The sequence below is a fragment of the Hippocampus zosterae genome, chromosome 2 (genome assembly GCF_025434085.1).
Source record: "Hippocampus zosterae strain Florida chromosome 2, ASM2543408v3, whole genome shotgun sequence".
Taxonomy (NCBI): Eukaryota; Metazoa; Chordata; class Actinopteri; order Syngnathiformes; family Syngnathidae; genus Hippocampus; species Hippocampus zosterae.
In genome coordinates, this window is record NC_067452.1 from 34,951,187 (window position 1) to 35,095,365 (window position 144,179).

At 42.7% G+C, this 144,179-nt stretch overlaps 2 protein-coding genes and 1 long non-coding RNA gene across 4 annotated transcripts; 2 read left to right on the forward strand and 1 right to left on the reverse strand.

Moving 5' to 3' along the window:
• Positions 1-214: 214 nt before the first annotated feature.
• On the forward strand, positions 215-74,442 carry LOC127591403 (kelch domain-containing protein 8B-like). Its single transcript, XM_052051549.1, has 7 exons — positions 215-705; positions 21,871-22,257; positions 22,920-23,353; positions 54,632-54,796; positions 57,570-57,794; positions 69,112-69,213; positions 72,679-74,442. Exons 3-7 carry the CDS (start codon positions 22,963-22,965, stop codon positions 72,873-72,875), a joined length of 1,080 nt encoding a protein of 359 aa, XP_051907509.1. The 5' UTR covers positions 215-705; positions 21,871-22,257; positions 22,920-22,962; the 3' UTR covers positions 72,876-74,442.
• A 21,323-nt stretch (positions 74,443-95,765) lies between these two features.
• On the reverse strand, positions 95,766-99,058 carry si:dkey-8e10.3 (serine/threonine-protein kinase SBK1). Of its 2 annotated transcripts, none has more exons than XM_052051622.1 (4): positions 98,829-99,058; positions 98,219-98,383; positions 96,712-96,914; positions 95,766-96,628 (listed from the first exon to the last, which is right to left on the reverse strand). In XM_052051622.1, exons 2-4 carry the CDS (start codon positions 98,379-98,381, stop codon positions 96,011-96,013), a joined length of 984 nt encoding a protein of 327 aa, XP_051907582.1. In that variant the 5' UTR covers positions 98,382-98,383; positions 98,829-99,058; the 3' UTR covers positions 95,766-96,010. The 2 variants fall into 2 exon arrangements, with proteins under 2 accessions (XP_051907582.1, XP_051907572.1); XM_052051612.1 differs by having other exon boundaries at positions 98,219-98,391.
• Positions 99,059-104,634: 5,576 nt separating this feature from the next.
• LOC127591718 (uncharacterized) lies at positions 104,635-105,258 on the forward strand. Its single transcript, XR_007959947.1, has 2 exons — positions 104,635-104,779; positions 105,177-105,258. It is a non-coding gene; the product is annotated as an uncharacterized LOC127591718 (long non-coding RNA).
• The last annotated feature ends 38,921 nt before the right edge of the window (positions 105,259-144,179 follow it).

The window sequence follows — 144,179 nt, forward strand, 5'->3', positions numbered from 1 at the left end:
TCGGCAGTCTTGCCTTTTATTTACCACCTCCACTCGATTTATCCTTCTCACCCACCCCAAACATATTTGTGTCATTATTTTCAGTTCCGGATAGCAGCAGCGATTTATTTATTATTTGTTTACCAACATTAATAAAAGGTTTAATATATGTTAAGATTATAAGGGGTCCTTGGAAAAAAAATCGCCCTCATGAAGTTTGAGAAGCCCTGAAGTCTACAGTATCAGTAAGACATAAGTGACTGCAGAGCCTACTTTGTCCGCATGAGGGCAGCAGCGTCCCACATAGTTATTTTAACCACTTCCCTCCTCTCAGGTGAGTTACCTGATTTTGTTGGAGGCGAATGAAATGGACACTATCCGACTTTTCTCTCGCCTTGTATGATGAATGTACACGAGCTGGTCGCAGTGTTTGAATTGACACTAGAGTAAGGCGGAAGGTGCAGCTTGCGCGCATTTGACGGTTGCGTCAGTTTTACGCACAGACGAACCACAGAAAGAGAGGGGGAGAGAGTTGGAGAGAGGAGAGCGAGTGAGGAGGAAATCTGAGGGCAGCTGGATGGTATAAATGTTGCCGGAAACTATTGGATGCCGACGCTTTAATGAAACGGGCACCTGCACCCTGGGAACATGTCGTGACCATTTTGATACCTGTGGGCTACGTGGCAACATTTCTGCACCTTCGCACCGATCTGCCCTGATAGCAAGGTACAAACATTTCTTCGCACCACTTTACACACCTTTGAGCTTGTATTTACTGATCAAATCAGAAGTATTGTGTTAAAGCCAGGAGAGTAGTTCGTAGTTCGTACATGGGTTTAAGAGCATGTGCGCTTCTTGGGGCTATTGAGGCTGGTGGCCAACTTCGAGTTCCAAAATAACAATTGACATGGTTTGTTTTGTTTGCTCTTGCTGTTTTTAAATTGAAACAGAATCTCATTTAACAAGCGAATTATTTGTACTGTACACTTGCTGACCACTTTATGAGAAATGTCTGATACTGAGAGGTTTCTAATGTGTTGACTTTCTTGCTCCAAATCAAGTGGTCGGTCTCCACTTTATTTTTTTGTGCCCCAGTTTAGCTGTTTTGATGCAAATGTTGAACTTTCCAAGGGTGGGGAACTTAATTACCTGATTTTGTTATTTCTAAGTTCATTATTTATTTTTTTAAATATATCTATGATAATGTTTCCATCCAGTTGTACGGTTTGGCTGTGGCCACTCTTCATTTCATAAAAATTGCATTGAAAAAAAATCCTGATTTACTGGGTCGAGTCATACTATGTCAATAAAATGGGTTGTGCGCATTGTTTAAAAAAACAAATGTATATTTTTTTACAAATTTTGACAACTAATGTTAAGCACGCTATGTGGTGAAAGTTAAAAAACAAAAACATCTTAAAAATTATAGACTGCCTGTAATTGAATAGGGCCAGAGAGTTAACCAAACTACAGTATTGGCAACATCTCACTACAATCACAATAGTAGATCTGAATAACTTATAGATAGTATCAATCAAAACTGAGCATAATAAACTTTATAAAGGCAAGATTTTCTTTGCACAACTCTTAGCATAATTGGATTACAAGGGATTGCAATTTTGTACATAACATCTAAGTTTCTTAATCTACGGTCAAAAGAGATATTATTCTCCCTGTAAATTGATATCGATCTATACACAAGGTTCACCAACAATATGAAGTCAGCGCTGACCTTTCGAATCACATTTTTGCCTTGTGAAATGATTATTTCCTTTGTTGCATAACTGATGAGTTCTCATTGAAGTTGGCTAGTGATCCCGAAAAGCACTTAGAGGGTTCTTCATTTATGCCGTAAACAAAGACATTCTTTATCATTTTGTCCTTCATGCGTCCTTTCTTAGTTATGCGATCTGTGCACATTGCTTCACCCTTCCTTAATCTTCTCCGTCTTTGCCACTAAGAACCTTTTATTTGCTGTTTCCTCATTAAACAGCGATATATTGACGATAATGGGTCTAAAGGTCATTGTCGGTCTTTTCACCCAAACCCCCCAATGGTGCCCTGTTTAATTCACCACTCATCATCATCATATCTTGTCGCGCCAGTACTGGATCCATTGCTTGGCAGCATCACTAGTGTCTAAGAGGTCTTGATCTGTGCAGGTGGGCCCCAGTTCACAATCCCGAAGAATGTGCTCCATTGTTTGTATTGGGTGGCCACACGGACATTCACTGCTGAGTGAGAGTCCCCATTTACACGTGTTGTTCCCAGTCTTGCCTAATCTGGTTCTTGCTCTATTTAATGTCACCCAGTTCTTTCTTGAGAGGTCTGTTCCACTTGGAAGATGTTCGTTTGGGCTTTGGATTGCACCATTTAGTGCAGAGCTGTCCCATTCTCTCCATTTTTCGAGCCTGTGGTTTGTTGACTGCTCAGGATCTAAACTTTGGACAGTCATAAAGCTCTTTCTGGACTTCAGTCTTCTTATTGAGTCACTATGACCATAGAGGGGGTGTCTTTAATTCACCACTTTAATTTTGTCATTGAGAGGTACATAAAACAAAATAGCAGTTCGTTGAATATCCAAGTCAAGTTTTTTATCATCTCAATTTCTTCAAGAAAATTTGACTTTTCGATACATGTCATCCAGGTTTCTGACCTCACCTCAGTAACAGAATCAGCTCTTATCAAAGTGTTTCATGATGTAAGATGGGACACCGACTCAAGAAAGGTGTCTGTTCCATTTTTACTGGATCTCGGCTCAGAATAAATGGAACCCTCCTAAAATGGTTCATGCCCTTCTCAAAAGAAATGACTTGTGATGTGGGATTCCTCAAGGATCTGTCCCTGGACCTCCTTTTGTTCAGCGCGTACATGCTACCCTTGGGTCAAATTCCAAGACTATCACGGCTATGCAGATGACACACAAAGCTCTATGTCTCGGTGTCCCTAAATGACCATAGTTCATTTTAGGTGTTCTGTCACTGTCTAAAACAAATGTATAACTTGATGAACCAAAATTTCCTTCAACCCAAATAAAGCAAAACAAAGATATTTGTTTTTGGCAAGAAAGAAGAGGATTGCTCTTAGAGTCCCTGTCTTTAAAAATCTAAGAAAAAGACCAAGTCGAAAACATTGGTCCGTTGATAGAGTCGGATCTGACTTTGAGCAGTCATGTCAAATAAATTGCTGAAATAACCTTTGCCCAGCTTAAAACATCCAGAGTGAGGGGTTGCATGCTTCCAGCAGAACAGGATTGTCGCTTGCTGCTGCTGCTTCTGGGTCATTTGTGATGTTACTTGCTTTGGATTCAAGGAGAAGCTTATCCCTGTTTTTAATCTTCCTTGACAATTGTAATCGTCTTCCCCAAAAGAGCATCAAACAGCTGCAGCTGATTCAGAACAGTACAGCCTAGGTTCTGACCAGGAAAAAAACAACAAAAACGAAAACGTTCAGTACATATTACTTCAGTTCTAAAAGCGTTCCCCTGACTTCCAGAGCTATAGGATAGACTTGAAGACTATACTACTGATGTATATCTAGCTTGGGTAGGATCTAGCTTTCCATGATTCTGAAACGGATAAGTGATAATGACAATGGATGACTGAATGCTCTAGCAGCTCTTGTTGCATACCATTTGATCATGCAGGTGTACCCAGTGAAGTATAATCAAGTCAAGTCAAGTCAACAGTATTTATAGAGCACTTTCAAACAGCCATCGCTGTATACAAAGTGCTGTTCATGGAGCGATTTAACATACACAATAAACAGTAAGACGAATCGAATAGAATAGAATAGAAGGTAATCAAACATGAATAAATGTAGAAACTGCATGTAACATCGAGAAATGAGAAGAAATGTTCATGAAATCCCTGACTATCTCTTACTGATGAAAATGAGACTCCGACAGCAACTACAGTATTATTGTGTATTTTTTTTCTCTCAGTCTCCATGGTTACACATTTAAAAATTAGTTTTTTTTGTGGGATAAATAATGAGAAGTGAGAAGTGCAGGGTGACATTGAAAGGATTTAGTGTCTTGTGTGGCATTTTGTGTGGTGCTACACGATTGAGCAGATTTCAGGATTCATGGAAAAATTGCAGGGCAGATAATTATGGTACAACTGTTTAAGAGAAGTGGCTACCCTCTGCTGCTCTTTCCTGCGTCTGAATCACCAGTCGAATGAAAGATTCAGTCACATACTGTACCTAGAGAAGACCCATTGCAGCCCTTGTCCCCTCTTTTCTCTGATTCCTAACACATGTGCTAATCGGCATAATGAGGATCACAGATGACGTGCGGTGTCTGGGCCCGTCTCGTCGGGTTCCGAGCAGGGTTGCTTGATGCGCTGGCGGCTCTCGTTGTGCCAGTAGAATGCCACCTTCAATCTCGGCCAGTCTCCGTGACGGGCATTCAGAAGGACACAGCCTTGTACGAATGATGGATGGCGTTATGGAGTCATGCATGACTTAGGTCACCGATGTCAAACTTTTTTTTTTTTTTGTGACGGTCACATTCTAGCTACGGTTGCGGGTGGTTCGAATGTATATGACGGGGGTGGGGGGGGGGGGGTGTCATGGTACAGCAAAAATCATGGATCAGTACATGTCTTGTGGTATTGTTCAGAGCTTGGAAAACATTGGTTTATATTCCCCCTCCTGCCCCGACTGTATCCAGCGTCCTTATGTTTTATAGAAACAGGAACGTATTTGATGATATTTTAAAATTTAACCTCAAGATCTAAAAATGGGAATTAGCAATTTCTAAAATGAAAAAAAAACAGCACTTCTCAGATTGCAGGTTTCGTGGCATCCACTGTTGGTGGAATTTGTCACGTTTTCCGCATGGGGGACGCGCAGCTCACCTGTGATGATAAGCAATGTAGAAACCGAACGGATGGATAGTAACAATAACTTTATTCATCGGCTTTCAAGGACGCTTAAGCCGTGGTAGCAAAAATACGCAGAAGTTTATTGTCAAGTACCTTTTCTTTCTCTTTCTTGGGCTTTTAAATTCAGGATTTTTCGGCAACGCGTTTGATTGAAAAATGAATGTGTTGTGTGTAGCTCAGTGTTTTAAAATGCGACTGTGTTTTATATTCTTCCCGTATATGCACATACACTACTGCGTATGAACAAAACACTCACAGGCTGACACTGCAGACGTCAACTTGGGTGGATGAGTGTGGATTGGAGCCAATTTTTCCATCAGAGGATGAAGTGGGATGAATGCCACGGACAGTTTGGACGTTCCAAGCGGCCAGTGCTGAATTTTACACCAGCGCGACTTGTCTGAACTCGAGAGCTTTGCAACAAGTAGGGCATATGCAGAAGAAAATTACTAATATTATTGATGATTTCTCCGTTTGATCAGACTTAACAGCACCCATTTCTGTCTATGGATCCATTTTCGGCAGCACTTTGTATAATAAAAAAAGTATAAATGGAATTATCAGTCCCAGAGGATTTTCAGTCAGCTGTTTATATTTGTAGAGGGGGGAAAAAAGCATCACAGAAAAACAAGATCAGACGTGACACAAAATGAAAGCCATTTCAAATCGCAGCATTCTGGCTTCAAGAAAAAAATGAAACATTCATTCATTCATTCATTCATTCATCTTCCGAGCCGCTTGATCCTCACTCGGGTCGCGGGGGTGCTGGAGCCTATCTCAGCTGTCTTCGGGCAGTAGGCGGGGGGACACCCTGAATCGGTTGCCAGCCAATCGCAGGGCACACAGAAACAAACAACCATTCGCACTCACACTCACACCTAGGGACAATTTAGAGTGTTCAATCAGCCTGCCACGCATGTTTTTGGAATGTGGGAGGAAACCGGAGCACCCGGAGAAAACCCACGCAGGCCCGGGGAGAACATGCAAACTCCACACAGGGAGGCCGGAGCTGGAATCGAACCCGGTACCTCTGCACTGTGAAGCCGACGTGCTAACCACTGGACTACCGGGCCGCCAAATGAAACAAATTAAGAAAAAATATGTGCTAGTTGCTAGTCACAAAGCGTTATTTTGTTGTGACCAAGTAGATGGGGGGGGGGGGGGGGGGGATATGGAATCACTCAATTATGGGCGATCTACTACTGAGCCACACAAGGAATGTTTTCACTGTTTTTACTCGATGGCTCTGTGAGTTGTCATCTTGAGAAATGATTTCATCATTCCCAAATGTCCTTTTAGATGCAGAGAGTCTAAAATGTCAACGCAAACGTGGGCATTTATTGAAGATGTAATGACAGCCATTTTCCCCAGCTCCCTTTCATATCATCAATGACTGAGGAAATTTGCATGTTTTCTTCAGGTGGTCGTCTTCACAACGGGAACGGCACCAAACAAAAGTTCCCGCAACATCCCCTTGCCAAATGAAGATTTGTGGTTCATCAGTGAATATGACTTTGATCTCGGGAGAGATCTGAAAATGGCTGTACGCTGCTGACACTCTCTCCGTGCAATCTGATTGAGTTTGAGAGGTGGGCAAAACTGCCCCTAGATAAATTGCGCCAAGGTTGTGGCATCATATTCACAAAGACTTGACTGCCAAAGAATTGAGTAAAGGTTGTGAATACTTGGCAACATGTGACGTCTTGTTAGCTTGTCTTGTCTGGTTAGCACGTCGGCTTCACAGAGGTGCAAGGTTCGATTCCTGCTCCGGCCTTCCTGTGTGGAGTTTGAATGTTCTCCCTGTGCCAGTGTGGGTACTTTGGTTTCCTCCCACATTCCAAAAAAAATGTTTGGCAGGTTAATGGAACACTCTAAATTGTCCCTTGGTGTGAGTGTGTGAGCGCGGATGGTTATTCGTCTGTCTGTGCCCTGCGATTGGCTAGCAACCGCTTCAGGGTGTCCCCCACCTACTGCCCAAAGACAGCTGGGATAGGCTCCATCACCCACCGCAACCCTTGTGACGATAAGCGGATCAAAAAAATGGATGGATGGAAGAATCTGTTGAAAATGATGTGAAAAATATTTTTTTACATCATTACAGTGAGTTGTGTGTAGAATTTTGAGGAGGGGGGAATCAGTTATTCCATTTCAGGATAAGATAAGATATCCTTTATTTGTCCCACACTGGGGATGAGGCTGTAACATAAAAAAAAGTGAAACCCTGTAACTACTTTCTGGGTACTCTTTTTTTTTTTTTTTTTTAAATGAAAAAATAATATTCATTCATTCATCTTCCAAGCCGCTTGATTCTCACTAGGGTCGCGGGGGGTGCTGGAGCCTATCCCAGCTGTCTTCGGGCAGTAGGCGGGGGACACCCTGAATCGGTTGCCAGCCAATCGCAGGGCACACAGAAACGAACAACCATTCGCACTCACACTCATACCTAGGGACAATTTGGAGTGTTCAATCAGCCTGCCACGCATGTTTTTTGGAATGTGGGAGGAAACCGGAGCACCCGGAGAAAACCCCTGCAGGCCCGGGGAGAACATGCAAACTCCACACAGGGAGGCCGAAGCTGGAATCGAACCCGGTACCTCTGCACTGTGAAGCCGACGTGCTAACCACTGGACTACCGGGCCGCCGTAAAATAATATATATATATATATATATATATATATATATATAATATAGTATTTACGTTGGTTGGCTTTGGGAGGTATCGGAATTGCTTTAATGGTCAGAGTCACTTACGTGTGTTAAATATGCAAAAAAAAAAAATAACATCAGGAAGGTGCAAATTCACAGCACTGCAACCCCTTTTTTTGTTTTGTTAGCACTGTTACCGACATTATATTGGCATGACTTGTTTTGCGTGTGTGTATATTTCACTGACTTCCATTGTATTGGGGATGACTTGATGATGACACGAACTATTGCCCAAGTCTTTCCTCCTCCATAAAACACCATTTCTTTTTCAAGTGAATGATCTCTCGCTTTTCAAATTTCCCCGAGGACATGTCTGCATTTAAACAACACTCTCAGTTCCGTGCATTCTACTTGTAATTAGTTAACGCTGTTTCACATTCCCTGTCCTCCAATAAAACGTCCCCTGATTCCGGAGACTGTAGATGGAGATATTATGCCGCAAAGACAGTGTGTAGATGAATAACATTCATCTTCCGTGCGTGTTAACGGACTCATTGATGCCATAAAGTTCTCAAATTAGCGCCATAAAAAATGCAGAGTTGGAATTATGAGAAACAGATTAAGGAGGATCTCACCTTTTTCAGCAGTGCGTGCCTATTGACATGCAGTTAAGTGCTGTGAGCAATTTCCCGCCGGGGGGAGAATAGCAGTTTGGAGCGCACGGCGAACAATCCAGCTCTGCGGCGAATGATTATTTTCAAAACATTGCTTCCACGTTTGTGTGTGCATGTGTAAGCTTGGCCGTGTGACACCTGCCTGTCACTTGGAATTGTAGGCTTTATCTCGACTTGGCCAGAGGCAGAGTGATGCATCAGCTCATGGCAACTGTATGCCCTCTGATGGCTTCGTGTGAGCGCTGCCACCCCAAGATATACACACTTGAGTTCAGCGCAATGTGATTCTACCGTAGAAAGTAAAAGCTGCCAAAATATGGCTGACAAGGATGACTTCATACCTGCAAAAATGCAGATCATCATTGGTCTTTATTTCATTCGCTAAAAAGTGTGTTGACATGCAGCCTCCGTTCTCTATCCTGTGAGTCAACAGTTGCCTCGATCTATCTATTGATGTTGAGCCTTAGCGCATCATACTGTGAGATTTAAAAAAAAAAAAAAACAAGTGTAAAGACTTGTTGCTTGATTTGTCAACAGCATTTTAAGACGTGTTCAAATTTCAGATTGACCATGCCAAATTTGCCTTTCGTGACTCAGAATGGCTGTGTTGTACACTTTGCAGAGAAAGGACAGGGGAAGATGGCAGCAACAAGAAGTAAGACAGACACCAGCCAGGGAAATTATTCTAAACACAGGAATATGGCCAAGTTTAGCGATTTCAATCATTCCTCTGTAGTGAATGGATCATATATATATATATATATATATATATATATAATATATATACATATACATACTAGCTGGTTCGCCGCCCTCCGGGCAGCTCATCAGCTAGTTCCTGCGGAAGGCTGGTAAGGTGGGCCTTTGGCCCATAAAAGTGTTGTTGCTTGGTTCAACTTTTTGTTCATCTTCATTGCTTATCGCGAAAATAAAGAGATGTTTAGCTCTACTAAATAACTAACAATTTCATTGCAATGCTTGTGGGTAGACAACATTTTTTCGCTAAGATGCCCGCGCGATCGTAGTGAGCCACTGCCTGAGCGGCGCAGTGGCGACGCGCAGTGGCGACGCGCAGTGGCGACGCGCAGTGGCGACGCGCAGTGGCGACGCGCAGCGGCGCGGTGAAGTAGGTACGTTTTGAAAAGGGACAGACGGAAGGACAGACCGCGTGCGGGACGACGCGCAATATATATATAGATATAAGATATATATATCTTGGCATGATAAAATAGTGACCATGATCCACAATGGCCATGCCAACATAGCTCAGCATCCATTTTACCTCGTATTAAAATAAAATAATAAAAAACAACAACAACACTTAGACTTCAAGTAGAAAAAAAAAAAGTTGTCATCTGACCAAACAGTCAGCTTAGGTGCCCCGCTGCTCGTTGCCGAGCAACAATCGCATGCAGAGGCTGCGGCGGTAAAGAGGGCACACAGCTTTGGACCAGCCAGGGTGATTTTTGTAAAATTGGCTGGTGGCCCTGTTTAATGCCATCATGAATGGTTTAAATATTAGCCTGTGACTGTACTGAAATGCACACGAAAATCCTGATGTAGCTTTTTTGTAACAAAAGTGCCATTCCAGTTTATAGCTTGAATGAATCCTATTTGCTTGGGATGAAATATGAAAAAAAATCATTCAGATTATCCACTTGTTTGTGTCCCATTATTTACTTGAAAATTATGATTCTGATGATGATTCAATATTCAATATATTATAATATAATAATTATAATATTCAATATTATTCCAGTATCAGAAAAATACCCGTGAATGATGTGACTAAATGCGAATGTTGTGATCAAATGTGAATTAGTGCTGGAATTATATTTTACTAGATCTCTAACTATATTGATTGAGATCCCTATTAACTTGTCAGTCATTAGAATGAAAACGCTTATAGTCTTACCTTGACCTTATTTCATTTGTTCACAAAAGGACAATACGCCAATCAGTGTTTGGCTCTAGTCTCTTACTCCAAAATGAATCTATCTGGAAAGTGAAATAAAAGATGAACAGACTTAAAAAAAAAAAAAGGACAGCATCTGAGAATTTGGATGAAGACAAATGTAATTAAGTGTTCAACGCGCCACTCCTGCCTGGAGCTTCAAATCCGAATACCCCACCGGAAACACGGAACACACGCTTCGCAAAAGAGCGGTGTCGAAGAAATTGAAAATGTTAAACTCTCTATTTCAACAATGTATAAGATACAAAAAATGCAACATTAAGTGTTGAACAAATGTTAACATAACTGCATAGGAAGCAGTAAGATTGGAGCAACGTGGGTGTTATGGAAGCACGTGTCGAAAGCAGTCTTTGCTCAGGGCCCGTTTCCATGGAAACGAAGGCAGGATTAGAAGACTGGATTAGAAGGCCTCGGGTGTCACCTTAAATTTGGACACCGCCTGCGGTGGAGCCGTGTCGTAAATTACGTCAGGTGGCCGACAAATCCAGCCTTCGTAGGACCCTGGTTGACGATCTACCGATGAGTGGAGTCCCAGAGCTGCTTAAGACCACACGGCTGTAATTAGTTCGATCGGGTGAAGCTGCTGGGGTCCGTAACAGGTCAAACCGGGGCGGGGCTCGGCAGAAAAGGTTGTTAAAACGCTGCGCACCCTATTAGGGTGGACCTACGGAACGTTGCAAGAAAGCGAGTGCTGCTACTAGCCCAGATTATGAAGAAAATGGTTTGCCTTTTCACCCATGGAGGCAGTACCTCATCGCACAGCCGCCACAATAGATTTAGTGTCATGAAGTCATTCCCAACCTCTTTGCCACACCCAAGACCACATTAGTGTGCTGTAAGATATCATCAGGTTTGCCGTGGGAAAGTTTCCATCGTCAGTCGGCTGAAAAATGATCAATTGACAGCTATTGAATCTTTGTCCACTTGTCTGTCACGGATTCGATTTACAGGCAGAGTACTTCAAAGCTCTTCCAGTTGATTGTGTAAAGTACAGTCAATACTTTTTGCATTCAACTGTAAAGGCCCAGGTTTCAAATGTGTAAGTCCATCTGTGAGTAATTTCAATGGAAAAGTAATATTTTCTTCCCAATAGATAGAAAGATTGATGGCTTATTTTGATTCGAAATTTGATTTTTATATACTTTTGAATGACGTTTTTGTGATTGGCCTTCAATAATATTTGTATCACATCAAATATGTGCATTGTCATAATAAAGATTGTGAAAGTGGACCCGCGCATGTGTACAAGTACCTTTGCGGCGCATTTGGGCACTATATGTGCTGGATATGAGAAGCATATGTTGTTAGCTAATGCTAATCTGTGCTAACACCGCTAACCCTGCTAGGTTTTGTCTGGCAAAATAGTGCTTCCGTGTCCTGTGTTTCTGCCACTGCTTCAAAGCGGCAAATCTTCTTGACAAGTCACATGAGGGGACACTTTTCAGGTTTTCGATGTCATTATAACATTTCAAACAGTTCACTCAGACTTATTTGCAGAGTCATATTTTCAGAAATAAGCAGGTAGCAAAGAATTTATTTGGTTGTTCAACACTTGACGGGCGAACGGGCACTCCAGAAGCGCAAGTGTATACAAGCAATTAAAAAAGTTAAGTTTCCAAATTATCCCCTTTAAAAGTCTTGAAAGAGTGTCGAATTTCAAGCGAACGTCTTTATTAGCACCTCTTGTGATTTTTTTTTCTTTTTCTTGTACACATTTTATTGCAATGGCTGCCATAGAGACAGTCATCTCGGCCAACGTAATATATTTTGGCATCATCATTTTTTTTTCTTTTCTTTTTATCACCACCGTCCTCGACCTTCTGTTTCTTTTCTCTTTCATCATCTATCCTCCCGAGTGTTGTTTGCTCTTTTTAATTTAGTGTTGCCTCCCATCTATTCAAGGAAGAACGCTGCTCGGAAGCTGCTGAGCCACGTGGGGAGAATGTAGCCCAATGTCCCCACATGACCTTTTGTGGCTCGTGCCGCAGAGTCGGGCAATATAAAGCAGCACGGCAAGCTGTATTGTGACAGATTGGGACTGAGTGAGGGAAAGAACAAAAAAACACACACGCACACATAAAACAAGTGTTTACACTCCAAAAGGAGGTGAATCAAAGTTGTGAGTGAAGTGAGATTTTTTTTTTCCATGTCACTAGCTATAAACACCATTACCTGATGTAAAAGTAACACTGAAAAATATGATGAGGTCGTGCACACCACACGCATGATCGTCCTGACGCATACTACAGTTTTTGCAAAGTTTTGCGTTCCCTCGAAGAGATTGCAAGATAATGCAAAAAGGAACGTTTGTCTTAATGCCTGCTTGTGTGCTTCCGAGTCATCTTCCGGGTAAACGACAGCAACAAAGATGGAGTGTTTTCACCAGTGGGCGAGTTTAATTGAATTTTACTTTAAAATTAGCTTCATATACAAATACATAAAATATGTTATCGATCTTACGTACGGTTTCCAAAAAAATAAAGCGAACGACATCTGAAACGTACTGTTGTCCCCTCAAAAAATCACGTTTGAGGCAAATAGTACCCAAACTGACCTGGAAGTACATAAACGTGCATTAAAAAAAAAACAAAAAAACACGTCCTCTTGCTAAAAACAAACAAACAAACAAACAAACAAAAAACTTGCCCTTCTCTCGCAAACTTTGCAAAATAACAAAAAGTTGTTGTTTTTTTGTTGTTTTTTTTAACTTAATTTATTTTTCTTCCATGTCACCTTCGGGGCTCCATTGTGTTGGTCTGTACAGGGTGGACCCGATTTGACTCACTTGATGTACTCGATGAAAATTCAATCCTCAATAAAATAAAGAAAGAAATTATATTATTGTATTGCTGTGCGGATTAGAATAGGTCATAAAGTGTTTTCAAATGTTATGGATGCACCAACAACCTTGTATCGGTTATTGTATCCTATTGATTTTCACTCATATCTGATCACCGTTTACTTGAAGGAGCGTGCACACTAACACTAACACTAATCGGCATCTAAAATACCAGACGTGTTCGCATACCAAAAATAAAATCATGAGTTCTAATTGACGCTGTCAGACATCTTTTTTTACACAATTGTCTTTCGATGTATACTGTACCTACCTACACCTCATCAATCTGAGATATTCTATAGTTAATATTTTACTCTCTCATAATAATAATAATAATACATCACATTTGTAAGTGCCTTTCACAACACTCAAGGACACTGTACAGCCAAGACCAATAGTAAAACACAGATAAAATAATAAAGAAAGAAAGAAAGATTTAAGGCGGGTAGGCAAGTCTGAATATGTGGGTTTTGAGCTGGGTTTTGAATAAGGAAAGAGAGTCAATATTCCGAATGTTGGGAGGAAGTGAGTTCCAGAGTTTGGGGGCAGAGCGACTGAAGGCTCTGCACCCCATTGTACTGAGACGGGCAGAGGGTAGAAAAAGGTGGAGGGAGGATGAGGACCTGAGTGAGCGAGAGGGAATGGAGATTTGAAGAAGATCTGACAGATAGGGGGGCGCAAGGTTATGGATGGCTTTGAATGTATAGAGAAGTATTTTGAAGTTGATTCTAAGTTTGACAGGAAGCCAGTGGAGCTGTCGGAGGATGGGGGTGATATGATGCAAGGAGGGGGTTCTCGTGATGATCCGGCTGCTGAATTCTGAACAAGTTGAAGTTTATTGAGGAATTTTTGATCTCTTGTTCTACTCTCTCTAGTCCAGTTTTATGGTTGAACCGCTTCTTCTTTTCTTAGTCATTGATGGCACTTCAAGAAATACGTCCTGGTTGACTCCTTGAGGACTCGCATCACTTTTCACAATCTTTGATGTTGCAATATGACCTACTTTATTGTTTTGTCTGCTTGTTAAGAAAATGTATCTTTTATTTCACACCGTTCTCCTATTTGTCGATGAGAACAACTGTGAGCGTCTGCTCCTATTCCTCGGCATGAATGCATAAATGAAAGGAAAAGTGTGCCCAATGGCTAAGAAGGCTGTGTGTGTGTGTCTGTGACCTGTGACCCTGATTCTGCTGCGGATTAAAACCCGGACTGATTTGTCGTATTCCCAAATGAACAGATGGAGGCAGAACACTGTGGTCTGGTATAGTCTGTCATGTACAGTACATTAATGTCAACGCTTGGTTCAATGTGCAAGCAGAGGCTTTGTGTGCGAGACATCTGCCCACACGCATTCTCTTTAGCCTCGAGAAATAAATCCTCTGCTGTTTAAGGGCCCAATTGAAGCATTTGACAAATGTATCATATCTCTATTTTATAGTCAAAACCAACCATTAAAAAGAAAAAAGAACTGCTACTGATTACACGGAGAACTATTCAAATAACAAGGAACACTGTAGGATTGACAAATACAAATGGCCCATTTGTTATCTTGAGAGTTTCAGTTTGGATAGTACAGTATTTGCGTTTGGCAATGTTTACACTGCACGTGCTTCATCCACGGACACAAATTACCGCATTTTCCACACTATAAGGTGTATAAAGCATCCAATTTTCCAAAAAGCCGACAGTGCACCTTACAATTCGATGCACTTTAAGTTTGGTGTTACACAGTCCATTGATTTGTTTACCTGTTCGTGTTCGGATGTCATCTAGTGGTGATTATTGGCAAGACCCAATTGCAACTTAAAAGGGTTCTGCCCAACACTATTGCCCTATGCATTCGCCAATGCGCACTCAAACAGACAACTACTTTGTGAGCTCTGCACAGCCATTATCCAACGCAGATAATACCAAAAGCATAGTTAACTACTGACTAAAGGAAGGAAGAAGGAGACAAGCAAGCCTTTTAAGGACATTTAACCCCTTGCGGATGTGATTTTTGTTGAATCAATTGTTTTGTAATGACATTTGTATTGATACGTTTCATGTCCATGTTTGTGACCAATTCTGCATGGCTTTGCTCTATATAAATAAAGCTGTGTTGTATGGTACTGTATTGTATTCCCTTTAGCGTTGCTCCATCTAGTGGATGCATAGTGCAACCGCAGCCATTATTGTAGCTTCTATTCTATGCGCCTTATAATGATATATGAAACAGTTTTGCAATAGGCCATTCATTGAAGGTGCACCTTATAGTGCGGAAAATATGGTACACTATTTGTAATTTGGTGACTTTGTGATGAAGAGCTTCCTCCACGAGTGAAAAACAATTCATGCATTTATTGTCTTTTCGATGACACAGTCTAGGCTAGTAGTGACCCTACTCGACATTGCGAAAAAGTGTGCTTTAATTCTTGATCTTTTGTGGTTTTGTGATGAAAGCATGAGCTAGACTGCTGCAAATGTTTGAGTGTAGAAAGAAAAACCTACTGGTCTGTCTAAAGCGAGCTGGGATTCCCACAAACGTGACACTAATGATGGTCAGATGGACATCTTCTATATTTGGTTTGGTTTGCAACGTTTATGCAGCATAACATTAAAAAAAAACATCGAAAAATGTAGTTGGAGGACAATTGGTGGGGTTCATAATTCAAAAGCAATTCATAATTTCAAAGGCGCCTTGACAACATCGGCCTCCTCTTCTCGCTTTGCACACACAAATAAATGTCAGAATGACAAATGGCGTCGTTCCTCATTAGTTTAAGTTGACATGCGGTGAACAAGATTGCAATCACATTAGAAGATTCTCGATTTATATCTCGGCTTTGATCAGTGTGCAGTTTGCGAGTTCTTCTGTTTTCCCGACCATGTTTAAAAAAAACAAAAAACGTGCACGTTAACAGGAGACTCTAACTTGGTCATTTCGGAGCAAATTTGGATGTACCATATTTGTGTTCTGCTGCTAGACGATTTCTGACTCTGTTAGTTCGTTACATGGTTTGCCTGCCTTGATGGTGATGGATGAAACCGGAGGTGATCGGATGACGCACACTGGCGGTTGCAGGTCAGGCGGTTTGTGTCGAAAGAAGAAGGAAAGATGTAATCGCTGCGAACAAACTATTTCCTGTTTTTTGATTGGATCGGACAGTAAGTTGGAGTCACTCAATTTGGAAAGGGAGCAATTTAATTCACTTGAATGGAGTGGAGCGCTCTGTCGCTTCCCATCGGATCTCTTTCATCAGTTGTTACAGGGCGATCCAACCTGGATGAGGAGAATTACGTCAGGAAGATGAACTGCTCCGCGTCCAATTGAAACAAGCAGTGGCGAGGTTTCAAAACCATTACTGGAGTATGCCTTTGGAAGTTGGTGTCAGTGATGTCAGCGGGGCTGTCTCCGTGGCGACGGACAGAGTGGATCGGAGGCTCAACCTCGAGGGCATGGTGTTGCCTCTTGGTGGCACAGGCAGCAAATGTTCGATTTCCATCTAGAGAAGCAATGCAACGAAGCGAGAGGATGTCATTTTGTTTTGATGTTGTGTACCTCGCCATGGAGACTGTTTTGAAGATCTCACTTTTTCATTTCTGGTGGCTTAACACGTCCTCCCCTCAATTTTATGGCTCAGTTATTTATTTGATATTCTCTCTTTGTGTTGCCATCCTGACTATGTTGTAGAAATCATCCAAGTGTATAAAGAAGTCTTCCCAATAGAGTGGAAGCGGACAATTCCGCATGAAGAGCTGTGAATTAGTGTATTTTCCGCACTATAAGGCGCTTGGGAATAAAAGCCGCACTTTCAATAAATGGCCTATTTTAAAATTGCTGTCATATATAGGGTGCACGGCATTATAAGGCGCATAGAATAGAAGCTACAATAGTGGCTGCGGTTCATGCCACATCCACCAGATGGAGCTACGCTAAAGGAATACAATACAATACAGCTTTATTTATATTGCTCTTCCACAACCACTGCAGCTGTAACAAACAGAACATTTACAATACTGCGTCCAAGAAATCTGAATATTGGTCCATACATAAAACACATTGGATTATAAAGCACATGGGATGATAAATCGCACTGTCGGCTTTTGAGAAAATTGAATGCTTTTAGGTGCGTCACATAGGGTGGAAAATACGGTACATTTATTCACTCAGACCTGCACATTTTACAGACATTAATATGCTCCTGCCTACCTAACTCATTGGGCTATTCTTTCAAAACCATGATTGACTAATCCCAAAACAATGTTGATTTTGTTCATTATCTCCTGTATTTTTTTCGAAACATTTTTTCTCAAAAATAAATAAATAGAATTCCTATAATGAACAGCTTGAATTGAATTGACCAAAATCATCTGATCCCAACGCAATGCATTTGCGCAGGTTGGTCTCATAAAAAATGACTTCCCTGCCATGTTCTTTGCTTGCTATGGTGTAAAAATTATGGATATAATTGACATTGGCTGCGATCCTCAATCCCCCCGCCTATCACGTAGCTCTGCCACTGATTGGTTAGTTGAATTTGTAAATGAATCAATGGGTTGCTCTCTCCAAATTGTGGGCTGGTCTCGACGGGTAAAATGGAGGAAAATAATCATTAAATAGCATCATATCGGTACCACTGGGCATCTGCTCTGTATGCCTGATTGGCCCTGATCCCAACTTGACCATAGGCCAACATTGTCATATGCCCACTCGGCCATTGAGAATGAAATGCGATGTCCCACAGACGCATGCTCAAGAAATTCCTTCAGAGTTTGATATGAATATAAATGAATTTCATCTACACAAAGTCAGCCTAAAAGTTTCATTATTCTTTAATGTATGAGATAAAATTGCATGGATGACTTTTACTCCATGTTCTTCTCGTTGTCATTTTTGCACTGCAATAACCTTCATGATTTGTGTGAAGAGCTAACTGGTGGTTGTGTAATCATGGAGCAGACGGTTAATTATATTGGGGAAACGAATGATGATCAACATGAAGAGAATCCTCATGAGGAGGATGTTTCTCTCTCTCTCTCCCCCATCAGGCTTATGCTGTCTACAGGGAACAAACTGCCCAGCCTCTGCCAAAATTTGATCAAGTAGCGCATTCCGTCAGGTTGTTGCTATTCAGCATGTCACATTATTAGTTACACAAGTTTGGCTTATTCCTTTATATAATATTATAGTATTAGTTTTTTTTTTTTTTTTTTGTATTTTCCGAAATGGTTTTCAGAGTTGCTCCAGGATCTTTCGCCCTCCGGTGGTATTTCAGTGTTTACCCTGGTCACAGTCAACCTGTGGCAGAAAGTTGGAAAAGGGTCACTCAGAAAGCAGATGGCGAATGTCCTGTCATGCTTCTCTTCCACTTGGGCCTGTCAATGTGGAAGCAATCGAGATGATGGTGACAAGGTTCCATCTCATGTTCGAAAATACCTTTTGGAATGATGTGGGCGCCGTTGGTAGCAGACGCTATGCAGCTGCTTGCGGCAATCTTTAGCAGACCGAGTCATGCCAATATCCTCATAACACAAATCTCCCAAAGCACACCAGTGCGATCATGCTTTGAACTGGTGAATTATGTAACGCAAGTCAACACAAGTGGGGTTTTTTTTCTTTCTTTCTTTCTACTCACTGTAGATGATGAAAAGTCCTGATAAAAGATTAAATCAAGTGGTTCATATCAAATGAGAAGATGTAGTGATGCTATTGGGTGATGACAGGATGAAGCGTAAAGAAAGGAAAAAAACGTTCTCATTAGTGCTCTCAGTGAGGCCTTTTCTTCCTGTGGGTGGAGGTGAATGCGTATGTTTGCCTGGCAACCAGACTCGCTCACCACTTCATTTTGCTGCTTTTTATTTTTTTTGTCTTTTAACTTGATGTGTTGTGTAATGTCATTCTAGAGAAGAAGCCAGAAGCTTCTTGTATGATTTGACTTTTTTTGCTTCGTGGGGATGGCTCGCTGTTTTCTAGTTGAATTCAAAGGGGGCAACATATGTACCGGTACTCTGGTCTGGCGATAAAGTCCGGCACTGACTTCTTTTTGCATTGAAATCCACAAAGCTCAAGCTGAACAAAGTCAAGAAGTGAACGTTTCTAGAAAGTCTCAGGAGAGTCATGAACTTCAATTCCGGATGTGGATTGTAGCAAACAGAAAGGAGTAATAAGGTCATAGTAGCAATTATCACGTTTGGGATCGACGTATTGTGTTGAAAGTACAAGAGTGCCATGGTGAGGATGTATATAATCCCGATACAAACCAAAAGTTGTAAAAATATCACGGTTAAGGGTAAAGTATGAGCCTTAATGGAGACTTCTTCTTACTTTTTCTTTTCTGATTGATATAAAAATGATTTAGTAGATATAAATGCATAACGGGGTAGGACTAGATAAGTTTTTTACTTCATCCTACTCCCTTGAACATAATAACTGTGTTGAATGAAGACTGATTTCTTTCTTTTTACTTTTTTATCTACCTTATTTTCTGTCAAATTATTACTGTATATGTTTTATGTTCAATAAACAAACAAACAAACGAAAGCAGCCATCATGATGAACCACCGTAAACGAGTTAATACATTAAAAAAAATAAACATTCACCCAGGTGGACCAAACACCTGGATCTTTCTCAAGCCCCTTTGCTTTTTCACTTTGCAGAGACGCTCCAGCTTTGTGTTGTGAGAAGTGAAATGTAAACCTATTTGACCTTTTTGTTCCACAACACTTCTCATGAGTATGCTCCACTTCCTATTTGGAGAGGAGATCTGCCGCCATGAGTCAGATGCTGACTTGGCCTCTCAAAGATGTCTGTGCACGATTTCTTGGAGACACAATTCTTGTTATATTTGGGTGACACGGAACTGTTTTGATTTAAATTTTGATAAGGAAGCTGTGTTCGTGAACTTTGTGTTGTGTTCTTTTGGTCACTGATCATTTTCATCGTTTTTCTTCATCACATCCGTTGGTTTCTGGAGGAAAAATACATTGAGACAATGAGTCCACAGAATGGGCAAGTCCACCAGTAATCTATAAATCGGGGCTTAATGCTGGCAATTCCAATAATTGTTTTTTAACATCTTTTTTTCATTCTTGTGCAGCCATTCAGCCAGAAGCTCCCGCTGTTAAATTTAGTCCCGCAAAAGTTCATGGGCACCTCAAAATAGGTCGACCTCTTTTCTAAATCTCCAAGCTTCTTTTTGTGAATATAAGTGTGTGTACTTTGCCTTTTCAGGGTTGCTTGCTTCCTATTCACAAAGACCTCTTTCATGTAATCGTGCGGTTTCCAGAAAACGGCTACATACTGCATGAGGATCAGGGGGAGGGCTGATGGCAAAAGGAAGCACTCTTAAGAGATCATTATCAGCCTGAAAATGTTACTGTTTTACTTTTGGTCATCTAAATACGCTTCACTGTGAGAAAGAAAAGGAACTGTTTGGGACTGTCAGAAACAATGTAGAATGTAAGACTATGCTGTCATTTGTGCAAAAATGTTTTATCCAAATTTTATTTGGACAATTGGCGTTTTTATGTATTTATACAAATGCCAATTATGTTTAAAAAGATGGAAGGATGCATTTTTAATGGTTGTCTGAAAATCTTTGAACGGGTCGAGATTCCACTGAGTCAAACTATTTTTTTGTCCAACAATTATGATGTTGGACAACCATATGCGCTCACAGAGGAAAAGCAGGATTGGTGCTTTTTTTTCCCCCTCAAGCTTTCGACACTCATCTGCACCTGCCTCGTCCGCTCTGTACCATTTTCAACATTTGATAGCTTGTAACGTCTGTCTTGTTAAAGGCAAAACATTGCGCGAAGTACAGCATCAAACAACCACATTTGGTCTGCACAGCATTGGCACAAGTTGCAATTTCAGAAATGCCGTTTGACGTGGAGGCGGAAGCGGCGGTTGTCAGTGATTCAACACGCGGTGAGGAAAGCGATGTGAAAAACAACACTCAAACTCAAGTTTCAAGATGAATGCACGATTCAAAAACCTGCAAGTCCCTCATACATAAGAAACATAACAACACCATCCATCTATCTATTTTCTACTGCTTATCTGGGGTCAGGTTGCGAGGGTGACCCTCCGCCCAGCCACTTCTTTCAGCTCTTCACGGGGAATCCCGAGGCGTTCCCAGGCCAGCTGGAAGACATAGTCCCTCTAGTGTATCCTGGGTTGTCCCCGGCGCCTCCTGCCGGTGGTACATGCCCGGAACACCTCAACAGAAAGGCGTTCAGGAGACATCCTAATCAGATGCCCGAGCCACCTCATCTGGCTCCTCCAGACATGGAGGAGAACCGGCTAGACTCTGAGCCCCTCCCGGGTGACCGAGCTTCTCACCTTAACAACACATTGAACTGAAAAAAACCCCTGAATATGTTATTTCACCGATTTCAAGAAGAATGTTAACTGGCACCCGCATCCGTCTTTTCATTTTGAATTGTCGTCGTATCTTTCACGTGATGTTAAACAACAGCAAGGAGTGAGCGTTTGGTTTTCCGGTGTCACTTGTTCTGAATGCTCCATCAAAGCAAAATATTTTGCGCTGGGGGAGAAAGTCGCTGAATCTGTTTTGAACACGGCTCAGCTGAATGTGGCAAATATCTCAAGTGGCACGTACCCAACAAGCAAACAACGGTTCATACGTTGCCTTAGGAACCGCATCCACGGGGGGCGTAATCAGCAGTGTAGGATGTCTGAAGGTCATTTGTGTTTGTGAAATTGGAATCCATTTGCATCCAGCGGAACCACGCCCATCGTCCTTTCGTGCAGCCTTCAAATCTGTCATGGGATGTTTTGCCACCTCGTTTTCCGACATTTTTCTTTCTTATATATACTGTGACACGCCATTTAAAAACCATGTCTCTGTGTTTTCTTGCAGTTTGGGCCTCAACGAGGGACCTTCTCCAAAGCTCTTGCGTGCATCTACTCTTCTGACTCAGAGTATATTCCTCCAGGCGATGGAGACGTTGCTTAATTAAGGCAGGAATAGCTTTTGCTTTTGCTCTTGTGAAGTTTTCATTTTAGGCCCTGCATCGTTTACCCTCCTTAATTCTTTTTTAAAGATTTTTATGGGATGAGTTGTTCACCCTGAAGAATATGTCCAAGTCCAAATAAGCTCCTCGCAGGACACACTGAGGGAAGGACACAGCCAGGGAAAAGGTGGGGAAAAAAAAGTTGTGAAGAGCAGATGGCTTTGCTGTTTGCAAACCAACAGCCGAATGAATAAAACATTTAAATAAGGGGAGACGTGACATCTGGAAGAAGGGTGAGTGCTACGCCTTTTTTTTTTTTTACCTCCACATTCATCCTCCTATCCTACACTCCCTCTCCTGGATGCCAACGTGCAACCTTTGTCAAACTTAAAATGTCATGTTTAGTAATCGACTATATTTTCCGCACTAGTTGCACTTAAAAGCATTCTGGAGCCCCCAAGAAACATCTTTGTTGTTTGGTGGTGTGGCGTTACATTTTTTGAATGCAAAAGGTTGGGACACACTGTTGATGAACACAATTATGAGCAAAACCTCATGATTGGTTAGCAAGATAATGCTTAAACAAGTTCGCTATTCAGAAAGGTGTAACTAAAATGACAGCTAGCTCCCAATATTTAGCTAAAAAAGCTTTATTTAAATGACACCATGACTACATTTAGCAGGATTATTTCAATATTCAAAAGTTGTATCATTAATTGAAGGACAACTCGAAAACATCAGTCCTCTTGAATTGGTGCCAAATGGCACCACGATGCACCAGATGCTAAACATGGGTGCGTTACCGCCACCTACAGTAATAGTGGCGCAGTATTTTCTGGATCTGCCATGATTTATCAGTCATGCAAGTCAGGCGGACTAGTTTCTGATTGTTCAGCCTTGGTGGAGGTCGCATGCATGAGTGAGAGCCGTTCTAATGGTTTTATGCTCCCTGTAGCCCGGTGTGTGATGGTGTCCCCCCACCGCTCAGTCTCGGAGACATGCCCGTGCAGGAGATGGCGGTGAGTCCTGTCAAGTCCCTATACTGGGAGAAGTTCCCCCCTATGTCCCAGCGCAGAGTCTACTGCACCCCCATCTATTACGAAGGCCTGGTCTATGTGCTGGGGGGCTGCAGTGAGACCGGCATGCCCCTGGACAGCGCGGAGGTGCTTGATGTGGAGAGCCAGACGTGGAGCCAACTGCCGCCGCTGCCAACGGCGAGGGCGGGGGCTGCGGCCGTGGCGCTAGGGGGGCAGGTCATGGTCCTGGGAGGAATGAATCAGCAACAGACCCCGTTGGCGTCAGTGGACGTTTTTCACCCAGATGAGGGCAAATGGGAGCCGAAGGCCAGTCTGGGGCAGCCATCCATGGGCGTCACCACCGTGCAGAAAGGTATGTTACCGTTACATGAAGCGGAGAGAAAGCAAGCTAGGTTGGAAATTGCTACTTGGTATTGGTTTTGTCATCTTATCAAGAAATTAGCTTCGCATTTTGTTTTACTCGGTAGGCACCAACGCATCCGCCGAACAACCATTCGCACTCACAATCACACCGAGGGACAATTTAAAGTGTTCAATCTACCGGCCATGCATGTTTTGGGCATGCGGGAGGAAACTGGAACACCCGGAAAAAACCCATGCAGGCCAGGGGAAGAGATGTAAACTCCACACAGGAAGGCCAGAGATGGTATCGAACCGTGCACACTGTGAGATCGATGTGCTAACCAGTCGACCACAGTGCCTCGGGACATTTCGAAATCTTTGAATTGGCTGCTGCCAATGTCTGTGCAATGGCTCTGATTTTGTCCGCTCTTTGGTTAGTGAATAAGTGTTATCAAGTGTGACTATACCGCAAACTATGATCCTTTAGTATAATTTCAAACTCATCTTATGTTACCCTTTTAAGTACTTGAAGCGACTTACAGAAGTATGGATTTTCAAGATCAATCGCTGACTCTTCACTTGGGTCGTGAACCAGCTGGAATTTGGGAAAAATAAATAACCGGAGGGCGGCCCGGTAGTCCAGTGGTTAGCACGTCGGCTTCACAGTGCAGAGGTACCGGGTTCGATTCCAGCTCCGGCCTCCCTGTGTGGAGTTTGCATGTTCTCCCCGGGCCTGCGTGGGTTTTCTCCGGGTGCTCCGGTTTCCTCCCACATTCCAAAAATATGCATGGCAGGCTGATTGAACACTCTAAATTGTCCCTAGGTGTGAGTGTGAGCGTGGATGGTTGTTCGTCTATGTGTGCCCTGCGATTGGCTGGCAACCGATTCAGGGTGTCCCCCGCCTACTGCCCGGAGACGGCTGGAATGGGCTCCAGCACCCCCCGCGACCCTAGTGAGGATCAAGCGGTACAGAAGATGAATGAATGAATGAATAAATAACCGGAAGTGTGCTTGTCTATTTACATGTGGCAAATACCCAGTAACTTCTGCTAAACAACCCCGTCCGATGACTGTGGGGCTGTCCGCAAACTTGAGGATGAAATTGTCTTTGGGTCCAGGATGGGACTTAACGCGTTTGTGGTTGTGCCTGTGTTTGCGCTGGTTCTGGCTAAAGTCCTGTTCCTAATTATGACAGACTGCAGCCTGCCAGTTAGTCAAGCAGCCAGTCACTGAGGGTGAGGTTCAGGCTGAGTGTCGTGGTTTACGGGTGAGTCCCTCTAGCCATTAACTCCTTAAACAGTCACTGACATAGTCACTCTTCTTGCACCACAAAATGGTACTACAAAACTACTGGTTACTCTAAAATGGTTCAATGATTTTGTTGTTTACGATGATACTAGTGCAGCGTGTTATACCGGAGACAAATTCCTTGTGTGTTCTACATACTTGGCCAATAAAGATGATTCTGATTCTGATTCTGATTCTGAGTCTGTGGGGGGTAGCAGTATTAAAGGCGGCGCTGTAGTCAGTGAGGAGTGTGATTCCTGAGCTAGTTTCTGTTTTCCAGATGAGAGAGGGTGGAACGGAGTGGGGCAGCGATGGATTCTGAGGTGGACTTGTTGTGATAGTAAGCGTGTTGCGGTGTGTCGCGTGAGTCTAGTACGGTGCTCTGGATGTGGATCCAGCATGACTTTTTTTTTGAGGCACTTCATCATGATTAGAAGTTGCAGGTTTTGGCTGCATTTTGCTCTTTGACACGTGTCAACCAAGGTTTCCCTCTTAGGGATGTGGTTTTCCTGACTCCAAAGATTGGGAGTCATGGATATACAAGGATCTTTCTTCATCTGGACCTTTAGACAGGACTCATTTCCCTCCAAGAAGGCGAGCAGAACACCGCTAGCACTTTCACAGAAACTCAAAAGCCTACCAAGAGACAATATTTATTATTCAGGTTCCTGTAACCGTATCATGACACCACTATCTCTTTAGGCCCTTATTCCATGTCACCTTCACTTAGCTACCTTAGTCTGACTCACTGGAATAGAGGTGTCAGCATGTGCTAAATCTTTCTATTAAGAAAAGCATCAATGCTAAATAATCCAATTCAAACTAAATTACGCAACCCTGCCAAGCGCTAATCGGCAGGTAGCCCGCCAGTGCTCTTCTCACGTTTGCTGTTATCTGCAGGGTAATAGAGGCGTATGAAGCTCTTAATAGGACATTAAATTAGCCAAAAACCTGTTTCATTTGATTTGCCGCACCTCACTGGCTGCCCTTTGTCCCAGTCGGCTCATTGGCAGATATGCAAATAACAATTTATCAGCACTCGCTCAGGTGTTTTACTTCCTTCGCGGCAGTGTCTAAATAATGAGGACATACTAATTGTGTTACCGTTGTGTCTTCACCGGTGCATGAAGTAGAAGTGATGGCATATGATACCGAGTGGTATTACATTGGAATTAGTTACATGATTTATTGGATCAGAGGGCAGTCGCGACTTGCAGGAACAATAACAACATGAGCGGATTGTTACCCCTTTATGAGCCAGGCGCCAAGAGGCTTGGAGGGTTCATGTGATGTCAGGCCCACAGCTCTGAGGTAAACACAGGAGACAAATCTCGTCGTTAGCGCTTGTTTTTAGCCACGCTGGCATTCAACAACGACTTGCTCATTGCCACTTTTAATTAAGGCTTTCGATGAGCGAGCTTCGACTAACTTGAGAGCTCAAGTTGAATACCTCCCTCCCGATGTTGGTGATGGCACCAATGTGTCGTGGTCATCCTGTGCGGTCGCCGTAGCCCAGGGTTAGAGTGGAGTGCGCTACACAATGGGCTAAAAGTCTCGGCGGTTAACCTAGCGGCCAGCGCTCCTCTTAAAGCTTTCAAGGATTGAGGTTCCACCAACGCGCATTTGACCTGGAATCAGCTACATAGACGCTGCTAATTGTTCATCTGTGGTTAATTTCTTTCCATTGACGGCACTTGAATTATTCTTCATGGCTTTTTGTCAATGTGTGAACGCCAGCCACCTAGGGATGAGTTGCTGCGCGGCTTTTGAGGTGTGACGGATAAATACAACAAAATAATATGATATGACCTGCATGAAAACAGCGGTATTTTCGTAGCACAATAATAAACACCAATCATGACACAAGGAACGTCCTATCTGACCGCAAAAACTCTCCGGTCGCAAAAGTAACGTTTAAACGTGCCTTCAAAATAAGATACACCGCATATACAAAGTCCATGAAAATACGACTGACCATCGCCGCATATTATGCAGAGTGGGCTTGGTGCGTGGGAATCTCCGGTTGAGATAAATCTGTATTTTCAGTAGAACTCTTGATACTGCCTATTAAATGTAACCTTCTTTTTCTTGGAAGTCGTTAAGCTCCTCTTCTGTCTCCTGGCCGGGCCTTTTTCCCTTCCCAAAAATGTTTTTTAACTCATTATGCTAACTTCTGGGTTTTATTTTAGCGGTAACCCATCATGCCACCGAAAAGTGCCGATTGACCTCCGTCAAGAGTGACATCCCGCAGACGGATGTTATGGAGAATCCGATAATTTTTCAAAATAAAACACCTCTCAGATTCCGAAATAAATAAAATTGAAGTAACGGAAGTTCCTTATTCTTTCAGTCTTGCCCGGTACCCAATGACCCACGAACCGCTCCGCGGCCCGGGGTTTGGGGACCACTGCTCAAAACCATAGGTCTGTTAACTCACAGACATAAGGACAATAAAATGTGTTTGAGTCAATATTTAATCTTAATGGTATCTTTCCTTTTGGTGTGCCTCAACAATTTCACCAATTCTTCAAATTTTTGTCTAAGTCATCATCCTCAGATGTCTTCAGTATTTTGTCTGCCCCCATTCATGGAGTAGAGTGGTATGGATTTGAGGTTATTTACAGCGCCCCCTGAGGCTCTCTCATCCCATTAGTGACAGTTTTTTTTAAGGCTTGTTTTCACTCGAGGGGTATGTTTTATGAAAATAGCTTTCCCTAACTGTAAACAGAAGTATTTTGAAATTTCCCACATTCTATTTTAAATCCTCATTAATTTCAGTGCACGACAAACAGTTTGAATCGCTGGAATAAGAGCTATATTGTCTTGTATAAAACACCAAAAGAAAAATGGCAAATAATACTGAGCATCATTGTACTTTACATCACAGTGTGCAAGAGGGTGATTTCAAAATGACGTGGATAGAGAGCATCAATAACCCTCCTTCAATCTCAGGTCTTAAAATATTGATGAATATGTATTTCACTACATGTTTTGAAAGTGATATAGTGCTTGATATGAATCCAACGGCATGCGTATGAACATAAATAGATGCTGCCTTTTTAAAACTGGGTTTTCCTCGACAGTTTATTTTCACATTTTATTTGCGGCACACAAGCTGTGCTGGGAAGGAAAGCATTTCATCCAAAACTAGCCTATAACGTCAAATATGCGAATGAAAATTGCGGCACGCCACATCAGAATGCCTCAGCCCTCCAGCTGACAGAAATTGGCACATACAGTAGGCGATGGCATTCACAATCGTATCTTGCCATGCACCAGCAGAGGTAGAGGCTTCACAGCATCAAAGGGCCGGAGGCGAAAAAATGCTGCCTGTTATCATGGTTGTCCGTCTTCGTTATCTCCATGAAGACAATCTTTCGGACTACAATGCCACTGGTTGGTTTGTGAGAGAGCAGCATAAAAACACTAATTTCAACTACGTTGTGGATATTCTCATTCATCCGGGTCCTTTTACTTTTGAGGGCATATATTTGGGATCAATGCCCCGAGAGTAATTCTCACGGTCATGTTAGATCAACGTGGACATTTAAGAATTGTGTACATGGTATAAGTACTGTATGCAAAGGACGGTATCAAAAACAAAAACTACGATACTGTAATACATAAACCGGTGATGCGTTTGAAATGGCGGAATCAGAACAGTTTGTGCCGCCTCTAAAGAGAAAGCCATAATAACTCTTACCAAACATGTAATGATGATCGTGATTATCATATTATTAATGCCATGTGACTTTTTTTTTTTTTTGCTAATAAACGGCGTGAGAAAAAGTGCGTAAACCGTGAATGCGAATTCTGTTCATGTATGCGAAACAGACTGGAGGAGAGGAACAAACTGGCTAATCCGACTACTAACGCTGAAATTACGGACTTTGCAGTCTCGCTTAGGTCAGCAGCATGGGAGCATTTTGGCTCCCCGGTTAATAGCAGAAATAGAAATTGCATCGTCGACAAGAGGCAAACAATTTGGCACAGAGCAGTTGACGGGACAATCAACAATGCAGGGCAAATTCTGACTGGCGACTCAGCATTTCATGGACATCACTTGCCGAAGATTGACGAATAAAAGCATTTTCGGTGTCATGGGTCTACGATAATTATGAACATGGGCGGCTTGCGTAAAAAAAAAAAAAATTCTTGAAATAGTTTTAGCCGTTAGTATTACTCAAAAGATAGTTAGTCAAGTTTACATAACACTTGACCTTTAAGCACTTTCACATCACACATGAACACTTTGAGACAGTAAAAGCGCCTTCAGCTGGTCCAGAATCCCGCTGCTCGCCTCTTGACTGGTACTCGTAAGAGGGAGCATATAACTCCTACTGTGGCATCCCTTCACTGGCTCCCCATACATTTTAGAGTTATTTTCAAGATCCTCCTCTTTCTTTTCAAATCTCTGAATAATCTCGCGCCACCTTACCTCTCTGAGCTCATCCGCCCCTACACACCTGCCCAGCGCCTCAGGTCTGTGGACCAGTCTTTGTTAGAAGTACCAAGAACTAAACTGAGGCTCAGAGGGGATCGAGCCTTTTCTGTTGCTGGTCCCTCTCTCTGGAATGACCTCCCGCTGAACATTCGGCAAGCCTCCTCGCTGCCCATCTTTAAAGCCCTCCTCAAAACTCACTTGTATTCTTTGGCGTTCGACTCAGCATGAATTAGATTTGTTCTTGATTTTACTGCTTGGTGCTTTCTACCGCCTTTAGTACCGATTCGTCTTACTGTTTATTGTGTATGTTAAATCGCTCCATGTACAGCACTTTGCAGCGATGGCTGTTTGAAAGTGTTCTATAAATACTCTTGACTTGACTTGACTTCAAAAGTACAGTCATGAAAACAAAATCATAAACATCGACATTCATTCATAACAGTCATGATTTTGACTGACTTTACTTCACCATTTCCATAAAGGGAAGCATGCAGTACAAAACCACAAAGTTAAAAAAAAAAAAACTGACAATGAAACACGAAAGATCATTTAACGGCCAATGGTTACAAGAAAACAAAATGTGTAAAAACGATTGCGTTATATTGCAAGACTCATTGCGTTGTAGCACAATGAGTTTTGCAAAAACATCTCTAAATAACGTAAATTATTTCTAAGGGGATTCCACTTCCGGGTCAATAGCAATCGCCTTGGCTACCGTTAACATTTTGTACTTTGCGTGCTAAGTATGTTCATCATTCATGCTCCTGCCAGCGTCGCCGTACACAGAAAACCTACTCGTTTGTGAAAGTTAAACAAATAGGACGCTTCGGGTGCAGTGTACACTAACTCAAAAATATATTATATTAACAATGCACACATTCCAACTCCCCCCTCCCCCAACACCGCTCGCAGTCGACTTGGAACCAATCTGCGGACAACCTGTCGACGGAGATCGAACTGTTGGGCACTCCTTGTCTAATATCTCCCAACGACAAACGCATAGGAATTCACCTTACTATTTGTCGGCAACCAATGCAGATTTCCCCAGTAGGTAACCACGACGGGTGGGCCCCCCTTGTGTTTAGCCGGGGGTTTCTCCTGGAAGTCTAACGAAACCTGGCACTCTTAAGAAAAAAATGAATTGTTGTTCACAACAACTTTCATCAAGCAGAAATACACTGCGTTCAGTTCATTCATTCATCTTCCGAACCGCTTGATCCTCACTAGGGTCGCGGGGGGTGCTGGAGCCTATCCCAGCCATCTTCGGGCGGTAGGCGGGGGACACCCTGAATTGGTTGCCAGCCAATCACAGGGCACACAGAGACAAACAACCATCCACGCTCACACCGAGGGACAATTTAGAGTGTTCAATTAGCCTACCACGCATGTTGTTGGAATGTGGGAGGAAACCGGAGTACCCGGAGAAAACCCACGCAGGCCCGGAGAGAATATGCAAACTCCACACAGGGAGGCCGGAGCTGGAATCGAACCCGGTACCTCTGCACTGTGAAGCCGACGTGCTAACCACTGGACTACCGGGCCGCCGGAATCAGTTCATGTTTGCCCAAAATATGAACGGGTTCATTAACTTTGGTTGATTGAACTCATTCAGGTACGTTAGTGTTACTAATATTCTAAAACATTACTGCTTATCACTATTTTTTACCAAGCCTAATGTTCTGTCTACTCTGTGTGCCAGAATAAAATGAACTATCTGCGTTATTGTAGCACCCCCCCCCCCCCCACAAATTATTTATTTTTTTAGGATGTAAATTTATGCATCAAGGGGTTTTATTGTACTTGATTGATTCCACAGGGGGAAAGTTATGGAGTCATATCGCCACACCATGTATTCATCTCATTGTCCATTCGCAGTATGTTCTGTATTTCCTACCGCTATTCATTGTCAACCATGAACTATATCAAGTCAAGTCAACAGTATTTATAGAGCACTTTCAAACAGCCATCGCTGCATACAAAGTGCTGTACATGGAGCGATTTAACATACACAATAAACAGTAAGACGAATCTGTAATAAAGGCGGTAGAAAGCACCAAGCAGTAAAATCAAGATGACTGCCAGATCTATGTCCCACTGAGCAAGAAAGACGCCTTCTCATTAAGGCCACTCCTATCCTGTCTGGAAGAAATCAAAACCTGGATGGCACAAAATGTCTTGAAATTCAACGAAAAGAAGACAGATGTGATATTGTTTGGTCCCAGTGGCCCTGGTACATTCCATCCTGTAGACTTGGGCCCCTTGTTCAAATGGACTGAGGAGAGCATAGCAGTCAATATCATTCAAAAGATTCCTCTGAAATAGTTGTTATGGGAAATGGTGAGTCAATCGCAGTACAGTATATGGTTTGGCGGCGGTGCGTTGAACTTTCACAAGCTAATCAGATGAATAATGGAGGAGTATTAAATGCTCTTCTCGCTGCTGCTGTTGCTGCAGTGAGATCATGCATATGCATGACAGAGCTGCGCGTTTTTCTGCATGCACGAAACAAGAACAGTATCTGCTGCGCAGCTTTTTCAAGAATATCGCTCGCTTGTGTACGACATGTTATAATCCATAACCGTCGTCGGTCATACCACTATGGTATGACCAAGTACAATCTCTTTGTACGATACAAGTACCGGTAATCACCTTTGAGCAAAAGACGCACACACATTGTAATGCTCCCATATAAAGTCAAGTTTTGATCACCCCGTTTACTATGCTAAGCTACTGTTTTCTGAGCTCTCTCAAAGCGTACTGCAATTCCAGAGTTCCTCCTCACGAGTATTTGGTACAAATTTTTATGACAACCGTGGATATCCAATTATCATGCTTGTATCCGGAAGCAAGGAAGTATATTATAAAAAGACAAAACCAAAAATAAATAAATAAATAAATAAAAAACCCACCACAACAAACTCTTTTTGAGGCTCTCTGGAATGGACGTTTTGATGCACCGTTACTATATTTTATTGGTTATTTGGACATCCGGTGTTGACAGTCCATGAAAGAAAATACAAACAATCGCCGTATATTCTAAATCTGAATTACCATATAGATAGCATGCATGCGGGAAGTCCCAATGATGACCAACTCACTTTGGAATCTTAATATTGTGCTTTGAATGGATAAACTATTGGAATAGCCAGAGTATTTATTTATTTATCTATTTATTGATTTAAGCAGCACAGCATGGCTGCTGTGTTTGTGGATTGGACCAGGAGTCCATCACCGCCGCGGTAAACTGTTGCCTGGTGCTTTTTATAGAAGTAGACAATAGTTCCATATGAGTGATTCACGAGTACATTTTCTTACTTAAAAAGAATCCAACACATTGTTTGGGTATGATCTCATGAGTTTCTGGGGGACGACTGAGTGAAAGAACATGGCTGCATCCAGTCCATTTTTCATTAGCACATCCTCATAAGTACAGTAAAGCAGCATGGGATGCAATTTAAGTGAGTAAGAGACTGGGAAGTCGCAGCGTCTTTTTAAGAATAAATGAATTGTGCTGAAAAAGAAAGGAAATGTATAGGAGGTGCGTGGAAGGATGGTGGGCTTCGAAAGAACAAGGTTAAAGATTATAAATGTACGAGCTGGTTCGCCGCCCTCCAGGCGGCTCATCAGCTAGTTCCTGCGGAAGGCTGGTAAGGTGCTGGTTCGCCGCCCTCCGGCCGGCTCATCAGCTAGTTCCTGCGGAAAGCTGGTAAGGTGGGCCTTCGGCCCACAAAAGTGTTGTTGCTTGGTTCAACTTTTTGTTCATCTTCATTGCTTATCGCGACAATAAAGAGATGTTTAGCTCTACTAAATAACTAACAATTTCATTGCAATGCTTGTGGGTAGACAACATTTTTTCGCTAAGATGCCTGCGCGATCGTAGTGAGCCACTGCCTGAGCGGCGCAGTGGCGGGGCGCAGCGGCGCGGTGAAGTAGGTACGTTTTGAAAAGGGACAGACGGAAGGACAGACCGCGTGCGGGACGACGCGCAATACATATATAGATGTGGCTAACCATAGCTGTTCATTTTAATTCCATCCCCAGAAACTTTGTTGGCATTGGCTTTTTTTTTCTTCAAATACCGAATTGATGAATAATAATCATAATTGGGTAAAGAGTCACAAGGTTTTTGAAATGCTAAGAACCATTAATGAGCGAAAAGCTTCTGGTGCTTCACCAGCTGGAATTCCTTTGAATGAGCCAATAAAAGATGATTTTGTTTGGCATTCAGTCAGACTGCCAGTGGAATGTGGCAACATTTTCTTTTCCCTTTCAATGTTAATTTTGAAAAAGCTGTTTTATTTGCGCCCCTGTGGTGTTTGAAGTCGTTACATCGCGAAAGTGCAGCCGTCAATTGTGAAAAGTCTCAAACATTTGTTGAAAAATCCTCTTTTGATTTCATTCAAGCCTGGACCACCTTGAATATTTTGTCAGCCCCTTTATGATTAGTTTGAAAGACTACATTTATTTTAAAAAGGACATTGGTAACAACCAAAAAATGCTTGTGATATACCAGCATTGTCAAAAGTAAAGAAAATGAGCAAAAATTTGCAATTTTGTTATTTTCAGCATGAAACAATGAAGTCGATGCACATCATTTGGCCAAGTATGAAATAAAAACAAAAAATGTGCGGATGGATGACATAATTACTTAATCCATCCACTAGGATTAGATTTGCAATGTTATTGGAAATCCATGATCTCGTGATTAAAAAAAATAAATAACTACGACGCAGTGATCTATAAATGATAGACCAGTGGTCCTCAACTAGAAAGGCTGTCGATCCCCCTTTTTTTTTTATAAGACCAAGGTTCGGTCCCATGCACGGCGGTCATGGGGAGCAGGGCTATATGCCAATTTAGTATGGTCAAGCCAAGCTTATACAAATCAACACTCCTCAAAACCAACCAATAATGGCACGTATGAAAATAACAATTATTCACTTTGCCAGTACACAGCAAATAATAAGAGGTATTGTGTTGAGGCAGAGGGGCGGCCCGGTAGTCCAGTGGTTAGCACGTCGGCTTCACAGTGCAGAGGTACAGAGGTGCAGAGGCTCGATTCCAGCTCCAGCCTCCCTGTGTGGAGTTTGCATGTTCTCCCCGGGCCTGCGTGGGTTTTCTCCGGGTGCTCCCGTTTCCTCCCACATTCCAAAAAAAACATGCATGGCAGGCTGATTGGACGCTCTAAATTGTCCCTCGGTGTGAGTGTGAGCGTGGATGGTTCTTCGTCTCTGTGTGCCCTGCGATTGGCTGGCAACTGATTCAGGGTGTCCCCCGCCTACTGCCCGAAGACGGCTGGGATAGGCTCCAGCACCCCCCGCGACCCTAGTGAGGATCAAGCGGTTCGGAAAATGGAAAATGGTGTTGAGGCAGAGGAACTCTTTTATTTTGTTAAATTGGGCCTGCTTAATAATAGAAATAGCCCTTTTAGGGAAATAAGACATTTCTACTTTAACTTTGTTCAACAGTAGTTGTCTTTTCCCCCTTAATTTAACAAAAGCAAAACAAAATACTCATTTTACCAAAATAAATACTAAACATGAAAACAAAAATATTATTTTCATTTGTACAAATCCCCTTTTGTACACATCCTTTTTGTACACATCCCCTCTGAAATCACTGAAAAATATATCCGAAGAGGAGTTAAGAACCATTTTAAATACTGACACAAGGGAGCACAGCAATGTGCAGTGCTGTTCTTCCACTGAAGGTGAATGCAATGTCTGAGGCATGCAAATATTATTTGAGGACGCCATTGGGATGTTCATTTACCACGTTGCGGTGTTCTGCTGTTAAACAGCTGCAAAGATCCCCGGGAAGACGGGAGCAAAACTGCACACAATCGAAATCTCCCGCGATTCGTCTTGTCTAATTGTCTGTGTGCGCCTCTCCTGTGCTGAAGCTGTGAGCACACGGTGGCGTCGTGCATGCGTCTGTTCACCTGACACAATCATCCATTTTGAATGCATGACGCTTATGTATGGACACACCTTAAGTTCAGAGGAGCCAATCAGTGCATCGTTATCGCCGACATGCCCTGCTAAACCTGCTCGTCTCCAGTTCGTCAAACATTATACACACACAGTCGCGCTGCTGCGTCCTCTGCAATACATCTGTTCGTGCACGCAAATAATAAAACTGATAATTTTAACAAGTGATCGTGGTAATGCGCAGATTATAGTCCAAAAATATAAAATGTATAACGTAAAAATCACTTTATAATTTGTTATTTTAGTTAATTTTTGTTTTAATTTAATTTAAATTTAATTTTTAATTTTAATATTTAATTTAATTTGTGCGGCCCAGTAGTCCAGTGGTTAGCACGTCGCCTTCACAGTGCAGAAGTACCGGGTTCGATTCCGGCTCCGGCCTCCCTGTGTGGAGTTTGCATGTTCTCCCCGGGTCTGCGTGGGTTTTCTCCGGGTGCTCCGGTTTCCTCCCACATTCCAAAAACATGCGTGACAGGCTGATTGAACACTCTAAATTGTCCCTAGGTGTGAGTGTGAGCGTGGATGGTTGTTCGTCTCTGTGTGCCCCGTGATTGGCTGGCAACCGATTCAGGGTGTCCCCCGCCTACTGCCCGGAGACAGCTGGGATAGGCTCCAGCACCCCCCGCGACCCTAGTGAGGATCAAGCGCTTCGGAAGATGAATGAATGAATGAATATTTAATTTGCTGAGGGTCCGGACAGAGGAGGTCGGCGGTCCGGTCGTGGATCGCTGTCCGCCAGTTGAGAAAGACGCTGATAGACCTTATATTTGTTGGTGTGGTTACCATGTTATTTTAGCGCAGGGGTAGGCAATTAATTTTGCAAATGAACCACATGGGAAACTGGAACATTTGCCAAGATGGTAGCCTCTAGTTTGCGGTCATGTGAGTGCTTGCTGCCCGATGCCATTTGATTGGTCAAATCGAGTCAAACGTCACTTGACCACACAAGCAGGAAATCTGGATGATGACCAACCCAAATATTGCAACAAGCAATTATCGACCAATAAATTAATATTGCGAGGGGAATCTAACTCAATGTAGCGGTGTAAAAGTACAATTTCATCTTCGGAAAAAAAAAAATATGTTGCATTGACATTACCCTGCATGTGCAATGTATCCCAAAAAGTTACTTGAGTAACTGTAATGGAGTAAATTACAAGTTATGACACACCTCCAGTGATGGGTTTTGCTAAACCCTGGTTAGGTACCAAAGGCATTTAATATGCAGCGCTACCCTTGTCTAAGAATACAATACCAATGGCCTATTGAATGAGAACATCGATACGCCACTTTTAGCTTTGATGCCACTGACAGTCCGTGTTGCTGACCCGTGCATGTTCCACAGGCGGGCAATGAGACAGGCTGGTGGAAAATGTCAGGCAAGCCCAAAATAGCTGCACTCATTCTAGCCCCTGATGTTGATCTGCCAGTGCAGCCACCAAAAGCTTCCATGTCTTCGGCGACAGAGATTGTCTTGAGCAAAAATCATAAAGCCAGCATCTCAACATTGCCGGGAATAACTATTATCTTGTAGCGTAGTTGTAATGCACCGACCACTTAGGTCGGGGATAGGTAACTCTGGCCCGAGAGAGCCCCGCCTCATCAGTAAGCTTTGTGAAAGCCTCAATATGATTGTGGTCGTTCGAAGAGGGAAACTTTGGCGGGATTTCGGCTCTCTAGGACCGGAGTTGCCGCCCCCACCGACTTACATAGAAGAGAAATTACAGTACCGTATTTTTACTGTCTGATGTCTGTCTGTACTGTTACTGTCTGATGTCTGTCACGTTTCAATTGTCTTATAATATTGTCACCATAAAACTGAGTTGACTTGATGTGCTCGTGCTGTGTGATAGGCATGTTTTGGATTCTCTGTTGTTTTTTGATACGATTTACATTTTTTTTTCTGTCCCCTCTGTCATGCTGCAAAATTTAAGTTAAACATGCAAATTTCCCGAAACGCAATTGTTTACAACATGTGAAGAGAAAGACATTCAAGCGAACCGTTGAATCCTTTTTTGCAAGAGATGCGAGTATGATTGTGGGGTGGGCATCATGGTGGACGCCTGGTTTTACACATCTGCCTCAGAGGACAGAGGTCGAGGGTTCGATTCGGGGCTCAAACCTTCCTGTATGGAGTTTGCATGTTCCCCCGGTTTGATTTGATTTTTGGTTAGCCGGTCAACAAAACATTTACTTTAACAATACATTTAATAAATGCTTTAATCAACCATGATTTTACTATGTATTATTATCGTCATCATTATCCATTATTTTAAACGTAAGAAACCATACATCACAAACATATCAAGTCGACTCGAACAAAAGAACAAGTCCCGAAGATCCAACCCGGAAGTGGAGCACCGGCATGATTAAGCCCAGCTGCAACGCAATTTACTTCGTTCAAACATCAAATGGGAAAACACAACAACTATGCAAAATGAGTTAAATAAAGACACCACTGTTCTAAAAACACGTTAGCCCACGCTGTCTAAATTGCCAACTGCGAACGGTAACTGACCGTGATTGCAAACAAAGCACAACGGACATAATGCAAAGCAGACAAACAAAGCAACCGATCATGATCGAATCTAAAGCTAACTTTAAATATCCGGTAAATCAAAGTACAAGCGTAGCTTAGCATTGGACCATGCCGACGACGAAGCGAGTGTATTCACTAACGTAACGTAATGCGATGCTGCTTTTTATACGTCGCGCGAACTGTCGCCTGTCAGTGGCAGCCCCGCCCCTTTTAAAGCGCCAGGTGAATCCAACAGTCAAACTTTAACCCTTTCGGGGTTACTACAGCTTAGTCATGTTCGCAGGTTACAGGGTGCATAATAGGGTGAACTGTGTTTGGGAGACAAAATACTGTACAACAAAACTAATTCAACTACAAAAGAAGTGGTTTCATATTCTATAAACAGACACATACTGCTCCAAAAAGCTCTTGGCAAGCCTGCAAAATGCCCCGTGGTTTGTTCGTTTGATTCTGACAAGGAGACGTTTTACTGACTATTCATAGTACACAATGTTGCAACAGGGCATACGTCGCCGCAACAGCTCCTGAATTCAAATGTCCCACGGAGTTTTCATCCAGAAAGTCACTTGACACTTCCTGCAGGGCTCGTGTGTGTGTGTGTGTGCGTGCGTGAGAGAGACATGACAGCCCTGCTCGCTTCCTGCGGGAGTTAGGTTGAGGTTTTCCTCTTTTCTCTGACACAGCAGAGGAGGTGAGAATCAGAGCAACTTAAGGTGATGAATTGTGAAAAGAGACTAGCGAGGTAACAAAAAGGAGAGCGCGTGCGTTTGAGAGTGCGTGTGCGTTTGATGAGTGTGGCAGCATTGGCGTGGAGGGGGAAAAATGCAGTGGTAGTATTTTGCTGCATTGGCCCATTGCCCCCCCCCCCCCTCACCCCCATACAACTTCCCATTTAATGGACACTTTGTTTGCAATTTATCATGGAGGTATTGAAGACAATAACACAGTCATACCTTCATCACTGATAATTTACTGAAACTGAAGAAAATTCACATATCTGTGGCGCCTTTACGCTGAACAGTAACAAAACAGTCAGCTGTAAAAAAAAAAAAAGGGGGGGGGGGATAAGGATGTATGACTCATGAACGAGCCACACGCATGCAGACAAATCGAGTTGACGTCGAGCTTCCCTAATGATATTCTGTTTATTCTGACCTGCTGAAGCCGTTCACTTTTAAGACCTTGGCAAATGAATCATAGCAGCTGCACAGTGTGGGTTGCTGGCACCCCCCGAGCATGTCATGGTTTTGCTCTCTCTAACCAGTATACCTATAGAACTCTCCTGAACCTTTTTTTTTTTTTTTTACCGGGTTCGATTCCAGCTCCGGCCTCCCTGTGTGGAGTTTGCATGTTCTCCCCGGGCCTGTGTGGGTTTTCTCCGGGTACTCCAGTTTCCTCCCACATTCCAAAAAAAACATGCATGGCAGGCTGATTGAATGCTCTAAATTGTCCCTAGGTGTGAATGTGAGCGTGGATGGTTGATCGTCTATGTGTGCCCTGCGATTGGCTGGCAACCGTTTCAGGGTGTCCCCCGCCTTCTGCCCGAAGACAGCTGGGATAGGCTCCAGCACCCCCCGCGACCCTAGTGAGGATCAAGCGGTTCGGAAAATGGATGGATGGATGTCTGCAGCACGGTGGAAAATGGTTAGCAGGTCTGCCACAAAGCTCTGAGGGTCAAGGGTGAGATCTAAATCCAAGTGCTGGAAATGTCTGCCATTGGCTGGCGAGCAGCCCCAGGGTGTGTACCCCGCCTCTCGCCCCAAATCAGCTGGGATTGCTCCAACACACGTTGTGACCCTAATGAGGGCGGATGGATGTTTGAAAAGTTTCCCTTTTTCATCATCGTGTCATCACATCACAACGAGCCTCATCGCCGCCGCGCTTTCCTTTGCCTGCCCTCCGCTTCTTTTGTCATGTCGTCCATCCTGCTCTCTTCGTCTTACCTCCTCTACACATGTCATATTTGATCACACAGCCCACTGCTTTACCTTTTGGCTGCTCAGCTTTTCATGCAGTCACTGAGCACTCAGTGTGCCGTCACTCAACCTGTAAAAATCCTCAAAACGCTAATAAAAAAGGCGACGGTGTACCCGTTGCCCCTTCCCCCCTTCCCTCCCTCCCCCCCACACTTGTTTGACCAAGCTTGTCCTCAGTCATACTCTACGAATACTTGTAGCTCTTGTTGTTTTTCCTCTTTCGATTATCACCGTGCGACATTATGCATTCCGCATGAGGGCTTTGCGTTATAATTCTGTTAAATACAAGCTTACTTAGTCTGAGCGCTCGGGTTCATTACAGTGTTTGTTTAGGACCGCAGGAGCTTAGCGTATGAAGATAAGCAGCTGCGACGTTCTGGCTGCCTGACTTTGGGATACGTGGGTAATTTCTCTCTCACAGACACGCACATACACGCACACACACGTTCAATGTTGGCAGAGGGAAATAAAATGCGCAGTAAAGATGCAGACATGAAACGCACATGGATAAATTACGACAGACCGTCCAGAGGTCATATTAGGCAATGGGATTCTTTCCGGGGGTGGGGGTCAGGTCCATCCATCCATTTTCCGATCCGCTTTATCCTCACAAGGGTTGCAGAGCCTATCTCGGCTCTTTTTGGGCAGTAGGCGGGGGGACACCCTGAACCGGCTGCCAGCCAACCGCAGGGCACACGAAGACGAACAACCATCTGCGCTCACACTCACACCTCGGGACAATTTTGAGTGTTCACTCAGCCTGCCATGCATGTTTTTGGAATGTGGGAGGAAACCGGAGAACCCAGACAAACCCCTTTCAAAGCCTTGCATATGAAATGTTCAGTACATCCTGGTTTGGGCATGTAGAGCTTTCATATGCAGCCTGTGAAATAACTGAGGACTTTTGAGATTATGAATTAGATTTTTAGAATATTCTTGTTTAACATCTTTAAACTAAAGTTTCAAAAGTACAGTCGCAGGGTAGCTGTATATTACATTTTCTTCATCCCTTTAATTCAGTCCTTTCACAAAAAGTTAGATGAGATGATAGATCAAAATGTTACGTTAGATGCAATAATCTAAGCCTTTTCGGCAAAATTGGAACTTGGAGAAAAAACGTTGACAAACCATATCACGTATTATCCTCCTTGTAAATTGTGGATGGCTGGACCAGTTGCAATGGTATGACTTACTTGAGGTGAGTTTAGTTGTGGTTCTGATTAGTATCCGAACAATAGCCGTCTTCTTACTGATTTTAGCAAGAGAACCTGGATGTTTGTGACGCTAGCTACATCTGTTTCTTGTTCTGAGACAGGAGGATCCTTTACATTTTGGTGTAGATTCAAGCAAAGGTGTCGTTGCAGTTGAATTAGAGCAGTGATCCATCCGTTTTCATTAAATCACATTTATTTATCACGAAACAGTCTCAAGGGTATTCACATGCCCACTGTTGACAAATATTAATGACATCTCCTGACTTTAAGGCAAAAACAAAACCCCTTTTTGGGAAAAATGAGAATCCTTGAGAAGGGGTCGCAGTTGGGGGAATCCCCCTTCCAGGATGACCAGGCTGAGATGGATGCCAAGTGGTCTACATTTGACACAATATTGCACTATACAATGTTAGTCGACATGATGTCCACTTAACAAGATAAAAATGCTGCATTGTCATGCCTCCGGAGAGTTTTGTCCCCCTCTGAACCTGAAAATGAAATGATGTCAAAACAGCTATGACCTCATGATTTACGGGAGTTGTTCAGCCTTGTGGGAGGTCTGCCTGTTTGATTGTAATTTCAGGAGGCTTGTAAATCCATTCATTGCTGCATTAAAAACCCTTTTCTAATTGACACAAAGAAAAAAATAATTATATGGCAAAGCGGACTCTGAAAAATGATGCCCTGTTTGGTCCAGGTGGCAATTACCGGATTGTGCACGAGTGCGGATGATGTGGATGACTGGAACACCCACCGTCTGTCCGTTTAAATCGTTTGCTGCCCCTTTCTTTCCCTCCTACCCGTCATCCTGCCACCTACCCAGACCAGAGACACTTGAGCTTTATAACGAAGTTCCGTTCCCTTCTGTTTTGTGCGTTAATGAGACGCCCTCTATGCTGGAATACAGATCGGAAGACACATGTGGCACACAGAAATAATGAAAGCCCCACAAACTGCGGTCCCTGAAGACTGCGCCATTCATACACCTATACGTGGTAATCACCTCTGTAGCGGGGGAAGTCAGCAGTACACACAAAAAACACAATTTATTGAAGCACAATTCTCATAAAAGTTCTGAATTTTGCTTAGCGGTAAATAATGACACGATCACCTGTTCAACACGGGCATAAATCATTGACGAGAGATCTCAGGATGACATTGCAAGTGAAACTTTGCACGTTTGAATTTCATATAAATGGGAGTGTTAGGCAGGAAATGTAGGGCAGCATGCACAGTACTGAATCTCATTTCCTCCTCGCTATCTTTACATTCTCTCGTTTGCTGGATATCACCAGATCATGCTGCAGGTAGGAGTGGGATGGGTAAATGTGCAAAGGAGCATGTATAGGTAATGATCCCATTCATTCTGGGATGAGATGTGACACCAAAGAGAGGAAAATCAAACGGCGAGAATAAAATGTTTATTCATAGGCTGGTGCACCAGTGCATGCTGCAACAAGCTGTCAACAGGAAGGGAAAAAAAAGTGTGATCTGGCTCAGGTGCACTGAGAAAAAAATGGGACCATCTTGACAGCCGCATTTTTTGCAGCCCCGGCCGCTCATTACATTCCCTTTAAAAAGGATTTACACGGATAGTGATAGCGATAGTGGATGGCAGCTGATCTCTGCGACAGCTTGATTCATTATTGATTGCTTCCTATTCTTAGACGTGTGCTGCAACATTGGCCCGAGCTACATGTGTGCTTGTGTCTGAATAGGCAACCTGAAGATTCTTTTTCAGCCGCCACTTTTAAAAGCATCTATCTTGAACTGTACGCTAAGAATGCGTCAAAATTGTATCAACATACAGTACAAAGAACATTTTGAAAACAAAATGAAAACGATTATTTACCCTTTCATGCACCCTGAAACCTGATAACATGATAAGCTGTCCACCGTTGTAACCGCTGTTCCTGAAATTGTCCCTAAAATTGAGAATTAGTCATTCAGTTTTTTTTACTCAACACGGTGACCGACTACAAATTGAAGCCACAGGAATAATGACGACACCTTAAAATGTAAACATAATAATTTGAAAACTAGTTTGTTCGCGGGCAGCCTGGTGCTCGACTAATTCAACCACTCTTCTCAAACTCTGCTCACCTTTTCATGCTGTTCACCTCATTACTTGGCTGCGACCTGTCCGAATGATTCGACGGGATTGCTGTCTTCCCTATCCCTCGTTAGAATGTAATAGATGGGGGTCGGGTGGCTGACGTTTATGTGCTGCTTCTTAAAATAAAAGAATAATAATAATATTTTTTTTGTGGGGAGGGAAGGGGGGGTGGGGGGGGGGTCTGTTCCTCTCTGTGGCCCGGTACCAAATGCTCCATTGACTGGTAACGATCCAATTTTTGCTACCAGTCTCATTTTTAGTCAATTATTTCAAATATTACCACATAATATACCACATATCAGCTCCACTGGCTTCCTGTCAAACTTAGAATCAACTTCAAAATACTTCTCTATACATTCAAAGCCATTCATAACCCTGCGCCCCCCTATCTGTCAGATCTTCAAATCTCCATTCCCTCTCGCTCACTCAGGTCCTCATCCTCCCTCCACCTTTTTCTACCCTCTGCCCGTCTCAGTACAATGGGGTGCAGAGCCTTCAGTCGCTCTGCCCCCAAACTCTGGAACTCACTTCCTCCCAACATTCGGAATATTGACTCTCTTTCTTTATTCAAAACCCAGCTCAAAACCCACATATTCAGACTTGCCTACCCGCCTTAAATCTTTCTTTCTTTCTTTATTATTTTATCTGTGTTTTACCATTGGTCTTGGCTGTTACAGTGTCCTTGGGTGTTGTGAAAGGCGCTTACAAATGTGATGTATTATTATTATTACATAATGGATCATTTCAGTGGGGCGGCCCGGTAGTCCAGTGGTTAGCACGTCGACTTCACAGTGCAGAGGTACCGGGTTCGATTCCAGCTCCGGGCTCCCTGTGTGGAGTTTGCATGTTCTCCCCGGGCCTGCGTGGGTTTTCTCCGGGTACTCCGGTTTCCTCCCACATTCCAAAAACATGCGTGGCAGGCTGATTGAATACTCTAAATTGTCCCTAGGTGTGAGTGTGAGTGTGAATGGTTGTTCGTTTCTGTGTGCCCTGCGATTGGCTGGCGACCGATTCAGGGTGTCCCCCGCCTACTGCCCGAAGACAGCTGGGATAGGCTCCAGCACCCCCCGCGACCCTAGTGAGGATCAAGCGGCTCGGAAGATGAATGAAGATGATCATTTCAGTGAGATTTACAAAAGCACATGATTGGCGATCGACCTCAAACGATAAGCGTCATCGCATTATGCCTTCAAGCCCTAATTAGCAATATAAAAAGATTTATATTCCATGAAAACTTTTTGGTAGGTGACTCGTTTGCGTTAGATTTGTCACTGACGTATGATCAAAGTCAGCTATATGCTAGGTTTCTGATTTCCCCTAACGCTTAATAATTGGATGAGTGGCACAGAGATGGCTGGATGTTAGCAGGTTTTTATTTTTTTGTTTTTTTTGCCAGTTCTTGACACGTAAGTGAAAAGTCAGTTTCCTTGCAGGTCTACAGAGGATCGTTATGTTGCCACGGCACATCATTTGGGGCCTTCCGCCTTAATTGGTGCACCAGAGTGAAGAAAGACTGAGAGGCAGCAGCCTCCCATTTCCCCAACCACAATAATCTAGCAATCTCCTCAAAGCACCTCTCTTTTTATCAAAGTCAGGAGAAATCTTGTCGCAGATCCAAATGCTGTAAAATCAGCTTTCCGTTCAGTTGTAAGGACATGTTTTGGGGCAGCCACATTCTTTTTCTGAGTGTCATGGACAATTGCTGTATTGGTTTGCAGGCCGGACAGATTGAATGTCCTTTATAGCCTTGTGGTGTCAGAGTTGATGATGCGCTTTGAGGTGATCAGAGGCACCCAAAGTGTAGCTAGGTGGACTCCGGGGGGAGGAAGGGCCGCTGTGGCTCGGATAATGATAAAATTGTCAGTGCTGTTTGAGTTTCGGTTTCCTCTCGGGTCCTGTTGAGGTTTGTCGGAGCAGGATATTGACCAAATTGGCTCTCGTAAAACAATCCGTTCCCTAAGAATTTCAGAACTGATCTGAAATCAACAATCGCAGGATTTAATGGAGTATAATTTGTAAGCTGAAGTTTTTTTTTTTGGTTTTGTGATAACCTAAAGGTAAAGTTATTCTACGTAACTATTCATTGTTTTAATGGAAGACATGTCTTCAAAACCCAACGCAAATGCAACGAACCTCTCATGTAGCCACGTACTACTTTAGCATCAACGAATGACATCACATCATTGTGTGACCGAGCTTAACTTAAAGGTTGTGTTTTGAAGACGGGACACATTGTCCCTCCATGCTTCTTTTGCAAGTAAGATTTCCAACATCTTGTGTTTCTGGTAAGTGACTCCCACTTTACCGGAATAAATAAAGCCAACAGCCAATGGCCATTTGTCAAGAAGCCGACGACCATAACGGGAGAATCACTTCTGATTTAATGTCCGATTGTAATAAAGCAGCATCGGTAAGATGTATTTTGTTTTTGTCTGGCAGTGCATAATATGATGTCGTTCGAAAGAAAAGGCCGAATGTCGCATTCACATCACTCAGGCACACAATTGTGTAATAACAGCAAAAACAAAAGTTATTCTATTCTGCGGACTACTTCAAGAGAAATTCATTATAAAACACTCTAATAGCTCATGAAGTGAAAATTTTTACCTGGTAATGTACTTGAATATAACAGCTTTTATCTCTGAAGCCTCATGCTAGCCACAGGTTTCTTAAAAAAAAAATCCTCTTTTTTTTTTTCTTGAAAAGATGTATGCATGGGTGAAGCACTCTATTGCGTAGTGAGTTTAGAGGAACGGATATGTCATACTAATTGCTCTTCATTAAAAAAAAAAAAGCTGTCTAAGGCAGGCAAATTAGCAGCACGAAAAGGACTTATTATTCAAAATTCTCCAATACTGGTTGAACAGTCGTGTTTAAATATATTCACTAGAAATCCTTATTAGCTTCACTTTATGAACACACTGGCACCTCTAACGTTGCACACAGTCGGCTTTGAGAAGATACGAATTGATGAGATTTGTTCATCTTGGCACATACAAGATGCAATATCTTGTTCCACCACATTCCAAAGGTCCTCTCATGCACTGAGATGAAATAAGTCGAGAGGTTATTTAAATTTAGTTCGCCTGCAGTCATGAACTGTATGAAGAAAACAATAACTGTGAGGATTTTAGCTTTGTGACATGGTGCTGAATTGTTACTCCCGGGCCCAAATGTGCTGGCAACTATCCCTCTCAATACGACACCACCATTCACTGCTGTTTTGGGGTCTGCATTAGTAGAAGTAATGACAATGAATCGCAGCTATTTCCAGTCTACATGGCTCTGCTTGATAGTTTGTACTGCTGAAGGATTTTTACTTTTCTATATTCTCAGTCGAACATGCGCTCATGATCATATTATTGAAAATACATCATTTGTTTTCCGGGCATTACACTGTGGTCCAAAAAAATTATATATATGGACTGCGTAGTGTGAAAGTGTAGATAATCACATTGATTGGTCACTTGGGTGACCAGAACGATGTAACATCCGTAACCCGGTCACGACAGTGGGCATCTTATCATGTTATCATGTTACAGGGTGCATGAAAGAGTTAAACATCCATCCATCCATCCATTTTCTGGATAGGCTGGAGTCTATCCCAGCAGTCTTCGGACAGTAGGCGGGGGACACCCTGAACCGGTTGCCAGCCAATCGCAGGGCGCAGAGAGACGAACAACCATCTGCGCTCACAATCACACTTCCAGACAATGTAGAGTGTTCCACTCACCTGTCATGCATGTTTTTGAAATGTGGGAGGAAACCAGAGTACCCGGAGAAAAGCCACGCAGGCACGGGGAAAACATGCAAACTCAACACAAGGAATAAGGGTCAAACAGTTTCAGAATATTATTTTCCAGACAATGTCTTGAGGGCTTACCAACGTGACAAGCCAAGAGTATATCTCCATTTGTTTCGGTTGTTCGGTGCCAGCTGTGTTGTATCATTGGGATTCGATGCTTTCTCTGTAGGGAATTCTGACTATTTCATGAGGCGTGCAAGCAAAGCAGAGTAGCCTACTTCTGCGGAAAGTTTGTGAGAAAGTCTGATATCTTTCTCCATCCAGTTCATTGTGGTTTTCATGTTGTCACTGCCTGTCATCACATGTAACACTGCAAGTGCGGGTTGTAAGCTTGTGTGTGTGTGTGTGTGTAGGTGTGTGTGTGTGTTTGTGGTGCTGTCTAGACTGTTCAAGTTTCCACGTTGGGAGTTGGGACTTCATGTGACCAAATAGGACAGGTCGGCACAACATGAAAGCTATTGTTTCTGTAAATCATCATCATCATCATCATCCCACTCACATTCTGTGTTGTTATGAAAGCTGTTACTGTGTTGCTCATAGTACAGGCGGATTCTATCACGCTTTGATTGTACAGGGTTCATCAACTAAAACAGCAGATTAAAAAAAAACATGTCGCAGATGCATCCAATCACATCACATCCTGTCAACCTCAATTTACCCTCTTCGGTTAAAAATTAGTCGGGTGTCAAATTGGCCTTGACGTGAAAATCAATTTGAACAGGCAAATGTGATGACATTTAGAGATAATTTTTCAAGCACACCATATTGTGCAGTACTGCGCCTGACTGTCAGAAAGGTACATTTGAAGTCTACTCCGAAGTAAGGGGAGAATGACAGCTGACTCCGGAGTGAACATGGCAGATGGTTCCGCAAGAAAAGAAGTCCGTTAGACTCGCAATCCAATTTTTGAGATTTCGGGAACCACAAATCCCATCTCGGAATGGTTGTAAGCCCCGACAATGCCGCCTGGCCGTTGAAAGCTTTTAGGTGAGGAGTAAGATTTTCGTTTCAATTCAACATTTTCACATGCAGCCAGTGCCATAAATTTCACAAATGTTAGGAGGGGTGTCAAATTCATTTTTGTCGTGGGCCACATTGTAGTCAGTTTCCCCCAGAAGGCCAATATCAATATGACTGTGAAACCGTATTAAGTCAAGTCAAGTCAACAGTATTTATAGAGCACTTTCAAACAGCCATTGCTGCATACAAAGTGCTGTACATGGAGCGATTTAACATACACAATAAACAGTAAGACAAATCGGTAATAAAGGCGGTAGAATCACCTTCTCGTATTATTACATATAAAGTACACAATTAATAGATTTTGTAATTCAAAGTGAAGGAGAGTAGTTTGCTCCTCTGTTGTTCAAGTTTCTTTAATAATGTAAAAGAAGAAAATGCTTGCAATAGCTCAACATGCCACTGCAGATTTTAGCAAGCGTCATCGAAGTTGACCTGGTTGATTTGCTTTCGCGGGCCACATAAAATGACGTGGTGGGCCAGATGTGGCCCCCGGGCCTTAGTTTGAGGCCTGTACTCCAAGACACTTACACAAACAGTGGAATGCTGAAATTGGAAGCAATTTAAAGCCCTTTTAACATGCTCAGGTAGCTTACGTAGCTGCCAAAGATCTTTAGGTTACATCGTCCTTTACCATGTTGATGTGGAACCTTCTGACATTTAGCTCCCTCGTGAAACTTCCCCTTAGTAAATTAATGTGACAAATGGTAGAGCCTCGCTTGCTCTCTCCCATTGCGCTTGATCAGGCTACAATGGATAAATGCACTAAATTACCTTTTTTCATCAATTGGACGTTTCAGGAAACAATACCAATGTTTGCGCAAGCGACGCATACCGCAATGGTCCTCACACAATCTGCAAACACATCCGGTAAAGAGGCGTTTGTTCTCTTTGTCGAGCGCCTGAAAGGAAGCCGCCGTCAGTCGATGGATTCATTTCTTTGACCCTGATCTTTCTTCATTTCTCGCTCCTCCACATCCAGACACTTTCTGTTCAGTCAATAAATTCACTGAGATCCTTTTTCTTGTCACAGCACAGGGTTAGACAAGACGATTATCGAGTGTCTGTAAAGAGGACGCACAATACGGTGACGTTTTAACTCCGTTACTCGACACTAATCCAAATTTGGCGGTTCATCCTTGGGGCTGCGGCGCCATGCAGTTACCAGCAGGGCACAAAACCGAAAGATGCAAGAATTGATAAATGTCGAGGGTGGGAAATGGTCGAACGTCTTTGTCTTTATATCCTAAAGAGGACAATTGATCTTCCAAAAGGTGAATGCTGTTATGCTCCCACCCACCTCTTCTTGTTTTTCAAGGGCGCTATAGGGGGTCTATATTGATCATCCATTGATGAATTGTCACACATATGAGTGCAGTTATACCCAACGGTGGGAGTTCACCTGCAGTTCAGCATGAACAGCAAAGATAACTTTGCACCTGCCACATGTTTTGAACAAAAAAACACATTTTTTTCTTTTTTTTTTTAGAGCATGTTTTATACAAACCATCTGAAACTATCTGAACCACTTTATCCTCACGAAAGGCACGGGCATGCTGGACCTCATCCCAGCTGACATCGGGCTGTTGGTGGTTGCCGGCCAATCGCAGGGCACACAGAAATAAACAAACGTTTACAGTCACAATCACACTTGGAGACAATTAAATGATATGCATTTTAACAGTTTTTTTTCTTCTCTCTCAACATTTGGACTGACATTTGAATATATATTTGTTAATGCTTGTTTTCCTTTTGACATGGACGTGTCACCTCAAGAAACTTTTCTTTAAAATGATGCATTCAAATGTTTGTAAAGCAAACCTTATTCTTACAAAATGACATCATTTTCCCATGAGATAGTATTCAAATTAATTATTTACTGATGCTAATGTAAACATCAGTCACACCATGGGTTGTACAAAATCCTGAGCTTTACTAAAACATCTGAACACATTTTGTCCTGAAAATGACAACGTCTGAACATCTGAGATCCAAAACAAGACCAATTTTAGCCTTAAGATAATGATAATAATAATAATAGTTATTATTAATATTAATATTATTATTATTAATAATAATAGTTATTATTATTATTATACCCAATAAAAATACGCTCTGCGCCGATGCGTATTTGGAACCGAGAGTCGCCGCTTGGAATTGAAATGGATTTTCATGGGACAGGAGAAGTGAATCAATCTCTTTTTTCGCCAATGGATGCTACAGCTTCTTGTTCACTTTGAAACTTAGCTTGTAGCCGACGTGTGCACATTTTGAGCATGACGTCTATGATCCACTGATTAAAGGACACTTTGATTCTCTCCTCTTTCATCTCAAACTGCTTCAAACAACAAAGCGTGTGACGGAAAAGTGGTTAGGACTACACGACTGTCCGTGTTTTATGTTATGTGTTGTGTTTATTGTTTTTCTTTATGTTAACTGTTTTGTTAAGCGCTTTGTTGCAGCTGCCGCTGTTGTGAAAGCGCTATATATATCAGCATGTATTGTAAATTTGTATGGATCTGCCATTGTCTGAAAACTGAGCATTCTTATAATTATTATTATTATTAGTAGTAGTATTGGTATTATTGTACATAGAATAGTGATAGTGCAGAGGTCATGGGTTTGATCCCTGGCCTCCCTGTATTGAGTTTGCATGTTCTCCCCGGGCCTGCGTGGGTTTTCTCCTGGTACTCCGGTTCCAACAACATGCATGGCAGGCTGATTGAACACTCCAAATTTTCTCTAGATGTGAGTGTGAGCGCGGATGGTTGTTCGTCTCTGTGTGCCCTGTGATTGGCTGGCAACCGGTTCAGGGTGTCCCCCGCCTACTGCCCGGAAACAGCTGGGATAGGCTCCATCAACCCCCGCGACCCATGTGAGGATAAAGCGGATCTGAAAATGGATGGATGGTATTTCGTATACTGTATTTCTCAGTGAGATGCAGAACAGTTCTAGACCACTTTAAATTCTCCCCACACTGTTAAATTATTACCACGTTGACGTTATCAATGAAAGTCTTTTACGGGGTTTTCCAGTAGAGCTCTCAGTGTTTGGTCACATTAGACTGTGCAAGTGGACATAATGGAGTGCCTGGTGAGCGTACAAGAGTTGGGTAGAATAAAAATGATGGTGAAATGCCACATAACATTACTGCCTCACTCATCTTTTGTCTTTGAGGTCGGCATTTTTGTAACATCTACATTTGACTATGAAGAGTCATTTCCTGTGCAAATCTGACTTTGGCAAAAAAAAAAAAAAAACCTACAACAACAAACAAACCAACAAAATTGAGCCATGTTATTAGCGTGATAATATCATGCTTTGGTTGGATTACCTGGCTATCTGATAAATGAACTGCAATGTAAGTGCCTAGCTCAATTCTCACGAGTACCATAAAGGATTAAGCCTGTAAAAGGTGACGCTTCATGGTTGCTGCCAGCTGGTGTCTGCACACAAACTGAGCACTGTTAACGTTGAGAAATCGTTCAATATTTCAAGCTTAACGGTGTTCGGTAAATTCCAACTCGGAGTGTGTGCACTCAAGTTGGCTAAAGCAGCATCATGATGACCGTGACTCAGGTGACTGTGGAGATTACAAAGGTCCAGTGCGTCTAGGCTGGATTGACACTGCAATTAGTGATGCCCGATTCCCACTTGACCCTTCTCATCTTACCCATTTCACGTTTATTGTTTCAATGACACCTCATTTTCCAGCTGTGCAAATGGAAGCATTTAAAGCAGTGGTTCATAACCTTCTTAGAGGTACCGAACCCAACCAGTTAATATGCACATTCACCCAACCCTTCATTGGGGTGGGATTACATGTATTTATTTATTCATTTATTTATTAAGACACTTATTTAAAAACAGAAACAGAATAAATACAATTTCAAAAGATAAGTATACTTTTTTCTTTAATTGTATGACGTACGATTGCGACAGTTACACATTGACTACTAAGTGAACTTAATTTCCCACAGCAATGATTGGACAAGCAATGTCATGTGATCATCTACAGCCAGTGATCGCCAGGTGGGCGTGTCACAACTACTTGACATGTTGAGTCGCGTGTCTTACCCTCAATGCTGGAGGCTCCGTCGAACCCCTGAGACCGATTCACTGAACCCTCTGGGGTTCAATCGAACCCAGGTTAAGAACCACTGATTTAAAGGCAATTTGTCATTTTCTGTCTCATTTTCTTTGCTATCACAGCTGCGATAATGATAGGACAGAAAGTACAAGAGGGTGTTTTTCTCCTCCCCGCCTTCCGCAGAGATAAAAAATAAAGGAATTAAAAGGAACAACAAAGTAGGTTGAGAGAAGGACAAGTGCAGCAGTCAATTAAGCAAATACTGGGGAAAACGAGCATCAAAGTGGAGTTATAAATAGCCAAAAGGCGATGATGGAGGGAGCGACAAGACAAGAGCGTGATGCCACTGATGAAAGATGCGGAGGCATCAAAGTATTCGATTGAATCTTCTCAACCACAGCTTGGGAGGAGAAGCAACGTCACAAAACAGAAAGCTGCACATTTACACTTTGCTGTGACTTGCTGGTCTGCCTCTCGGTGATAACGGATTTGGTCAAACCGCCACACCATGATAAGTCTGTAAGTTATGCTGCGGTTGCCATGGTGACTCCCTGGGTGATAGGCAAAGAATAGAGCCCGCTTTCCTTAATTAGAGGAGATTGCACATGATGAAACAAAGGCTGGGCCAAAACAGGAGCACGGTGGTACATGCCTTTGCCTCCACACACACACACACACACACACACACACACACACACACACACACACGCACACGCACACGCACACGCACACGCACACAGAAAGACAAAGACAAGCAACAGGTTACATTTAGTTATACATATAGAGGTAGCAGTGTGGATGCTTGTTGCACAAGCAGTGTTTTAAGTAACATTTTCACATCCTTAATTGTGCACAAACCTCGGGAAAAAAATAATTTTGAAGTTTTATTGTTATCATGAACGGTTTTCTTGTTTGGATTATCGTCACTGAAAAAAACCTGTAGAGAAAAAAAATACCGGTATATATTTCAAGTTGTAGGGGTCTATTTTCGTGAATGGCTTAAATCCTACCTGGTGTAACACTGCCTGGGGGTGGGTTGGACCCGATGTTGGTAATTTCAACGATGAGCACAGGCCGGCGGATAGGAGAAAGGGAGTGCTGCGCCACTTTGGGAGGCGTCACAGCAGACTTAAATCACAACCGGTCAAAGCTAATCACCTAATTTCTTTTAAATATGGCGCAAGTCGTGCACTAGAAGCACACAGGTGCACCGTTAAGTGGGCGCCGGGATCCTGGGGGGGGGGGGGGGGATGTGTTCTTTTAAGATGCAGCATATTTGCTGAAAATACAAATGCATCATCGTCAACTGATGCAAAAGCAAATCATGCAAAGTATACAGTACAATTTATCTGAGGATATTATATAATGGAATGCTGATTACAGTTTACCAGCTTAACCTTTTCATGCACCCTGTAACCTGATCACATGATAAACTGCCCACTGTTGTAACCGCTGTCCCTGAAAGTGTTAAAGTCTATCTGTTTGAAATGATGGTCTGCTCATCACTCTGAAGTCCCCGGGGAGAGGCGAACAACCAAAAGTCGCTAAAAGGTTTTCTGAACTGAGTGAGGCTTTTTTTTTTTTCAGTTCCTAGCTTGCACCACATACACGCAGCTTCTCTACACAGAGAGTGTCATGAAACAGAATGAGCCGTTCGTTGAGTGTGTAACAGTGAGGGTAGGAACTTCCCAATAGTAAATGCAAATGTTGGCGGCGATCACACTCATGGTGAGTGACAGATTTATTTGTGCTGAATTCTTCACAGTTTGAACCACAGCTCGGTGGCTGTGTGATCCGTCTGCGTTATTGAACAGCCTTCCTCGCTCGGTGACTCACTTTCTCACATTTGGAAAGTCACAACGGTCCGAACACTAATAGACCGCTAATCTGGAATGCGGAAATCACTTTTTTTTTTTTCACCCCACGCTCCGTCTTCCCTTCCTACTTTCTTTCCGTCCTGTCCACCCCTTCGATTTTCTGGCCTTGCATTTCCTCAACAGGCTTACCAGATTTACTTGCACAGCATTTGGCTCGCCTTATTTTTAAGTCTTAATAATAACTGACACTGCAGTACAGGGACATCTTTATGGTTCCCTAGTATCTACAATACTTTAGAGAAGGATTAGTTTATGCTGTAAATAGGTTCATGAGGCATGAGGGCACTTCTTGACATGTCATGCATGATCGAGCTTGACCCTGAAATATTCATACAACGTTTCAGTTCAGAAATTTGCGACTGGACTTGATTGTCATAATAAATCTCCCTTACATACACGGACAATCAATTGTCAATTGCTATTTGACAGAAACAATTAAATGTGAGTGGCCCGGTAGTCCAGTGGTTAGCACGTCGGCTTCACAGTGCAGAGGTACCGGGTTCGATTCCAGCTCCGGCCTCCCTGTGTGGAGTTTGCATGTTGTCCCCGGGCCTGCGTGGGTTTTCTCCGGGTGCTCCGGTTTCCTCCCACATTCCAAAAATATGCATGGCAGGCTGATTGGGCGCTCTAAATTGTCCCTAGGTGTGAGTGTGAGCGTGGATGGTTATTCGTCTATGTGTGCCCTGCGATTGGCTGGCAACCGATTCAGGGTGTCCCCCGCCTACTGCCCGGAGACGGCTGGGATGGGCTCCAGCACCCCCCGCCACCCTAGTGAGGATCAAGCGGTACGGAAGATGAATGAATGAATGAATGAATGAATGAATTAAATGTGATCATATGAAGGACGTTGAACGCTTTTCACAGTACTGTATCGGTAAGGGCACGCTATTTCACAAGTTATGTTTATTGATGATGTCTGTTTTACTGCAGATGGCAAGGTGTACGCATTGGGCGGAATGGGGCCGGACATCACACCTCAGGCCCTGGTGAGAGTTTATGAGGCGGAAAAGGACCAATGGCAGCCGCTGACCTCAATGCCGACGCCGCGATATGGAGCCACACCCTTCGTAAAAGGAAACAAAATCTACATCATGGGTAGGGAATTTTGGGGGGGTTTGGTGGAGTTCATGAAACTTCCAACTGAATGTTTAATTCCACCCCAAAATACTATTGTTATTATTATCACCATCACCACCATCATCATCATTATGGAAACCTGATGTGCTCGAGAAAAAATAAAAATGAGGGCAGATTCGGAATCAGTGTTGCTATGGATTCTGTGATACCTGTGTTGCCTTGGAAACATCCCATTTTTGCAAGTAATATACAGCAGTGATTCCCAACCAGCGTGCCGGGCCACATTAGTGTGCCGTCGGAGCTCAAAGGGTAGGCCATGGGAACTTATCAAAGTGTATCAAAAATTATGTATCAATAACAAATAATGTGTAATTGTCCAGCGATCTATGCCAGCAACTTAGAGTGACACACAGAACAAATAAATGATCTATTAAATGGCAAAAAGTCTGAAATTGATATATGTATCCTCTTTTTGGGACAATTTTGTTTGATGGTGTGCAATGCCATTTTTAAAACTTAAAAAAATGTGCCTTGGCTCAATAAAGGTTGGGAATCACCGACATACAAGAATGGCTGTTTTTGAGGTTATGTTGGTCACAACGCAAGAATCCGACACACCACAGTAGGTTTATCCATTTATCCAATCCAAGGACTTTGAATACAAAATTATAGGTAGATGAGACACAATAATCACACTCAACGATCATTTGGACATTTTACTTGACAGAACATCCATTTTGTAAATTCTCTTCCATTCTATCAAAATTCTGCTCACACAGGCAAAACAATATCTCCACACCTCATGGGTTTTTGAATGTAAGAAGTCTTTATGCTATTCATCCAAACATCCGTTTTCTTCCACTTTTCCGGAGTGAGGTCGTCGAGGCAGCAGCTTTAGCACGCAAGCTTAGATTCCTTCTCCCCAGCCACTTCGTCAAGGCTTTCTGTTGGAATGCCAAGGTGTTCCAAGGCCAGCTGGGAGACACCATCTCTCTCCACCGTGTCCTGTACCTGGAACACCTCACCAGTGAGGTGACCAGAAGCCATCTTGTCTAGATGCCCAAGCCAATTCATCCGCCTCCTCTCAATATGGAGGAGCAACGGCTTGTACTCTGAGCTTCTTACCCTATCTCTAAGGGAGAAGAAAGTCATTTCAGTCGCCGCGACCTTCCTCTTTCTGCCACGACATGCAACTGGTGGCTATGTAGGTGAGAGTGAGATTGTAAATTGTGTGCCCGTAGGTGAAGAGTAAGAAAGTAGATGGACTGGTAAATCGAGAATTTCTCCTTTTGGCTCATACCAGCTATACATTCTTCGTGCTTTTGATTCATGAGTTCTGCCGCCAAGTACAGAGGTTTGAACAGGTTTCTGCCTCTAATCGCTAGTTTTAAATCAGAACACATGGGACAAGTGAGCGTCACACAGCGGCGTGAGTGAGTGCAGCAGATTGATGGAGCTGTGCTTATTTCAGCACAAATTCTCTGCTGCCGTGACAGGCCTCTGAAGAGATGAGCGGCACCCCGCCCAGTTGAACAGCTTTGTCAGGATAGCGTACGAGACAGATGACACAAGGTTCGTCTTTTTATTGTGCAACATATAAGAAACGTTGTAATTACACAGTATCAAGCCCGTTCTATATCCAATCCCTCTTTATGAGGAGCTTTCACATGGTAATCTTGCAATCTTCTTCTCTCACATCTCTGACTCTTATCCTTCCCACGCACTTCAAACTTGTCTCACCTTTTGGCAGTCAATCTCTTCCTGAATCAGTCTCTTCAATTTGCAAGTTCGCCCTTCTCCGTTCTTATCACTTTGCATGTTCCGATGCCCTTGCGCTCGTCGTAGCTCTCCTCGCTTTTATTTCACAGCCTTCATTTGTTGTCTGTCATGACTCAAATGATTTATACAAGACAACCTGAGAGGATCAAACTGTCTGTTCTTCTGCTTGGTCCAAGTGAATGTCACTTCACTCAACTCCAAGTTTTTTTCGGGTGATTAATGTAAGCACAATATTAAATGAATGTTTTAAAAAGTGAAAGATGGGTGTGGAACACAACATTGGTTGTCATTTACAGTGTTTGGCAGTGAGGATTAGGGTGATGAATAAAACTTTCTAGAAAAAAGCAAATTCATCGTCAAATCTCTTTTCTAATATATTTCTGGATAGTTATGTGGGAAAACGAACTGAACAGTGTCTGTTTAGCACTTGCAGTCTGCCGGTGTTCTTAAAATAAATAAAAATAGATCTGTAATTCCTCATCCAAACTTGCCTTTTTCATATTTATCAGCCTTTTTTTTCAGCAATGAAGAAATCACCACCATGGGGGACGTGATCACTTGGTGTTTCTTTCAACGTTATTGCTGTTTCCACAAATGAGTTGGTTCTTGATTAACCCGCCTCCTGTCCACTTTGGACCTCTTGCTTGGAGTTAGCAGGGTTTGGCTCCAGTGCACCCGTGACCCTAATGAGAACAGGCAGCAGAGAAAATGGATTGATTGTTAGTTTTTCACGGAAAATGGCCCCACACGGAACCCTAGCTGACTCTTTGCATGTCCGCTCACCGAGGCAGTAAATGAATTAGTCCCATATAAAATGCACCGCCCATTATGAATTTGAAAAGCAACCTCACGTCCATTACACTCCACATGATCGATTCCCAAATGGTTAGTGAACTATCGTATTTAGTGTAACTCATCCACCGTGTGATTGCTTACAAGGATTTGGAACCATGTGCATTCTCGCTTTGAAGCAAGCTGAATACTTTAAAAATATATATATATATATTCCCAGGTGGTCGTCAAGGAAAGATGCCGGTGACGGCGTTGGAGGCATTCGACCTGGAGATGAAGAGCTGGACACGCTACCCCTGCATTCCGAGCCGGAGGGCTTTTTCCTGCTGCGCAACAAATGAGCGAAGCCTTTTTAGCCTGGGGGGCCTGCAACAGCCGGGACCGCACAACTTCTACTCCAGACCTCACTTTGTCAGCACCATGGAGGAATATGATCTGGATCAAGGTAAATGGAGCACCACGTTAAGAAGGGAGCAGCACTTTTTGGCTTTGACAAGGTTTCTTTTATATCTCCTCATGCCCTTGTCACATCAACACTGTAGATTATTTTCCCATTTGTGTCAAAACTACAAGTACGGTTAAATAATAATTTGTTGTTGAGTCATGATAGCACCAAAACTACTTGGGGTAAGAGTTAGAAAATACCAGAAAGACATGTTACTTCATTCTTTATAAAGGTGTGCTGTACTGCAGATTACCAATCCAGTTCAAACAACTACATGATTTTGCAGCTAAAGATGAGTGACAGTGACAATGACAGGCTGGTCAACCGCCATTCTCTCACTGTAACAAGAGAGTCATGATCCGGTTCGTGTGTGTCCAGCAGGTGGCAGCGGAGGGCTTTCCCTCCTGGTCTGCACACCTGCTGCCAATTTGATCAAGTTAAGCCGTGTATTGAAGGGCTTCCGAAGCGGCAAGGTTCCGTCGGATTATTGACCTCGTTGCTGCTCTTGCTCAAGTGTTGTTTGCTTGACCTCTAAATCTCGTCCTTGTCGTATTTGCTCTCTCATCTCTTGCCTTATATTTGTAGTTTCGTCTTTGATCTTGCTCATGTTTTTGTTTCGTGAAATTGGGACTCTAGTCATTTCGTTTATAGACTCGGCTTTACTATTTCCTTGCCTTTGCAAGCGTTAATTTTGTTAATGTCTTGTTTTTCGTGGTTCTTTTTGACCAGTGACTTCTGTTCATTCTTTGTCAGTGCACTCTTGTTGTAATATCAAAATTTTTTGCACAGATTTTACTTGTGCCTACGTTTGTAGGATCCGATTCAGTTCATTCCCAAACTGTGTCAAAGAGAGCAGAGACTGTTCTGTCAAAATCTTTTCATAGAATGGAGCTTGTACATTTGAAGTGTTTTAACAGGGAGAGTCACTTCTTTTTAACTGAATTATTGAGATGCGGAGGAGTACTAATGCCAGAGGTGGCCATATTTGAATTGCTTAGCCTTTGTCATCAGATCACAAACTAAAAAACAAATTGCTTGATGTGTGCATAACAATTTGCAATGACACCTTTGATCATTTGAGGTATTCGAGTTTTTGCTGACAACAGAAAAGAAACATAACCAGCCTGGAGCATATTAACATAAGTAAGAACATGATCTGCTCCCTGCTCATAATCCTATCCAAATGAAGGCGGATTATGCATGAGTGAGTCGGAGCGCATCAAAACTGATGGCAAAGCAGATAAGGGGTGAAAAAAAAAGATCTTTTCTGCATTCGATTTTGAAATTCTCCCTGAGCATCGCTTTTCCTCAACAGACATGTTATGCAGAGTCGACCAACAGGATTCCAATTTGGGAGCTGTATCTGCAAGGGAGATTCTTTAGGGATTGAGCTCCTTTGAGGTGCCTCGGCATTTGCATCACTTTAGTGTGCTTTGGAATGCCCGATGATCAGGCTTTGGGGGTTTTACACTATTTTCTTTGAAATGATTGAATTATATTGTATATGCATGTTGCCATTAGACAAGGATAGGGATGGTAATATTGAATATTTGACCAAAGTGCCTTCATTGGGAAACGGTCATGGTTGGGAATTTTATTGTCTTTTATTTACCAAACGTTTTTGAATATCATATTTCTAGTCAAGTAGAGTCAATTATTCAGAATTTTTCTTCAATTGTATTGTATCAGGGCTTCATTATTGGTGAAAAAAAATGTTATGAAAAATTCCATCTTCATCAACTAAACCTGTTCACATTCGACGTGCATGTTACATCAAACTCTAAATGTAATACCAACAGGTTACTGGCTCTGAATGACAAATACAAACTTTTCGAAATGCCCCAGAGTGGCTATATGGTAATAGCCAAAATGCAATGATAGATGCACAAACTTTTCAAGAACACGTCAGTGTCTCCACTTTCCAGCTTTTGGGTTATAAGTAGAGGAATCATGAAGTTCTACATTTCAGCTTTGACCGTGTCGTCTTCAGCCAATCAAACTAAATGAGCGCAAACTGGGGGGTAGTACATCCAATTTTTTCCAACATTGGTTTTTAGACTTTCATCCATAATAAATAACAAAACGGTTTGCCCCATTACATCTCACGGCTGGACTTGAAATTGCTTCACTTTTGTGCGTTTAAGTACTTGTCTGAAAAGCCCAACGCTGCCAACAACTTCTGTTGTTCTTGTGCATAATTCGAGTGATGGTGCACACAAGGAGCAATGATCGTAGAAATCCAGTCTTTCTGCCTGCCACGCCGCAGAGGACAAAATCTCTCTGTGGCTTGACTGTCAATTCAACACGTAAAACAACCCGGAGAGTTTGACGCGTTGCAAACAGCGCTAACGGATTAAAACGGCTTCCTTACAGCGTTTCTGGAGACTCCACCTGCTATGGAACAAATGCAGCCAAGGATACTTTGAGTGATTGTGTGCATGAATAACAAATGGAAGTAAATTTAACACCAGCCTACACACTTTTACGACGTGTGGGCATGTCGGAAAATGTGTGAGTTCATACTTACGATCAACTGAAAGGCTTCTCTGCATATGTCAACGAAACATCAATATGCATCTCTGTATTGCCGCATAAATTATTTGTCCATTCATAGAGAACACGATGATTGCAAAAATACAAAATGCAATAGCATTGCAACTAAATACTGTTTAAATGGCGGTTCTGAAATATTATACGAAAAGGGAGGTGTGTTTCATAGCGTTATGAATCACGGGCTTCTGACCGATTGGGGAAGCTCGTGGCGAGGTTTCATCAGCACTATTGTTACCGCCGGGGACAATCACTCTCAAGCTACTGGCTGTGTAGTCTGACATCATTGCAATCCAAACAAGGGATACCCCAAAAAATATGGCCGTGGGCGATCCTATCAGGGACGCAAATTTTGAAGCGTCACCTTTATGATTGATGGGACAAGCTGAAAGTCACAATCACAATAACAACAAACAGTTCTTTGGTTGCCAGCCAGTTGCAGGCCACACAGAGACAAACAACGATCTGCGCTCACACTCACACCGAGGGACAATTTTGAGTGTTCAATCAGCCTACCATGCATATTTTTGGAATGTGGGAGGAAACCGGAGCACCCGGAGAAAACCCACGCAGGCCCGGGGAGAACATGCAAACTCCACACAGGGAGGCCAGAGCTGGAATTGAACCCGGTACCTCTGCACTGTGAGGTCAATGTGCTAACCACTGGACCCACCGGGTCAGCCGGGTTTGTATTTCTTCAAATCTGCGATAGGCTTGCAACCGGTCCAGGGTGCTCCCCGCCTACTGCCCAAAGACAGCTGGAATAGGCTCCAGCACGCCCCGCGACCTTTGTGAGGATAAGCGGATCGGAAAATGGATGGGTGGATTTCTTCAAATCATGTAGTCGGCTATTTAGCTGTTATTTCAAGCATTTGAAGTGACTTAATCCAAAACGAAAGTCCTTTTCTAGCCGCCAAAATGAAATTAAAAATTAGGAATTTGTGGATTTCGGTCAATCGAAGGAGAGATGGATGATGTGTTCAACTGTTGGGACAAACATTTACGGAATATACATGACGTCATGTTGTAAATGAGAAGAACAATGTATGAAGTCTGCTTTCTTCTTCGTTGTCAACTCTAATTTATTCACAGAGGCCTTCATCACAGAAGTGTCTCAAAGGGCTTCACAAGCTCACAGTTGACAAATATTAACGACATCCCCGAGCTTAAGCCTACGAGAGGGCAAGGAAAAACAAAACAAAAAAAAGAATAAAAACCTTCAGAAATGATCGTGCTCAAGTCACGTGCCCCGCTGAAGTTGGAGGGTTAGCAATGGGAACTTGGTGTGATCGCTCTCCTTGTCGGCTTAAATCACGCTGGGACGTATTAGTATCACTGTATTTTCCAACTACCCTCTCTGTTTGCTTCTTAGTTTGTGTTTGGGGGATTTTCCAGACAGATGGTAAATGAGTGAGTTTCATTGTTGCCGATGAAGAGCGTCGTGTGTCGACTCTTATTGTAAAAAAAAAAAAAAGTGTTTTGCTCCGTTGCGAAAATATCCCTATGCATTAACGAGGAAATATAACGGCGTGTTCTTAGTAACGGCACATTCCTTCGCACCTCCCTGTGCCTGATGGCAGTTGATCTCATTGGATTTATCATTTCTTTGCTGGTTAATCCTCTGTCAGGTTCAATGTGCACAGCTTTAAAGGATAATAGCCTAGCACTGACTGAAGAGCCCCTTTCTCTCCTTATCTTTGACGGGGACCCCATACTTGTGCCTCAAAGCTGTGATAATATGTACAGGATTTCCCGTTTGCACATCTTGGTTTGGTGGAGCCATATAAATAGGGCGGAGGGGACAATTTGAATGATGGCATTATTTCCTGGATTGCAAAAAAAGGGAAAAAAAAGCCATTCAAATTCAAATCCTCCACTTCTGTATGCCACACGTGAAACTGTGGGCTTGTTGAAAAGCATTTTTTTTTTTACTCAAAACAAACCAAACTCTGCCAACTAGGTACTATTATGATGTTCGTAGAATTTTTGACCTTATGATTAGGAAAGACGTCCGTGATGGCACTTCCCGCCAGGACAAATGCTTTTGTTGCACGGCATTAGCTGCGAAACGAGAGGAGCTGCAGTTCACAGGCAGTGTAAAAGTCAGAGAAGGTGGCTCGGTAGCAAAAGGTCGCCACTTTGACGCCTCTGATTAAGAAGGAAAAGTGTGTACGGTGGAGGGATGTGAGCCAGCAATCACAATTAAAAATGCCCTGCAGTAAGTCAGAAGCAAATCTAGGTTGCATGCCTTTTGATTAGCTTTAGCCGTAGTATTCCAATAATAGATATAGAATAGTACTGGGCAGAGTATAAATAAAAGCATAGAAAGTACAAAGTAGCAAAGTTCAATGTAGTCAACATGATTTACTGTCGCTGCGGCTCAGGCAACATTACCTTGTGTGAAAGAACATTTTACTGTGGTCTTTAGCGGAGGTTATAGCTCTCCTTTCATTTCCTATTACCGAGTGGATTCGTTTTAACAGTGTCTGAAATGTAATTAAGGTGATTTGCATTTAAATGTTTTCTCCGCTGCCATTCAGCGCAAGCAAGTCTGCGGGGTTGTCGTCCTGGTAAAAACACACTGAAGAAGAATGATCAAAGTTGAACAGAAAAAGAAAAATAAAAACAAATAAAAGCGGTCAAAACAAAACGAAACCTGTTTTGCGTGCTATTGTGATTTTGTAATTACATTAATTGAAGTAATAATGACAAATTTAAACGTGTAGAATATTTTCAATTCCATGACCGGCATGTCCGATTTGTCAATTACCATTTTAGAGTGTTAATACGACAAAAGGAACCCCGTTTTAAAGGAGAAGTCCATCAGTTGAGATTTTTACCCGAGCCACCTCATCTCGCCGCTGATAAATAAACAATTAATCGATTGCCTTTAGAACCAACATAACCACTGCTGGCAGATGTCCTTGCTGGTGACAAGAGATTTCTTTTGCCATCAAGTGGCCTTCGATTGTTTGTCCAGTGGCTTCTCATCATTCCTATTTCGTTCATTTACTCACAAATGCTTCCGTAAACAGCCGTGGATGCGTTGAAGCGCTTTCGCTCCAGAAAAAGATGAAACTGATTTGTAACCAGAGGCTTTTTGCACGGCTTGGACATGCTGTCGCACAAAGCTATGAATAGACCTGAGGGAACTGATAGTGGTGATGGTGATGATGATAAAGAGTGATATTCTCCTGACGTGTATGCTTTTGTATGGCAATGCTAAGTCACCTGGGTGATGGCGGTTGTCATGTTTTCTTTGAGGGGATGGCAATAAAAGGCATAAATGTCCAAATAGAAGATACGAGATGATTGCACTCAAGCAGCGATGGCTGTTTGAAAGTGCTCTATAAATACACTTGAGTTGAGTTGAGATTGCCGTGTTCCGCAATAGCTATAGCAGGAATGTAATCGTAGGACAGTATTCCTGATCATCAATCATAATACAAAGAAATGTAACATGAGCATGACTCATTAGGATTGCAAGTTGTGCACTTGCAGAAAATATGCATCGAGAAGAGTTATATAGGAAGATGTTATTTTATCTATACTAGGTGGTAAGCTCAATTTGTATTTTGATTCATGAGCAGTAATATGGAGGGCCCGGTGGTCAAGGGGTTAGCACGTTGACCTCACAGTGCAGAGGTCGTGGGATTCGATCCCAGCTCCGACCTTCCAGGGTGGAGTTTGCATGTTCTCCCCGTGCCTGCGTGGGTTTTCTCCGGGTACTCGGGTTTCCTCCCACATTCCAAAAACATGTATGGCAGGGTGATTGAACACTCTAAATTGTCCCGAGGTGTGATTGTGAGCGAGCATGGTGGTGGTTACTGTTTGGTGCTTTCTACCGCCTTTATTACCTATTTGTCTTACTGTTTCTTGTGCATGTTAAATTGCTCCATGTACGGCACTTTGTATGCAGTGATGGCTGTTTGAAAGTTCTATAAATACTGTTGACTTGACTTGACTGCGAATGGTTGTTCGTCTCTGTGTGCCCTGCGATTGGCTGGCAACCGGTTCAGGGTGTCCTCCGCCTACTGCTCGAAGACGGCTGGGACAGGCTCCAGCATGCCCCGAGACGCTTGTGAGTATAAAGAGGATCAGAAGATTGATGGATGGCTTAACAAGACCCCAATTCCCAGCTGCGACTGGACCCAGAGCCCGACAAAAATGATTGGTGTGAAAAATGTTTAAGATTGTAAAAAAGACAGTAACATGGATGTTAATGCAGGCTGGAAATGTCTTCGTTGTGTGGGGCAATGGAAAATCCGTGGGGCAAATATTCTGTGTCTGTGTATTTTTGCAGTTGACTTATTCGACTGTTGATTAATTTTTTCAGTCCTCCAGTATAATTTTTCGAACACATCAAATTGAAACCATGAATGTCATTAAACAGTGAGGTTGACATTTGACCCGTTGGGCACACTTCATGAACTTTGACTTTGTAAAAGTCTTTTGATCAATGACACATTCATCTGTCCGTGTTTAAAAAATAAATAAATAAACACTCAGTGAAAGCTCGAGATAGCAGCTTTGCGTGGCTTTGAGTAAAAGGATCACAGATAGAAATGCTGTCGATGAGCTGCAATTTGCGCTGAAATATTCCCCACGCTAACTCTTCCATACATGCTGATGTTACAGTGTCTGTGCTAAATGCAAATGGAATCGTGACCTTGAGTTATTGGTTCCACAAGTGTCAAAGGAGCAGGCACGCAAAGCCTTTGTAATGTTGCATAAGTAAGCTTTTCAAAATGCTGACATTTCTAGAAAGAAAGAAAAAAAAAGTTTTTCTTACTGGTATTTTTTCTATTTCTTTCCTGGTTAAATTGTCTTAAGACACTTTGTTGTAAGGAATCACATGCACAGACTCACGGACGAATCTACTTGATTACGCGTATAGGCTTTGTCAAGATTGCAAAGAAGGGAATGAGGGACATCTAGAGACACTATTCTAATATTTCGAGAATTTAAATCTGGCGATGGAGAATCAAACGAACGAATGCCAAACAAGTTGGAAAGGGCCTTTTTTTTTTCCAGTGCAATCCACATTGGCTTTTAAACAGCAGTATTCATCCTCGCTGTTGTTCGTTTCACCAGAGTAAGCAATGGTGGCACGATCCCATGATTAGAGTGTATCAAATTTGTTCCTGCTGATTAGATCCGTTGTCTCCGAAATAATTACAGCGTAAGAATTGTGGAGAGAGGAGACGGCAGAGGTACATACTGTCAGCAGTGCGAAAGCCCCTCGGCTGCTGTCAGACACTCACAAGTCTAAATCGGTTTGCTCTCTGTGGATTGGCATATTTGCACTCTCTCACCTTGGATGTCTTGTTGGGTTTTTTTTTTTGTTGTTTTGTTTTTTGTCAACATTTTTCTTTTGAGGTGTTCCTTCATTGCTGTTTGTTCCCCCTTCTGTGGTCAAAGCTTTATGCTTTCCAACAAATTCCCTCTGTGTTTACCGCAAAAGAGACACACTAGTGCACCATTGAACTTAGATTGCGCAAAATACCGTAGTCATCACGTATTATTTTATGGTATTGCTGCATAGTTTTTAATCCAGTGATTTTTTTTTTTGACACATCCCTTTCCTCCAAATGCACCAATCCTTGAGCAAGGAACCATATTGGGATCGACCAAGTGACTTAGCCAGCAGGGTGAATATTTATTTCGCAAAGTAACTTTTTCTTCATGAGACGAGTGATTCCTAACCAGTGTGCCGTGGCACATTATTGTTGATTTTTTTTTTTTTATCAATAACAAATAATGCGTCTTTGTTCATCTATCTATGCCAGCAACTTCTTGCCACTGACAGAATCACTGCATTCGACAACAAATCAGCTTTAGCTCCCAGCCGTTGTTGACACAAGCTTTTGGGGTCAGTCGGGATGCAACGCGATCATTCTTTTTTTTTGTAACAGCGGCATACTTCGCGACAAAACAGCGTTCGCATCGCCAACGCACTGTGACGAATGAATCGTAACTCAAATGTCTACTGAAAGGACGACTTTGTCGACTGAGAGTGATAAGGGATTCAAGCGCAAAATCTTTTTTGACGACATAATTTGTATGCCTTGTGGTTGCTATTTCTGAAAGAAATTGATTCATGAAATCAGAAAACAGCCGATAGCGCTGAATTAACAGCCTCACCCGCCGTCTGACTCGTTTCTTCGTTCGACGCAATCCAGAAGGAATAATTTGTTGATTGTACCGCCTGTGTGAAGTGCTGTGTGTGAATCACTAGCATCGATAGATGAACAAATTGTCCTTATGTTGTGAATAATAATTTTTTGACAGGTTTAAGTGAAGTGAGGTAATTTCATATAGCACAGTGGTCATAAATCACAGGTATTCAACCTACAACCTGAACAGATGCAAGGCAAATAACGAATGCCTGCACATTGGGGTCACGCTCAATTTGCTGAACTCAGGTTTTCAGTCACTTCCTTTGGCAAGCTCGTGCTTCTCGTGCAAGAATCAGGGGGCTGGAATGACTGAAATTTTATTGCAGTTGGCTCATGCATTGGAATGAGGATTAGCTCGGAGGCTCAGGCACCAAATCAAGAAAAAAACCATTCATGGGATTTCACTGGAATGTGTTTTTCGCGCAGGGTCCGCAGTGAAACCGATTGATGGTAATGTGTACTTGTGGAGCTAGCCTCGAGACAAATCTGCATTGACTAAGCGCAAGACCAAATGTAACCATTAGCAGGCTGGTACAAAGTGTATTTCTAGCAACCCCGCTGCTCTTGAACGTCCGCCCACAGCAGTGCTGGAGACGACTGAGTTGCAGTAATTGCTGTGTCAAGGATCATCTGCTGAATGAACGTCGGGTCTGGGTTCCCATGTGGTGCTGAACCACAAAGTAAAATATGGGGTGCCCGTGCTCCAGGAGTACTTTGGACACTCTCTCAATTCTCATAAGCGGTGCAAATTAGTGAATCGATCACAGGTTGATCAATAACATAGGTGGATTAATCCGCATTGCAGCAATTGTCCAATGCTGTGCATAAAAGCGTGTGTGTGTGTGTGTGGGGGGGGGGGGGGGGGGGGGTAGTAAAGTGCTTATCTAAATGATATTCCAAATTTATGATCTTATCATTGCAATTCATTCATTCATTCATCTTCCTAACCGCTTGATCCTCACTAGGGTCGCGGGGGGTGCTGGAGCCTATCCCAGCTGTCTCCGGGCAGTAGGCGGGGGACACCCTGAATCGGTTGCCAGCCAATCGCAGGGCACACAGAGACGAACAACCATCCACGCTCACACTCACACCTAGGGACAATTTAGAGTGTTCAATCAGCCTGCCATGCATATTTTTGGAATGTGGGAGGAAACCGGAGCACCCGGAGAAAACCCACGGGGAGAACATGCTCCACACAGGGAGGCCGGAGCTCGGAATCGAACCCGGTACCTCTGCACTGTGAAGCCGACGTGCTAACCACTGGACTACCGGGCCGCCCATCATTGCAATTATTTGTCTAAAATAAATTATTCTCATAATCACAACTTTATTCTTGTAAAATTCCAACTCTTGTCTCTTTGGATTACAGCTATTGTTTTCCATTTTGACAACATTATATTTTGTTGGGGCGGCCCAGTGACCAACTGGTTAGCGCGTCGACCTCACTGTGCAGAGGTACCAGGTTCGATTCCAGCTGCGGCTTTCCTGTGTGGAGTTTGCATGTTCTCCCTGGGCCTGCATGGGTTTTCCACGGGTACTCGGGTTTCCTCCCACATTCCAAAAACATGCATGGCAGGCTGATTGAACACTCAAAATTGTCCCAAGGTGTGAGTGTGAGCGCAGATCGTTGTTTGTCTATGTGTGCCCTGCGGTTGTCTGGTTCAGGGTGTCCCCCCACTTACTCCCCAAAGATAGCTGGGATAGTCTCCAGCACGTCCCACGACCCTTGTGAGGATAGAGCGGATCAGAAAATGGTTGGATGGATGGATATATTTTCGTTATCTGACTTTCCGCTAGGCTACGGCCGAATGGCTGATCTTTTGCTAGCAGCAAATATGTCAGAGAACTCATAGTGGCATCGCCCTTCCTTCCTCTGACTGCAACTGTCCAGCCACATCCGGTTATCTGTTCACATGATCGGCCTTTCCTCTCCAACGATGATCTTGGATAGCGATGCAAAGTAAATTTTGAGAAGCAGTCTAGAAATGTAAACAGAACTCAAATGGCTGAAAAAGTTGCTCTTTCTGCTAAAATATATCTTGCTGTTGTTGTTGTTAATGCTAATACAGTCACACACCGGGGATCTTGTGTTGTGTTCAAAACGTCACCATTTCATAGGAAGTCAGTATCCCCAGGCTGTAAGTGAGGCGTACATATAAGATAACAGATGAGCTCTCGCACCTTTTCCTAAATCCATCTGAAAAAAAAAGACAAGAATCTCGGAAAAAGTTTTGTGGCTGTCACATTCATTGGCTTCCGGGTCAATCAGCTCACAAACAAAACTACGTTCTGTTAGTTTGAGCAATTGCAAGTGTCTTATGCTTACTTGCTCTTTTCTGGTTCAGCAGAACACCTTTTAAAGATCGAAGCTTTTTTGTCATACCAAATTTGCACTGCAGGCTCCAAAAGTCAATTCATCGGTTCACCAAAGATCTTGTGTTGCTAATGTAAACCGAAGGGGCTCAAGCGCCCCGCCAAGGACAAGTGTTTGATCTAAAACCGTCTCACGATTTAATCTTTGAAATATGTTTGTTTGGTAAATGATGACTCGAGACTAATCTCTTTGTCCTCTTTCTCACCTTTGTCAGGCATCTGGATCAAACCCAGTCGAACGTCAAAGATGCGAGAGAAGAGGGCGGACTTTGTAGCAGGTTGCCTGGGTGGACGGGTCATTGCGGCTGGTGGTCTTGGTCAGTCCTTTTTGTTCTTTTTCACGTGCCACTACTGGTCCTTTTCAGTCTCATTTTCATTCTCAAAGGACACAAAAATGAAGTGATTTCAGAATGCATGTTAACTGTCACACCTCATATGGCCATACTGCACACTCCCAGAAAATAAAATGCATTGTTGTCACTCAGGGGTACAATAGCTGTCTTAGGGCAGTAGGTGGAGGACACCCTGAACTGATTGTCAGCCAATCGCAGGGCACACAGAGACAAAACAACCATTCAGGCTCACAATCACACCGAGGGACAATTTTGAGTGTTCAATCAGCCTACCATGCATGTGTTTGGCATGTGGAAGGAAACCCGAGTACCCGGAGAAAACCCACGCAGGCACGGGGAGAACATGCAGACTCCACATAGGAAGGCCGGGGCCGGAATTGAACCCTGCACCTCTGCACTTTGAGGTGGAAGTGCTAATCAGTCAACCACCGTGATCACTGATGACTTGACTTTGACTTTGACTTGACTTTCAACACTCCCGTTATATTTTTGATACATAATAATCCAAGAAATACCCTGAAAATATCTCGTCAAACTTACACAGTTCCCCTCACACACAGACACATTCGAAATTAAAATTAATTCCCCATCAACTTTCCATTTTCTCCTTGGGTGAGCAAAATGTGTTCAGGTAAATACAGGGTGAGCAACCGATACAATTAAGCTTTTTCTTCCCCTCACTGATGAGCTTATTATGCCGATATTGAATTGAATTTAACCCTTTCAGGGACAGCGGTCACCACAGTGGACATCTTATCATATTATCAGGTGTCAGGGTGCGTGAAAGGGTTAAATGCCTTTTTTTTATCCTTGCCCAAGTGTCTCTTTGTCGAGCAATTCCACATATACGCACATAATTGCACACACACACACATACACACTAATATTTTGTCGGGAGCGTTAAAAGTGCAACATAGTTGGGGAGAAATAAAAGATAACTGTGTTTTGTACATCTACATAATGAGTGCCCTGAGACACGGAAGACAAAAACAGAAACGCAGGAGTTGGATTTGACACCCTGAAATTGCCTGACTCTTCATTCTTTTAATCATTAAGACATTTGTGACAATTAATTTTCATCTCATCACTAATAACGTAGCGATTCATCCCTGACTTCGGTCCAGGCAGTGAAGGTTCAGTTCTCACCTAGTGATGGTGTGAAAGTGAGCATCAATGGCTGTTTGTCTCTATATGTGTCTTGTGATTGACTGGCAACCAGTCCAGAGTCTTCTTATTCCAAGTCAATTTAAGTCAACGTTGTTGTCAAATATGTTCTACTACTACTAAGCAAACAAGAAGCTGTAAAAACGAGATTGGCTCTCATCTCCTATCCCATGTAAATCCGCTTCAATTCCAAGCAGCGACTCCCATTTCCACATAAGCATCGGCGCTCTGCGCTGAGGCTCCTTTCTTCTCATCGTCGGCTCCACATGCAATCCATCCATCAAGCCGCAGACTGGATTCATTGTCTATAGCTGGTGTAGGCTCCAGGACTCTGTGATCCTGTCCCGACCACTGTGTGAGACCAGGTGTACCACCGGAAATGATCCATTTTCATTTAATTGGTCCAAAAAAATGATTTACATACTCCAAATAATCTGTCTTTATGTACAGTATCGATTCAAGTGACATATCGTGACAGGCTGAACAATGAAATGCTCTCTCCCGACAAGCGGCTTCTTCTGCTGGTGGGGACTCAGCCACTCGGCAGCAGGCCAAACACACTTTTGTGCTCAGATCGAATCTAACGGCATACTGTATAACCTGGGGCCAACGACGCACAGAATGCCCGTATGGGGTTCTCTTCCTGAAAAGCGAATATTTTATCGAACGTATCTTATTGTGATCATGTGTATGTCACCATAAATATTGCTCTTGAATTATCGCCCGGCCCTAATCTAAATGAAATACTAGGGCTGAATCGCTGTGTGTTTCTGATTAAAAAAAAAAAAAAAGACATCGGTCGAAAGAGATAAGAAAGGAAGATCGTTTGAGACAAGAAACCTTCGAGAGGAAAGAACCAAAATGAAAGTGGGATAGACTCAGATAAGAGGAGAGTTGGTAAAAGCGACTTCAGAAACAGATGAACAGATATGTGTGGTTAAGAAAACAAAATTGATGAAAAAAAAAGGTCTGGGGAGGAAAAGAATAAGATACCCCCAAAAAAATGAAAGTAGAATTAAAAATGAACTTGAGAAAGAGCAACAAAGGAAGGAACAGATGAGGGATGGGATTTACGCAAGGAGAAAAAGGGACCAGCTGGAGAATTGACATGACATCTGTGGGCCGACAAATCAAAGCGCTGACGACAAGCCTTTGAGCAACACTAAGAGAGCCTGTGTGTGTGTGGTGTGTGTGTGTTTTCATAAAAAGAACGAATCATCAAATAGCCTCATTTATGCCGTCATTTGGCACCATCACTATTGCACAACAAACCTCACCCTGTGATACGGGTCTCCATGGAAACGGACACAACGTGATCGTACTTCATGTACAATGACAGCTTTGCACCTGAGCCAAGAAGGGGCAAAAAAGGCGGAAAGTACGAAGTGAAGGGGAAAATGAGAACATTTCAGTGAAAATGCGATAATGTGTCATCTTGAAATTGGCTCTCTGTTTTTGTGCTTTCTTGGATTCACTCTTGCCAATGGGCCATCAAGTCAGGGGCATGTTTAGTGACTACTGTTTGACATTAAATTTGCCTTTAAATTTGCTCTCCTGCTAAAAAGGGGAGTCCAGAGTAATAAAGCGTTATGAGACCTTCCCAGTCCACTATTCCCCAATGTTTTTGCACTAAATTGCATCTGTGTTTTCTCTCCTTAATGTTTTATTCTTAAATTAGTAAGGGCCATTGGGGCTGGTTATTTGGATGTATGCATATCTATACACATACACATACACACACACACACACACACACACACACACACACACACACCCACACCGTATTTTCCACACTATAAGGTGCTTCAGAGTATCGGGCTCACCTTCAATTAATTTTAAAAAAGTTTTTATATACTGGGCGCATCGCATTATAAGGCGCATATAATAGATGCTACAGTAGTCGCTGAGGTTGTGTTATGCATCCACTAGATGGAGCTGCGCGAGAATACCCTACTATAGTTTTGTTTAAGAGCCCTGGCTGCGGTTGCATTGTGCATCCACCAGATGGAGCTATGCTAAAGTGAATACAAAACAATACAATACAATACAATACAATACAGCTTTATTTATAGAAATCTGGATATTGATTCATATTTAAGGCACATCGGATTGTAAGACGCACTGTCGGCTTTTGAGAAAATTGAATGCTTTTAGGTGTGCCTTATAGTGCAGAAAATACGGTAAATACACATCTCTAATCATGTGTTTTCATTGTCGATTTTTTTTTTTTCATTGTCTATTTTAATTGTGGTGTATGTCTTGGCAGGCAATGAGCCGTCACCGTTGGGCTCAGTCGAGAGCTACAACCCGGTCAAGCGACGTTGGGAGTATGTGGCGGCCATGCCCACCGCTCGCTGCTCGTCTGCTCTCCTCCAGACCACCGGCATGCTCTTCGTAATCGGAGGAGTGGCGCAGGGGCCGAGCAATGCCGTGGAAGCGCTGTGCTTACAGGAAACGGTGTGACGCGTGCGCCGAGAGCAATCCTCAAGACGGAGTAAAGCCGTACTGGCAAGGATAGTTTGTCGATTCTTGTGTGGGAAAGGCTGAAATGTGTGGCTTGGATGTGGAGACTATCATCCTCACATACTTCTCAAACTTCTTGTGCAACCGACGGATTCCTTTTGATGGTTTACATATTCGGCAAGCATTTTTAAAAAGAAAAAAAGGCATCTGGGGACATTTGCTGACAGTGCGGGACGAATAAATACAAGGACAGCTAAGATCGCTGCGACAGATAAGGAGATAAAACTGACAGCTTGTCTTCCTTGTGTATGTCAAAGGAAGATGGGGGGGCGAGCAAAAAATAGACAAACACTCATACACAGTATCTGAAGACACATGCCTTTGAACTACATTTTTCAGTATAAAAGCAGGGTACTTTTCTGGTTATTAAAGGAACATAGGGCCATATCTGTATTGAGACCCCCTGCTGCTGCATCGGCAATCTGACATTTTTTATGATTTTTTGTAATTTCGTTTTTTTTCCGTAACAACGTGGTTGTGGGACATTTTTTTGCTCTTGAGCTTTGTTACAGTGGTGTTTAAGAGTTTCTGTTCCTGACGACTTCCACAACCCTTGAAGGCAGTGACAGTGATGTGGTGTTTATTACCCTTGGGCAAGGCAAGTACTGTGACCCCCCCCCCCCCCATTTGAACCGACCCATTTTTGAGATGAGGGACCATAATTTGCTAACGTGAGCCTGAGCTCAAATGGACATTACAGTGGATCAAATTTAAAACAAGAAAAAGGTTCTATTCTGATATGTTATTTATATTAACACAGAACCTTCATATCTTGTAATGCACAATTCGAGTTAAGGTAAGCCTCCATCCACACCCACCCTCATCATTGTTAAATTTGAAATGAATCAGTGCTTGGCATTTCATGAAAAATTGTATGAAAAATTGTAATTGTAAAAAATTGTATGACACGTACACTTTCAGAACATCAGTTTCAGGCGTCTATACAGTATAAGCACTGTATCAATGTTTCCCAACCTTCATTGAGCCAAGGCACCCATTTTAATCTGTGGTACACCGCAAAACAAAAATGCCCCCCACCCCAAAAAAAACCCCATGAATATTGAAATAATGACCATCTTGCCTCACTTGACTCTAAAGTCATGTGAATTCTGCGTCTGTTTAATTGAACACAAAGCCGATATGAGGACGAATTGCCTGAAAGACAACAGTTGGGTCGGACCTTTCGCCATCCAATGGAAACGTATTTGATTCTCCTGCCTGCCACTATATGTCACTTGCATAGATAGATGAACATTTGTAATTGGTCAGGATTTTCAGACAAATTCAGTAAACTTGGGAAATGGCAGACATCACTCTGGTTCGGAATCACAACACTACATGCCCATATAAATGGATAATAATTTCATTGCCATTAGGCAACAATATTAAACACCAAAAAGCACACACAGACACCCCACCTTCGCCCGCCATACACACGCATACACATAAAATTGTCTCAACAATAGTTACCGAACATGTTTTAATCCAGGGGTGCCTAACCCGTCGATCGTAGGGAGAAATCGAAAAAAAAAAAAAGATTTGTGTCAATGTACGTGTTATTAATATATTTTTTGTGTTAGTTCACACTGCACCTAAGTGTTCTATTAGTTCAACTTTCACAAAAAATTAAAATGTAGATCACCTGTATGTCAACAGGAAGTTGTTAGCAGTCAGCAGTCTTGTCATTGCAGCTAGCGATCAGAGCCGATGAGATCAAACAAAACTCGTTCAAGTTTTGTTTGATCGTCAGTCATTTCTTTGCACTGAACATGCTGCCGAAGTGCGTCCAATGCCCCCGCGTCAGATCCCCCTCTAAGGTAGGCTGCGATCGGCCATTTCACAAACTCAGTCTTGTCTCCTATCGAGTTTATTTCTCTGTTGCGTCCATGCCTGGGTCCTTGATGGCTGTTGCTCATCATGGCACGGCAGTGTGCATGCAGGCGTGTAACGGGTCGATCGCCGCAGGTTGGTTCCTTGAAAAGTCGATCTTCGGTGAAAAACTTTAGACATCCCTTGTTAATCCAGGGCCTGAAATAATTCCTTGCTCGTTGCTTTCCATAATCTTTTTGATTAGCTGTGAGTTACTCAAAATGTAAATATAATTAAATGTATTCGTTTAGAGAGCATTAGGTTGGTGGAAAGTTCACGTGTTGGGCGCAGAAAGAATATAGGTACTGTACTTCAGTTTTGAAGTAAATGTAGTCATTTGCTCATGGACGATGAAATACAGTCAAACCTCAGTTTTCGTCCATAATCCGATCCAGAAGGCTGTTCGAAAACCGAAACCACGCTCTTTAAAAAAAAAAATGTTTATTGAACACGTCAGCTCACAATGGAAAGCGACACGAGGAAGCGTCACTTCCTCGTCTACCTGAGGAAACGTCATTTCCTCGTGTAAGGAAGGCGAGAGAAGTCATGTGGTGCATTCAAGTGCACTCAGTTTGTTCGAGAACCGAAATTTGTTCGTCAGCCGAGGCTTTTTTTTTGGTGTTAACTTTTCTTTTGATAGCGGCGCGGACACCCGCAGCGGCTCCTCTTGTTTTATGTTGAGAGGGAAGAAATTTAATCTGTGCTGTATGTTATACATACAGTACATTTGACAATAACGTTTATCCAATCCAATAAAAAACTCAAAATTTTTGGTTGAAAACCGAGACGTTCAAAAACCGAGGTTTGACTGTACTTGAAATTCTGTGTTTTTATTTGACTTATTTGATCATGAGGAGCAAAATGATTGATCGACAATGACACAGTGATGTTATCTGTCACGCTGTTGTACAATTTGTTGTTGTTTTTTTTTGTAGACACTCAATCATTGCGTTTCCTCCATCCACCGCCGCAGTTTAACGAATGAAAGCACCACCGTGTATTTATTACCTCAGCTTGACATCAAGCACATTTCGGATTGAATAGATAAATCGTCTCAAGGTGATGTAAACTGGGCAGCCTTTTGAAGCATGATATTGAATTGAAAGTAGCAAGAGAAAACACCTGCGGGCATATCATTGTTTGATCTTTGTCGGCTAGGCCATAGGCTCACTCTTCTTCACTTGTACCCGCCAGATTTGTCTTCAGCAAATGCAATTGTGCCAAAAGTATGCAACACTCTGGCAGAATTTATGATTTGGAGACCACTTTCAGGTAATACAAAATTGTTTCTTCGACTCATTCTTAATGTTTGGGTGAAGCTATCAATGAGCAAACAATTTGGTTTGCACTGACAAGTTGACAAGCTGATGGGCAATCAGCCTCCAGTGCCTTCAAATTCTTGGACTACCTTGCATAAAGAGCACTTTTAGTTTTTTTTTAAGGAAGCCGAGGAAGCTCCAGGATCAATCCGGACCCAATCATAGGCCCAAGTAGGTCCCAAGCGCAACTTTAGTGCTAATGAATGCAAATTTCTCCATTGCGAGACGAATACGGGTCACCTTATCATATATTTCCTCATCTTATCCGTGCAAATTTAGCCCGAGTATTTTTTGAGTGGCATTCATCCTGCCCCATATTTTTGGAACTCATTCATCCCCGAGACCAAGTGATCCACAACAGTGTTTCACAGTTGGAATGGTGCAATTTCAATCATCAGCCTTGTTGGATCTTCTGCAAATGTATCGTTTATGGTTATGGCTTTAAGATTCATGTTGGTGTAATAACCTTCAGATGTTTTGAGGTTTGTTTCGGCGTTGTGCTGTACTGGCTGCTTTGTGGCATTCTTGTAGTAATTGCGTTGTGGTGATTCAACTTATGGAGCCCATTTTTCATCAGAGGCCTCCTTATTGTTCACCTTGAGCCAGAGAGTACTGTATCTCAGCTCAAGTGAGTAGGAGCACTGTAAATTTTCATTCTGAAACGGGGTCGGACGGGATGGGGCGGGAGTGAAAGGTTTTACTGTGAACTATTGAAGAAATGTTCAATAGGAGCACCACCTGTGACACGACACATTTTGCCATTTTGCCTTTGACTTTTGCGTGCTGTGTCGAAATCAATTATCCAGTTGATGTGTTTTTGTATTGAATTTCCTTGAAAATTCATGTTACACACTTGACTATTGACTGGGTTCTAGCAAATTCAAACACAGTTGTGTCCAACCTTTTTTATCTTGTCACCTCGAGCCCTTTTATCCTCCCAAGAAAACCCCCTCAATCGTACGGCTTGAGGGTGACCTACAAATGTAGACGCGACTGATTATTTTATCTTTTGTCTGCTTAATTTTAACATTTAACTCGCAGACATTATCTTCTTTTTCAACTGAAGCTAAACATAAAAATATTAAATGTGGCATTGAAAATAAATATTTAAACCTCCTTGGACCCCGAACTCTTGCATGACTGTACTGTCCACGTACATTCAGCGAATGAGTTACAATTGTGAAATGCTTTGCATAGCACTATCTAGAATAGCAACAGTAGAAGTCACTTCACCGTGCTTCCCTAAATTAGAACCTCAATTAAATTGTCATTATTTGACAAAGAAAACAAAGAATTCTTTTTTTACTTGATGAAACGTCCTTATATGTGGACGCCAGGCCCTTATAGTCCAAAATTTAACCGTATAGTCTTCAAAGCCAGAGACGTCATGTCCACAAACGTGGACACACAGGCCCCTCCTAATTTAAAATAGATGAAATAAAAATAATATAAACAAAATGTCTGAAGTCCAATTTCACGAAATCAAAAACATGAGCAAAGACAAAAAACAAATACTTACAAAGCGAGAGGCTAAAGTGCAAAAATGTCAAATGACGATACCGAAAGGTCTAGAAAACAACACTTGAGCAAGAGCAGCAACAAGGTCAATAATCCGACGCAGACTTGGCGCTTGGGAAGTCCTTAAATACGTGGCTTAACATGATGATCAAATTGGCAGCAGGTGTGCATGCTGGAGGACAAGCCCTCTACTGCCACCTACTGGAAAATCAAGAACAGGATCATGACATTGGGAATCATTCATTCATTCATTCATGCTAATAAAAATGCTAATAGACGAAATTGGCTGAATGTAGCTCGTAAGAGAAGCAAACACAAACTTCCAGTTCACTTTGACTGCGCACGAGGTTTATTCGAGAGCCACTTTCAAAACAAATGCAGATGAAAGAAAACAATTAATTAAACAAGGTCAATTTATCTAAATTAAAATAAGATTCAATATTCCGATGACAGAAATATGCTTCAGATGTTTGGCCCAGCTGCAAACACAACGACAGAGCCGATGCATCATTTAGTTACGGTTCATTTGATGCATCCAAGTGACTACTGTAATTAAAGAAAAAAAAATCTGATCACAGAATAATAAATTCAAACAAAGCCGTCAATACATAGAAGAAGTGAAAGAAACACGCTCGAGTCGAGAGAAAGATCAGCAAAGGACCAGAAACACAAGCGTGCCCGCGTACGCTTTTCCTTGGCAGGTTGCAGTATAAATTTCCGAGCCATCTCGTTATCTCATTTGCGGGAGCATATGACGCTGGTGCCAGTCGACAGTTGGTTATTTTTGGTGTTCGCCATTTGATTGTGTCGGGTGCAGGTCACGCAGCGCAATGAGAGCACGCATACGCACAGAATGGATGTTCACCATGACGCGAATTCATTTTCCACAGTTCTGATAACACGGTTTGATCTAGGAAACAACTCAAGGGGGGAAAAAGGCCTTATAAGTTCTCAAGTCAAACGTTGCATTTTGGGGGGGTTGGAGTGCTTTGATATTGCATAGGACTGTTTTATCATGCTGAAAAAGGAAAAAATAACACAGACTGAATACATTTTCCGTGTAGGTCCATACAGGGATTTGCAATTGTGAGACAGACGTGGGAGGTTGTCAGGCTGATCCATTGTGTCAGTTTTGTAAGCACACTGCTGTTTGTGCTCATGTTTCTGGAGAAAAAAAAAATCAATTGTTAGGGTGTATAATGTCATTGCCTAATTTCAGTTTGTGTTTTTTTTTTCTGTACCGAAAAAAAATATCCCTCGAAAGGAATCTTATCTACTGCTTTGCTCCTTTTTTGGGGGGGGGACATCATGTCTGTCACTCACCTCACTGATCCATAGTGGCTCATGGATCTGTTTCGCGATACGCACCAGGTTCTCGTCAAATTAGAATTGGACTGGCGCCACCTCTCACAGAGAGCATGATTCAGAGTGGGTCGAAGCCAATTTGAAAACACCTTCCGCTCACCTGCCAACTGTCAATCATCTCGGTTTTATAGGGGCGAAGACTCAAAAAAAAAAATGAAACATATCAAACAAAGCAAACACGAGCAACAAGCAGTTAGCTGATGCGCCGTCTGTGAAAATGGAGCCCACAAGTTTGCACTACATGGTTCTCAGCCTTTGCACGTGTTCAGCAATCATCTTCAAACGTGTCTTAAGAAACAAATGTATGAGTTCCCTTCAGGGGTTTTATGACAAATTATTTATAGACAACTTAGATCAAGTTTACCGAGCATTATCCATCTTTTTTTTTTTTATAAATATAAATTTTTGCCTTTGTTTGAGTAGCATTACTGTACATGTACTTCCACTTAGATGACTCAATCTCTGAGAGTTAGGCTAGCAATAAATAAGTAATTCTTACTGCCAATAACAGGACTGACATGGAATTCATTATACCGGTCCACAAAATTGTTGTGTTGTGTTGTTTTTTTTTTTTTTTAAATGAATGGGTGCAAAAAACTGATCTAGAAAATATTTATCATCCTTGTTCATGTTTTTGATTCTGACCAGTGTTGTTTTTATCATGAGGATTTGAATTCATTTTTTGACATAGTCATTCGTTAAATTATTTGTTGGCAACACAACATGTACAAACACACATTTCGTTGTCTTCCGCTCATTCTGCTACTCCATCTCTCTGAAGTAAAGCCACTTCATTAGGCCAGTACTTGGAATAGGGAGTACTGTAAGTCTTCATTATGCTGAGAGACATTCTACTAGAGGGCGGCCCGCTAGCCCAGTGGTTAGCACGTCGGCTTCACAGTGCAGAGGTACCGGGTTCGATTCCAGCTCCGGCCTCCCTGTGTGGAGTTTGCATGTTCTCCCCGGGCCTGCGTGGGTTTTCTCCGGGTGCTCCGGTTTCCTCCCACATTCCAAAAACATGCGTGGCAGGCTGATTGAACACTCTAAATTGTCCCGAGGTGTGAGTGTGAGCGTGGATGGTTGTTTGTCTATGTGTGCCCTGCGATTGGCCTACTGCCCGAAGACGGCTGGGATAGGCTCCAGCACCCCCCGCGACCCTAGTGAGGATCAAGCGGTTCGGAAGATGGATGGATGGCATTCTACTAGTTTGAAACATCCAGTCCCATCCATCCATCTTCTCTACCGTTTGTCCTCCCACCTTGGAGTCACCACCAATCGATCACAGGGAACATACTGCACGGCATAGACAGAACAGCCATTCACACTCGCGTTCACACTTACAGATTGAGTGAACCTAAGATTCGGAGAAAACTCGAGCAATCACGTAAACGCCACACAGGGTGGCCTGCACCAAGATTTCAACCTTAAACTCAAAACTGTGAGCCCGACTAACAGATTTACTCGAATCACAATGTGCTGCCTTCAATAAACCAAACTGACAACAACAAACGATTGCCGCCCAATCGTTTTCTATGAAGGCGAGTGATGCATTGCGCCATAAGGTTGTTTGGTGTCTGAATGACATTTCAGAACATTTACAGGACCGAGACACTTTCCGGGGTTCGGTTTGGTGTGGCTTGGTTGTCTAAAATAAAACTCACATCCTCCAGGATGAAACAATGTCGGGTGTCTAATGGGGATGGAAGAGAGTGATGCAGATATGTTGGATCTGCATCCATACAGGCTGTTGTGTGTATTATTTTATCATGTATTTAATGCAAGCATTTTTTTTTCAATCACATGCCAATATCATGTCGTTATTGAACATCTATCCGGGGAAACTTGGAGGCAAAAAAGCTTCCCCGCACACAGACGAGACGCTGTCAGGTGTTTTGTTTCCTCTTTGGTGGGGGAGAGAAAAAATATATATATCCCCACAGTTGTAGTAAATGAATTGTTAATTGTTTTTTTTGGGGGGGTTGGGGGGTACGTCATGGGTACCCTGTATCCTGAATTGAGGTTGTGAGATGACAGACATCCCCTCGGTGTTGTTGTGCTCCGAGTTCTTAGTTTCAAAAGGGTTTGTCACCAGTAGCTCCAGTTTATTTTCATTGTGTTGTGTCGATGAGATAAATCAGCTGACCACCTGTTTCTAAATTAGTCCCGCAAAGCATTTACGCAATCAAGAGTCCTGTTGTCATATTGCTTCAATTTTATTTTCGTTTTGAAAGCTTTGTTGTATCAATTATTTCATGAGCTTTTTATTTTTTAAATCAATCGTCTCATCAGATAATTGAGTGAGTTGATGTATTTAGATTTACATTTAAATTACATTTGCATATATGAATTTGCTATTTATTTCTGTAGTTTTTTTTTTTTACAAATGTATTTGAAACAGCGGTGAGTTGATTTTTAAAATTATATTTTTTATTTTATTTCTTGATGTATTTATATATTATTTATATATATTTTTATGTGCCCCTTGAGCACAAAGGTTTGCCCCCCCCCCCCCCCCCCCCCCCGAGATGAATTGTGTTGAATTCAATATCTGGCTTGATGCTGTGAGCCGAAATGAGCTCTGCTCACTTTGACTCAGCATTTAATGAAGCTGGTTTGGAAGAGAGTGGACTTCTGCTCTTGCTGTGATCTCTCTCTTGCTGTTCTGTACTGTTTCCCTGTACGGCGATGAACATGATAGAAACCTGAAGAAAAAAAAAAGTGCTTTGTGGTCCCAGTGAAATCTTGCTGTGTGATCTGTGTCCGTAGAAGTGATTACTGCGCTGGACGACGTGTTCAGAAAAGAATGAGATGGCAACGCTGGGAGGTGTGACCATTTGAATCTCATCTTGATTATGATGCATGTAATAATGTTACTTCCCGCGTACTTTGTCAGTGTAATGCCGATATGCTGAATATCTTAATTCGTAAGGACATAATCATAATTTAACTTTCAGGAAATGTGACCTCAATTCCAAACTACGTCGGCTTTAATTTTTTTTTGCACATAAGCACAAATGTTATTGAAGCATTTGATCAAAGCTATCACAATGGATACAATTTAGCGAGTCCTTGCTGTTAATTTAGAACTTTTTTTCAAACCATGAAAATTCATTCAAACAAGCAGCCATTCCAACGTCAGATTCTAAGCCTGAATTTGAATTCAGTTTGGTTTGACTTCAGCCACGAGCACCTTCAATCTCTAAAATGTGCATTAATTACAGGATTTTAAAAAGAAGGCAATTTATTGACATATCTCTGGTAATTGCTCCCGTATGTCACACTGAGATGTGAAGCACATTTTACCGGGAGAGGCAAATCACTCGACAAAGAGCAATTGCATAATTGGCCTGACAGAAAAACAAAAGAGCCTCAGCAAGAGACGTAAAACGTAATCTCTTCTAATCGCTCAAAACAGCCGAGAATGCAAAATGCCCCACTGTGTGTCATTGATGCTAATTGTACATCTGCGCTTTCGATGTTCAACCCCATTCGAACAATTATAATTAACACGACTCGATAGCCCCTCCAAGTACTATAACTGAATACCAGGAGTGTTTTTTTTTTTTTTTACATGTCAAGTGAAGAAACGAGATGTGATCTCATTGTATTGCATTGTAACAATCGCATTGTAACAGATGACTTGTGACACTTTTGGTTGTGTTCAAGCTGTATCGGTTGAATTAAGGCCCATGTATTTCAGAGTCCATTAGTGCATTAATCTGCTTGATAGATGAGGGTGTCATGTACAAATGGAAGGCCTCCACGCCAAGTCTGACACACCCCATTAACGTGACTTCCAAAGGGGTTGCATGGGAGGGGCGAATATTCAATCATAGCAATGAACCCCGACGGAAGACAACACACAAACTGCTCCATCGATTTGATTGTGAACGCCTTTGCATTTGAGTTTGTCATTCAGGTCGACCAGACTGATGATGATGATGTGTCTGGCAGGTGTTTGTTCCCTACAGCAGTGATGTAGTTCAGTGCCTATAATAAATGTGAGGTAGTGCCTCATATGTGAATACTGCTCTATAATAAACTATTTTGACTCGCTGTCTAAAATGTTCTCTTCATAATCTGCCCCTCACACCCCACCACCCCACCTCCCATTTTCTTTTTCCTCTCTGTGCTAACAGAGAAGATCCGCTTTATCCTCACAAGGGTTGCGAGTGGTGCCGGAGCCTTGATTTTTAGCGTGTTTGGGATTGGGCGTTCCAGTGGGCCAAGGGCATTTTCTTTTTTTCTCTCTGAATTTGAATTACGTGAATTGAAGGTCAGTGGCTCAGATAATGGATGGATTTGTATATTTTACTCAGAATCATATTGAATAACTGAATCTGAATTGTACAATATGAATTTGAAACGATACTTTTTTTTTCTTTGAAACTGTATTTGATCCTCACTGAAAATTACATTCTGTTTATTTTCATATTTTTTTTTCTCTTTCTCCTTTCTTCTTTCTACATACATTCTTGCTGCTGGAGGCTGTAAATTTCCCCAGTGTGGGACGAATAAATGATATCTTGTCTTATCTTCAGTCTTACAAATACAAAACATTTTTTTTCAACGTCAGATCTTGTTTTTGAATTGTGGTACTAAGTTTTAAATTAACTTTATGTTCTTGTATGAAGTATCCGGTTTGTATTGCCGCAAACGGAATCAAAATTAATTTCATTGTATTTCAGTTTAGAAAGGGTTTTTAGCAGCACCTCTGACTGTTCAATCACCTACATTTTCACAAGGGATGTGTCTGTCGCGAACGAGCCAGGACAAAGAGCCGTCTTTGAAGTGAACGATGAGCCATTTTTAGCCGAAAAAAAGGACCACGTATAGTAAGGTGTTTTTAGCCAAAAAAAAACCAACCACATACAGTATAGTAAACCGCTTTTAGCCGAAAAAATGACCATGTATATAGTAAGCCGTTTTTAGACGGAAAAAAACGACCTTGGATAGTAATGCGTTTTTCAACGAAAATCAACGACCAAGACCAAAATGATCAGGTCAAGTCAAGTCAAGAGTATTTATAGAGCAATTTCAAACAGCCATCGCTGCATACAAAGTGCTGTACATGGAGCGATTTAACATGCACAATAAAAAGTAAGACCAATTGGTAATAAAGGCGGCAGAAAGCGCACCAAACTCAAACAAATCTTAGTCATGCTGAGTCGAATGCCAAAGAATACAAGTGAGTTTTGAGGAGGGCTTTAAAGATGGGCAGCGAGGAGGCTTGCTGAATGTTCAATGTCAGGGAATTGTTCAGGTCATTCTAGAGAGAGGGACCAGCAACAGAAAAGGCTCGATCCCCGCTGAGCCTCAGTTTAGTTCTTGGTACTTCTAATAATGTCTAGTCCACAGACCTGAGGCGGCAGGTGTTTGGGGGCGGATGAGATCAGAGCGGTAAGGTGGCGCGAGATTATTCAGAGATTTGAAAAAGAGGTGGATCTTGAAAATAACTCTAAAATGAATGGGGAGCCAGTGAAGGGACGCCAGAGTAGGAGTACCAGTCAAGAGGCGAGCAGTAATGTGTTTTAACTAAAAAAAAAACTACCATGTATACTAAGGCGATTTTAGCTGAAAAAATGACCATGTATAGTAAGCCCTTTTTGACCGAAAAAAACGACTATGTAAAGTAAAGCGTTTTTAGCAAAAAAAAAACAAAAAAAAAACAACCATGTAGAGTTAGCCGTTTTAGCCGGAAAAAAATGGATATGGATGGATATATAGGATGTGCCTAAAAACGCCTTACTATATATCCATGTTTTTTTTCCGTCTAAAAACGCCTTACTATATATACTGTACATGGTCGTTTTTTTCGGCTAAAATCGCCTTACTATTTATACATGGTAATTTTTTTCGTCTAAAAAACGCCTTTCTATACATTGTTGGGGGTTTTTCGGCTAAAAACTACTTACTATACACGTCGTTTTTTTTTTTTTTTAACTAAAACCAGCGTACTATACATGGTTGGGGTTTTTTTCGGAAAAAAACTGCTCACTACACATTGTTGTTTTTTTCAGCTAAAAACGCTAAACTATACATGGACGGGGTTTTTTCGGCTAAAAACGCCTTACTGCACATGGTCTTTTTTGGGGGGCTAAAAACACCTTACTACACATGGTCGTTTTTTTCAGCAAAAAAACGCCTTTCTATACATTGTCAGGTTTTTTTTTCGGCTAAAAACTACTTACTATACAAGTCGTTTTTTTTTTTTTTTAAACTAAAAACAGCTTACTATACATGGTTGGGGTTTTTTCGGAAAAAAACTACTCACTACACATTGTCGTTTTTTCGGCTAAAAACGCCTTACTATACATGGACGTTTTTTTTCAGCTAAAAACGCTAAACTGTACATGGTTGTTTTTTTTCCCCGGCTAACAACGCCTTACTATATATATGGTCGGGGGGGGGGGGGGGTTCGGCTAAAAACACCTTACTATACATGGTCTTTTTTCAGAAAAAAAACGCCTTTCTATACATTTTCGGGGGGGGGGAGGGTTCGGCTAAAAACGACTTACTATACATAGTCTTTTTTTTTTATACTAAAAACTATACATGGACTTTTTTTCAGCTAAAAATGTCTTACCATACGTGGTCATTTTTTACAGCAAAAAACACCTTTCTACACATTGTTGGGGTTTTTTTCAGCTAAAAGCATCTTACTATACATGGTCGTTTTTTTTCGGCTCAAAACGCCTTACTACACATGGACGGTTTTTTTCGTCTTAAAACGCCTAACTATACATGGTCGTTTTTTCGGCTAAAAACGACTTACTAAACATGGTCATTTTTTTTTTTTTTACTAAAAACGGCGTACTATATATACATGGTAGGTTTTTTTTGGGGCTAAAAACGCCTTACGATACATGGTCGTTTTTTTTTTTTCGTCTAAAAATGCCTTACTACACATGGTCGGGGTTTTTTTTCGGCTAAAAACACCTTACTATACATGGTCATTTTTTTCGGCAAAAAACGCCTTTCTATACATTGTCGTTTTTTCATTGAAAAACGCCTTACTATACATGGTGGGGGGGTTTTTTCGGCAAAAAACGCCTTTCTATACATGGTCGTTTTTCTCGGCTAAAAACGCCTAACTATACATGCTCATTTATTTCAGCTAAAAACGCCTACCTATACATGGTCGTTTTTTGGGGCTAAAAACGCCTTACTATACATGGTTGTTTTTTATTGGCTAAAAACACCTTACTACACATGGTCTTTTTTTTCGTCTAAAAACGCCTTACTACACATGGTCGGGGGGTTTTTTTCGGCTAAAAACGCCTTTTTATACATTGTCGTTTTTTCATTGAAAAACGCCTTAATATACATGGTGGGGGGGGGGGGGGGTTCAGGAAAAAACGCCTTTCTATACATGGTCGTTTTTTTCGGCTAAAAATGCCTAACTATACATGGTCGTTTTTTGGGGCTAAAAACGCCTTACTATACATGGTCGTTTTTTTCGGCTAAAAACGCCTAACTATACATGGTCGTTTTTTTTTCGGCTAAAAACGCCTTTCTATACATGGTAGGTTTTTTTCGGCAAAAAACGCCTTTCTATACATCGTCGTTTTTTCATTGAAAAACGCCTTACTAGACATGGTGGGGGGGTTTTTCAGCAAAAAACGCCTTTCTATACATGGTCGTTTTTCTCGGCTGAAAACGCCTAACTACACATGCTCATTTATTTCAGAGAAAAACGCCTAACTATACATGGTCGTTTTTTTGGGCTAAAAACGCCTTACTATACATGGTCGGGTTTTTTTTCGGCTAAAAACGCCTTACTACACATGGTCGGGGTTTTTCGGCTAAAAACGCCTGACTATACATGGTAGTTTTTTTTTCGGCAAAAAACGCCTTTCTATACATCGTCATTTTTTTCATGGAAAAACGCCTTACTGTACATGGGGGGGGGGGGTTCAGCAAAAAACGCCTTTCTATACATGGTCGTTTTTCTCGGCTAAAAACGCGTTCCTATACATGGTCGTTTATTTGGGCTAAAAACACCTTACTATACATGGTCGGGGGGGGGGGGGTCGGCTAAAAACGCCTTACTATACATCACTGGTGTCAAACTCATTTCACATGATGGGCCACATACGGCCTCGGTAGATGACAAGTGGGCTGGACCATTAAAATGATAACATACTTTGCTATAAACAACTAAAACAATATGTCTTTTCTTTGTTTTGGTATAAAATAATTGTAAAATCAATGGGATCAGCAGATGCCTTTGCTGACTGGGAACGTCCCAAAAAGAAAAGCTTGAATACATTCAGACCAATGTAATCTTATGTTATATTATTAATTACCGGTATTATCATTTTATGTTTGAGCCTCCTATTCTTTCATGTTTAACTTACCTAAATTATATTCTGTTGTTTAATAATTGCTTAACCATGATGTTGTGTTGACAGCGTCTGATTGGCTGTTGAAGTAAGGTCTAAGTAAAAAAAAAAAAACAACAACAACCACCCCATTTTCATGTAGGAAACAGTATTTTCCTTCCACTTTTAGACTGGTAATTCGCTCCAATAAGTAACGTTCATCATCGAGACGGTCAAGTGATGCTTCTGCAGTAAAATTCGCCTTTCTTATTCTGCCATCTAGTGGAAGAAAAAAAAGTGACACCACAATATACAATTTAGGGAACGTTCCAAATGCCTTTTAAGATGCAGCGGTACAGTACGTTGTTCATTTTTAACGTATATTTGCTTTTCCATACTAAAGTTGTGCTTAGCCAATTTCTTTATTTCCTTTTTAAACGTTGCCAGGAGATTTGAGATGCTTCTTCATCAGTATGCGTTGCGTTGTTGTTTGCGTTGACCAGCTGTCTGTCTCACTGCAGTTCACACTGTAATGACTGGATGTGCTAATCTCCCAGGACCATGAAACCCCCCGGCCCCCCCTAACACACACACGCATAGATTATAACTGCAGTGGCGAGCTCCCACGTCTGTAGTCATCCATAAATCCAGTTAACACTCGATGTCGACCAGTCCAGAGGCCAAACGCTGTAGTTCATCGCATTGTATATCATGTAAATGTATTTTCTTTTCCAAACATAACGCCTGCAGGTGATCGATGTTTCCAATGACATATATACAAATACAGTTGAGTTGAGAATTTGAAATAACAGATTTGGTTGCTAATTTTTGTGTTTGCGGCTTTGTTTTTGCCCAGCTAGTCCTGCAGGGAACCTTTGCAATAGAGTGTGTTCTACTTCATTTCTGATGTTTTTTGCTGATCTTTTTTTTTTTTTAAATATGCAGTCAAAAGTCATATGAATGAGAGATATTTTTGCTCAGACGCCAACGTGAGACCATACGTCTCCATCTTGATTATATTCAAGTTCTCAGGGTTGTTTTTGTTTTCCACTTTAAAACATTAAGACAAACAAAAAAACAATCACTGATGTGTAGTGGTTCACTTGCCTAACTAGTGTGCCCAGGCAGCATGGGATCGGTTCCTCTCTGGCCGTGTACGGGATAAGCGGTGTCGAAAATTACCCGCCGTGACATGAGCACATGCTCAGACGTTCTGAATGCGCAGACACGAGCTTTGCTGATGATCCAATTCCACCTCGTCCTCATCGACACCGATCACATGGAGCAGGTGGTCCTACTCTGTAAAATGAGGGACTTATAGTTTGAAAACTGCCAACTTTGCGCACAAACACCATCGTATGCTTGTTTATGGAATGTGGAAGTAAGCGTACGTGCAAACTGTGCAAAGTATTGAACCTCAAATGCGATGTTTATACATACCATAATTGGAGAGCTTTCAATGGTCATTTCAAGATTGTGACTGATCCCAGGAGTCAAGTTTAGAATTATGGCTGCTCTAAAAAGTCAAATAAATAAATTTGTTCTGAGAAATCAGTCCTATTTTTGAAGAGGGGTGAGGGGGGTCACATTATCAAACTTCAGTGCCAGTGTGACCCTGAAGTGTGATACTATTGATTTTTTATGAGCAATAAATCATTCATATTATCATGGATAAGGAAAAAGTTTTTTTTTTTCAATTTTAACTTAGCTACTAGTTATTTTTTTTGTACCCCAAAATGTGAAAATCCAATTTCAGGGCACAAACAGAAAAACAACCACTCTCACTCACACGTTCAGACGTACTGACAATTTAGTCTTCAGTTGGTTTAAAATTCTTATTTTTCAAATGTGAGAGGAAACTGGTGTTCCTGGAGAACATCAAAACATGCCGTCAATTCTGGATTTTGAAAAATGTCTGCCAAAAGTGCCGCTAAGTGTAGCCCTCTTGATACTTCAGATGGAATCTCAAGTGTCTGGTGGCAAGTGGTGGGCGAATACTTTGCAACCCACAAGAGAAACTGATCCCGCTTTCCAGTCCTTTAAAAACGCCACTCTGGTATTTGTATTGCTTTCCCCTCGTAGTTTTAGTTTGGGATCAACCTTTCAGAGAAACTTCATGGTGAAGTGAGGATAAATAACACTGTCAATGGCACTATAACTCTTCACACTTAGTTTAGGAAACAGTGGGGGGGGGGGGGGCAGCAAGGCTCTTGATGGAGTCGTCAGTCATAAACAACCTGGAGAAAATAAAGCGCAAAGCATGTCGCTTGCGAGGATTACTATTACAAACATGGCCAGTGAGAGGCCAAGTTTATAATAAATAGTAGTAAATAGTATTTCTTTTTCTTTTACAGGGTAGATCAATCAATGAATCTGAAATGCTACGTTGTTATATTTTATAATTGGAGAGCTTTATATGGAGATTTCATTTACAAGAGTGTTACTGATCCCAGAAGTCAAGTTCAGAATTATGGCCACTCTAAAAAGAAAAAAAGAAATCTAACTGTAACGAGAATACAGTCCTATTGTTGAGGCCAGGGGGGGTCATATCATAAAATTTCAGTGTCAGTGTGGTCCTCTTGTGGGTTGCAAAGTATTCGTCCACCACTGCTATACTATTAATTTTTCATGGTCAATAAATCATTCACATTATCAAGAATCAATCTCTTAACATTTAATCGCATGGCAACAAACAAACGAAAAGTTTAGCGCTGCTACTCTAGTCTGTTAACATTAAGAGCCATTAGAATGATCCGAGGCAGTTAGCGCATTGACCTCACAGTGCAGAGGTTGTGGGTTCGATGCCGGCTCAGGCCTCCCTGTGTGGAATTTGCATGTTCTCTCCGGGCCTGCGTGGGTTTTCTCCGGGTACTCCGATTTCCTCCCACTTTCCAAAATCATGCATGGCAGGCTGATTGAACACTCAAAAATTGCCCCTAGCTGTGAGTGTGAATGCGGATGGTCATTCGTCTATGTGTGCCCTGCGATTGGCTAGCAACCGGTTCAGGGTGTCCCCTGCATACTGCCCGAAGATGGCTGGGATCGGCTCCTGCACTCCCCGCGACCCTTGTGAGGATAAAAGCGGATCGCAAGATGGATGGATGGATGGATAGATAGATGAATAGAATGATCCTAGGCACTAAATAAAAACTGATCCAAGAACCAATTTATTGAACAGTCATAAAAAACAAATCATGTTCTGAGTGTCTAATATATAGTTTGATCCCCGCCAACCTCCATATAGGTAATCAAAGGACTTCTGCAGTGTCCATAACAGACACGCAAGATAAAACAGATGTCACAGCATGCTTTGCGTACTTTATCATGAGGTAACCAAGGTTCCGTGACATCACAGAGACAGCCATACGCCCAAAGGGGCTCATTTGTGAGCCGCAGCCTTTGACAGATATGTAAACATATGTTGGCTGATGTTTGGCTGATGGATCACAAAGTAGGATTAAGTCCGCTTTACAAAGCTAAAATAGATCACCAAAATGGGGCAGTAATTTCTAATGACTGCAGTTCGTTGAGCCCTAACATGGTGCTGTGTTAAGCTAGGTTTTAGCATTCTTGCTAAACTATCATTGGTGTTGACTTCAAAGGGCTGTTATGCCTGATAAACGTTATAATCTTTTTTAATTTCCTCATTATATTATTACTTTGATAGAACAAATTGATGACTAACTAGTTTTGAAATCTAAAAAAAAAAAAAAAAATTCACCGTAGTTAACTAGCGCAATATCTCAATTCTCAACAGAATTAAAAGTGAAGACGCTCAACAATTTTGGGACAGATTTGATCAACAAACTTGTGAGTAGTACTGGCGACCTGAAGTACAAAACACAACAATGAAACACCAGCAAACACCCCCCCCCCCTCACACACACACACACACAAACAAATACCGGTAGCTACAAAGCTGTTGTGTTTCGCTACAAAACAGCTTTTATAGCTCTTACTTTACCATATTTTTTCATTTGTTGTTGTTTTGTGTTTTTCATACTGTATTGTATTTAGTTTTGTGTTGTTTTGTTTTAAGTTGTATAATTGGTTTCGTTTAGTTAGTTAGGTTAGTTTAGTTATTTGCTGTCATGTTTTGATTTGGCTCTATATGTGTCTGTACTATATGGTCACCTTAGGAATGGAATCAAGTCTATAGACACGATAAAGGTCCCAGTTATGGAGATTTTCCATAACAGACAGCGTGGCATTATTAATAGTTCTCCCACATGACAGCCAGCGGGCTTGAATCCCTTGTCTACTGTCGTGTCTGTGTACCATTGTGTCGTGTCGGAAAGCATTCACGTGAAGGAGCGAGTGAATAGCACCATGGCAACGAAATGGGCAAATTCATCCAACATTGGTCCATTATCTTCTCCTCCTCAGTTGAATTTCTGACTCGCCTGACTGTACTCACGATGTTGCTTTTGGATCGTTATGACTTCATTCACATCAACCTTTTTTTTTCTCAAAATAGCTTGACTCTATCAATTTATCTGAATCAATTTGAACTCATTTTATTCTTAATTCAAACTACTTTTTAATTATTTCTCTTGAAATTACAGTGACTCCCTTCCTCCCCTCATATTAAAATTGAATTTTTTGTAAAAGGATGTATTTCCCCCCCACAATATTACAGCTACTTTGTCAGAAATATTGATTAAGATATTGTTATCCATCCATCCATCCATCATCTACCGCTTATCCGGGGCCGGGTCGCGGGGGCAACAGCTTTAGCAGGGAAGCCCAGACTTCCCTCTCCCTAGCTACTTCTTCCAGCTCTCCCCGGGGGATCCCGAGGCGTTCCCAGGCCAGCTGGGTGACATAGTCTCTCCAGCGTGTCCTGGGTCTTCCTCTGGGTCTCCTCCCGGTGGGACATGACCGGAACACCTCACCGGGGAGGCGCTCAGGAGGCATCCGAATCAGATGCCCAAGCCACCTCATCTGGCTCCTCTCGATGTGGAGGAGAAGCGGCTCGACTCTGAGCCCCTCCCGGATGACCGAGCTTCTAACCTTATCTCTAAGGGAGAGCCCGGACACCCTGCGAAGAAAACTCATTTCAGCCGCTTGTATCCGGGATCTCGTTCTTTCGGTCACGACCCATAGCTCGTGACCATAGGTGAGGGTTGGGACGTAGATCGACCGGTAAATTGAGAGCTTCGCCTTTTGGCTCAGCTCCTTCTTCACCACGACAGACCGATACAACGTCCGCATCACAGCAGACGCTGCACCGATCCGCCTGTCGATCTCCCGCTCCCTCCTACCCCCACTCGTGAACAAGACCCCAAGATACTTGAACTCCTCCACTTGGGGTAAGATCTCCTCCCCGACCCGGAGGGGGCACTCCACCCTTTTCCGACTGAGGACCATGGTTTCAGATTTGGAGGTGCTGATTTTCATCCCAACCGCTTCACACTCGGCTGCGAAACGCTCCAGTGAGAGTTGGAGAGCCCTGTTTGAAGGAGCCAACAGCACCACATCATCTGCAAAAAGCAGGGATGAAATACTGAGGCCCCCAAAACGGACCCCCTCAACGCTTCGGCTGCGCCTAGAAATTCTGTCCATAAAGGTTATGAACAGAATCGGCGACAAAGGGCAGCCTTGGCGGAGTCCTACCTCCACTGGAAACGATTCCGACTTACTGCCGGCAATGCGAACCAAACTCTGACATCGGTGGTATAGTGACCGAACAGCCCGTATCAGGGGATTCGGTACCCCATACCCACGAAGCACCCCCCACAGAACTCCCCGAGGGACACGGTCAAACGCCTTCTCCAAGTCCACAAAACACATGTAGACTGGTTGGGCGAATTCCCACATACCCTCAAGGACCCTGCTAAGGGTGTAGAGCTGGTCCACTGTTCCACGGCCGGGACGAAAACCACACTGCTCCTCCTCAATCTGAGGCTCGACTTCCTGACGGACCCTCCTCTCCAGCACCCCTGAATAGACCTTACCAGGGAGGCTGAGGAGTGTGATCCCTCTGTAGTTGGAACACACCCTCCGGTCCCCCTTTTTAAAAAGAGGGACTACCACCCCGGTCTGCCAATCCAGAGGCACTCTCCCTGTTGTCCACGCGATGTTGCAGAGGCGTGTCAACCAGGACAGCCCCACAACATCCAGAGCCTTGAGGAACTCCGGGCGGATCTCATCCACCCCTGGGGCTTTGCCACCGAGGAGCTTTTTAACCACATCGGTGACTTCAACCACAGAGATAGGAGAGCCCACCTCAGAGCCCGCGGGCTCTGCTTCCTCCAAGGAAGGCGTGTTGGTGGAGTTGAGGAGGTCTTCGAAGTACTCTGCCCACCGGTTCACAACGTCCCGAGTCGAAGTCAGCAGCGCCCCATCCCCACTGTACACAGTGTTAGTGGTGCACTGCTTCCCCCTCCTGAGACGTCGGATGGTGGACCAGAATTTCCTCGAAGCCGTCCGGAAGTCGGCTTCCATGGCCTCACCGAACTCTTCCCACGCTCGGGTTTTTGCCTCGGCGACCACCGAAGCCGCGGCCCGCTTGGCCAATCGATACCCGTCAGCTGCCTCTGGGGTCCCACAGGCCATAAAGGCTCGATAGGACTCCTTCTTCAGCTTGACGGCATCCCTTACTGCTGGTGTCCACCAGCGAGTACGGGGGTTGCCGCCACGACAGGCACCAACCACCTTACGGCCACAACTCAGATTGGCCGCCTCAACAATAGAGGCACGGAACACGGTCCACTCGGGCTCAATGTCCCCCGCCTCCCCCGGAACATGGGAAAAGCTCTGTCGGAGGTGGGAGTTGAAACTCCTTCTGACAGGGGATTCCGCCAGACGCTCCCAACAAACCCTCACTATACGTTTGGGTCTGCCAGGACGGACCGGCATCTTCCCCCACCATCGGAGCCTACTCACCACCAGGTGGTGATCAGTTGACAGCTCCGCCCCTCTCTTCACCCGAGTGTCCAGAACATGCGGCCGCAAATCCGATGATACAACAACAAAGTCGATCATCGAACTGCGACCTAAGGTGTCCTGGTGCCAAGTGCACATATGGACACCCTTATGTTTGAACAAGGTGTTCGTTATGGACAATCCGTGACGAGCACAGAAGTCCAACAACAAAACACCACTCGGGTTCAGATCGGGGGGGCCGTTCCTCCCAATCACGCCCCTCCAGGTCTCACTGTCATTGCCCACGTGAGCATTGAAGTCCCCCAGCAGAACAAGGGAGTCCCCAGCAGGAGTACTCTCCAGCACACCCTCCAAGGACTCCAAGGACTCCTGATATTGTTATAATAATAATTATTATTATTGTCGGCCCGGCTCCGGCCTTCCTGTGTGGAGTTTGATGGATGGATGGATTACCATCCACACAGCGATGAACAACCATCCACCTAGGGACAATTTAGAGTGTCCAATGCATGTTTTTTTTTTTAATGCGGGAGGAAACCGGAGCACCCGGAGAAAACCCACACAGGCCCGGGGAGAACATGCAAACTCCACACAGGGAAGCCGGAGCTGGAATCGAACCCGATACCTCTGCACTGTGAAGCCGACGTGCTAACCACTGGACTACCGGGCTGCCTGAATGGATTACTATTATTGTTATTATTATTATTTCAGTTCTTTCCATTGTGGCCATTTGCCATAACTGTTGATCCATGGCAGTCCCACGCTTGGGAGTTGGCTTGACGTGGTCTTCATCAGTGTTTGTTTGACCCGTTTGAATGTGCACTCAGATTTAGGGCTGATAGGAAACATAACTCGGTGATGCGCCGCATGAGTTGTCATCAGCCACGGGGCCAGCTGGAGCGAAATGCCAAGGAATTATTCAATAGAAGGGGGTTTAGAAAATGAGATGAGACGGGGATAGAGATGTCGAGCGACAGCCACGCCAAAGTGGTACTGAGGTCAGTGTTCTATTCTATAGCTTCAAAGAGTTATCCGATATCTGGCCAACAGATTGGAAGCGGGAATGCTAATTGGACGGATGGATTTGTGTAAATATTTCTTTCCATGCGCCTGCTCTCACAGTGTGGTCATATACAGTATTGCATATGCTAAATTATTCCAATGGATACAAGTGGTGCCTTTGCTGCTGTTTTTTGTCTTCAGAAAGACAAAAAAACAGCAGACTGTGCTGTATGCATGACAAGGGACATTTTTGATGCCAAAAAATTGTATTGCACAAACATATCTCAATGCGAGTTGTGAGTGTGCATTTCTTACCATACTCGGATTTATTCAAATAACATTCTTCAGTCTACTCGGTTCATTGAGAACATTTTTGTGACGTGTTCACTCGATACGATAAAACGATTTTCAGGGTCACCTTTGTGGCTCTTCTATCGCTTGACCACGTGCAAGGCTCGCACGTTTACTCATGCACATCCCAGCCACAGAGTGCCGTATTGTGACAGGCTGTTGTTAAGTAAACAAAAGAAGGTTTGCATACTTCGGAGCTTTACCCTGCTTATTTATTACACTTGTGATACATTTCTGGCCCTTCATATGACCGTTTAATAGTACACTGGTATACATTGAAATGGGTGCAACAAAATCTTGGTTGTTGTGGACGAAGTTCATGTTCAATGAAAACACACGTAGTATAATACAAACAAGAACTGAACAACATTTAAATGATGATGTTCATTCATGTTAATGAATACAACTTCATGTAAAATCCAGCGCCGTTCGTCCAGGATTATTCTTTGTCTTTTTCTACTGTCGTCTGCTGCTCCATCCCATTTTTCTTCTTAAGCCAGGCCTTCATCACGTATTCTCTCACCGTCCCTTCGGCGCACCTCTTTTCTGCATCCACGGCCAGGAGCTTACGAAACAACTCCATAGCGTCTGGAGTGAACTTGTTCCACAATTGAGGATTGTCCCGTTCTGTGTTGCCATCCTCTCCCAGGCTTGACCAGTCAGCAAACTCTTGGTAGCAATCATCCGAGTCCGTGCAGCGCTCCCAAGGAAAGTAACCCGTCAGAATGCAGAATATAAGCACACCAAAGGCCCAAGTGTCTAGACTTGGCTCCACACTCAGCGGAGGCGCAGTGACTTCTTTCTGGCCCTCGAGGAGAGCGACTTTGCAAAGCTCCGGGGCCATGTAAGGCAGAGTCCCGGTGATGAAACTGATCAGAGTGCCCCTCTTCTGGGCCAGGCCAAAGTCTGCCAGTTTGACTTGGCAGCAGTCATGATCCAGCAGCAGGATGTTCTCAGGCTTCACATCTCGGTGGACCAGCCCCCGACTGTGGATGAATTCTAAAGCACTGGCGATCTGGACGGCGCAACGTTTGGCCGCCGACTCAGGGATTCCCACCTGAAATGGATCATTTAGCGCTCTAGAAAACGAAGCAAAATCAACCGACTTCTTGATGAGTTTTACACAGTGACCAGCCGTACCTTGGGCTGAATGACGGCAAACAGGTCCCTCCCGATGACAAGCTCCTGGGCAAAGCAGTAGTGCTCACTCGACTGAAAGGCGATGCCAAAGAGACCCACGATGCAGGGGTGGCAGGACAGATGTAAGGAGATGCAGTACTCTCGCAGGAACCCCTGCAGCTTAGTTGAGGTTTTCGGCATCACTTTCAATGCCATGGGAGTCCCTGCGGCAGCATCCGTATTCAAAACATCCACTCCGTAATCAATGAAAAACGTGAACAATTACACTCATTCTAATTGGTTGAACTTATGACCTAACAACAACAGACAATAAGACCAATTGGCATGTCAGAATACACCTTAACTGGACTGTAGCTTCAAATGAAATTAGAGTGGCGACTTCTGTAAATGTGAAAATCTCAAACAAATGCGACATCGAAAGTGAGTGGAATACATGTGTCATGTGCCGCAGTGTGTTCATGGAAGTACATATTCCGCCTTGGATCACAGATCCCCGGTCCCGACACATTTGTGATAATTTCAAAGATTTGGTGCTTGAAGTGACCAGTTCCGTCAAATATCTCTGAGTTCCAAAGCATCTTCTCTTTGCCAGTAACGTTTTCTTGTCCTTAATCCGCCATTGTTTTTTTTCAAATTCCGTACTTACCGCACTATAAGGCGCATTGGAGTATAAGGCGCACTTTCAATGAATGGTCTATTTTAAAACCGTATATAAGGTGCACTGCACTATAAGGCGCATCGAATAGAAGCTGTGGTTACCTTATGCATCCACTAGATGGAGATATGCTAAAGGGAATACAGGACAATGCAGCTTTATTTGTAGAGAGCTTTCACAACCGTTGCAGATCGAACAAAGTGCTTCACAGAACGTTTAAAATACTACATCCAAGAAATCCGAACATTGAGCCATATACAAGGCGCATCGGACTATGATACGTGACTGTTGGCTTTTGAGAAAATTGAATGCTTTTAGGTGCGCCTTATAATGCGGAAAATTTGCTAACTGTGGCGTTTGTGGCCTCTTGATGATACGCATCCGATTGAAACGCACATAAGCCAAGGTGTCTACCCATAGCGCTTAATTGGATGAAATGGACTTTAATGCCGTTGAAACAAACACTGTATAACATTCATTCATTTATCATATCATAGGGCTAATTGCTGTCCACACAACATCCACCACAGCCTGGACATCATGGAAGAAGGATTCTTCCATCTGTGATCTCCTATGAATATTTCTTCCCCCCCCCCCCCAAAAATGGGTTTTCTCCGAGCATTTCCTTTCACGGATGGGTGTTGTCACCTGAATATATCTTTGATCTCTGTGAACTGTGACTATGTAAATCCGTTGGAGATGTTTTAGTGATTAAGGGCAGTAATATAAATATACTTGACTTCTACTGGGGCCCATGTCATTGAAATTAATTCTGTTTTGTTTTGTTCTTAACATTTTATTCTTTACAGTCGTTGTTTTGATTTGATATGATGTCAAGCAAGTGCAAAGTACCCTTGAAGCGATGTGTGACCAGCAGCACTTTGCCATATTTCCCTCGGCCAATCTCCTTGATGATGTTGAAGTGTTCTTGGATCTCCAGTTGGCCGAGGCTCTGGGACGTTAGCACTATCAGCTCATCGATCAGGCTGCCATCGGGGAGGCCCAACTCAATCATCTCTTGCGCACTCACGATATTCATAAAAAAGCAAAGAAAAGACTCTCAAATACTGACGATAATCATACCAAACAATTATTTAGGGTAGTGAGGGGCAGATCGAAGTAAAATGAAACACCATGCTTTAAAATGAGCACCATTCGCATCAGTTGGCAGCAATATGCTGTAACAACACGATAATGAACATTTTTTTCCCCCAAATATTCAGCAGTTTGCAATAACCCAAAACATACATCTTTTTCAACTGAAAACCATTTGACCGAACATTTCAAGGAAAACAAAAAGTCACAACAACTTTAGTTTGATCATTGCAGATTTTTTTTTCAAACAGTAGGTGCCATATGGCAAAGCAGTACATAACACATTAGAACAATATCAAAAAAAAGTGGTTATTACTGCGAATTACTTTGACCCAACATAAACACTCCATTCACATGGAAGTCTTACCTTCGACAGAACACTTCAAACACCTTGTCGCGGAGAGTGCAGTGAAGCAGATGGTGTCACCGCAGTATGTTGTTCACATCCACTGCCACAGCTTGGATGAACATACCGAGAGGACCTGAGAGCTTTTCCCTGCCCAGCGCATAGCTCAACTCTCAGTGGCCACAATGAGAACATTGCACGTTTTGACAGCTGATTACAAACGCTCTCGAGCGTGCACTTTCAGTACGCACTCACTCGCCACGGCTGATTTTCTTCCCGAGCTCTTCTGACCTACAAAGGGCATATTAATATGCTAATGTGTATCTACAAATACCGTGCATCTCGTTAATGGATGACAAAAGAGCTTCATGCGTGCATTTTGCAGATTTGGATAACAAATCAGCGTTACATCTCCATAAGGTGACCAAAAGCTGTATTACAAGCAATTAATCATGTATCGAGAATGAAATACAGGAAATATTCAATTAATTAAAAAAAAAAAAAACATTGTGACTTTATCTGTAAACATGACAGGAATTGTGCTTCGTACATTCGTGGACATCAAGCAAATTGTGTGGGCCATTTTCTAAGAATTGGATGAATATTTTTCCTGATTGGATCAAGAAATGGCTTAAATTACAATACCAATTTCATACGTGTGTGTATACATGTACACTGTATATACTGTATTTATACATAAAGTACATATACAGTATATGTATATATATATATGTATATATATATATACATACACTGTATATATACCGTATATTATATATATATATACAGTATATATTGTATATATATATATGCATATATATACTGTACATTTATAAGCACACTAGCTGGTTCGCCGCCCTCCGGCCGGCTCATCAGCTAGTTCCTGCGCAAGGCTGGTAAGGTGGGCCTTCGGCCCACAAAAGTGTTGTTGCTTGGTTCAACTTTTTGTTCATCTTCAATGCTTATCGCGAAAATAAAGAGATGTTTAGCTCTACTAAATAACTAACAATTTCATTGCAATGCTTGTGGGTAGACAACATTTTTTCGCTAAGATGCCCGCGCGATCGTAGTGAGCCACTGCCTGAGCGGCGCAGTGGCGGCGCAGTGGCGGCGCGCAGCGGCGCGGTGAAGTAGGTACGTTTTGAAAAGGGACAGATGGAAGGACAGACCGCGTGCGGGACGACGCGCAATATATATATATATATATATATATATATATATATATATATATAATATATATATAGAGAGAGATAGATAGATATAATATGTGTGTGTGTGTATCTGTAAAATCATGGATTTTTTTTAGGCTTAATCTGCAGTTTGAAAATCACAGATGATTGTTTCAGTCTATGTCCAAACAATGAGAAATGAAAAATGGTCATGATGCAGTTCTAGCATTCGATTTTAATCATCAGTGCACACCGTGCCGGTCGATCCTCATTTAAATGTTCAATATAGAGTACATGTTCATTTCGGGTATGCCACTTGTAATGTAGACTCCGTGGGAATGTTGCCCTCAACTGGAGGAATACATGCCCTCCGACTGCGATAGCATTCGTACAAACGATGAGCCCCCCCCAGGGGTGCTTTTTACAACTTGGACGCATCCTAATGGGACGTTTTTGTCTCCTCTCATGTGTATGTGTGTGGGTCTGGGAGTGTGTAACATTTTGTGTCAAGCCACTCAGCACCGTGACCCCCCGAGGTTCTATTCTTGGCACACGGGCATCAACATGTGCAGGACTTGCCGACACAAAGAAACAGATACTGTCTGCTTGTGTTTTTTTTCCCCTCTGGCTCTTGTCGGAGAGGGGCCGGCCGGCGGGAGCCAAAGCCAATATTTATTTTGCATTTGAGTGCGTCGCAACTAAAAAGCAAATTAAAATGTGTTTTTAGATCAAAATGCATCTTCATTTAAAAAAAGAAAAAAAAACTCTCTTCCTTGCAGATGAAAGTGTGCACCTTGATAAAACTACTTCGTGACCAACTCCAAATCATGAAAGGTGTCAGAATCAGTTCAGTGATCAAGTTGGTATCCAAGCAATTTAATTTTTTTTTGTTCTTTCTTTGGCTTGAGAAAATAATTTACAATAGTACAGTACATCAGGTTACATGACACTTCTCAGAGTCAACGCTCGAGAAATTCTTCCCCTCATTCAAAAAAAAACGTTTTACTTGTTTGCATTTTACTTCACATTGATTTGTGTGGAACACTTAAAACTACCGTATTACATTGAGAAATATTCAAAATTAACTTTGCATTACTACTTTGTCAGTTTTAGGTTCTACTATATGTTAACTTATTTTTACATTTGTGTGACAGTTAATCATTTTAAAATGTTACTTTAAAAAGGTGCAATTATTCAAGGTTAAACAATGGTAACCCCGGAACTGTTTATTCCTATTTCCATTAGTCCGACACCGATATTTTATTTAATTTGAACATATACATTGGTTGCACATGATTAAAATGTTCTAAAACCAATGCAATTTTCCCTTGTTTTTCTAAAAAAAAACAACAAACAAATTATATGTATTAGTTGAACACATTTTAATCATGTGCAACCAGAAACCAAGTACCGTCCGTATACAGTCAAACCTCGGTTTTCAAACGTCTCTGTTCTCAACCAAATCGGTTTTCGACCAGATCATTTGAGATTTTTACGCCACGGATTACGATTGAAACCCGGTTTTTGACCAAACTGAGCAACACGCCACTCGAGTCCTCTCGGCTTCCTTACACGAGGAAGTGACGCTTCTCGTGTGATGTTCATTGTGAACAGATGTGTTTGTTGTGATTGACGCAAATCTGACAGTTTTTATGTTATTTCTGCAGAGTGTATTAACCCCTAATCATGGGCGAACAAAATAGTTTCAGATTTCAAACAAATCGCTTTTCACTCATCATTGTCATTGGTGAAAAATCCTTCAATCTAATTCGCGGCTCTTGTGCAATTTGAATAATTTTAGACTAAGAATTACAACTTCAACGCGTCATTTGACAGTAAATGGTGGAGACGTATTAAATCGGACGTTGACATGACACCGCCGAGTGCTTTGTTTTCACATTTGGCACTGAACACATGTTGCAATGGGCAGGAGGGTGAATGACTTATGACATTTTGCAGAGGACATGAACTTTAATATTGTGTCATCATCTCCAAAAGTGTCCGGCCTGTCACACATCCAATCTGACAGCTGCAACTGAGCCCCATCCGGGCCATTAGTCGTTTGAGGTTGTACTCTGTGCGTGTATTAATTGTGCCTCCATTATGTTTTGACATTTTGTCCAGTTTGCAGACACTTTGATTTGATGTCCTTCAGTGTGGGTACAAAGGTGAAATTATTCACACACCACAGAGTAAAATGGGGACACGTATGGACGCATTTGGCCAAAGCACCTGCTGTGAAAGTAAAGGTCCATTTAGCACCAGCAATGATTCTCAGAATCAAATACCTGGACATGACCAACTGCCTCTTGACAGTTTAAGTCCTGTTCTCGTACTGTGTGCGTGTTTCGTATTCAAACAAGAGACACACATATTGTTGCGTGCACATGAACACTCAAGAACAGGCAAAATGAAGTGAATAAACGAAACCAGGGAACTAAGAACCGTACAAGCACGCTGGCAGAACTATGAGGAACACCTGGACAAGACACAAATGGCTGAGGGAGCTGATTGGGACATACGAGAGAGTGCAAGTGTAAACATACACACAAAAAAACAACAACTGATGAGCTAGTCAGGCGCCACAAGAAAACACGACATTACATGAGGATAAAACAAATCAATCCAAACAAAAAAATGTGTGTGTGTGTAAAATATATGTATGCATTTGACAACATGTTATTATTAGTGTGAGAACCCAATTAAAAACGCACAACCATATTCACTTTTAAACCACACACACGTACGCACCTCACAATGTTAATGCACCAACCGATTTCACAAATGTAATTTAGATTTGTTTTGTTTGTGTGCGAATGAACACAAAGCTTTGTATAATAGATTTGTCACATGGTGTTTGTGGATGATTTCCAGCGTTTTTGGCCATGACACTCATCAAAAGAGAAAAATCCGTGTTTGGTGGTTGCATCTTCTCTGCAGCACGCGTGGACCATCACCGATTTTCATGAGGAGGAAAGTCGGCGCTATTTGACCGTCGCCGCTGGACAGCCCCGGGGCGCTTGTGTTTTTTCGCGTGTGGAGTGGGCAGCATTTTTAAAAGCCCCGTTTTGTTTAGCGGATATGTTGGCGCTGTTGGAAAGGATGAGGAAAGAGGAGCGTTGGATCTGAGCGTGGATGCGCATTTGGAACTGAGAGCCGCCGCTTGGAATTGAAACGGATTTACATGGGACAGGAGAAGTGAACCAATCTATTTTCTTTCTTTTTTTTGCCAATGGACACTACAGATTCTTGTTTACTTTCAAACTTGGCTTGTAGCCGACGTGTGCAAATTTTGAGCATGACGTCTCCGATCCACTGGTGAAAGTACACTTTGAGTTTGATATCGAAGTGCTTCAAACAACAAAGCGAATGCAGGAAAAGTGATTACGATTCCCTGACTGTCCGTGGTTTATGCTAGGTGTTGTGTTTTTTTATTTTACATTATGTTAACTGTTTTGTAAAGTGTTTCATTACAACTGCAGCTGTTGTGAAAGTGGTATATAAATCAAGATGTATTGTACTGTATTGTATTCACGTTTTCAAAGAAAGGTCATGTAACGGCCGATGTATTACATGAAACTGGCTTCACAGTGCTTTGTTAAATAGCTCCATTTTGAGGTTTCAGACAGCACGCATACTGTGGCTATGTTCCAGGTGGGGCTCAAACTGTGAGGTCAACATCAACATTGTGAGATGCATCACCATGACGATCTGTCTCAGCACAGCTGAGCTGAAGCGATAATTACAGTTGTGAGCTATGATAAACAGTAAACTGAGCTCATTAAGTGTGTCGTACTACAGGAGGCCGCAGATGAAATGTATACTTGCAGCATCCAACAAGACCGGCCTTAAAGTGGAAGCTGGACGGGAAGGCCTGATGTTGACATGAGTATGAGTGTTGCTGGAGTGAATGAGGACAGACTACATTTGTTCCAAGTTGATTTTTATTTATGCTTGTTTCACTGGAAAGACTTAATTTGATGTAAAAAAGAGAACAAACTATGGAATTAAATTTAATCTGAAGTTTTCCTTTTCTAATCAACTTTTACATGCGCAAAGGCAACATGGAATAGAAACATGTACAATACTACCACCTAGTGGATCAGTCAATCCATGGCAATCATTTTCTGTTGAAAACTCGCCAACCCATTTCAAACGGTTCATATCGACGAGCATACAAGGACAAAAGATAGCTAAAAAAACAGACAAAATCTTGTCATGGGATCACGGCGTTTGCCAAGGATGAAGTGAGAACCAATTAAATTCAATTCTAATGTGGAAAAATATGCACTCGTTCATTGATTCACGTTCACATTTCACATTATCAACACATTGGTCCTATAGCTACGAAGACCGTCTATTAAAAGCTGCAGACAGCTAGCTTCAAAGGACTGGATCGACTTAAAAACACAGAAAGGAAACATCACCATGCACTGACAAAAAAAAAAGTAGACCTACTTGATTTTCTGTTGGACATTAAAATTGTTCAACTGAACTAACACATGTTGATTTATTTTCTAGGAAAACACGGGAACATGACAAGGGTTTACCACATCTTAATCACGTGCAACTGATATAAATGTAAAACCAAAGCACTATACATATATTTTTTCCAGTGTGGTTCACTGCTTCGTGTTCTGCATGAAATGTCCGATGTGGAGACATTGACAGCTTGCAAGCGTGTTTGCTCTATTTGTAAATGAAACTGATGCAGTCAAAACAGGAAAAGGGTAACTTTTGAAGAGAGGCGTGAGAGCTTTTGACTCTTCCAGGAAAGAAGAAGTTTGCTGACCTAGTATAAAGGTGACACCACTTTCACACCTTCTTCTTCCTTCTTCTTTAAATTGTGTTTATTTTTCTCCGTTTTTTTCGTTCTTGTGTTGTGCACTTTAAAGTGGAAGCTCATGTTTCAAGTCACGACCGAACATTCATAGAAATCTATATTCAGTTTGTTCAAAAGTATATTCATAATTACTACAAGTTGATTAAATCGTTTGATAGACGTATAAAAATTACATGCATACTCCTAACGATATTGTGTTTAGGTAGAGAAAATGTAATATCGTCAAATTTTGCGGAAACAAATATACATATACATACAGTATATAAATTTATCATGTCATGTGGTATGAAAAAAAATTAAGGCCGATTTGGAAATATTTACTTGCATCTCTAATTAAAAAAAGACATTTTTTTCCAGACAGGAAGGCCGGAGTCGAGATCCAAACCCCAAGCCTCCGAACTGTCTGGCAGCCGTGCTGACCACTATAAAGCCACATCCTACCCAGTGTGAGAAAACACGCTTTCATAGTTCCATAATCATACACGGCTGATGCTACTTCAACCTGCAAGGGGCGCTCTAACACAGGTAATTCGAACAAAAGTGCCTCCTTGAGTTTTGGCTTTGGCATTTGTTCCCTGTGCATCTCACTAGCATCCTTTATTTCAGCCATCCATCCATTTTCTGATCCGCTTTATCCTAACAAAGGGTCGCGGGGCGTGCTGGAGCCATCTTCGGGCACTAGGCGGGGGACACCCTGAACCGGTTGCCAGCCAATTGCACGTCACACAGAGATGAACAAGCATCCGCGCTCACACTCACACCTAAGGACAATTTAGAGTGTTCAATCAGCCTGTCATGCATGTTTTTAGAATGTGATGTGGGAGCAAACCGGAGTACCCGGAGAAAACCCACGCAGGCCCGGGGAGAACATGCAGATTCCACACAGGAAAGCCAGCCAGGATTGAACCCATGACCTCTGCACTTTGAGGTCCACGTGCTAACCACTCATCCTTTATTTCATTGTGCATGGTTCATTAATGGCCGAGCTGAAAGAGAACGAATGAGAATACCCTTTATCACTTCCATCCAAAATAGTTTCGCTAACCGATTCTGTGGCCACACACTTCCTTTTTCTCGTAAAACTAAATGGACTTTTCTGTCAGTCTCACCACAGCTCACATACTTCTCACAAAGGTGAAATGTCAACTTGTGTGTGTGTGTGTGTGTGTGTGTGTGTGCGCGCGTGCGTATGTTTGTTTGTGTTCCACTTGAAGGTTGCAGCTTTCACTTCATTTTAATGACATACAGAATGCCTATTGTTACCTACTCCTATGACAACAGCAACAAGAGTATTATGAAATGGCATAAGTCACACTTACTGTCTATGCAAGTACTGTACTCTATTAGTGAAGGGTGGGGGGGGGGGGGGTTCTAAGCACTGGTTCACCTCCAGTACTTCAGGAAAAGTAAACAAGTCGGAACCCTGATCCGTACTTAATTACAAAAGTAAAACATAAAAATATATACAGTATCAGTGATACACAATAAAACTTGGCATGGAAAAGAAATGTCATAGCACACAAAATATATTTTATAAAATACTAGTGATGTGCATTTTTATTTTTTTATTTTTAATACTAGTGGTGTGCCTGAGTACTTTGGCTGCGTTGGATGGTTCCATTGCCTGGGCCCCAAGTCATTTCTCAGTACCGGGGTCCCAGTAAATCCTTGGCTCCTTGCCTAGCTTGGGGGGCGTGATAGGCTGAGCACCTTGCGGCACTGGCGAGAAGTTAGCAGAATGGTCTGACCCCAAAAAATGAACAACCACACACTGTGACTCAATCTTTAGGACTTTTCAGGCCTAGAACCTGCTCTACGTATAGAAATGAGGTTTCCCAGATTTTAGAGAGGAAGATTGTGCAGATTCTCTGAATCTGTTGCATCATCGTTGTTGTATTAATGCTTGTCGGTTCACATTCTTATCATGCTGCTACGATCTGAAGTGTGGTTGACTTTAGTTCTCTCTATTTCCAGTATGTCTTTTCATTTTTTACATTGTCATCTGTAGAGGTTGAAAAATAAAGTGAGCCTGCAGGTGTTGACAAAGTAGTAACTGGGAGTAGAAACTTTGGACCTGTTTTCAAAATCAAGTAGAGAAAAAACCTCAAGTAAAGTTCAGATATTTGCACTTCAGTACTTCACATCACGGATAATTCAAATAAAGTACTTTAGTCGGTCTAGAACCACACCACTACATTCAAGAAAACAACCAAACCCCACGTGAGCAAGACCGAGACTCGGTTAGGGCAGGGGTCCCCAACTTTTTTTGCCCCACGGACCGGTTTATGTTAGACAATATTTTCAGGGACCGGCATTTACGGTGTGGCGGAAATAATACAACAAAATAATATGGTGTGGGCTGCATGAAAACGGTGATGTTTTCGAAATGGAATTATAAATACAAGGAGCGTCTAATCAGGCCGCAACACTCATATCGCGATGGTCATGTTTAATGCCTTCAAAATACGATACAATGCAAATTCAAAGTGCAAGAAAATGGCGACTCACCACGGCCCCGAGCTTGATTTTCTGCAAACAGACGGTCCCATCTCGTGGTAATAGGAGACAATGACACCTCAAGTGTGTGTTTTATGTCCAGTCTACTTCGTAATTTTGTTTTAGTCGCCGTTGCTGTAGAAAACCCCGCCTCACACAGGTAGCATGTCTGAAATAGCGACAGTGCTATTGTGGCGATCTCAGAGTATTCAGCCATAACTTTAATCCAGTTGGCCTGAACGTACTTTTAAGGTCGCCGTTATTTGCGATCTCCAGCTGTTTTTTTACTCATTGTGTTTTTAGCTTAATCGGTTACGTGACGCAAAGCGTGGCTTGACATGCGTCAAGCATGACACAGACAGATGTAACGGAGAATCCGGTAATTTTTCAAAATAAAGCATCTTTCATATTCCGAAATAAATAATACGGAATGAAGGCAAGTTCTTTCTGTGCGGCCCGGTGCCAAATGCCCTGCGGACCGGTACCGGTCCGCGGACCGTTGGTTGGGGACCCTTGAGTTCGGGGGCGGCTGTCTGCCTTGTTCAGGTGGGTCTGCGATAGAGAGACAATCGAGTAAGGACACAGGGCAGAAAGCGAGAGATAAAAGCAATGGAAAGATGGATAAAAGCATATGGAGAACAAACAATTGGATCAATAACAGTGGTGAAAAACAGTGACTTTTTTTGCATAACTGTTATTGGTATTACAAAAGGAATTAATTACAGCCCATCTACGGTGGGTCCTTGGTTTAAATTTAGTGGTTACAAACGTCATGTAGTGAGCGCCTTTGTGTGTGAGTAGATTAATGTAGTAAAAGTTATTTTACACTGTACATTTTGAATGGCCTACAAGGGTAAAATAGGCACAATAGTGATTCCCACGATTGCCTCACAGTCAGGATTTTTTTATGTTTTTTAATCTTGGCTCGGGCCCCCCTGTTTTGCATTTGCTTCACGCTCGGTGTGCTCGCTTGGGTTTCCCCTTGATACTCAGGTTTCCGCCCGCGTTCCAAAATCACACGTTAGCTCTCATTGAAGACTCTTAATTGTTTTGAGGTGTGAATGTGACAATGAATGGTTGTTTGTCTATACGTGGATTGACCGATGAACAGTCCCAGAGTACATGTCATCTCGTAACCAAAGGTCAAATGGGATCGGCTCTGGCTCACCAGTGGATACCAGGATAAGTGAGAAAGGAAATGGGTGGATGGCTGGTCGGACAGTATATCACTGTTTTTCATGCACATACCGTATTATGACCTCACAGCTACCGTATTTTTCGTATTATACGTCGCTCCGGATTATAAATCACGCCAGCCAAAAAATGCAAAATTAAAATGGAAAAAACATATGTAAGTCGCACTCGAGTTATAAGTCGCATTGGGCGAAATTTATTTGATAAAATCCAACACCAAATACATACATGTCATCTTGAAAGGCAATTTAAAATTAAAAAATAGAACAACAGGCTGAATAAGTGTACGGGATACTAACGTTACATGACTGACATGCCTGGTAATGTCAGTAAGGACATAACATATTTAGAGTTATTCAGATAACTCTCGCATAAAGAACAGGCTAACACGTTTACCAAACTATCGGTTTCACTCCAAATGACTGAATCCAATGAAATCTTCATCCTCAGTGTCACTTTTAACCAACTCCTACAACTCGGGAGGTAGACGATGCGCTGCTTCCTCTTCTACGTCGCTTACATCAGACTCATCGTCGATTTATCAACACAGACCGAGTGCGCCATCTTGTGGTTCAACGTGAAACTAACATGTGAACTCACTTAATTTAATAATATGAGTATAAATTGCCCCCCTGGCCAAACTATGAAAAGAACTGCGACTTACAGTCAGGAAAATTGTTACGACTCGGATAAACCGAGTTTGGAGGGGGGGGGGGGGGGGGAGATCCAAAAACGTAGACAAAAACAAGGTCTCCGAAGGGAAAAAGACAATTTAATGTCTCAATCGCACCGAAAATAAGGCGAGAACATAAAGCGCTGGTCCACAATAAGGACCAGGAGGTAAATCCAAACGAGTAACAAAAAGTGCTTGCACAAAAGGGCAAGGAAGAAAAATAAAGCCCGCAAAATATGAACTAAAAACCATGTAACACCTGTACACGCACAAAAAGGGTACTAACTCAAAACTGGGTACCGAGAACTATAACGCGAAATCACGATGAGGTCAAAAGCCAATAAATCAAAGAACAGTGAAGATAGCAATGCCATTGACAATACTCCCACAACAGGTGTAGGACGGTGGAGTCCTTAAATAGTGCATCTATAGACTACAGATTGGCAGCAGGTGCGCTAGAAAGACCGCTCATGCCACCTGCTGGCCAAACCGCAAAACCGAAACGTGACAAAAATATGGTAAATTGGACTTCCATGCAGAACGACTGCTGAGGTAGGAATGGAACCCAGAGGACTAATGCCTTGGGGTTGTGTGCTGCACCATTAGAATCAGAGGCGCCACCTACAGGGGAAAGAAAGAAACAATGTGATTTGAAAAATAAGTGGAGTGGAGGTCAAAGTAAATGTTAGGGAAAAAAAATAATAATCCAATTGCCTATGTCAGTGCAAAAGAATGTGTTGTAACAGAGGCTTTCCTTGACATTTTCCAGCTCCTCATTCCAAATTGACAAGTCACTGATAAGCGTGGGATGCTCTCTTCTCTGGAATCTCCAGAATGGAACCTTTGCAGTGTTTCGGGCTCTACCCACACTTCTGGGGAATTTGGCCTCGGCCCCCGCGGTGCATGTGCGTGTGCTATGTTTTCATACATCTGTCAAGGTTTCTCTTCCTCATTCAAACTCAGTCATAACTTCTCTAGCGAGTAAGAACCCGGTGAATTCTTAATGACAGCAAATCCAGTGATGGAATTTCATGTCCAAAACTGATTATTGCTGAATTGTTAATTGAGAATGCTTTTGATTTGTGACTGAGGTATCCATCCATCCATCCATCATCTACCGCTTATCCGGGGCCGGGTCGCGGGGGCAACAGCTTTAGCAGGGAAGCCCAGACTTCCCTCTCCCTAGCTACTTCTTCCAGCTCTCCCCGGGGGATCCCGAGTCGTTCCCAGGCAAGCTGGGTGACATAGTCTCTCCAGCGTGTCCTGGGTCTTCCTCGGGGTCTCCTCCCGGTGGGACATGACCGGAACACCACACCGGGGAGGCGCTCAGGAGGCATCCGAATCAGATGCCCAAGCCACCTCATCTGGCTTCTCTCGATGTGGAGGAGAAGCGGCTCGACTCTGAGCCCCTCCCGGATGACTGAGCTTCTCACCTTATCTCTAAGGGAGAGCCCGGACACCCTGCGGAGAAAACTAATTTCAGCCGCTTGTATCCGGGATCTCGTTCTTTCGGTCACGACCCATAGCTCATAGTGACTGAGGTACAAACACAAAATTAGTACACGGTTGACTAGTGCTATGCCCCCATATTTTTTAATTTTAAAAATTGTCTCGCCACAGACCCATGGCAGACAAACCCCGTTGCCCCAAGGCAACTGGAATAGGTTCTAAGTCACCTTTGACCTTAGGGAGGATACGGGCTATTTAAAAAAAAAAGAAAAAAGATGAATAATTGTAGTTGTCCTGTTACCAGCAATAGTCTTGTTGATCGTAGACCAAACATCACAGTTAAGAGAACTCGAGAGTGCACTTTTTCGTTTCTTGTCTTATTGTCATCGCCATGGTGCTCGCTCATGTGGGATTCAGTTGCTTTCTTTCATGTGTGAAGGTTGCGCTTCGACTGCAGCGCTGCTCCATAATGTAAAGAGCCCTGAGACTAACTACTGCTTTAAACTGGTGCAATATCAATAACATTGACTGGCCTTCATAAATTATGTACTGTGTAGCAGTGGTCTCCAGCCACTTTTTTTTTCTGTAGAAGGAGCACATATGTCCTGATTGACAATGCATGTCATTTTTGCCGGTGCTGCAAGAGAGACAGCTTTTTCATCTCATGTTCATCACTGATCGCTAATCATCTTTCATGCTGGTGCATGACAGGACGACTAGCGATCGGTGTTGAAGCACAGCTTGTTGGCGCATCCGACATGAATGACTTTGGATTCCTCGTGTTCGGGTCAAGAAAGAAAACGCTCGATGGATGCACAGTGCTCGTAAAACGGCGTGTCATAAAAGTATATAAGATTTGACACACTGACACTTTGGAGCATGTGCCTTCGAAAAAAAACCCTCATTGATTAATGTCAGGAGGCCAAGTGTACATAAATGTTACATTAATGGATCTTTTTTCACCTGCGTGTGGATTTGATTCCATATGTACAACTTGGGGATGTTAGCCTAACCCGGCTCGAGGGACATGCCAAAAACCGTCGAAGTGGGTCGTTCCGTTTTGGAAGGCCCGTTGCCTTTGGAAGGAAGTCTGCGAGCCAAATTTTGCAGTGGAGTGTGCCACAATATTGAAAGCAATTTGCTGTATTGATACACACCTCTCAGTTGAGATGACCATTTGATTGGATGCTGCATGTTTGTATTACCAACCCAGCCCACATAATATTAACATATTGGTTTCTCTTGCCTGAATACTGGTGACCAGAGCCCCCCTCTGGAACCAGGCCTTGGAGGTGGGCCTGGTGGCCGGGCAGACACCTATGGGGCCCGGGGCTCAACCCAAAAAGGCAACGTGGGTTCCCTGTGTTCATTCCTTTACATCAGGGTTGCCCATTAGGTAGATCCTGATCTACCGGTAGATCTAAGACAGGTACCAAGTAGATCCGAGGAGTGTCGAGAAGAAAAAAAACAAACAACCATTTGTGTGTCTTTGTACATGTTAGTAATATATTTTTTGTGTTTATATACACTGCACACTAATCAGTCTCATTTTCACTAAAAAAAAATAAATAAAGCAGGTAAATCTTAAATTTGTGTGTGTGTGTGCGTGCGCGTGCCGGTAAGGGTACCGGTAGATCCCGTGAGGTTAGTTGATCAAAAAGTAGATCTTCGATCCAAAAAGTTTGGGCACCCCTGCTTTACATAATTGACCTGGTGATTGTGTTTTTGTTGTTGCTATTGACTAAATGGATGGTGACTGATCTTTTTTTTTTTTTTTTTTTTAAATTACAACCGTTAATGGCAAACAACACATCGGTGGTCATTTTATCCATAGCGTGAAACACAATGGAAGAGACATGTCAGTATATTGTTTTAAAATGGCAAGTGACAGTGCCAACCTTCCCCGCACGTTTCCAAGATAGCTCTTCTCCTTTGCATCCGTCACATCTCTCTCAAACCACTTTTGCCAATTTTTTCTCTTTCACTCTCTAAAATGAAGTCATGCTGCTCTTCAAAGTTTCATTCCATTGTTGAATCATTCATCATCCCTTTTTTTTTTTATATTTCTGGGGGAAATCTTGCGGGATATCATCTCAAGACTAAAACAATCTTAAAAGATACTGTTTGCGCTCTGAAATTGGAGATGCCATCACAATTGAGAGACAAAGGTCTGAGCCGCATTAAGCTCCAGTAAGCCAACGGCCCTCATCCTTTAAATTCACTTTGACCCCAATTTCATCATGCCCTTCCAGCTCTCTTTGGGAGTCTTGCATCGGCTGTAATGGGATGTGACGGATGTTTGAAGGCAGTGCTGTGAGAAAACGCGAGCCAGTGTGGTCTAGCGTCTGGACGCTCCATGGGAAGGAGAGACGAGTCCGGCCTCCAAGCCTCCCCTTCTCCCTCTGGGGCTCCTTCAAGATTGTTGTAAAGCTCGTCTTCCCATTAGCTTCCCTTGTTTGACATCCTTCTTCCCTAGCGTGTCCTCCCTCTCCTACTATGACCCATAATCTCTCCATCTTCTCCCTCCTTTTATTCCCTGCCTTTTGTTTCTCAGATATGCCTGAGTGTGAAGCATGGAATGCTGCAGGCAGGCCCCCATACTGCCGCCTCCTTTGGAATTCCCATGCTGAGTCATTGTGGGTGGGATTGAATGATCGCAGGTCATAACCGAGGAAGTGAACTAGGAAGCTTTTCCCAAGAGTTTGGCTTTCACATGTAGGCCTCAGAGAGAAGGATCACATTGGAGATGAGATGGCGATAATGAGAGGCGCAGTCTTGCAATGCGTTCATCACAAATTTTCGATGAAAGAAAAACAAACAAATAAATGTCACGCGTATGAGCCCAAATGCGCCTCGCAGGACGCTAGTTTGAGGCCTCCGAGTGTGGCCCGCGCAAGTTTGACACGGATGCTGTATCAGAATCAGAATCAGAATCAGAATCAGAATCAGAATCAGAATCATCTTTATTGGCCAAGTATGTAGAACACACAAGGAATTTGTCTCCGGTATAACACGCTGCACTAGTATCATCGTAAACAACAAATGCGTTAGCACTACCTATGTGCTAAATAGTCAGGTCTGTCACATTCGAAGGCCATCAGCTTTAGAGCACCCGGACTACAGCGGCAACATGACCGCCCCCTCACCCCCGCACCTAGCTTGAATACACGCGGAGACCAGGGATGTAAACAACCCGCCGCTGCTGCTGAATACACATTTAAGCAGATAAACGACACGCCGGTGTGGCTGTCACCGCTCAGAAGCACCAGACCTGACATTCCACATGCACAAGAACGGCGAAAATTAGTGCCGAGACGCTAACACAGAGCTCGCACTATTACATACACACAAGCGAAGTTTGCGGTGCGTGTGTCCGTGTTAGCGTTAGCTCCATGCTAGCCACTCGTCAAACTTTTCAAACGTTATTTAATTCATTCATTTTATTGACAATTAGACGGCAACCACAAACACTTTGTTTTTCCATGGTTATGACCTTCAACCAATCACTAGCTGTGCCGTGCCCGACGTCATTCGCAGGCGCAGGACCCTGAGCAGATCAATTTCCAGCGGAAATTACGTTCTTTGATTTATTTACTGATGAATTGTTTCCATCTTATTTTGTGTAGAAAAATAAAACCTTTGACAGTGGAATGTTTTATCAGAGCTTTTCGTGGGGAAAACCAGAACCAAAGCACTGAAAAAGGGTAGGGTATAGCAGAAGCAAAAGCATTGAAAAAAAATTACATTTATACAGTATATATATATATATATATATATATATATATATATATATATATATATATATATATATATATACATACAAATGTAATTTTTTAAAAATGTTTTTCAGAAATGCATGGGGGGGGCTTGATATGGCCCAGCCTCACCCAGACCCTACCTCCAAAGGGTCCCAGGTAAATTGAGTTTGAGACCCATGATATAGATATAGATGCGTATTGTTGTGCAACATTTCAATGAACGTTCAATGGGCGAGACCTTGAAACAAACACGGAGAGAGGAGATTTTTCAATGACTTGAAATATGACAAATTGTCAAATAAAGTCCAACACTATCTATGACTAGAATATCTGTTAGTGGACAGTTTAAAAAAAAACTGATAATGATAAATATGAAACTTCTTCTGTTGGACCTGGTAATTGGCCATCACAAGCAAAAAAAAAACCCAAAAAACAAACACACACACAAAAATTGCAGTTTTTACTCTCAGTGGTCCTCAGCAGAGGTGAGGAGGTCAAAAAAAGAGTCACAGATCAAAGAGGTGAGCAAATGAATTTCCAACAATGTGTGCATGAAGTGCTTGACCCAGATGACCTTCCCCCCACCCCTCGGCACCATTTACATTGGGTGAGTAAAAAGGACAAGCCGCACAACAATCAGTCAAGGGTTTAGCAAAAGCGAAAGAGACAAGATCAGAAGAGGAGACGAGAGGGGAGAGAGTGATGTGAATGGAAAAAGGCGGTCAAGTATGGGCCCGTGTCTGGAGATCATCTTGAGGTGAACGAAAAGAGACAGGAGAGAGGGAAACAAAACAAAAGAGCAGAAGAGGTGAACATTAACCCCAAAGAAAGTGTGGGAGCAAACATTGTGGAAGCTCAGTAGGAGGTAAAAGGGGGCTGGTGACCTGAGAGACGACCTCAATTTTCGGGGTGCTTAAAACAATGAACCTCCACACATTCAGACATGTGGAATGAATGGAAAATTAATATGACTCGTTTTGAATAGATAGTAACTTTGAATTTCAGCTTTGAAGTGGTTGTAATAAGTTTGCGGTGATCCTCAAAAAGTTACTTTTTTAAAAAAAATCTGTCTAAAATGACATGTTATTGAGACTTTTGACAATTCAAGATTGAAATCAATATCATCAAATGTCTTGTCTTATATTGATATAGCACCATCATCATGTTTTATTTAACTGCAGTGGTACCTCTACTTACGTCTCTTCATACGAAATTTTCAAGTTATGAAACGCCTCAACAAGAAAATATTGCCTATTGTTACGAAAGAAATTTCAAGATATGAAAGATTTAAAAAATACAGTATGGTCTGCTACTCGCAGCTCCGAGTTTCCTGAACACAACAGATTTATAGCTGCTCTGCCATTGGCTGTTACCTGGCATCTTCCTGGTATCCCATTGGCTAAGAGGAACCTCTACCGTATATGGTACGTCTACGTGTGTAGATAGATAAATAGATGGATATGTGTCTATGCAGTGTCTCATCATTTGCCTCCCGGGCATGAGGCGTTCCGATAGTTTTACATAAATGGTGAATCGCCCAGATAAACCGTTCACCAGTCCGACAATCGCTCACGATGCTGATGTTTGCCTTGGACATTTTCGAAGAATTGTTAAAAGCCGACAAAAGCAAACGTCCTTGGATCGGTTCTTTACAAAACGCCAGGAAAAAAGCACTTCTGAGAAAGAACACGGACTAAAGAGGGCAAAAATAAACATCCTTGGATCGGTTCTTTACAAAAAGCACTTCTGAGAAAGAACATCGTTTTTATTCTTTACTCTATTCTTTGTTTTTTACGTTATGCACAACTCTCATTTATTGTGCAATCATCTAATTGCTACATGTATTTGTTACATATTTTGATTATTTTTTTATGCTTTAGAAAACATTCATGTCTGAATTTTGGGGGTGCTTGGAACGCATTAGGGCATTTTACATGGAAAACTACTTACAACATTTTCTAGTGAAGAAATTTCCTCGAAAACCAATTGATTTCGTAAGTAGAGGTACCATTGTACCGGTATATTCAATTCGACCCCTGAGAATTTAGACTTAGGAACAGGGTCAAACTAGCTCCCCACTTTGATTGCGTTCTATAAATAATGTGCAGTTTATTCTCACAGTATACACGTGATATTTTTTAAATCTTTTCGCTGCATTAAATCTGAACCATTTCCATTGTGTGGTGGTGGTGGTGGGGGAGGGTGGGGGCGATCTGCTTAACATACCAAGCAAGCCTTATTTTCCTTCCTAGTGAAGGCGATGATTGTTTTATCATCCTCATTCAGCTCAATGATTCCATCATTCATTTCTAAGAAGCTGCTACACCAACAGGGTAACCCCTCCCTAACCCCGCCCCACTCCCCCTCCCATCTCACAATAAATCCAATTAGGCTATCTCAACTCATGTAAGATAACATGCTTGAAATTCAGCATGAGATGAATTCCTTCTTGCCTGCCTCATTGATTTATGATTATTATTTTTTAAACCATGCATTCATTTATGATGCTGTAATTGGGTGGGTAGCGTTAATGTATGTGCATGAGAATGTAAATCTTGAGGATTTCAAAGAGGTGCTCATGATGGCAGTGACTCTGAGCGACTGGCGACTGAAAATCAATGCCAAAATGATGGCAGTTTTTTTTGGAAGTGTCTCTATAAACTCAACTTTGCTTTCACAGGAATTTTTTCTACCGAGCCCCACTTGTGCCTATGCAAGGGGGGTATATTCTTTGCTAATCCGTTCCCTCAGTTTACTTAACTGGGCCTTGGGTGAACTAAACTGTACCCTCAATTTAACTACAATTTACCAACATTTTGATAATTTAGCGCTCTCATGTGTTCCATCCTGACAACTTTTTTTGACAACACGCTGGACATTTGGTGATCCAAAAAGAAGAAACCCTAAATTGAGTAAGGAGGTGACTGATTTGCTCGTTCAGGAGGTCCGAGCAGGGAAAGTAAGTACGATTTATGGGAACTGCAAGCAGACCTCCATGATGTCAACAGCCTCTTTGCACTTGGATCGAATCCAGCGTTGGCACCACCGGAGCCACAGTGTACACTCGGGGCCCTATTTTTGAGCCCATCTTAAGTATAGCGTTAAGTGCAGTGCAATCAGCACCGGTCGACCAAAATAATAATTTATTTTCTTTTTCTTTTATGTGTGTGTGTGTGTGTGTGTATGTTGTGTGTGTGTGTGTGACTTTTCGTAAATGTCACCAGCCCAAATTGATGTGTCTGCTAGCATCTGCTTTTACAGTCATAAACAGAATAACAGCCGCCTGCATTGTCCCCATTTTCAAAGTGATTACATTTATTTTGGGAATATTGTACATTCAAAGCCAAGACTGCTTATTATTTTATTAGTGACAAAACGTCACTAATGAAAAGCTTACCAGCCATGACATTGGTTCGATATTAGATAGCAGTTTTCCCTTGAGCTCCTTTGCATTTTGTCCAATTTTGACTGCCCCGTGAGCCCACGATTCATGAATTGGCACTTTCATTATTAACAATGAAGGTGTTTCTTAGCTGGAGGGGGCATTCCCCATGCTTACATATGCAAATGTGCACTTCAGCAGCAAGGTAGACGATGGGAAATTTGACTGGCTGCAGGGCCGCAGGAGACAATATGATGAGGCTGAAGGAGGCTGCCAGACTTTGTAGTGATACCTCCTCTGTGGTAAGCCGTGTTCAGATGACTGACATTTAGACTCGCACATAACTACACAAACACGCGTCCACTTTTACATTTCTGCCTTTCACGCCGTTTTGTTCAGACTACGGCTTGCTTCTTGTTAACTCTTCAGGAGCATTAAAGCCTTCCAATGATGCCATGTCTGACCAATTAAAATACACATACACACACTGTTAGCATGTGCGCGCACATGTGCACTCACACCAATCCGGTGCACAATGCTGCTCAAATAGACCCACCATTTGGCCCCTCGGGGTTGAACAATCCGCACCGCTCAGGCCACTTGGTCCCCAAAGTATTCCCATCAATCCCCCTTACCCCCCTGGGCGCTCTCCCCCTATTCAGACGCCCTCATTGAACTCGTGAGTGTGCGTGCACGGCCCGCCTGGGTGACCGCCACAATGTCTGCGGATCACCCGAGGCTATTAATGGTGGGGGGTGTCCTTCTTTGTGTGTGTGTGAGAGAGAGAGAGAGAGAGAGAGAGAGAGAGAGAGAGAGAGAGAGAGAGAGAGAGAGAAAATTACAGATATATGTGTGCCACACACACACATAGACACAATGACTCGTAAAACCATAATAAATGTCGGCATTGCACTTGATCTGTTAAGCGATGGAGCCATGTTTGATAAGCAATTTGGGACTTCAAGATGGAGGCTCAAGGCCCCACTACAAGGCAGTCAAACCAAATGCATCCCAATTAAAAAGAGAAAATGAAGGGTGTTTGGCGGATAATGTCACATTTATCACAACATCTGATTTCATAGAACTAAAGTGAATATGGGTATTATTAAAGCATTGAATCGTCATCATAAAATGTTATTAATGATTAAAAATAAAATTGACAGCATCTCCAGAAGTAAAAACAGGCCTTCCAATTAGGTTGAACTTTTGTTCATGTATTTCTGTGAGTGCTCTCAAATGGCAGTGTTCGCAAATGTTCGTGCATAGTTAGGAGACAAATGCCAGACAGCCAAGATTCAAATTTAGCACCTCTCAACTGTTAGGCACATAATCACATGCTTCAGAGTGCCACATGAAAGAAATATGAATGTAACATTTTCACACGCTGACGCAAAGTTGTAGGTGAAAGGCTGTCTTCATATGTGTGGGCGACTACATCATCCGCAAGGGGAGATCTTGCAGTTTACCTTTATAAACGCACTTTGCGCACGCCAATCTCATGTACTGGTCCCAGCAAGTCTATTTCTGTTGTGTGCGCTCCAACCGACCTAATTTGAATGCAAAAGAAGGATGCCGCCACAATTGGCCAGGACTAGGGTCCATTGCAGAACAGCACACAATGACGCAAACGCACCATTACACCCTGTTCTATCTGTGCAAAGTCTGGGAAACTACCAGAAGAAAGAAAATTTGATTCATGTGCAAAAACAAAAGAAAAAAAAAAGCTACTTTTAACTTGTGTTAATGACGCAGAGATTGTACAAAGAGTGCTTTTGTGTTTTTGTATTCCAAATAAAACTTAGTGATTGCCCTTTCACTGGTCTGTACAGTCTAGTTGATATGAAATGTTCATACCAATGACTAGAAGAGGCTGAATGCAGCCTTGGACCTTTCTGGTACTTTTACTAACAAGTTATTTTGTGTAAATTGATGCGCATCAAATGATTCAAATGTCAATTCCTGTGCTCGTGCTGCCAGAAGGCTGCAATCCTGTTACATCATCATCTTTGAGACTTGTGACAAGCAGCAATTCAAACTTGAGTTCCCCTTCAGGTCTTTTTGAGGTAGTGTTGGCAAGTATTCCAGCTCCATCCCATATTCCAAAAATTAGCGTGTTAGGTTAATTGAAGACTGTAAGTTGTTAATAGGTGTGAATGTGGAGGTATGGCAATGGTCCTCTTCTGTCGGTATCGTATGAAATTGAGTAAATATAAAGTCCATCAGTATAGAAAAAAAGGTAAATGGCAGTGTAATTTAGCATCAGCAAACTAGGCAAAAGTAATTTATTCATCCATGTCAAACACAATTAACAATGAGCAAAGATTACACAAGTAAATTTGTCTTCCAAGGGCAATTAGAGCATACGATTGTATGTGCAGTTGCTGTATATTAGACCCACCACACTGTGTTCACACACACACACACACACACACACACACACGTGAAAACACGCACGCATATGCAAATGACGGATGTTCATTTGCACTTTCCTTCATAATCAGTTTGCGTATTGCAATTAGGCTTTGCATACATGTGCAAGCACATTATTGCCAATGATAAGTGACATGTTAATAGAATTATCAGGTAACCATGGAGACAGCACATACTGTGTGTGTTTGTGTGTGTGTGTGTGTGTGTGTGTCTACACAGTTATTGAAATCCGTCACTATCCCGTCATGTGACTTCATAGCTCTGTTTGATTGGTGGAATCAGTCAAACGTGTATTCATTACATTTAATTGGTGGAACAGAGTCATGTGATACCGCCCGGGCCTCTATGTGGCTCAATGAAAAGTAACATTCTTGCGCAACAAAAATAATCACGGAAAAGTATTCATTCATTCATTCATTCATTCATCTTCCTAACCGCTTGATCCTCACTAGGGTCGCGGGGGGTGCTGGAGCCTATCCCAGCTGTCTCCGGGCAGTAGGCGGGGGACACCCTGAATCGGTTGCCAACCAATTGCAGGGCACACAGAGACGAACAACCATTCGCACTCGTACTTGCACCTCAGGACAATTTAGAGTGTTCAATCAGCCTGCCATGCATATTTTTGGAATGTGGGAGGAAACCGGAGCACCCGGAGAAAACCCACGCAGGCCCGGCGAGAACATGCAAACTCCACACAGGGAGGCCGGAGCTGGAATCGAACCCGGTACCTCTGCACTGTGAAGCCCACGTGCTAACCACTGGTCTACCGGACCGCCCTCACAGAAAAGTAAATAACTATATTTGATGAAAATTAGGCGGCGGAGCCGGTGGTCCAGTGGTTAGCGCGTCGACCTCACAGTGCAGAGGTCGTGGGTTCGATCACGCCACCGGCTTTCCCGTGTGGAGTTTGCATGTTCTCTCCGTGCCCGCGTGAATTTTCTCCGGGTACTCCAGTTTCTTCCCGCATTCCAAAAATATGCATGGCAGGCTGATTGAACACTCTAAATTGTCCTGAGGTGCAAGTACGAGTGCGAATGTTTGTTTGTCTCTGTGTGTTCTGTGATTGGCTGGCAACCGGTTCAGGGTGTACCCCGCCTACTGCCCAAACACAACTGGGATAGGTGCTGGAGCCTATCCCAGCCGCGACCCATGTGAGAATAAAGCGGATCTGAAAATGAATGGACGGATGACAAAAATTACTTTGACAAGTACAATTTCTCCAGAAATTTATTCAAGTGACTGTGATGACTTAAATATCATCTGTTACAACCCAACTCTGGTGAAGCCGTAACTAATTAAAAACAAAGGACACTCAGGAACGGCAAAGAACGCACATTCACTCACATGTACACACGTGCAAACAATCGCACGCACACATCCCAAAAATAGGGCAAGGCAAATCATCATTTGATCATTCTTCTTGTCTAATTGCTTCCACTGTCACCTGATGGAAATGACCCAATGCTCTTACACACGCTACATTGTAAAAATCAAAGTGAAGAATCCCAAATATTCCAGGCCAAAATGCCAAATTCGATCTAATCACACTATCCACGTGGATCCACATCTTCCTCCTTTTCATTCCTCGCGCTGGTGACATTTGTGGTTTGAGGCTGCCGTGGGCTTTTGGACACTGGATGGCATCGTGCAGAGAAGCCACCGAACAACCACCGCGCACGTCTTGTGACTGAGCTGCTGACGCCGAGACCTTTACAAGTCATGTTTGTTTGTTTTTTTCATGGTGGGGTCAGGCTGAGACTGATGTCATGCAGTGCATGACCATTGGGCATGAGATGACTCCATGGGGCTCTCCTTCTCCATATAAGGCAGGTTCCTTCCATTCATTTGGTTATTATTAGCAAGACTGCACAACAGCTGGCTCTCCAGTGCGGGAAAAGCAAGTTGCACAAATTCTCATCGTTGTCGGGTTTTACCGTAGCAAGCTATTATAAATAAGCGTCACATTTTTGGGGGGGAGGCATTAATGCCACATGATATGTGCATTTATTGTACAGTGAAGGAGGAAGAACCATGTCAATTTTCTTGACTAATACGAAGTGTGTGAGGGTTCGTGCTCTCTTTGAAGGTTCTTTAAATTATTTTGTTTGAACAAAATTGTACTTCCAACTCCTGTTCGAAATGCGGGGGACAGTTGGACCGAGCTCGAAGACTCAATATGATGACAAAGGAGTATGTATAGTTATATATTAAAATACAAAACAGTTTAAATGGTTTGATAAACTCTTCATTCGTTGTAGGTCGCAGCTTAGAGCAAAGCTTTCTGGGAAGTCCCCCCCCCCCCTCCAACCACTGTCATCTTGGGTGGTTACACGTGCACTGCATGCATCCGCGGTTCTTAACATCAATCATCGACTTGTTTTATTTTGACATTTCCAAATTATTTTGGTGACTTGACAGTTACGATACAGCTAGAACAGTGGTTCGGTGAATCAGGCTCAGGGGTTCGACAGAGCCTTTGCCATGGAGGTTAATATACAACCCACTCAACATGTCAATTAGTTATGACACGCCCGCTTGGCCATCACTGACTGTTTTTTTTTGTGCCCAATTTAAAAATGTATACTTTATAATTATGTAAATTGTGTTTACATTTTTCTGTTTTATAAATTACACATTTTCTTTATGTCTTGAATTTGTAAAAAAAATAATAAATCAGCCCCCCCCCCCACCCCACACACACACTAATAAAGGGTTCGGTGAATGTGCATATGAACCACTTGGGTTCGGTACCTCGAACAAGGTTAAAGACCGCAGAGCTAGAAAGTTACTCTGTGTGGATGAATCAAACCATATTTTCGGAGGAGAATTCTTGGCCAAGTTTGCCTTACCCTTGGTCAGTCAAATTGTTATTACATTTCGGGTTCATCGATGCACGCTCACTTGACAATCTAATGACTAATGCATTAACATTGTCCCTCAAGGTTTCTTTTAATATATATGTTCATGTTCATCTTCCGTACCGCTTGATCCTCACTAGGGTTGCGGGGGGTGCTGGAGCCCATCCCAGCCGTCTCCGGGCAGTAGGCGGGGGACACCCTGAATCGGTTGCCAGCCAATCGCAGGGCACACATAGACGAACAACCATCCACGCACACACTCACACCTAGGGACAATTCAGAGTGTTCAATCAGCCTGCCATGCATATTTTTGGAATGTGGGAGGAAACCGGAGCACCCGGAGAAAACCCACGCAGGCCCGGGGAGGACATGCAAACTCCACACAGGGAGGCCGGAGCTGGAATCGAACCCGGTACTTCTGCACTGTGAAGCCGACGTGCTAACCACTGGCCTACCGGGCCGCCCCTTTTAATATATATTGTTTGCAAAAAATGACCTCTAAATTAAACGTTTCAAATCATCTTCCTTGCAGTGAGATTTATTTCTTGCAGCAAAAATCAATAATGACAGATAAAATAATCCTAGGTAGTATGTCACGGCACGGTATTGGAAAAATTATATTGAAAGTTGCTTGAATTTGACCTTATTCAAGTGTATGTACTGTGAAAATAAATGCTAAAAATGTGCATGTAGGGACCTGGGGGATGGGGATGACATTGAAAGTATTTGAATGTGACCTTCAAAGGCATATGAACCCTGATAATAAAGTGCAGCGGGTCCAGTGCTGAGTGTCAGCATGTCTTCTCATGCTACAATCAAATGAGTGGCCTTCAACCTTGTTATTTTATTAAAGCACCGGACACCTTCATCCCCGTTGCATTCGATTCATATTAAACGGCTGAGATTGGATGGAAAAGAAAGGTTGACATGCCTCCGTCGCTCTAACCTTCAGATGTATGTGCATGAACACACACACACACGCACACGCACACGCACACGCGCGCGCCCGAGCCACATGATCACAACTGGGATGTTTCCCTGATAAGCTACTCTTGATCCACTGGGGGCTCCCTCCAACCAGCTTTGGTGCTGTAACATCCACACGGGCGCACTCCCACCTCGCCGGTGGTGAAACCTGACCAACGTGTGTGTACTCGACAGCTGCGCGGCAGCGCGGCTCCTCTTACTGTTGTGAAAGCATCACTATGCCGAGCAAAACCCGAGACCTCCCAATTAATATGCACACATCACGCGGAAACTCGTTTTGGCGGGCGTATCAAGGCAAGTGTGCAAAGTTGAAATGACGTGAACAGCATGCGCTCCATCAAGACTGTTTTTGGGGGGGCGGGGGGGGGGGGCTCGCATGTGTTGCACAAGGTTGTCAAAAATGTCATCAAAAAAGAGAAACGCAAGCTTTCCTGTGTTTCTGGATGCGTCGGAAGGGCGGAAGGGGTGTCAGTAGGATTTATCAGCAGGGAAATCCACACATACACATACACACTCCTCGCTCTTTTTGCTATGCCTCTGCAGTGAGCCTCACCCATCTGCTAGCCAATCAGCTTGCAGCTACGCGAGAGGAGAGAAGTGATGGGGGAAGCCATGCTGTGGATAGTGACAGCCTGCAGGGATGGGCGTTGGCATATGTATGTATGGGCTTATGTTTTCCAATGCGAGAATATGTCATATTCAGGGACAGTTGTTTATTTCCAGCCTTGGAGCTGGATAGAGCTACAGTCGCAACTGCATGTATTTGTCTTGTGACCATGGTCAATTTTCATGATACATCAACTGAAATAGTATGATTCAATTCCAGCTTCCAAAAACCGGCACCATTTTTTTTAATGTTCAGAATTTTTTTTTAAAACTAACAGAATTATCTTGTATGGTTAAGCAATACAGTGAAACTCCACTACAGCAAAATCATGTTTGCAGCAAGAAATTTTTCACAACAGGGGACTTTCAGTGTAGCAAATTTTATCTCAGATGTAAACACGAACACACACAAAATAACGTATATTCATACTTTTTATTTTTATTCCACTAGTGCATAAGTATGAGCATACACTTATTTGACACTTCATATAGCCAGCGTAGAAAGAAAAAAAGGGAAAGACATTGCGAAATGTATGATCAGCATTTACTTTTACTTCTATCAATTTCTTGCATAATGTTTTTTTTTTACCCTGTCTTCAAGCGTTAAGGCTTTTCTTTTCTTAACTCCTTGGTATGCAAAGGTCCGTTTTGTCGCCATTTTAGCAACGTAAAGTTCGCGCTGCATCTGAAACAAAATCCTACCTGTACTACTGCGCATGTAAACCAGTGTGCTGGTTGCTGTTGCCGCTTCCGAAAGATCGCTGCGGCATGCTGAGGTTGGATTAGACTTTTGCGGAAGGCTTGTTTTCGTTGTCGTGAATCTCATTGCGAGGTAAGAGCAGAGAAAACGATTTAGTATAACGGAACAAAGGGACTTTTCATTGTAGGGGGAGCAGAAAAGTGGGAATGGCTTTCATGCATGAACATTTTTTCACACTAGGGGGTATTTTCGCCCATGTATGTTTCGTTGTAGAGGAGTTTCACTGTATTTCACCATTATTAGTTAGCAGTAATAAGCTTATATATTCGGATATTCAGCTCCGCCAACAATGGTGATAGCAAAGTGTGGCATTAGCTATTCGCGAGAAATGCTAAAAGTCAAAAGTGATAAAATCAATGACTGAATATGAATCTGAAGTTCACACAGTTAACCCAAATAAACACAACATATTGATGAATGGACTCATTTTGAAATCAGAGGCCATTCATTCATTTTCCAATCTGCTTTATCCTCACAAGGGTCGCGGGGGGTGTTGGAGCCTATCCCAGCCGGCTTCCCGCAGGAGGTGTGGGACACCCTGAACCGGTTGCCAGGCAATCGCAGCCAGTAAAAACTGTTTGTTACATTTACTTTAAAAGACGCTGCCTTTGAAAATGCTTGCAATGTGTCGACATTTTTTTAAAACCACTGGCAATTTTATTTTTTAGCATGAAACATGACCTTGATATGCAAAATTTGCTCTTAAAATGATGTGGCTGGCCGGATGTGGTCCTCAGGCCTTGAGTTTGGCACCTATGCTGTATGGTATTTTTTGGGGAGGTGGGGTGCAAAATTGTATTTACGGTAGTCTCTCTCTCTCTATCTCTCTCTCTCTCATCAGAAAAATTTTACTGCCACGTTTGCACTCCATTTAGGCATTACTCTTATGTTGAAAATAGTAAGGTATAAGCGATTTTCGAAACAAGGCGCCCTCGGGGGAAATCTGGAGATAATCAGTGAATTCCAGAGCTGCTTGGTTCTGCCTCTTTTCATGCTGTTCTCCTGGGACCAGACCTAGTCAATGTGTGTGTGTGTGTGCATCCACATGTCCACGTGTTTAAGGAACGGGTCGTGAAGGAGGAGGCCAGCACACAATTAAACCCTTATGATCTCCTGAAAACCCAAACTAAGAATATGACTCAAATGAGCTGTGAGGGGAGAAGAACATGACTTTGGGCGATTGAGGACCCATGTTTGAAGTCCAGGGTCATTGTGGTGACCTGTAAGGCTGCCATTTCCAATGTGTAACCCTCTTTTTTTTCTCCTCTTACCCTACACACTGCATCTATCCTCTTTCTTATGGGAGCAGCTCATTCAATATACAGATATTCAATATGAAGTGGATGTACCATATTTTCCCGGACTAGAAGTCGCACCAACCATAAAATGCATAAAAAAGAAGAAAAAAAAAATATAAGTCGGATTGGAGTTTAAGTTGCATTTTGTGGCGGACATTTATTTGATAAAATCCAACACCAAGAACAGGTATGTCATCTTGAAAGGTAAGTAAAAATAGAGAACTAGCATCTGAATAAGTGTGCGATATGCTAACGCTACGTGACGCATAAACAACGAACTGAAACCGTGCCTGGTATGTTCACGTAACATATTAAGAGTTATTCAGACAACTTTAGCATAGGGAACATGCTAACAAGTTTCGCAAACCATCAGTGTCCCTCGGTGTGGTCCTCGGTGTCATTTTTATTAAAGAACTTCGCGAATTCGGGAGGTAGAAGTTGCGGCGCTTACTCTTCTATGGCGCTTACGTGAGACTCATCGTCAGTTCTTTTTATCAGTTACCGCCAATGTGGAAAGTATCTATACAGGCCTAGAGCAGCCTCTTGCGGTTTAAAGTGAAAATAACATCACACAAAATCATATAATGTGATACTAATATCATACATAAATCACTCCAGACTATAAATCGCACACCCAGCCAAACTATTAAAAAAAACAGATTTTTAATCCGGAAAATACGGTAACCTATTTTATGATATTCAGGTGGTAAACTAGTAGTGGGCGATCAGGCCCTAAACACTATTAGAAGCACTTTCCAAAATTGAGATCCTAAATTCTAATATTTGTTCCATAAAATTGAAAGTAAAATAAAACAAACTGGGTTTGATTGATAATCAACATTTCATTTAGTTTTTGTCATCATCTTACTTAAATTGCCTGAAGCTCGAAGGGATATTAAACTCAACCTTTGAAGGCACGTTTTCACCCACTTGACTTTACAATCATAGGATATTAATCACAGGAGGCTAAATTCTGCGATCCAGATCAGTTTTCCAAGAAAGCTGTCGTAGAAAAAACTGGAGAAGTTATCGTGGTGTAATAAAAGACACAATGACAAACAGCAATCTTGTTTTCAAGTTTCACAGTCGTCGACCTTGTGAAAACTCATTGCGTTGCTTGGAACGAAATTCTGGAGCGTAAAGCTAACTATGTATTTCTAAAGCGATCTAGGCTGTAGAGAGGACACAATTCTTCTTTAATGTTACAAAGACATTTATATATGAAATATTTTTTCATGCAAGACTTAAAATACTCAGGTTTTATGTAAAAAAAAGTCATAAAGTAATATTCCCAAATGACTGCTTGACCTTCCGACCAGCCAACCAGTAATACGTAAGTATCTATTTTAAATAAACCCCGAAAGGTAATGTACAAAATTAATTGACAAAGCTGAAATGAAAGACATTTTTGCCATGATTCGTTTTGGTTAAGTCAAGTCAAGTCAACAGTATTTATAGAGCACTTTCAAACAGCCATCGCTGCATACAAAGTGCTGTACATGGAGCAATTTAACATGCACAATAAACAGTAAGACAAATCGGTAATAAAGGCAGTAGCTTTATAAATGTAAAAAAAAAAAAAAGATTTCAGTTTGCTTCCTTTTTTTCCACGCACTCTTGTTTTTATTTTATTTTGTGAATGAAAATGATTTTACGATTCTAATTGTAGTTACTTTATTCCTTTTTGCTAACTATCAACCTTAGTGAGTATGACACATTTAAAGAGAATGAAAGGAGCCACTTTGATTGTTGGCTAATGAATTTGGCTGTGATCACACCCACACTGGGGCAAACAACCCTTTTTTCAATGTTTCAGCTTGCGTGCGTAGACAAAATTACCAAAAACTCAATTGAAAAATTTGTTTTACACATTCCAGGGCCAAAAGACTAAAATTTTTATTAATGATGACGTCATATGAAAACCCTAAACAGTCAGACAATTCTTCAAACAAGTTCACCTTTAATAATCTTGCACAAAATAAGTCATGCGTTTGTGCCTGATGTATACACATTTGAAGATATTCAATTGGCACACGTTTACAGTTAAGATTTACTCGAAAGGCAAAACACACTAGAAAAAAAGCTAAAAGATTTGGTCCTTTGATGCTCCCTGCACTGAGGCAGCGTGCAACAATCTTGGGTAATGCCGTGCATGATCGAGGGTTTTGTTAGTTTGTATGACTTTGGAAATCTGCGATCTATGTAATTTCCCTCCATCAAATGCTAATTTACTGAATGCATTTGAATGCAAATGAGAACTGAATAAAGTAGTTTGCATGGACAATTTGGTGTTTTCTCTAAGCCTTACATAACCACTATGAGGAAGCCATGCATGTAATAGTCTTGGGTGAACGGAAATGGGTTAGCAGGCCTTCTCGTCCCTGGGCTCCTACACACCCTAATTCTTCCTTGGCTCTCTCCCACAACTGTAAATGCCTGTGGTTGCTTGGATAGTGTGGCAGCTTGCAAGAAGAGCAGGGCAGGGGACCTGAAAGCAGGCCATGGCCATATCAACAAGGCGGGGCGGACAAGCTTTGCGAGTGTCACTGACGTGGCTGGCACACGCTGCAATGATTTATTAATCACACCATTAGTAGCTGTCACAAATCCAATATTTGAGAGGCGTCATCAGTCTGTGTCAGTGAGAAGGGGATGGTATTGTATCCGCGCTGGCAGGGCGTCTTAGGGGGGTTAAGAATCCGTTGAAGAAACAAAATGTACAATCATAAATGCCCTCTTTTTAGTCATACAACTCCCTGTCAATTTCTGCTCTTTTCAGAATCCAATTTTGCTCCGCGGTGACTCTTTGTCACATGCAAGCAGAGATTTGGATCTGAATGACAGGCACAATTGCACTGATGATGACGCTTGGAGGTGGGGGATGCAAGGGCGATACAAAGGTTCAGAGGGACTCTGCGTCATCGCTGCTCACGTCTGTGTTTCGCCTCGTCGATCCACGTCATCCAAACTCGGACGTCTTTGCGGATGATTCACATTCCCGGTACCCTGCATCACGACTCGACCAAAAGGCAGAATGAATGGATGCTCCGGGGGAGGGGCTGCTCAGCTCCTCAGTGTCACAGACGCCCTTTCTGACGTCAAGAGTCGTGTCCCTCGTACAGAACTCTCATACAAATTTCTCTGTCATCTACACACACACACACACTCCTCGCGCTATCATCATCCTCTGCCAGGGGCGCTGGACCAGTCGCAAGCAAGACTGATCCGCCGACTGAGAGCATAGCTTGTTTTTTGTACCACATTTTTCGACCACGTGACAGTGCTGGATGCATGTCCACAAGTGCCTCAGCAAAGAGCAAAAGAGGTAGAATCGTTGTTTTAGTATCAAGCCAAAAACAACATTGACTCTCACTTTATAGGACTTTGACTGAACACACCTGACAACATGAGATATGGTCCATTTAGAAAGTAAAAGATCCCTTTGTCAGTCCATTCATCCTGCTGAGGGTCATGGGCGCCTGGAGCTGTCTTCTCTTGTCGTTTATGACTGATCTGGACCAAAGCATTTGGTCCCGGCTGCCTAAACTGGAAATGTCATCAATGCACAAACGTTTGCCCCACAGAAAGACAGAGCGCAGGAATGAACAACTGAATGATGAAGCCGGCCACAATTTTTAAAATGTATTTATTTATTATTATTATTATTATTATTTTAGCAGCACTACTGGTGGGCCATGTACAATAGAATCATGCACTACCTTCCCAATTGACATGAATGCTTTTTAAAAAATATGGATAAAATATATGCATACATCTGGTTTTTTTTTGGTATTAGTATTTTCATATATTTCATGCCTAATGTATGTATAAAAATCCAACTTTCAACAATGAAGAGTTGTAACAATCAAAAAATAAACAAATCACAAAACTAATGGAAAGCAAACCAACATCAAAGTGGTTAGGGTTTTAAGATCGGGTTGGGTTTCATTTAATAAATGTCCAATATGTGTTTTCTGCTTAAAACAGAGATTACCCCCCCACCCCAAAAAGAAAGAAAAAAAACCCCAAATTTGTTTCCCTTTTTTTTCAAAGCGACAAATTGGTGAATTTGTGGGTGCCGAACCACCAGTATGTCAAAGGCCATTGTAGTACAGGAGACATCATTTACATTATGATTATTTATCATTCCATTCTGCGGCCCGGTAGTCCAGTGGTTAGCACGTCGGCTTCTCAGTGCAGAGGTACCGGGTTCGATTCAAGCTCCGGCCTGCCTGTGTGGAGTTTGCATGTTCTCCCCGGGTTTTCTCCGGGTGCTCCTCTTTCCTCCCACATTCCAAAAACATGCATGGCAGGCTGATTGGACACTCTAAATTGTCCCTAGGGTGTGAATGTGGGCGTGGATGGTTGTTCGTCTCTGTGTGCCCTGCGATTGGCTGGCAACTGATTCAGGGTGTCCCCCGCCTACTGCCTGAATACGGCTGGGATAGGCTCCAGCACCCCCCGCGACCCTAGTGAGGATCAAGCGGTTCGGAAAATGGATGGATGGATGGATGGATCATTCCATTCCACATACCTTTTTTTGCAGGATTTTTTTTGCAGGATTTTTTTGTTTTTATAATCAATCCCTTCTACAAAAAACTGTTACATTTATTTATAAATATTTATATATATTATTTTTAATAATTGAAATGAAATGAGTGCAAGTTTTTAGCGTTTTTACAGTGAATCAGTTAAATAAAATTCATACTGAGAGGAGCCTTCCCTCGTGAAAAAATGCATGTGATTATTTTGTGTTTCGTCTGAATGGAGCGTTGGTCCTTACACGCCCTGCGATTGGCTGTTGACCAGTTCAGGGTGCACCCCTAACTCTAATATGACAGCCTTCAGCTCACCCGTGACCCTAATGAGGATAATAAGAAACTGGATGGACGGATGGGTTGCTTTCGGTATGAATGCCCATAACATCAACGGGGAAGAACTGCTGAATACTTTCTGAATGCATTCCGTCTTCTTGTCCAGGTCGGTGACAAAGATTTCATCCAAACCAGCCCCGTCGCTTCACTTGCTTGAAAGCTATGTGAGAAGAAACAATCAGCTGATTTAGCTTCTCCTACTTACATACCAAATTGATTTTTCTCCTTCAGTTATGAATGATAATCACTGTCATGAGATGAATTACGATCATGACGATGATGATCTTATGATGCCTTTTTCTCATCTCATCTGCAACATGACAAATGTGCTGCTCCATCCATGTAACCTTGACTTGTAGAATTGAAAGTATTGATTGTAACCTCTGTATATGTGTGTGTGTTAAGAAAGCAACTCAGAGAGGAAGTCACTGCAACTCTACTCATGCATACAGGATGTTACCGGCATGTCCCTCGAGACTGCATAGGTCACCGAAGACAGTTCTCTGTCCTTCTGTTCCCTGTGAATAAATAATGAATGGGGTCATAATCACTTGTATCCCAACGTATGGGGGAAGGAAAAGACTTTAACCCGTGCGTTGTGTTATATTTACGTGATTGGCAGCTGGGAAAAACGAGGAGCAAACGAGAATGTACACTACGGATTCTTTCACGTGATGATGTTTAAACTGAACTGATATTTTAACACTTGTCTTTGTTCTGATTCCACATTTTCCATGAGGGAGTCCCGGTGGTCGATTGGTTAGCACGTCGGCCTCACAGTGCACAGGGGTACAGTGTTCAACTCAGTCGGGCTCCGGCTTTCCTGAGTGGAGTTTACATGTTCTCCCCGTGCCTGCGTCGGTTTTCTCCAGGTACTGCTGTTTCCTCCCACATTCCAAAAACAGGCATGGCAGGCTTGAGGAACAATCAAAAAAATTCCTTGAGATTCATTTTCTAATCCACTTAATTGCATGAGGGTCGTGGGGGGTGCTAGAGCCTATCCCAGCTGTCTTCGGGCAGTAGGCGAGGTACACCCTGAACCGGTTGCCAGCCAATGGCAGGGCACAGATAGCCAAACAAGCATTCACACTGCATGAGGGAGGAGGTAGAAATGTTTTGATGGAGACGTCTGCTAAAGATGATCTCACATCAATGATTTGTCTTTGTAGATGTGTTCTAATCCCATGCGTCTCAAGATTCCCGCGATCGAGGACATTTTGTATCCGAGCTGATGCACCCCACTCTCATGACATTTTCCGTCCATTTTAACAGCCAGGAGACCTTCCTCCCTAACCACACCTTGCTTTACTTCACTTTATTATTGGTTATAATAATAACTATTTACTATGTTTTGCGCACCACTGAAGCTTCTCGGGTTGTGTTTTGTTTTCGTCTTTGACAATGAAACTAATTTCCACGGTTATTCACACACTCTGACCTATTTGTAAAATCTATCAATGATCAACCTTTATCTAGCCCCTGACATACGCCTTAAAGTGGGCCGCAACTTCGGCTATTGCAGTGCTTCTCCCTCAGGAATCAACTGTGCCCTTATCAATTGATCCATGGCACCGCCTTCATCCCCCACTTACTGAACTTCCAAAGTCCAACTGTTCACTGAGACAAAACTCATGCAAGAAATACAGTAATTCTAAGTTTATTGATTAATTGATTGATTGAATGCACTTCACACACTCATCTGAACAGGCCTGCTTTGAAGCATCAAGTAAAATGAAGCGTCACTACAATGACCGTCAACTCTTTTGCTTTCCAAGACGCACTTATCTTGATGGGGTTTTTGGGGGTTTTTTGACAGTCATTCAGATGGAACGCTTTGAGGAAAGCCGTACAAAAACTGTAAACCAATACAGCGCCTTTAGACGATGTTCTTTGGGCAGGGAAGCGTCTTAAATTACACCGTTTGAAAGTGTTGTGATCAAAGAGAGATTATAGTTCTGTTTCATTCTATTTTTTTTTTTTTTGAGGTCTTTGTTGTTGGTGAAGTACGAAGGACTGAAGGATAGTGTGACATGTGTGTGACGGAAAGCAAAGGGATTAGTGCTGGCTGGATGGTGGTGTGGAGGGCGGGGATGGGGTGTGGATAATGCCACACTGCCTCCGCCTCTTGTCCATGACTTATATCTCATGTCTCGAAAACCTATCCCACTTCAGTGGTTTTACGCGGTCCTCTCATTTTGAACAAGGAGGGACCTGTACAAAAGCAGTGGTTGCCTGCTCCTAATAAAAACAGCACGCTCGGAATGATGGAACCTCTTCATGTTACAGATTATTGGAAATGGTCAGACGTAACGATAACGCTGTTTGTCATCGTTGATGCCGTTGGCCACCAGTATTTCAGCAATCGCTGAAAAAAAAATTAGCTGTGCACTATAGTATTGGTCTACACGTCTGTTGTTTTTTCTTTTTTTGTTTTACTGACAAAATGATATCGACGGTTAGCTCAGCTCCACGGGAATCTTTCAGATGACAAAAGTGGGCCTGCAGAAATCATGATCATCATCATCACCACCATCATTTGTGAACATCATCACAAAATCATAATAAGATATTTCCATGCAAAACAAAAAGAAAAAAATGCATGGGAGAGAAGTTAACATAGAGTTACTGTGTGGCGATCAGAAAAAAAAATCAATATAATCTACACAGGCCGTGCCATTTGCATCAAATTAATACCACCACAAACAATTTAAATCTTTTGAATAAAATGTAAATCATGCATAGTGTCTTTATATCAACACACAATTTCTGGCAGAAGAACAATTTCAATCTTTTTGAGGGGTTTATGTTTATCGTTATGCTGCATGTATGAAGAGAAAAGTGTATCCACCAAGAGCAAATTCTCAAGGGGGATTACGAAATGGGCAAACCCGTCACATTAAAACAAATGATAAATACCTGGTTGCCCCGAAATACATTCCGACATCTTCATTTTTGATACTGCTACTCACAAAGTAAATGATTAAATCATCCAACTGGAATGAGTTCCTTCAATTTTTCACAAACAACAAAATGGCAGGTCTGTCCTCAGATGTAAAATGGCATATTTCCTACTAGCAATCCTTTCAATCAAGTATTTTTTATAGTGAATAATTTTCATTAATAATTTGAAGTCCGTGCCAAATACGATGTTCACAACATTCATTTGCATCACCCACCCGCCCCCATTGTGTGCAAAATGACGATAGAGACGACAGCATCAATCAATACTGGTCGTGTCATTGCAATACTTCTAAAATATGAAGAACCAAAGATTCCCTTTGGCTCCTTCAGTGAGTACTGCTCTCAGATCACATGCCAGCGTGTGTCTTTTAGCTTGCCCGAGTGTGTGTGAGTGCGTATTGATTTTTGAGGAAGCATTAGTTCTCGGCTTATTAATAGCCTGAGGAGGGAAGCCGAATGGGAGCTCGACTTCCTCTGGTTTATTCATAGCAGCATCATTACTACCATAATTGACCCCCTTCCTGCTCATCTGTTGGACTGTGAATCTCCCCGTGTGTGTGTGCGTGTGTGTGTGTGTGTGAGTGAGTGTGTGCGTGTTCTTTGCAAAGTAGCCTTCTCTCCCTCTGTCTCTCTGTCTCTCTCAGACAAACAACGTGGAACAATTGCAACGATGCTGCACACAGACACGAATTTACAGTGCTTTCACTAACAAATGTCGTAGAAACAGAAGAAACCGTGATGCATTTTTTTTTCACAACTATAACAAAGAACGCTGATTACATACATTTTGTGTGCAGGCTCCATATATAGAATTTTTATTCCAGTTCCACAGAATCAGGAGTTGATTGTTCTTGAACTTTCCTCATGCAATGCTCGCTCTACGACAGCGTTGCCTTCGGCCGTTTTCAGATATTGTGTTCCACAATGCAATGACACCCCCCCCCTTCACCCCCCCCCCCCCCCCCCATGCGTGAGCCCCTTGAGGGCAACAAATTATTCATAAAATGTTTCCTGTCTTTGCAGCTATGCTTTCAAACAGTGTTTCCTTGTCCCCCATTTAAGCTGCATTAATGGTATACGTAGCCTCCTGTCAGCTCATTGTACAAAAGCGGCATGAGGTTTCACTAAGCTGCTCAGAAAGATATCGTAGCTGCAACATCCATGGCTTACAATATCTGTATCATTATCTATCAACTTACCCTAACATCCCTCCATGCACTGACCAAATCTATCATCAATCTGTAATTTAGTATTGCAAATGTAGCACATCAAGTGATATATATATATATATATACACACACACATATATTATGTATACCACTTTCTTAACACTGTATAAAGACCTGAGATGAGTTTTAACTAAATTATGACATGACATGACATATAAGGAACTTCAAATTTTCTTTTTTATATCAAAAGTAAACACAAAGTGAGTCCAATTGCAAATTCAACCCACACGAAAAAAAAAATCATTACCCCTCCCTGACTAAGCCATTGGCCCTAATCCTTCCTTCCATCTAATGCCCGGCCAACGCTTTTCTTAGGGCAGATGAAGAAAAAGATCCTTGCCAACAAGAGCAATGAGTTTTATTGTATTTTGTCCAGTATGGCTGTAATTTTGTCGAGAAACCTATGATTAAGTCCATCAATTGACCATGCCTGTTCTTATCCATGCAACCGGCCTCCACGTTCTCCCCACCAAATATGTTTACGTAAGTCGATACGCTGTCAAAGCCTGGCTGAGACTCACACGGGAGTAGCGAAGTAGGATGTGGCAAGTTACATCAAAGGCAGGAACCACTCACGCTGGTCACGACCAGACAGGAAATAATATTGTCTTTAACGGTAACTCTGTTTAAACGTCATTAGCTGAGCTGGTGGACTTCAGCGCCAAATGGTGCGCAATACATGTGACGCAAGGAGCGATTGCGTATGTCCAACTTTTAACAAGAGCCGATAGACCTTTACTGTGTGACGTCACATTTGTACACGAGTCAAGTCGAATGAGAAGGAAGTTGAGCGGTAAAGGCATCGCTAATAATAATAATAATACATTTTATTTGTAGACGCCTTTCTAGAAACTCAAGGACACCTTACAACAAGCAGTTAAAATCGCGAGTACAATGTTAAAAACAACATCAAATAAGAAAAAATAAATACAACAAAAATAAATAAATAAATAAATAAAATAATGGCTAAGAGTCCTTTATAGGTTCATAACAACGGTGAAACACCTTTGCCGTTTCCAGTTGCTCTCATTGGTCAACTTGAGATCTCTTATTTGGTGATACTGGCATTCATTCTAAACCAGGGTGAAAAAAGAATCATTTGTGAATGATGAAATTTAAAAAGATGTTCGTTGTCTCCCGTTTGACGACGAGTCATCAACAAGCACGTCTGTTTGTAAAGAGCTAGCAAGCTAAAGCTAGCTTGAAAGGCTCCGACGTACAGCAAAGCTACTTTATCCGGACAAAAACGATTAAACAGATGACGTTTTACACCATTAGAGTAGGGATTGACATACTGCGTCAACCAAAAGCACCATAACTTTGTTCCGTCACAATCCAGACACAAAGTACCCCGAGTATAAGTCGCCAGGCTTTTGAGAGCATCAAAGTCTTCCCAGGTGTAGATGTATTCATTTATACTTCTCATTCAAAAATAGATATGCATCTATTTTCATGTACTTTGAATGGTAATATCTATTTTCACTATAATTATTACATTTTTCTCTCTTTTAAAAAAAAACTCAATTTGGCAGAACGCTGTCCACCCGCCTGGCACCCTCTATTGACGAACCACCGCTGATTCCGACATATTCATGAAAGGGAGCAGCAGGTTCAAACGACACTGCCAGTGCAAGGCACTCGATTGTGTAGTAAGCATTTCCAATCTTCCCCGTACTTACATAATAGATATTGGAATGCTAAATTGGAACACTCGGAAACAGGAATTGTTTTTGTCATAGTTCTCAGCTTGGATTTCCTCCCGGACTATGCACTCACACACCAAATTAGAAACAAAACAAGGTAATGTGCGTACACATCCATGTTCACTAATGAACAGGTGAGCATTCACACACACACACACACACACACACACACGCACAGATGTTCATTCTCAAACAAATGCACACATGCACACGTACACACAAACGTCAACGTGGCTTCCTTCCGACTAAGTCAACAACTTGTAGGGGATTTTTTTTTTTTTTGCTGAAAGAAAAAAAAACACTGGAAAACTACACAAGTAATTTCCTCTTCAACTTCCACTCACACAGGATGTTATGGTCATAGAGTGTTTCCTGTGGACGCGCAAAGACAATGTCAGCATGCGGAGCCATTAACCTCGAAGTCACATTCATGTAAAGGACACCAGTTCCACTTCCACAACATGTTTATCCAACATCGTACAGAGGATGGATTTTACTGCTCGCATTCTGCACACCCTCCCCTCTTTCAGTTTTGTCACTGATGTGAGGTCATTGAGGTTGAGAGCTTGGAATATTTATTCATTAATTTTATGTGAATTATCGTTTTCAGAGTTTTGGGCAATGGGGCTGCATAGACTCTGGATTGGTCGCACATCACTCACAGTCAACTTTGCTTTGAAATTTTCAAAATCCAACTTTATGCTGTCCTTTGCGTTGTTGTAACTATTTTGTGGATTAATGATTTTTTATTTGGTGTGTTTTTGCAATTTGCTGGCGGCCCGGTGGGCCAGTGGTTAGCGCGTCGACCTCGCTATGGAGAGGTGCAAGGTTCGATTCTGGCTCCGGCCTGCCTGTGTGGCGTTTGCATATTCTCCTCAGGCCTGCGTGGGTTTTCTCCAGGTATTCCGGTTTCTTCCCACATTCCAAAAACATGCATGGCAGGTTAATGGAACACGCTAAATTGTCCCTCGGTGTGAGTGTGAGCGTAGATGGTCTGTGTCTGCCTTGCGATTGGCTGGCATCCGGTTCATGGTATCCCCCTCATGTATTGCCCGAAGACGGCTGGGATAGGCTTGTGAGGATAGATCGGATCGAAAAATTGATGGATGGATGATAATTTGCTGGCACAATGTTCTCCTGAAAAAAATAATGGAAATATAAATCATCAATTACGGGGTCAAACGATCGTCCTCGTAAAACGTTGATACAGTAATCTTTTAACCATCTTACAAGGGTGAAAATAAGCTAACCACGTTGGGTGTTGCAAATGTGCCACATCCCTGTCGTCTTGCAGCATTTGTAACTGAGACGATAATCGCGGACGCTATTCGGTATTTTGCCACGTATCGGGGTCGGCCATTTTATTTTCCCCATCTGACGGGAGATAAGCAATCATTTAAAAATGGAATTATTTGGGCACAGCGCAACGCTCTGTCTGCTGTTACTCCTTTCCGGCATTGGCCCGCCTACATCAAGGTCTGATTGATTACTGGTGCGGAGAGATAACAGCCAATCAACAGCGAGAGAGAGATGTATGACTGCACGGTGCTCTGCCACTCTCGCACCCAGTTTTTTCCCACCTCACGGCTACTCGTAACAGTACTATATGAGTCCATAAACATGATCTTTTCAACACAAGCAGCAGCTCTGCTCACACTTCCTCCAGATGTGCCCGTTAGATCGCTTGAATTTACTTACTGCAAATGTGCTTTCCGTCATGTCACGTATATTGAGTAACCTTGTGTTAAATCTGCTCTGTTAATAAAGCTGCTTTGACACTGCGGCGCATTTAGCTCACAGTATCTCACACTGAAACGAAATTACTGATGATATTGATATTGATGGGAAAAAATTACATTTTTATTTTTTATTTTGGTGGCTGTTTTTCTAAGACGCCCGGCACACTACAACCCGGCCTATCCTCATGTGGCTGCTGCACCATATTCTTGATGTCTTCCTAAAGACCGCTGCTGCGGCTCACCACCCACAAAACAAGAAATACAAATAATAAATGAAGATAGAAAAACAGACTGTTGAGCCTTTCATTCTTCATCCAGAGTCAATTATCAATCTTTTTACAACTTTGCTGTACTACTTTTCAATACACTTCAACACAACTCTGAAATTCTGTCCATAAAAGTTGGGAATGGAATCGGTGGTAAAGGGCAGCCTATAGATTCCCCAAAAATCCGGAAACAAATCTGACTTGCTGCTGGTAAAGATATCTTTAAAGATCAGAATCAGAATCAGAATCATCTTTATTGGCCAAGTATGTAGAACACACAAGGAATTTTTCTCCGGTATAACACGCTGCACTAGTATCATCGTAAACAACAAAATCATTGAACCATTTTAGAGTAACCAGTAGTTTTGTAGCACCATTTTGTGGTGCAAGAAGAGTGACTACGTCAGTGACTGTTTAAGGAGTTAATGGCTAGAGGGAAGAAGCTGTTTAAGTGTCTACTGGATTTGGTGCGCATGGATCTGTAGCGTCTGCCTGAGGGGAGTGGCTGAAAAAGGTGGTGGGCAGGGTGCGGGGGATCCAGGAGGATTTTCCGTGCCCTTGTCTTGATTCTTGCAGTGTGCAAGTCCTCAAGAGTGGGTAGGGCGGTGCCTGATACCTTTACCATCACATCCAAAGACAAACATTAAGCGCTCAGAAGAAGTCAATGAAAACTATAATTCGTCCCTTAAATAAGACTACAATAAATACAATACAATACAATACAATACAATACATGCTGATTTATATAGCGCTTTCACAACAGCGGCAGCTGTAACAAAGCGCTTTACAAAACAGTTAACATAAAGTAAAATAATAAACACAACACATAACATAAAACACAGACAGTCGTGCAGTCCTAACCACTTTTCCGTCACACGCTTTGTTGTTTGAAGCGGTTTGAGATGAAAGAGGAGAGAATCAAAGTGTCCTTTAACCCGTGGATCAGAGACGTCATGCTCAAAATGTGCACACGTCGGCTACAAGCTAAGTTTCAAAGTCAACAAGAAGCTGTAGCATCCATTGACGAAAAAAGAGATTGGTTCACTTCTCCTGTCCCATGGAAATCCATATCAATTCCAAGCGGCGACTCACGGTTCCAAATACGCATCGGCGCTCTTCGCCAACGCTCCTCTCTCCTCATCCTCAACTTCTGCGGCCATCCATCCAGCCGCACCAACGCCAACTGTCCAACAGCGCTGACATAGCCACTGAACAAATCGGGGTTGTGAAAAATGCTGCCCATTACTGGCGCAAAAAAACACAAGCGCCCCAGGTCTGTCCAGCACCGACAGTCAATGGTGCCGACATTCCTCCCAATCAAAATCTGTGCTGGTAAAGGCGTGCTGCCGAGAAGGCGCAACCACCAAGCACAGATACTGCTCCTTTGACGAATGTTGTGGCCAAAAAGCGCTGAAATCAGTCCATATCAGGTCCACACAATGAAACAACAAACAACATGTGACAAAACAAAAGACAAATGACAATGATCCCACTTTTCAAGCTCGTCAAATGAACAATTCAAATGAACTAATAGAGAAAATGCTCCCTGAGATGACGTGACCTCAGTGCGCAACGGAGTAGACCATAGCCACTAGTGTGTCCAATCCCGCCACAAGATGCACATGAGCAAAGTGCAGATGCTTCCAGGATGTTCCAGGGCAGGCGCACTCCTTTGCCAAATGTGGTGCCAAACCGATTTGAACCTTTTAACTCCTACTCTCATACCTGGAAGGGGCGTTGGTTCAGGAGAGAGTGTGAGGTGCTAAAATTGACAGAGTGTCAACAGATTTCTGCTTGCGTGTGTGCGTGTGCGTGTGCGTGTGCGTGTACATCTTTACGTGTGTGAGAGATGCAGAGTGGGGGGGGGGGGCAGTGTGAAAGCATGGAGTAGAGTTATTTTAAGCTTACTGAGGCAGCCTAATAGGGCACAACTATATTTAGTGAAGTGAAGGCAGCTTGGGTGACTTGGACCTCTGTTCGTGTGTGTGTGTGTGTGTGAGAGAGAGAGAGAGAGAGAGAGAGAGAGAGAGAGACAGAGAGAGATTGTGACGCAGTCCACTTGAAAGTAGGATCCAGTGAGATGCCACACGTTCATGAGTAATGGTCATGCCAATCGTCACCCTGTGATCCTATTTAATGCTCTCTTTCAGCGCATGAACACAACAGTCTCACGTTTCCTTTTCTCCCGCCTCACAAAAATACACAAAAGTTGAATAGAAAGTTGCAATCGTCAAGCAGGAATAATATCAATGGAGTTTTCACATTTTATACAGTCAATAATTACCGTAAATTCCGGACTGCAGACCGGATTAAAAAAAAAAACTTTTTTCTACAGATGCCTTGAACACTGCAGCTTTAATTGTGATGCGATTAATTGATGGATTTTTACTTCATGCTGCCCACACATTTACCGATAGTCTCGTCGAATGAATGGACATTTATGACATCACTAAAAGTTTGTCACTTTTATTGGAGCACACAGGTTATTTTATGCATAATCAATTAAGCCAGTCTGGATAACTCGGGTTACACGCTGTCCACTCATAATGAAAAGGGTCGCGGGTGTGCTGGAGCCTATTCCAGCTGTCTTCACGCAGTAGGCGAGGGACACCCTGAACCGATTGCCATCCAATCGCAGGGCAAACAGAGAGGAAAACCATCCGTGCTCACACTCACACGAGAGATAATTTACAGTGTTCCATTAACCTGCCATGCGTGGTTTTGGAATGTGGGAGAAAACCGGAGTACCCAGAGAAAACCCACGGAGGCACGGGGAGAACATGCAAACTCCACACAGGAAAGCCGGAGCTGGAATGGAACCCGGTACCTCTGCACTGTGAGGTCGACGCGCTAACCACTGGCCCACCGAGCCACCAGAAGTTAAATAGGATGTATTTATTTATTTTCTCCATGGAAAAAAAGCCTCTGGGACCAGTCATTAATAAAGCAGTTGCTGTTGCAGCTATTATGTATTTCCCCCCCCCCCCCCCCCCCTCCACCCATCCATATCCTGTTGTGTTATGATACTGGAATTGGACTACCGGTGGAAAGTCAGTGTTGACCATTTCTGGGTAGAGCAGTTCCTGAGAAGTGCCTCCTCCCAGTTTCAGCAAATTTCCTCAGTAAACCGTGTTATCGTAATGCTGCGCGGGTCTTTCGCCGTAACATCTCACTGAGTTCAGATCATTCCGGCGTAAAGCAGCAGCGGCAGTAGATTGCAACTGGCAGCCGGCGGTCCGCTCTTCCCTCAGCATTGTGTCGTGCGTGCGATAGGGTGCTTTCCAGCTGAGTGGCCAAAGAGATAAGCCTCGTTCGCACACAAGTACGCACATGCACTCATACACTCTCGTGTGCGGACACACAGAGGGTTCGAAAGAGACGGAGGACTACATCTGCGCAAGGTAGATAAGGCCACTCCTGAACATGAGCCACTTGCGCACTCTGCCATTCTTAACCTTCTTTTCACTTTCAAACACACTTGCATTCACAAACACCATCCCCAACCTTGCCCCGAGAACATTCACATACACTCCCGACTGAAATTTCCACCCGCATCCATCTCAATCACTCAAGAATCTCCCGCTGTTTCTCCCTCAAAAGGGCGTCTTTAAACATGAAAGGAGAACTAATACTCCTGACAGCCAACGCGGCATCGTCTCCTCATTCGCTTGTCATCGGGCGTGCATTTATTTGCGCATAAAAGACATCGCCCTGACTTTGACCACAGAACTGCGTTTGAGGGTCTTCCCTGTGAGGAAACGTTTTGACGAGATGCCAGTTTCTCCCTCGGAGCTTTTTCAAAGCTCCACTATGGCTCATGGCCCTCATGAAGATATCGGCGCTTTTCGCCACCAATTTGTTTGGCAGGCTCAAGTATTTACCACTCAGTGGCATAAACACCCTCCCAAACGTGGCACATCATCACCACCCGGGTTAATTGGCCCTCAAAAGGGTCCCCGGCACATGCATGGGACCAGTGTGGACAGGTTCACTCGTGCTCTTCATTTCTATGCACGTACTCACATGAATGCGTGTATTAAGATATGATAAGAAAAGAAAAACTTTATTAGTCTTACAATGGAGAAATTCCAAATACGCAGCAGCAAAGTTATGAAAGGAAGAAGTAGAAGAACAAAATAAAGGAGTTGCTGGAAAGGGGGCCACTCTCGCGGCGCCATTTTGAAGTCAAAATCACAAAATAACACAACACATAAGACACAGACAGTCGTGCACTCTTAATCACTTTTTCTGCATACACTTTGTTGTTTGAAGCAGTTATAGATGAAATCTATGTTGGATAAATGTTATTGTATAAATGTGTAGACATTCATTCATTCATTCATTCATCTTCCGAGCCGCTTGATCCTCACTAGGGTCGCGGGGGGTGCTGGAGCCTATCCCAGCTGTCTCCGGGCAATAGGCGGGGGACACCCTGAATCGGTTGCCAGCCAATCGCAGGGCACACAGAAACGAACAACCATTCGCACTCACACTCATACCTAGGGACAATTTAGAGTGTTCAATCAGCCTGCCACGCATGTTTTTGGAATGTGGGAGGAAACCGGAGCACCCGGAGAAAACCCACGCAGGCCCGGGGAGAACATGCAAACTCCACACAGGGAGGCCGGAGCTGGTATCGAACCCGGTACCTCTGCACTGTGAAGCCGACGTGCTAACCACTGGACTACCGGGCCGCC

What these genes read in the sequence shown, in the direction of transcription:
- LOC127591403 (XM_052051549.1), top strand. Translation starts at nt 22,963, where the DNA reads ATGCCCGTGCAGGAGATGGCGGTGAGTCCTGTCAAGTCCCTATACTGG. An exon ending in CGTCACCACCGTGCAGAAAG is followed by an intron (nt 23,354 to 54,631) that starts GTATGTTACCGT and finishes GTTTTACTGCAG; the next exon opens with ATGGCAAGGTGTACGCATTG. An exon ending in GGAATATGATCTGGATCAAG is followed by an intron (nt 57,795 to 69,111) that starts GTAAATGGAGCA and finishes CACCTTTGTCAG; the next exon opens with GCATCTGGATCAAACCCAGT.
- si:dkey-8e10.3 (XM_052051622.1), bottom strand. Translation starts at nt 98,381, where the DNA reads ATGATTGAGTTGGGCCTCCCCGATGGCAGCCTGATCGATGAGCTGATA. An exon ending in GGTCACACATCGCTTCAAGG is followed by an intron (nt 96,915 to 98,218) that starts GTACTTTGCACT and finishes ATGCTGCCGCAG; the next exon opens with GGACTCCCATGGCATTGAAA. An exon ending in TTGCCGTCATTCAGCCCAAG is followed by an intron (nt 96,629 to 96,711) that starts GTACGGCTGGTC and finishes GATCCATTTCAG; the next exon opens with GTGGGAATCCCTGAGTCGGC.